This window comes from Phacochoerus africanus, chromosome 10 (genome assembly GCF_016906955.1).
Source record: "Phacochoerus africanus isolate WHEZ1 chromosome 10, ROS_Pafr_v1, whole genome shotgun sequence".
Classification (NCBI taxonomy): Eukaryota; Metazoa; Chordata; class Mammalia; order Artiodactyla; family Suidae; genus Phacochoerus; species Phacochoerus africanus.
In genome coordinates this window covers 10,561,411-10,683,306 of record NC_062553.1, presented here as the reverse complement: position 1 = coordinate 10,683,306, position 121,896 = coordinate 10,561,411, and the positions used below count along the sequence as shown (strand labels likewise).

At 42.8% G+C, this 121,896-nt stretch overlaps 1 protein-coding gene across 4 annotated transcripts; it reads right to left on the bottom strand.

Annotated features, from left to right (window-relative positions):
- Positions 1 to 356: 356 nt before the first annotated feature.
- On the bottom strand, positions 357 to 98,676 carry C1QTNF7 (C1q and TNF related 7). Of its 4 annotated transcripts, XM_047799133.1 has the most exons (4): positions 98,139 to 98,674; positions 73,407 to 73,462; positions 7,296 to 7,541; positions 357 to 1,342 (listed from the first exon to the last, which is right to left on the bottom strand). In XM_047799133.1, the coding sequence occupies exons 3-4, from the start codon at positions 7,531 to 7,533 to the stop codon at positions 711 to 713; spliced, it is 870 nt and encodes a 289-aa protein (XP_047655089.1). In that variant the 5' UTR covers positions 7,534 to 7,541; positions 73,407 to 73,462; positions 98,139 to 98,674; the 3' UTR covers positions 357 to 710. The 4 variants fall into 4 exon arrangements, with proteins under 4 accessions (XP_047655089.1, XP_047655086.1, XP_047655088.1 ...); XM_047799130.1 differs by lacking the exon at positions 73,407 to 73,462 and having other exon boundaries at positions 98,139 to 98,676; XM_047799132.1 differs by lacking the exons at positions 73,407 to 73,462; positions 98,139 to 98,674 and adding an exon at positions 62,577 to 62,700.
- Between the last annotated feature and the right edge of the window lie 23,220 nt (positions 98,677 to 121,896).

Below are 121,896 nucleotides of genomic sequence, written 5' to 3'. Positions count from 1 at the left end.
CCAGGAATAGCAGGTCCAGTGTGCCTCTAGAACCCAGTCAATATATTTGCCATGGTGCTTACCACATTGAACTGTGACAATATGCTTCATCACACATTACCCTGTATGAAGGAAGGAATTTTGTTTTAACTCATTATTAGATCTGGCCCAGTATTATAGTGTCCAGTTTATACAAGCTCATTAAAGAGTTTCTGAGTGAATATATACAAGCATGAAGGAATGAATTGAAATTGCTTGAAATTTCTTGGCATCTCTTACCTTTATTATTATTATTATTATTTTTACGTACTACAGCCTTTTGAGAATTGTCAAGGATTGTGGTATGTTATGCTTCTCTTAAATAACAGGCAAAAATGTAACTTTATAAAAATTTAATGAGACAATATCATTGCCAGCTTTGTTTCAGCACTCAAGGAATTTAATAGAAAATTTGTAACATTGTCTTTAATTTGTTTAAATATTTATGAACCACCACTTTTGAGAAAACATATCTGAGGTTATTGTTTTATAAATTCATTTCGGCGTGATTTCAGCAGTTTGGTGGTTCCAACTTGCTTTAATAGATTCTGCTATAACTGTCTGTAAATGCTCTGGAATTTGAGTGGGAGTCTTTTTGGAGCTCATTTCTTCTTGTTCCACCTGGCGGGGCCCCAGATTAAATCAAAGTGTCTGCCACAAGGATCCTGGGACATTCAGGCCAACGGTGCTGATCAGAGCTCGTCGTCTTCTGATATGGAATCTAGATAATCTGTGTCAACGTACAGGAGGAATCCAGAGAACAAGCTGTCTGCCCAACCTGGGTCTGAGAAGAGGCCATTCTGGTCAGTGAAGAAGATCTCCAGCCAGACTTCATCTTCTGGCTGAAGATAAATGACTGTGGACCCTGAAGCCACATCATGGTTTCCTGTGTTGGCATCAAAGGTCTTTATCCGGTACTGCCCATTGTGTACCAGCCCAATTGCCAGATGCTTATTCGCCAATGTGATATCATAAGAAAAGTAATAGATTCCTGGGAAAGCACAGATGAACTTCCCTGTTGCAGGGTTGTAATGCTCTCCCTCATTGAAGAGGACCTTGTTAAATATGATTGGTAGCCTTTCTTCTGGGTAGCTGGTTGTGATGCCAACAGAAAAAGCAGATTTGAGAACGATGCTTCCACATCTACAAACACCAGGCAGTCCCGGCTCCCCTTTCTCTCCTCTGTCTCCCTTTGGTCCAGGAGGCCCAACAGGACCTACTTCTCCTTTCTCTCCCTCAGGTCCCATGGGTCCTTTTTTACCAGTCTCTCCTTGGTCCCCTTTCTCTCCAGCAAGGCCCAGTGGTCCAGTCTTACCTCTCAAACCTTCAAAAAGAGTTTATAGTTTAATTAATAGTTTCTTCAAATGTAGAGACACTAAGAACAGGCCCACCTGCCATAACTTTGGCTTCTCAGTCAACTTTCAACAGTATACTTTTAGGTAATTAATGTTTTAAAAAATCACTGATGCACTAAAACAGAAGTAGAGAATTTTCATCAACATTTCAAGAAAATTTTCCTGAGTATGTAAGAAATCATTTAAATCCTGATCAATTTAAAATAATTAACCATCTTTTTAATGACAGATCATCTGCTGCTAAATTAGACACATCCAGATACTCATCACTACAGGAAGAATTCAGTGAGCATGCTGATATTATTTCCCAGACTGAGGTCATGGATGCAGACAGAACAAGATGAATCCTTAGAGGCTACTTAGCTTCATGCCCCATTCTACTTCTATCAGTATTATTAATAAAAAGTTAATCTGGGCATTCCCATTGTGGCTCAGTGGTAATGAACCCAACTGGTATCCATGAAGATGCAGTTTTGATCCCTGGCCTCACTCAGAAGGTTAAGGATCCAGCATTGCTGTGAGCCATGGTATAGGTCACAGAAGTGGCTTGGATCTGGTGTTGTGGCTGTGGCTGTGGCAGAGGCTGGCAGTTGTAGCTCAGATTTGACCCCTGGCCAGGAAACTTCCATATGCTGTGTGTGTGGCCCTAAAAAGGCAAAAAAAAAAAAAGTTAATCAAAGTTAGATTAGCTCATACTTATTGAACATTTACTAGGTATCAGGGGCAATGCTTTATATGCATGCATTATCTTCAAGTCTTGCCACAACTTTATAAACTATGAATTATTATTACTTCCACTGTAGATGAGAAAACTGAGCCAGGGAGAAGTTAGTGTGTTCAAGAGAACAGAGCTGGTGAGTGACGGAGCTGTGATTTGAACACATGCCTCCCTCTGGCACCTGAACATCTCCTGGGGCAGGGGCCAGAGTATAAACTGTAAAGTGTGCCTGCAACACAGAGAGGGCCCTTTAATATGTCAGGATGGCCAAAGAACAATGACTGCTACCACTGGGCAGGGGTTCTGTTTTAGAGGAGAAAACTGAATGCCAGAAAGGTGAAGAAACTCGCTTCAATAGCAAGGCTAGGACTGGAATCCAAGTCATAGCCTCATGATGTTTCCCCTTCATCAAAATGCCTCTTACCTTTGGGGCTGAAATAAAAAACCTTTAATTCTTTTTGGCTCGCAGCTAAATGGTTGTATTATTTTAGGCAAGTCCTTTAATTTCTCTGGGTCTCCATGTATGTAGAAAAGACATAAGGGCTGTGAAAGGATTTCGACAAATTAAAAATCATCATACAGGCACATTTTCTGTTTGTCCAATCTTTATATCTACAGATCAACCATAGGTAAAGTGCAGAGTAATTATGATCATGGTTTGAAAGTGATAAGCAAAATCTATTTAATTTTAAAACCATATATGTAATAACAGTGACTTAAAAGCATATAAAATGTTCTGAATTTTATGGCCAAATCCATTCCATAAATAATGCTTATATAATGATACTTTCCTGAAAAGTATCCACATTATTGTTAGTCTGTAATGCACTTTTGTAGTCCAGGAAAGTATATTGTTGTTATACTGTGTAATTTTTACTCTTAACTATGTATTTGTTCTCAAGAACTTTTATGAAGCTAAGCCTATTATCTTGATAGTGCTTGATATAATTTATTTGACTATTATACATCCATCAATGTATGAGTTTGATCAGTTTTCAGTTATTTGGCAAATTTAGCAATGAAGTATTCAGAACAACACAAGTTTTAGGAGAAATAAAGCTTTGCCCTCAGAACATCAAGTATTTTGTTTTAATACTTTTAGAAAGAGGGTGTTTAATAATTTGTGATGCACAGAAAATGCCAATACTGAATGCAACCTTTTTTGGGTAGCTAGGATCAGTGCTGTTACTGATCATAGCTCATCCTCAGCTCTAGATGACTTTTGTTGTTAAGTTGAAATTCCACAAGCCCTAGCTAGAACCAACTCTGGTATTTATTTCTTGAAATAAGGCCAAAATAGTCTGATCTTTCAGTATTTGCTCCTTTTTTTTTTTTTTTTTGATAGGGATGGAATAGGAATAGTATTTTACTGTTAAATTTACTTTTGAATCAAAAGCCTACAATGTTATTTTATCTTCAATAGGAGCTTAACTTTTGCTGTCCTCACAGTGACTTTGATACATCAATTAAAAACCATTTTGGAATCAGTACATTGATGGTTTGACCATTACATTTCATTATGTACTGAAATTCTTCTGCCTCAACAACTTTGGGCAAGTCACTTCTTGTCTGAGTTTCAAATGCCTGATTTGTAATATGAAGAAATTGGACCTCAATCCACTGTAAACTCCAGTGAGGAAAGTGGTAAGCAGTGACTCAGCAGACCCGATAAAGACTTTGTCCAGCCATGGATTAGTTAAGTGAGTGTGAAGAAGGGACTTTATCTCCCTGCCTTTAGTTTTCCACTTGTTGAAGATATTGGACGAGCTTGCTTGTGGTCTTATCCTCTTGAAAATTCTTTGAGACCAAACCATAAATACCAAGAAGCAATTTAAAAAGGCCAGCCTTGCAAAAGTCTTAAAGATCTCAACATTTGGATTTCTATAGGTATTTAATAGTTGGAACAGCTAGGAAATAGATAATTGGGGACTTGATGTAATATTTTATGGTAATTCTTCCTGTTTGCTCGAAAGATTTTTCCCTTGTGATAAGGGCTGATTAATGGCGAATGGAATGAAGGGAGAAATGGTTCTCCTCTCCCTATTAAGTCAGACATATGCTGGGTAGAGAGGAGAATTATGGAGTGTTAATCTATGCTTAAATACTGAAGTTTGGAGAGAAAAGACTTTGTCTTAGTTCTCCATGAAATGGGCTTTTTTTCTTCAGTGTCTGCCATCCATCCCTCCATCCATCCATCCATCATAGATTGATGTGTGCTTGCATACATCCCTCTAAACCATCTAATACTGACTGACCATTTGCTACATGCCAGGCACTGTTCCAGGGGCTGAGAGCCATTGACATGAATGACACCTGTCCTACCCTCAAGTTAGCTGTTATTACATATTACATTGCTATCTGCAGATATGTGCCAAGTTCATGAACATCCAAAGTCATATAATAAAATAGAATGATCTACTTCTATGTCATGGTGAGGTGGTGCTCATGGTATTTGAAGATATTTATATGGATGTGCATTCACATTAAATTAAGTTTTAAAAATATGCTATAACAGCAATGGCTATAGACCAGTGAGAGAGACAGATCTTTGTACAGAAAATTGATAATTCAGTATAATGAACACTGTATTTGTAATTTAGGGTAAGGAAATTGGAAAAACTAAGGAAACAAACAACACATACTTGACCTTGTTAGGGAGTTGAGGTGGATGTGGTGGAGACGTTCAACAAGGGTACGTGAATGAGAAGATGTTGCATCACGAAAGGGGAAACAGGAAGCAGACTCTTCCAACCAGGTGGTGTCCTGCTCCAGCCCCAGGGCTCTGTTCTTAGGGTTTGTAAATGAGATGTGCTTCTCTTCTTTGATCACAAAGACAGTCTTACCTTTCTTAGCTGTTGTCTCCCCTTACATATGAATATGTGTGTATTGGATTTAAGTCACTAAAGTGGGGAAAGTCTTTTTACTTTTGAATCTCAATTTTGTCACTTGTAACATTATTACTATTGCTGATTATAATTTTTGCTAATAAAGTTATGGTTGAAATTAAGTATTAAATGTAAAATTGCTGACACCCAGTAGGTTCTTAATAAATAGGGATGATGATGACATACTGGAATCATGTATTTCCATATTGGCCTCCCCTGCCACCCAAATGTTTGCTTATCAAAGCGGAAACAATGTCTTACTCATATTTGCATACCCAGTGTCTAGAACAGTGTTTTCAACTGGGGGCAAATTAATACTGCCCACCAAGGGAAAGTTGGCAACACCAGGAGACATTTTTGGTTGTCAAAATTGGTGTGTGTGTGTGTGTGGGGGGGGGATGACATCAAGCATCAAGTTGGATGCTGCTAAATGTCATTCAATGCACAAGATAGCCATCCCATAGTAAATAATTATTTAGCTCCAAATATCATTAGTGTGGAGGTTGAGAAACACTGATCTAGAACAATACTTCAGAGCAACAGGGGCACAAAAAGCTTGTTGAATGAAAAATGCATGGATGGATGGATGAATGAATAGATTGATTAATATGGGGCATAGCTGGCCTCGTATACAGTTAAAATTGAAGCAATTACAAGCATTCAATTTAATGTGAATGCATATCCATATCCATACATTTAAATAACATTAGAACTGCCTCATGAAGAAGATCACTTGTTTCTAGTTTATTATATGGCTCTGGGTATTCATGAACTGAGCTATGACTAATATTTGCAGTTCACTATGTAATAAAAAATAACAACTCATATTTACGGAATGCTTAATGCATGGTACTTATTCTGAGGAGTGTTTTGCTTGTATTATTTTCCTTAATCTTCACAATCACACTTAACACCCCCAATTTATGAATGAGGAAACAGAGGCTTGAAGAGTCTATTTGCCCAAAGATGCTGAGTTAGTAATTGAAGGAGTCAGATCTTTCTGGTTCCAATGCATGTTTGTGTAACCACTGCATTATTGCTTCCAGACCCAGTAAACTAAAAGGGCAGATCATGTCTCACTATGATCCTGGCGTTATTTTAGAATTTCAAGGATATTCATGATCACGACACAGCAGTAAGTGTTCAGCGGTATTACCAAAAAGAAGCCTTTGAAAGATGGGATGTAAGCTCCAAATGAAAGGTTCTTTACCTGATGTTGAACCTTTTCCTAAAGGTTCTTTATCTAATGTTGAATAAGGGTCATAGATTTGGTGGTTGCTGATTTGCCAAATAGTTTCTGTATGACAAAGTCAACAATGGCTTTTTACCTAATCATTTGAATATACGCTGTGGTATCTTTTCACATAACACCAGCAAAGCAGGTGCAATGGCGAGATAGAAGCGTATCTCTTAGAGCTATTGATTTTTTCCTTCCTATCTGTTGTCCCAACTTTTATACTCAGAAACTGGTTTTCAAAGGTTGATTCCATCCAAATCACTTCCTCTTTCAGAGTTAGCACAGCCTCACTAGAATTTCAATTTGGTTTACTGTGAAGGATTGCAGGGTATGGCAAGCTTCCTGGGCTGACTCATTTGTGGGAAGAAAGTGAAAATGACTGAAAGCATAGGGGATGATTGTGTTGCTGTAAAGGGCTGTAAGAAATCTGTTTGTTGGCTGCTTCAGGACAGAAGAGGAAGAAATATGTTTTTTTTTTTTTTTGGCTTCAGGACAGATGGGAGAGTGTTGAACTAGGAAAGGTAGGCTCTATAGTACTACTGTCAAGTTATTTGTGAAAAGCAAAATCCAGAAGCCTTTTGCCTCTTTGTTGAGGATTTTAGTACAAAGCAGGATGGCTCCTGTGCTTTTGACTCCTATTGTCTGCCCCTACTGCATCTGTCTGTCTCTTTCCCATCCATCTGTCTGTCTATCCATCCATGGCCTCTTGCATGCAGCCATCGCTTGCTAGCTGTACCAGCTCAGCGGTCACAGGCATCAGGTGTTCTAGATGCATTGAACTCTGCCAATCACTAGCCGTGCATGTCCAGCTCCAGCAACTCATTTAATCATGCAATTGCTCTGTGTTCTCATCTATAGAGCAGTCCCTGTGAAAGGGTTGTCATTACAGTGCAATGAGAAGGTAGGTAGAGTGCAGAGCAGTATCTGAAGCATAGAGAGGACTCAATAAACTTGTTATGATTAATGACGGTGAGGTCAAGAAGGGATTTAAGGAGCAATTCTCATTAGAAAGAGCAACAAAGCCAGGGAATGTTTTAAGGTGGGGGTGACACAGGGGTGTTTTGCAGAACTTTGTTCATTACCTGCAGCCCCCTTTTCACCTTTTTCTCCTTTCCTGCCGTCTCTACCATCTCGTCCCGGAAGGCCGATCCGACCATGGGGCCCAGGGGAACCATTTGCTCCAGGGGGGCCTGGAGGTCCAGGTAAGCCAGGAATGCTACAGATATATCTTGGGGAGTAGGTATCGCCTTTGAACTGATTACCCCGAGGTTGTCCACTTGCACAAATGGCAAAACTTGTAACATAGAGCAAGACAAACATCTTTGGCTCTGGAAGAGAAACACACGGACATAAATGCACCCTCTTAGGTGGGGGAACTGAACACAAGAATGGGCTTTTGCAACAATTCACTCCAGGACTCACCTCTCCATGTGTGTAGAAATGTCCTGTTGGTCCTCATAATTCCATGGGAAATAATTAGCACATTGTCTATAGAGACTTCTCAGTGTTTAACACAAGGGTTGGCGAAGATAAAGCACTGATTCTTAAAAATTCCAAAGTAAATCACTTTGTTGCATTTTTTTCCCTGCGGGAACCAATGACGGACTCCAAAAAATAATTTTTTGGGGCGTTCTTGTTGAGGCTCAGCAGAAGCGAATCTGACTAGCATCCATGAGGAGGCAGGTTCGATCCATGGCCTCACTCAGTGGATTAAGGACCCAGTGTTGCCATGAGCTGCAGTGCAGGTCGCAGGCACGGCTCGGATCCCGTGTTGCTATGGCTGTGGTGTAGGCCAGCGGCTACAGCTCCGATTTGACCCCTGGCCTGGGAACCTTCATGTGCCACAGGCATGGCCCTAAAAGGACCAAAAAAAAAAAAAAAACCACATTTTCTTTTTGTAAAAGTATGCATTTTAAAAAGAAAAGTAGAGGTGCAAATGAATAAAATAAACATCAACATTAGCCTCACCACCCTGAGATAATTGCCTTTTTATATTTTGACGTATATGTCCCTTTGGTCTTTTTTCCTGTGCTATGAAGAGAAGTGCTGTTATGTCATTCCTGCAATCTTTAACTTTTTTTTCACGTAACCCTACATCATGAGCACCTTCCATGTCAAAAATTATTCGTAACATTAACTAATGTTACTCTACTTCCCTATTACCCTTTATGTGCACCATTCCCCATTGTAGACATTTGCTTCTAGTTTTCTGCCAGTACAAACACCATGCTGGACAGACATTCTTATATCTAATCTTTGCAGGCATCCATGGTCTTTTTCTTAGAATATGCTTTTTAATGCAAGAGAAAGGAAGTGACATTTTCAGGGAAATCATGTTTTTCACTTGATAATCATGTGTAATGCCAGTTAGTGTTAATTGGAGTACTGTGTATGTCCGGAGTGGGGTGTGTGTGTCTCAAACTTTACTTTAAAAGCTGCAGGATAGAATGCTATAGTGTCCCATTAAGCTGTTAGCCCTGGGGCTCAGTTAAAGAGCTGAGTGAATCTGAACCATGCATGTTGCCACATGCTCCGAGAGAAGCAGGCAAAAGGTCTCTTCAGCTATGATTTGAATTTGGTTTTTTCCCTCCACAAAGCCTGGCAGCTGCAAATGATGGATCATTAATTAGCATCACATTTGGCATATAGGCCAAAGGGTGGGAAGTGTGGGCTGTGGACACGTCATTCTCTAGGCTAATGGTCTTAGGACTATCAGCGTCTTGGATGGGAGAAGGTATACCTGTGGTTCTCGGATGGTGAAAATGAGCATTTTTAGCATGATGGGATCTGAGCTTTAAGGAGAAATCTGTCCAAAGCTTGATGTATATGCCTGGCATATACTAGCCCAAAGGAAATAATCATACCATGTGGGAAAAGCAATTGGATGGAGTTTCTTTATTTTTTTGACAGTCACATCAGAAACTTAACCAGCACATTCTACCATTTTTATGGCACCCATGGGGAAATTGCAACATCTTGGCATTAGATCCAGAAATTTGCCAGAGCATAGCAATGACAGACTGAGAAAAACATAGTGTGCACATGTGGTTCAAAATGAGTCTGATTCTTAGAAATCTTTTTTAGTGAAAAACTAAGGCAACATATCCAAATATAGGCTCTGTATCCTTGACCAAATCTCCATGGTACCAGGGACCTTCCCCCTCACCAGAAAAAAAAAAATCAAAGAAGATATTTTTGCGATGTTATGTCTGCTTCCAGAGCACAAACTCAAACTTACTTATCCTACTACTCAACTGGGATTAAGGCAACTTCTGGAAAGCCCAGCAGATGTGATAAGCATGCCAGCCTTTCCAAAGGTGCCTCTGATGAAAGAAAATGGAAAGAATCTTTTATCCAAACCACTGCCAGTTAAAATTAAACACAATGATTAAATTGCCAGTTCCACTCTCTTATAAAAAACTGATTAAAGGAAGCTTTGTGAAGGGATTTGAAAGAGAGGAAGAGATACTTATATGGATGATTTTAAGTATCTCCTGGCCAGACATGAGGCCAGGAGCTGGTTCTAAGAGGGACTTGAAATGATCTGAAGAGAGGGTGCTTTGGGCAGTGGCATCTCGGGCACTGGCGGAGATGCTAAAAACACACATGCCAGTGGTTGAGGATCAGTCTCTGAAGGAGCATGTGGTAAGGGTCTACAATGGATAGAGGATGCACACGTTTTAAAGATATGCTTGGAAGAAAGGATATTAAAATTTCCAACAGCCAGGCGAAAGGATGCTCAAAGAAAGAATGAAAACAATGGAAACAAATGTATTTCTTCAACAAATGTTTGCTGCTCATTGGCAAATGCACTAGAATATTATCTGTACAGAAGTCTAAATGCTGAAAGCATTCCCAGTTAGAATGTTTTGAAAGACACCCCCCCCCAAATGGTTATCCACTACTAATCCTCATCAGAACTGAGGAACGAGGTGTGATGATGATGTAATGGTGAGTGGCCAGTGGAGACATGGAACTCAGGTCATCAGGATGACAAGGGGGTGTGGATGATAACAGAAAGCCACGGTGGCATCACCTTGTGATTGTTCTTTATTTCACTTAAAAGTCCAAAGCCTCATGGTACATGGTCTACACGATCCTACTTGATTGGACGCCAACTTCCCTACCTCCCTGACTTCATCTTCTTCTACTCTCCTTCCCACTTCCTCAGCTCCGGTCACACTGGACTCCTTGATGTTTCTCAAAGATGCCAGGGATGCTCTGCATCTTCATACTGACTCTTCCCTCCATCTGAAACTCTTCTCCAAGATGCCTACCTGTCTCACTTCCTGCTTCTGTCTTTGCTCAAATGCTACCCTTTCATTAAAGCCAACCCTCCCCTCATCTAACATTGCAAAGAGCCCTCTTCCACCCCCTGACCTGCCCTCATTCTGCTCTGTTTTCCCCCATCCCCCACTGTACTCTCTCTAATTTACTAGATTATTCTTATTTGTATTATATTTTTAAAATATTATATATCACCATCCAATAAAATGTAAGCTCCCTGAGGGCAGGGACCCTTGTCTAAGCCATTGATGTCTCCAACCACCTAAGACAGAGCTTGGCATGAAAAAAAAAAAAACCTTCAGGCTGGGGGCAGAAGATATTTTTGAAGGGAGGAAGTGTAATTTTTGTGGGGAAAAAAACTAGAGAGGTTTCCATATTCTCTCCAAATATGAGAATACTCCAAAAGAAAGGGGAGAGGGTTTAAAGAAATATTCCTGGGGTCTATGAATCCCTTTTGCAGTGTTTGAGAAATGCAAAGAAAGGATTTAAGTTGTTTGAATTTTGTGTAGTCTAGAGTATTTAAAATTTATTTGTATAGATAAAACAGGCACACATTCATAAAGTTAAAAAAAATATGAGATGAAAAGGAAATCTCTTCTCCTTCTTCCCAGGCTTCCAGACATCCAGATTCCCTTTCTAGAGGCAACCACTGCTGCTAATTTCTTGTATGTCCTTCCCCTGCAGGCACGTTATGTGAAAATTCCTGTACCTTGCTTTTTTATTTAGCTTGGAGGTCTTTCTATATCAAAATATAGGTAGAGTTGCCTCATTCTTTTTTTAGTGGCTATAGCATATCCATCATATGAATGTATTGTATTTAACCATACAATGGATATTGTATGGATATTTGTATGGATATTGATGGATATTTGGGATGTTTTTACTCTTGCGTTATTATAAGCAATAGTGCAATGGATATGTGTGTGTGTGTGTGTGTGTGTGTATCTCCACATATATATTTATTGCATGTGATGTATTTTCTTTTTGGGGGGGCGGCACACCAGTGGAACATGGAGGTTCCCAGGCTAGGGGGTCGAATCAGAGCTATAGGTGCTGACCTACACCAGAGCCACAGCAACGTGGGAATCCAAGCTGAGTCTTTGACCTACACCACAGCTCATGTCAATTCTGGATCCCCAACCCACTGAGTGAGGCCAGGGACCGAACGCAAATCCTCATGGATATTAGTTGGATCCATTTCTGCTGTGCCACCACAGGAATTCTGCATAGGGTTTATGACATAAGCAGGAAAAAGCTTTTCCCAGTTTGTTTTTTCACTTTGTTTATGTATTTGAAAAGTCTTTTTATCATGAAAACATTTTTTGAGGTTCAATTTCTTGTATTTAGAAGGCCTTCCCTACTTTAAGATAACAGAAAGAATTCTCCCACTTTTCTTTCAGTTCTTTGTTTCATTTTTTTTTTTAATGTTTAAAATTTGAGCCATTGGAATTTTTCTCATAAAAAGTGTGAGGTAGGGATCCAACTTTATATTTTCAACACTTTGTGTTTAATAATCCAAGCCAACTATAATGGAAAAAATACAAATCATAAAAAAAAAATCCATCCTTCTTCTACTGCCTCATTGGTCTGTAATGAATTTGGTTATTTTGGCTGGGGATGGATTATGTAAGTCATGGCTGTATACACATTACAATATCTTTAAACAGCTTTCTTGCTATTTAATTTACACTCCATATAAAACTGACCAGTTTAAAATATACAGCCCAATGTACACTATAATCTAATTTTTAGAATATCTTCAAAACTACAAAAAGAACCCTAATACACATTAACAGTCACTCCTCATATAAAATACTTTGAAGTTTTGCATTGAATTATGCAGATTTATGTAGAATATGTGCTGAATGTATCTTTTCCCCACTATTGTGTTCCTTTGGAGTTAGAAAATCAAAGCTCTGGAAATATGGTTAATTTGAACAGATCTGTTCTGGATGTTAATTGTAAAAGACTCTCTATCCTATTTTTCTGTAGGGGTTACAAAGTAACAGAACTTTAACTTTTTGAACACATATTTAAAAAATTACTTTGTGGTACTGCAGATTTCAAAGACTTTGTGTTCATGTTAGTTTGCAATCTATAAGAGAGGAATGTAGTATATAGTGTTTTGCAAACTTTTAAAATCATAGGACTCTGTTTTTGCTAAACTAGCTTTGGAAAACATTTGGAGAAATACTGAATAAATCAATGCAAAGTTTCAACTTCTAGAAAATGTGTCCACACTTTGAGATCTTTTTGTAAATAGCATGTCTTTCTATATTTTAAAAGAAAATAAACCTATGCAACCATGGTCAATGAATACCTGACAAGGGAGCCAAGAATACTCGGCAGGCAAAAGATAGTCTCTTCAAAAAATGGTGTTGGAAAAACTGGATATGGACATGCAAAACAATGAAACTGGGACCCTATCTCACAATATTCAAAAACATTACTCAAAATGGATTAAGACTTAAGTGCAAGCCCTAAAATCATCAACCCCTGGAAGACCACATAGGAGAAAAGCACTGTGACACTAGCCTTGGCAATAATTTTTTGGATATGCTCTTAGAAATATAGGCAACAAAAGCAAAAATAAATAAGCAGGACTACATCAAACTAAAACGCTTCTGCACAGCAGAAGAATGATGAATAAGATGAAAAGGTAACCTATGGAATGGGAGAAAATACTTGCAAATCATGTGTCAGATAAGGGGTTAATATTAAATATGCATAAAGAACTCACACAACTTACTAGCAAAAAACAAATAATCTAATTAAAATTGGCGCAGAGAACCCTACCCAGTATCTTGTGATAATCTATGTGGAAAAAGAATCAAGAGAATGGATGTGTATATGTATGACTGTGTCACTTTGTTGTACAGCAGAAATGATCACAGCCTTGTAAATTAACTATACTTGAAAAAAACTTAAAAAAATAAAAAAGAAGAAGAAAAAAAAATAAAATTGGCCAAAGGATCTGAATAGATATTTTTCCAAAGAAGATATGAATGGAACAGCAGGTACATTAAAAGATGCTCAATATCACTAATCATCAGGGAAATGTAAGTCAAAATCACAATGAGGGGAGTTTCTATTGTGGCTCAGCAGGTTGAGGACCCAACTAGTTTCCATGAGGATGTGGGTTTGAGCCCTGGTTTGGCTCAGTGGGTTAAGGATCCAGCATTGCTGCAAGTTATGGCGTAGGTCACAAACGCAGCTCAGATCATTTCTGTGGCTGTGGTGTAGGCCAGCAGCTGCAGCTCCCATTTGACCCGTAGCCTGGGAACTTCCATATGCCACATGTGTGGCCCTAAAAAGAAGGAAAAAATCCACAAAGAGGTGTCACCTCACACCTGGCAGAATGGCTACCATCAAACATAGAAGATGTAACGAGTGTTGATGAGAACGTGGAGAAAAGGAACACTGGGCACCGTTGAGGAGAACATAGACTTGTATAGCCACTTCAGAGAACAGAATGGAGATTCCACAGGAAATTAAAAACAGACCTAGCATAAAATCCAGCAATCTCACTTTTGGGTAGTATACACCCAAAGGAAATGAAACTCATTACCTTGAAGAGATATCTGAATCCCTATGTTCACTGCAGCATTTATTCACAAGAGCCAAGACGTGGAAGCAACTTAGGTTTTCACAGACAGACGAGTTGATAAAGAAAACATAGCATATGTGTGTGTGTGTGTGTGTACACACACACATATATAATGTACAATGAAGTATTCAACCACAAAAAGAAGTTCTGCCATTTGCAAAAGCATGGATGAACCTTGAGGGCATTATGCTAAGTGAAATAAATCAGACAGAGAAAGACAAATTATCCTTCTTATATGTGAAACTTAAAAAGCCTAACTCACAGAAACAAAGTAGAATGGTGGTTTCCAGGGGCAGAAGTGTGGTGGACATGAAGAGTTGTTGGTCAAAGGATACAAAAGATCTTCCTGTTATGAGATTCATAAGTTTTGGGGCTCTAATGTACCACACACACAGTGTCTATACTAACAGTACTATATCATATACTTGAACGTTGCTGAGAGAGTAGATCTGAAATGTTCTCACTACACACAAAAGATATAATATGTAAGGGGATGGGTGTGTTAACTAATCTTACTGTGGTCATCACTTTGTAATACCCACGTGTATCAAATCTTCATGTTGTACACCTTAAACGTACACAAGGTTTTATGTCAATTCTATCACAATAAAGCTGGAAAAAAATTTAAAATGTAGTTGATAGAAATGTGAAATGGTCCAGCAGCTGTAACAAACAGTAGGATGAATCCTTAAAAAGTTTAAATGTAGAATTGTCATATAACCCGGCAATTCCACTTCTGGTATACCCGAAAGAAATGAAAGCAGAGGCTCAAACAGATGTTTGTATACCCATACTCATAGCAGCATTATTCACAATAGCCAAAAGGTGGAAGCAAAGCAAGTGTCCATCAACAGATGAATAGATAAGCAAAACATGGTACATGCATACAATGGAGTATTATTCAGCCTCTGGAAGGAAGAAATATTCGACACATACTGAAACATGGTTACATCTCGAAGACTTCAATGCCAAGTGAAATAAGCTAGTCACCAAAGGACAAATGTGATATGATTCTACTTGTACGATGTATCTGGAATAGTCAGAATTGTAGAGACAGAACGTAGAATGGTGGTTGCCAAGGGCTGTGAGGAGGGGGGATGAGGAGTTAGTGCTTAATGAAGACAAAGTTTTAATTGGGGAAGATGAAAAGTTCTGGAGATGGAAGATGGAGATGATTGTATAGGACCATGAATGTGCCTAGTGCCACAGACCTGTATGCTTAAAAGTGGCAGATCTGGGGAGTTCCCAGGTGGCCTAGTGGTTAAAGATACAACACTGTCACAGCTGTGGTGTGGGTTCAGTCTCTGGCCTGGGAACTTCTGCATGCCATGGGTGCGGCCAAAAGAGATGTGACAGATTTTGCTTTGTATATTTTTACCACCCACCCACCCACCCACCCAAAAACCTATGTAACAAAAATTGAGGTGTATGGAACATACTGGCATTCTTAATACTGTGAAGACATCACTTATTCAACCTCCAGACTGTTTTCTGAAGTAGGTACTATTATCTTTACAAATAAAAGAGAGTCTGAGGGTTCAAGTCTACACAGCCTTCAAAATGGCCCAGGCAGAATTTGAACCCAGCTCTCTTGTCTTTACACATGTGGGTTTTCCCCATCTCATGCGAGGGAAATTGTGACCTTACTTCCTGGGAAGGGCTGGGCTCGATTCCTAATTCAAGTTGAAAATGTGTTTTGCCTGGAAAGCATTAGGAGGAGGCTAGGTAACCATGGCGGCCAATACCAGACATATCCTTGGCCTGCGAGGAAGAGATTTCACAACAGCAGGCGGTGTCCTTCCCTCGCTGCACTAGGAGTGGCCCTGTGAGCAAGAAGGGATGGGACCCTCGGAGCTCAAGCCCCAGTACCTTCTGTCTGTGCTTCCACAGCTCTGCCTCTGAGGCTCTGGCTTTCCTCCTGAGAACAGCTTTTCCTGTTGGCTAGGAAATCCCATTCCCTCTCCTGTGTCTAACTGCACCCTGCATGGCCCCACAACCACATTGTGCTGTGGCCAGCTATTGCTTTTTCTCCACCAAAATGTCAACTCTATCGCCAGCCCTGAAGGCAAAGACTGGTCTGCAGTCATGGCGCCACAAAGGTTGAAAGAAGGAAAACACTGATTCATCAATACTTATTTTTATCCACGGTTCCCGATTTATAAAGCTTTGGCTGCTTTACGTCAAGGGCTAGGATGGCACCGGAGCAATCAATCCTGACATCTGTCCAACATTTTTTTTTGTCTTCCACAAAGCAATGTTAAGCCCACGATCATCTTTCCAAAGACCCTTTTGTGGTCACTCAGACAGGGGACCAATATCCAGAGAAGTCAAGCAACTTGTCTATGGTCACAAAGTGAGTGTCAAACCAGAGATTTGAACCTAGGTCTTCAGTGTCATGGATTCTTCTCACAGAGCCATCTGTTTAATAAACTCAAAAGCTCCCGTAATGAAACGGGATATTGCAGCCACATCTGCCAAAGTTCTAGAAAAAGAGTAAACACCATACCTTGTTCTGGGCTGGTGGGTTGCTCCAGAATTCTAAATCCACAAGAGACTGAGGATCTTTCATGAGAGCTCAGAGAAAAACTTGCTTTGGTACCAGACAGAAAAACAGATCCAAGTTCTCAGAAGTTTCCAAATAGTTGTGCTAAAAATATTTCTCTCCTTTAGTCCCAAAGAGCCAGAGGCCCTGGAAGTCATTCATCGGGTGAGGCTCAGTCAGGACCAGTTAAAATTACGGTCCTGTTCGAGATAAACCTGCAAGCGCCTGCTTTCCTTGAGTGCTGGGTGCAGAAGGCACCCCCATCGCTGTGTGTCGTGGCCTCAGTTTTCAGATTTGTTTACTTAATTTTTTCCCTCTTCATTTGTTTTCCACTGAGTGGATGTTTCAGGGAAAAAAAAATTACTCACTGACTGGAAATTAGTTGTTAACTTAGAGACAAGAGTCATTTCCCACTTGAGCATGTTCAATGCAGAATCTTCAGATTCTGGATGTAAGGCTGTGCCTCCTGGGATAATAAGGAGAAGTGTCCCTATTCTGGTAAAATCGTCCCCCATTCCATGCGCTGCAAAATGAAAGAGGCAGATGGGTACCATACTGAGTTTTCTTTGTTCTTTGCTGGATGGACAAATGGCCGGGTGTTTTTAAAACATGGATATAGTTTGTTCCTACAGAGAACTGATCTCAACAATTCAAAAGGCAGAGAATGGTTCTCCAAACCCTATGACAGCTTGTCTTCGGTGCAATCAATTTCTTTTTGGTCTTTGGATATGAACTTCATGTATCTCCTTACCAATAGTGATAGGGAATTCATGATGTCATTTATGGAAATGAAGTGACTGAAAACGTTCCTTTTGATCTTGCTTTCCCCATCATTCTTCTCAAGCTATTGAGATAATGACAAAGTTGATACAAGTAGACGTGACACTTGCTGCCACATCAATAACCATCACTGTGGATAACTGAGAATTAACGTGATTGTATTATTCCAGATTATAATGCTTGATTCTTGACTTTCTGCCCCAAACATCACTTCTTATGTTTTTAATGAATTAATTTACTTATTTTTGCTTTTGACTGCCACACCTGGTGGCACACGGACGTTCCCAAGCTAGGGGTCCAATGGGAGCTGCAGCTGCCGGCCTAAGGCCCAGCTCATGGCAATGCCCAGATCCTTAACCCACCGAGGGTTAAGGCCAGGGATTAAACCCAAATCCTCGTGGATGCTAGTCGGGTTCATGATCGCAGAGCCACAGTGGGAATTCCTACTTCTTATATTTTAAATCATAAGACAATTCTTAAAGATTACGGAAAATTTCAAACACACACAGAGGCGGATATTGAGTGGAAAATGAGTTGCTTTACACTGGCCTACCAGCTCAACAGTTACTGGCCGGGGGTGGGGTGGGGTGGGGGGGAAGAAAGGGGGGAAGGAAGGGGACTCTTCACTTCTCCCCACTTAATTCCCCACCCCCACCCCTGCATTTGGAATATTTTGAAGCAAATGTCACACATCATATCTTCTATTTCGTAACGATTTCAAGACAACCTAGGATTTTTGAAAAAATCATCTTGGATAATAGATAATAGTGTGACCGACACCAAGCAGCTTCATAGGCCCTTGAGACCGCTTAACCAACAATGGACAGGCTTTAGACAAGTCCAACACGTCTTAAAAGCATTTTACTCACACACTGCCACATTGTGCAAAGTTCCGAAATGTAACTTGATGCGGCTGTCAAGCTGTTTCAGCGAGGTTTTCAGAGTTCACGGGGAGCTGTCCCATGACTCGTTGCAGAAATTCCAAGAAGTCTTGAGCTCATTAGAGGCCTGTCTGTGGGCCCATGGGTTCCGGGAAGGGAAGCGGCACAGAGCTGACCTTCGCTCCCCCCACGGCGGCGAGCACGGGGGATGTGACCGCCAGGTGCTCCAGTTTTTGGCTTTCGCTCACACAACTGTCATGCTGTCCTAAGGTTGTTTAGGAAACACGAGAGGACTGGCATCGTCTTTAAAATGTCAGGTCATCCTGGAGTCTTGCGATGTGAAGGCTAACGGGGTGATGTGCGTTGCCTTGGGAACCTTCAGGCCCGGTGCGCACGGCTGCCTCCATCCACGCTGCGGCGAGGTACTGACGGTGTAGAGGGAAGAGGCAGGGCAGGGTAAAACCTGACCTGGACGGCAGATCGCAGGAGCCAGACCTCTGGGTGTCTGCTCCACCACCTCCACGCCTCCCCAGAGCGCTGTGCACCTTTTCTTGAAAAATATTTGGCATATGAGAGATTCTGTATCTTTCATTTTTATTTTGTGGTGTGTCTATGTATGCGTGTGTATGGTTTTTTTAATTGATATTTAATTGACAGATAACATGACATTAGTTCCAGATATACAAAATGATGGTTCCACATCTGCATATGTTGCAGCATGATCACCACGTGAAGTCTAGTTTGCATCTAGCACACACATACTTTTTTTTTTTCTCCTTGTGATGAGAACTTGCAAGATCTACTCTCTTAGAAACTCTTACACAATACAGTTGTACTAACTGTGGTCACCACCCTGTGCCTTCTATCTTAGGACTTATTTATCTTATACCTGATCCGCTTTCACACATTTCACCCACCTTCCACCTCTTCCTCTGGCAACCACCAGTTTGATCTCTGTAATTATGATTTTTTTTTTTTTGCTTTTTAAATGTTCTGCATAGAAATGAGATCATGTGGTGCTTGTCTTTCTCTGACTTATTTCATTTAGCATGATGCCCTCAAAGTCTATCTCTGCTGTTGCAAATGATAGGATTTCCTTCATTTTTATGTGGCTGAAAATATTCCTGTGATTCTTTGTATATATACCACATTTTTTATGTCCATTCATCCCTTGATGGACAGAAGATTATTTTTGAGATGCTGTATCTTTGGATAACAGGGAATAAGGAATGGTCACCATTTATCATGTATTCTGGCAAGGCACTGTCCTAAGTGTTTTACATGCATTTCTCATTTATTCTTTACCAAAAACACATGAAGTAGCTTCTATGGTTTCCCCATGAGAAGGGAGGGGGCTGAGATGAGAGACAGAGGGACGTGGCTGGTAAGGGGCAGAGCTGGATTCCAAAACCCTCACCTTCATAGAGTAAAATCCAAAGACTATTTCCAATTTTGGCTTAGACGTCTATCTTCATGACCCGTAACACATTCAACAGCAGTGAGAATGGGAACTGTCCATGAAAATGTGCCACTTCAAAGTTTAGCATCTAAGGGACAGGAGTGATGGTGGAGGAGTCTGCCTTTTCCCTGCTCCTAGGGTCCTCAGGAGGAGAGCTTTCTGGAAGCAATCCTCCCCTTTATTTATTTTACCCCAGGGGAGGTGGGATGGATGACTTTGGGACACTTGGGAGGAACAACTAGATGTGTTCAGCTCAGTTGACTGGGGATGAAAATCTGCCCAATTTTAGGGACTCTGGATTAAGAAGCTCCTTTACCAGCACACCAAAGCAATATTCTTCAACAGGTATATTTTATAAAGAAAAAAATTCATTCTTCTTAGGTGTCTTGTCCAATGAGATTTGACCAAAGTATACAGTTGTGTAACCACCAAAGAATAGAGACCGAGTATTTCCCTTCCTCTAGAATGTTTCCTTATGTCCCTTTGTAGTAAGATCTCTCCCCTCTTCTGGCCACTGGCAGCCTCTGAGCTTGTTTGTCCATATAACTTTGCCTTTTCCAGAACGTCGTTTAAATGGAGTCATTTACCGTGTGAGCTTTCGCATCTGTCTTCTTTCACGGAGCAGTGGATCTTGAGAGTCATTCATGTTTCTTCCTGTGCTGAGCAGACTCCCCCTGTATGGATGTACCATGATTTGTTTGTCCACGTACCAGCTGATGCACCTTACACCTGTCTCCAGTGTCTGGCTATTCTGAATTAAAGCTGCGGCAACCACTCATGCACAGGTCTGTGTGTGGACACATGTTTTCATTTCTTTTTGCTAAATACCCGGGAGACAGATGGCTGGTGAATATGTTAAGTGTGTATTTAATTTCATAGGAAACTGCCAAACTGTTTTCCCAAGAGGCTATGCCATTTTGCATATTCAGCAGTGATGGACGGAAGTTGCTAATTGCTCCACCTCCTTGCCAGCGCTTGGTACTACTGGTTTTGCTTTCAAATTTTAGCTATTCTAATTGGCATGTGGTAGTATTGCTTTGCGGTTTTGATTTGCATTTCCCCAATGATGTTAAACATCTCTTTGTATACCTATTTGCCATCTATATATCTTCCTTTTGAAGAATCAGTTCAAATCTTTTGTTCATTTTGAGTTATCTATTTATCATTGGTTGTAAGGATTTATATATTTTTGATATACAGCAGATGTGAGTTTTACAAATAGTTTCTCCAGTCTGTGATTTGACTCTTTATTTTATTAACTATGTCTTTTGAAGAGAAGCATTTAATTTTAAGAGAAGCATTAACTTTTTTATTTTATAAGTGACTTTTTTATATCCTGCTTAAGAAATCTTTGCCCAACTCCAGGTTACAAATATTTTCTCTGGGAATTTTGTAGTTCTAGGTTTTATATCTAGGTCTATGATTCCTTTAAAATTTCTTTTATGTAAGGTGAGATAAGGGTCAAGTTTTGTTTTGCTTTGTTTTGTTTTTGCATATTGAGAGACGGAGTATACAGACAATGGCCAGATCATATTTACAATAGACTTTGACCCATGACCTGAAGCAACCTACCCAGGAAAACAACCATCTTACCTACATAACAGCCACGAAAGACAGTTAGAAGCTAGATGTGTAGGAAGTCAGATTTCTGTCTCTAGTAACAATCCAGGATGCCAGACAATAAACCCTTGTAACAATCAGCCTCAAATGGCCAGGACTTGATTAATAACTGGCTATGTCCTTAGTTTTTGCCTCCACTTGCAACTGAAGTCCCACCAGAAAAAATGAAATACACACCCCAAGCAATCATATAGAATGTCCCACTTCCGGTTAACGTACCTACAGCTTTCCTCTGACAATTACCCTTATCAGAGCACACCTGAAGTCCTCTCTGCTTTCCACTATAAAACTTTCCCACGCCTCTACCTGTCTTAAAATCTCTGCCAAAACACAGGTATTGATGTCTGACTCCCTTGCTACCACAAACTGAATCAATAGCCTTTACTTGTTCTCATTTCATTGCTTGTCATTGATGTCCACAATACAGATGCCAATGGTGCTTTGTTTTATTAATCAATTTCCTTAAAGCTCTGGCAGGGAACGGGGTCTTGTTCATCGAGGTCCCCGGTAAATGTGGGAAAGCCAACTCCTACTCTTAAGCGGTTTGTGGGCTTGAGGGGGAAGCCAGGCTTCTGTACTTGATTTACACTTGATATAAACTCAGGGACAAGAATGTGCACCTGACAAGGTACTTCTCTGGGGGCAAGAACCCTGTCTTCATCTTTGCATCACCCCCTTATAACCACGGCTGAAAATCTAGACAAATGCAATATTGGCTGGTTGATGTAATAACTGATTCTAATTAGATGCCGACATAAGAGCAAGAAAAATCATCTTCAATGTGGATTGGCTTCTGGAGGCAACCACAGAGGGTGTGTGTGTACCAACAGCCAGATAAATAACGCTCCTACTTTCCCAGATCAACCCCCTTGGGCTTAGGCCTGGATGTCTCCCACCTGACCTCTTGCAACAGCCTCTTAACTACTCTATCCTCCCTTGCACTTCTTTGCTTTCAAGCCTACCTCTAGTCTGTCGCTCAAGTGAGTTCAAACCATGAGCCTTTGATGAGCGAATACTTGGTAAATGAACAAAAAATAGCACTCCCGTGTCTACAACCATTCAGATAATTCAATCCACTTTGCAATTTTATGACCCAAAGGAAAAAAATCTGCAATGACAGGAAATACACTGTAAACAAACATATGTTGAATGTCTACTATTTGCCAGGATGGATAAACAAACAAGCAAGAGTGGCACATTTGGGTAATATCCCTGCCCCTGGAAGCAGTTCTCTGGGGACCCTCCCATGAAAGGAAAGAGAGGAGCTGAAAGGGAGGGTGGACCTGAAAGGGAGTTTCCTTGCTGGGAGAGGAAATAGGCAGTATTGGTGGCCGGCTGACAATAGCCTCCAGTTCGTTAAGAATAATTAATAACTGGAGTTCCCGTCATGCGTGGCACAGCAGAAATGAATCCGACTAGTAACAATGAGGTGTCGGGTTTGATCCCTGGCCTTTCTCAGTGGGTTAAGGATCTGGAATTGCCGTGAGCTGTGGTGTAGGTCACAGACGCGGCTTGGATCCCAAGTGGCTGTGGCTGTGGTATAGGCCAGCAGCTACAGCTCCAATTCAACCCCTAGCCTGGGAACGACCATGTGCCACAGATGGGGCCCTAAAAAGCAAAAAAAAAAAAAAAGAGTAATTAAGAATTGGAGTTCCCTGATGGCTTAGGGGGTTAAGGATCTGGGGTTGTCACTGTTGTGAATCGGGTCACTGTTGTGGTGTGGGTTCGACCCCTGGCCAGGGAACATTCACTTGCCTTGAGTGTGGCCAAAAATAAAGAAGAGTAATCAGAGAAGTAGCTCAAAGACATCCATTATGCAGAACTTGGCCATGGGGAAAATATCAGGGAAAATTATAGAAGGTGCAAATAAGAAGAGGGATTATTTGCTGGTACATGGGGTCCACTGGTTGCAAGGACCCACCTTGCCCTTGATTCTGGGGCAACCTGAATGCCAAAAACATCTGCTGTCCTGTGCAGCTGGCCACAGAGACAGGTATGGTGGGAGGTGCATATCTGGTGTCTTAGGATATTAGCTAGTGGCCAGGACAGGGCACCTATCTAAAGGGTTGCAGCTGGCAGCCCAGAAGAAGTTCTGTGAGGGGTTAATAGTCAGCACCATCTATTTGGACTCCAAATTCGAAAGTAGCAAATGATAATAGCACCCATTTATTAGGGACCTACTCTACGCTAGCACAGCTATCCTGACCACTTAGTGAATTAGGTTTTATTATGTACTTATTACAGAGGTGGAAACTGTAGATCCCAAATGAAAGAGTTTACCAAGGTCATACAGTTACTAAGTGATAGATTTGACATTCAAATTAGATTATCTGACCCCCCCCAAATCAAACCCTTAGTTTAAAATGGGGACAGGATAGCGCTTAGCTCCTATGACTGTTGCAAAGATTAACTGGAATAATCCACAGAACAGGGGTCACAGGTTGCTCTGAGCATAGCAGATGCTCAATAATCATGAGGTAGGTTCACAATGCTGTCATTGCTGCCATTGCCCTGACCACTGATGCTCTGACCTCCGCAGCTTTGGTGGCTGCTGTTCTTTGATGAGTTGATGAATGGATCCTCTGTCCTGCGTTCTCTGTGCTCAGCTTATTTGCACTTGAAAATCGTCCAAAGGCCCATCCTTGGTTGCAAGGAGGCCAGAGGCGATGTGGACATTCAGCGATGCAAGCTTCCTTATGCTGAGGGTTTGAGAGTGTCTGTGTGGTGTTACTGAGGCACAAAGTAGTGACAATGATAATAATGGCAATAATAATAATAATAATGGCCTCCATTTATTGCAAAGCCCCAAACTCACTTCTTTTCAGGCGTCTCAGGTCTGTTTGAACTCTCTGGTGTTTCTAAAGGTCTGCCCAGATAATGGAAGACTTGTTCTTGGCTCCTTGCTGAAAACACGTGAGGCATTCTGGGAGAGGGGATCAGTGGACATGAGCCAGGTTCAGAGTCAAGAGCTACAATAGACCCAACAAAGGCAAAGGTTTAGCCGCAGGTGGTACCTCTTGCACACACATCCCTTTCCAGCCAAAACAATCTTCTAACTGACTCCATCTCAATTGAGAGAGAATTAGAAATCCAGCGGTGACTCATCGTGTGCCTGGGAAGAAAGCTGAGCATAGCAGTTTTGGCAAAAAAAAAAAAAAAAAGATGAAAACAATGGAATGTTACCAAAGTCTCTCCGTGTCTTCTCTCTTCCTACTAACGTGGCTTTATGGCAGCTGGTGGGACGAGACCCCTGGCTTTGATGGTGAAGGTCTTCGTTGCCCAGTCATGTGACCTTGGGCAACTTGCATGACTTCTCTGAACCTCAGCTTTCTCTACCATCAATTGAAAGTTTAGAAAGGCTCAAACCAAGTGAGAGGAATGAAATAATGCTATCTCCTTGGCTGACTTTTGTGCTTCCCAGGAAATTTGGTTTCAGCTGGTAGAGGGAAGAGCAACTCAAAGTTAAGATTTTGCCTACTGGTTGAGGCTAGAAAATACATGTCCTTAGTGGCACTCCTTCTGGGCTCTAGATCTGTATTTTCAGAACAATCTCATCTCCATAGTTAGAGAAGCTCTTCCTGAGGAAGTAACTTGTAAGTGATTTCTTGAGACTTGAAGGATGACTAAGAGGGATCCTGGAAGATAAGCGTGAGGTTGGGGTAGAGTAGGCTTTCCAGGCAGAGCCAATGCATGAGAAAAAGCCTGGCACTGAGAGAGACCGGGACACCTTGGAGAAAGTGAGAGAAAGCTGGTGAGGAGGCTGGAGAAGAAGAAAAAGAGGAATGTTAGGAGATGAGGCAGAGGCTGAGTAGCGGGAAGTTGAAAGTCTTCTGTGAGCTTGGACTTCATTTGAAGAGCAATAGAACGCAGGTGAAGGGTAAGTCTGGGAACCCAAAGACCACACAGACACTTAAAAAAGATCTCTTGGGCTGTCACGTCAAAAGGGGCAGGAGGAAGACAGGCATGAAGGACCGTGGTAGATAGCATCCTGGGGTAAGGAGATGTAAGAAAGCCACCCAACTGCTGACAGCAATTCTACCGGAGTCGGTAACAGGTTTGGTTTGTTCATTTTCTATTTGGTCACGCCTGTGTGTGTGTGTGTGTGTGTGTGTGTGTGTGTGTGTGTGTGTATTTCCTCCTAATATCTTTTCCTGTTCAAAGTTTACAATTTTTTCATCAAAATATATATGCTCTTTTATAATCCCCAAATTTGTTTTCTGTACTATATGCCAAGTATAATTGTTATATAGAGTTATTCACATTTTTCTTTTCTTTTCTTTCTTTTTTTTTTGTCTTTTTGCCATTTTTTTGGGCTGCCTGCAGCATATGGAGGTTCCCAGGCTAGTGGTCTAATTGGAGCTGTAGCCACCAGCCTACGCCAGAGCCATAGCAACACAGGATCCGAGCCGCGTCTGCGACCTACACCACAGCTCACAGCAACGCTGGATCCTTAACCCACTGAGCAAGGCCAGGGATCGAACCCACAACCTCATGGTTCCTAGTCGGATTCGTTAACCACTGAGCCATGACGGGAACTCCAACATTCTTATTTTCAATATATGCTCCTTAAAGAAAATTTGGAGGAGGAAAATATAGAAAAACAAAAGTAAAAAATTATGTTTCTATCTTTTAGATAGCTCTGTTGCCGTTTTAGTTCATTTTTTCCTGCCTTTTTTTTATTCTGTATGTGTGTGTGTGCAAGGATCTTCTGTCCAAAGATTTGTAATGTTGCCATGTACAGTTCTGCTTTGCTTTTTCTTTAACTGAAACATATTTGACATGTAACATTGGGTAAATTTAAGGTGTTCAACCTGTTGATTTGATATATTTATATATTGTAATACGACTGCCATTGCAGTGATAATTAGCTCCTCTATTATATCACATGATTATCAGTTCTTTTTTGTGGTGGAAATAATTAAGATTCAGTCTCTTAGTACGTTGGATGATTATATTGCACTATTGTCCATATTCATTATACTGTGCGTTAGATCTTCAAAATGTATTTGTCCGCTGGTTGTACATTTGCAGAAGCAACACCTCTCCTGTTTTGGTGGCCCCTGGTGACTGCTGTTTTACTCTCTGGTTTTAGGATGTAGATTTTAGTTTCCACATATAAGCGCTAGCACATGGTATTTGTTTTTCTCTAGCTGACTTATTTCACTTAACATAAAGCCCTTCAGTTCCATCCATGTTGTCTCAAATGGCAGACGTTTCTTCTTCCTCAGGGCTGAAAAATATTCCGTTGTTAGGTATACCATATCTTCTCTATCCATTCAACTGTTGATGGGCATTTGGTCTGTTTCCACATTTTGGCTAATGGGAATATTGCTGCAGTGAACATGGGAGCACAGGTATCTCTTGGAGATCTTGTTTTCATTTCCTTTGAATAGATCCCCAGAAGTGGGGTTGCTGGATTATATGCTTGCCTTTCCTTTAACCTACTATTATATCATAAGCTTTCCTCCTTTGTTATTCTTTGGAATCATTAAAGGCCAAACAATATCCATCAAAAAGTCGTCCTGTAATTTACTTAATTTCCTTTTCCTCCCCATTATTGGAAAATTAAGATATTTCCATTTTTTCTATTATAAATGAGATTATATTGAAAATTTTTGTGCATAAACCTTCATCCCTATTTAGGATTATTTCCTTGGGATAGATTCCCAGAAATGGAATTACTGGGTCAAGAGATTTGGATGTTTTTTGTCTCTCTTGGTACATGCTGCCAAACTGCTTTCCAAAAGGCTGTGTGAGTTTACACTGCTCCATCCCTTTATGAAAACAAATGCAAGAGAATGTAGCCCCTTAACAGTCAGGCACTGCTAGTCTCTAGAACACAGACAGAGCCAAGAATCTCCCATTTGGAAGTAACTTTAAAGGTCGGTGAAACTGACCTCTGTTGATGCTCGATCAAGAGGTGTATTTGCAGAGAGAACATCAAAGCTTGTTCTGCAGCAGTATTGATAATTGTACCCTGTCTGGGTTGAATGGCTCCAAGTTCTCTACTCAACCTCAGCCAGGGGCTAAGCCCTGCTCATTTCTAATTTCTCAGAGCCAGGACCATGCTGGGCACACAGAGGGTTGTCCATCTACCTTGGCAGATTGGACAGAGGTGAGGAGACACTGCCTGGAGCAAGCTATCTCATTGTTCCCCTGGGTAGAAAGCTCTGGCAGGACACCAGAGGCAGCTTTGTGTTGGGACAGAACAGTTGCCTCCTGGTATGGTAGGGCTCAGGGGCACCAGGGGCCCTGAGTTCCCAAGGCTCCCCTTCTTGGTGGTTTTTAAAATGTGGGGTAATCTTGGAGTTTCCATTGGGGTGCAGCAGAAATGAATCTGACTAGTATCCATGAAGATGCGGGTTCATCCCTGGCCTCACTCAGTGGGTCAGACAGGGATCCAGCATTGCTGTGAGCTGTGGTGTAGGTCACAGATGCTGCTCAGATCCCACGTTGCTGTGGCTGTGGTGTAGGCTGGCAGCTATAGCTCTGATTCGACCCCTAGCCTTGGAATTACCATGTGCTGCGGGTGCAGCTCTAAAAAAAAAAAGTGTTGGATACTCTTAAAAAGATTTCCAGGGATGCTTGCTCAAAGAGTCACATGACAGGGAGGAATCATGTGACCAGGGAGAGGTAGAATGCATTTCTTTCTTTCTTTTCTCTTTTTACAGCCGCACCTGGAAATTCCCAGGCTAGGGGTCAAATCAGAACAGCAGCTTCAGCTTACACCACAGCCACGGCACACTGAATTCAAGCCACATCTGTGACCTACGCCACAATTTGTGGCAATGCTGGACACTTAAGCCACTGAGCGAGGCCAGGGATCAAACCAGCACCCTCCTGGAAACTGTCAGGTTCTTTACCCACTGAGCAACAATGGGAACTCCTAGAATCCTTTTCTATCTCTTCTGTACCCAAGGTGTCAGGCCGTCTTGGCCCTCCCCTTAAGGTACTACCCTGACTCAGGCCGACTGGTGACCTTTGCCCTGGGCATGCCCTTCAATCTGCCCTTCCTTTGCCCTTCAGGCTATCTAGAACCACCACCTTTCCTGATCCAGCTGGATGCTGGCTCAGTAACTCTGGGCAGTCTATCATGCCATGCAGATTTATCCAGCATCCCCTGTGCCAGCCACTAGCCGCATGTGCAGGGCGGCAGTGAGGCAAGTCCATTCCGGTCCTGGTCCACCTGTCATCGTCTTGAAGTTCTCCGACGTGGCATGTTGCTCCTCTCTTTCAACCTGCAAGATCTTTCTCGCTGTTTCTTTACCTAGTTCAACCTGACACTCTTCCAAACACCTTCGTCGATATTCAACTCTGTGCCCAGGCAGGGGCCAAGCCGAGTCGCTTCCTCTTCTTCCAACCTTAGGAGGTTGGTACTATTAGCATTAATATTGCTTTCATTTTATACATGGAAAAGCTGAGGCACAAGAGGTAACGCTTTGGCCAAAGGCTGAGCTGTGTTTAGACTCCTACTATATTTTACTGCCTCTTTTCAGTAAGTACATACACTACAGATGGCCAATGCTGCAAAGAAAAAGAAGAGGGCTTGGTGTAAAGAATAAAAAGGGGAAAACCTACTTTAGCTCCGGGGGTCAGTGAAGGCCACTTGAAGGAAAGGACCTTTAAGGGTATTCCTGAGGGTGACTTAGCTAGATAATGACAGAAGAGCCTTCCAGGAAGGCAGAACAGAATGTGTAAAGGTCCTGTGGCAGGAAAGGGCTTTGGGAACTCTAGGAAATGAACGGACAGGGGTGGACTACATGAGAGAAGGTCAGAGAAATAGATGAGGTCACATCATTTCAGACCTTGAAAAGGTGCTCTCATAAGTCGTTTGTGCAAATGTTAAGCAGTCCAGTCACTTAGTGGAACCACTTTTCTTTTCTTCTCTTTTTCTCTTTTTGCTTTTCAGGGCTGAAAGTGCGGCATGTGGAAGTGCCCAGGCTAGGGCTCAAATCAGAGCTGTAGCTGCCGGCCTACACCACAGCCAGAGCAACGCGAGATCTGAGCCGTGTCTGCAACCTACACCGCAGCTCACAGCAAGCAATGCCAGATCCTTAACCCACTGTGCGAGGCCAGGGGTCAAACCTGGATCCTCATGGATATTAGTCAGATTTGTTACCACGGAGCCACAACCAGAACTCCTGGTGGTATCACATTTCTATCAACACATATATACAAAGAGCCTGAAAGCTGAGCAAGCTTTTGTTTCAACACTTCTGTTCTTAGGGTTTAATTTGAAGAAAAATAAAAAATGTAGGCAAAGCTATGTGTACAATGATGACGATCACAGCACGACATATTTTGGGGGGCATTATCAATTATTTGTTCTACAGTTGTAGATTGGTTAAGTCAACGACACATCAACAAAAGGACTACTTTGCAGCCATTAAATCCTATGTTATGTAAGAACATTTAGGGACAAAGGCAAATGTTTATAATATACTACTTAAGGGAAAATAAGTATAATATACTACTTAAGGGAAAATAAGGCCACTCAGTAGTGTCTCAAGTGTTGGAATATTCATTCTGGCTTAAAAAATAACATATGGGAGTTCCCGTCGTGGCGCAGTGGTTAACGAATCCGACTAGGAACCATGAGGTTGTGGGTTCGGTCCCTGCCCTTGCTCAGTGGGTTAACGATCCGATCCGGCGTTGCCGTGAGCTGTGGTGTAGGTTGCAGACGCGGCTCGGATCCCGCGTTGCTGTGGCTCTGGTGTAGGCTGGTGGCTACAGCTCCGATTGGACCCCTAGCCTGGGAACCTCCATATGCCGCGGGAGCGGCCCAAGAAATAGCAACAGCAACAACAACAACTACAACAACAAAAAAGACAAAAAGACAAAAAAAAATATGTATCAAAAAGTACACCTCAAGACTAAAACATCAATGTAGCCATATTGCCTTGTGGAGGGGTTATGGGTGAATTGCATTTTCTACTTTCATTTCTGTTTTCCAAACTTCCCATGAGGGGCAATAAGCACAGTCTTTTGGGGTTTAAAAAGTCAATAAATACCACAGAAAAACAAAACAAACTCACTCCACCCACGCAACGGACAATATCCTGTGTGGATGGAAAGAATGTCCTTTTTCTCAAGGAAACAAAACATTGATACTGTCAGATGATTTGTGGATATTTATTTCAGTGGGTTTTTCCTCTTCCTTCCTTTTTTTGTTTTTGTTTTTGTTTTGGTTTTGGTTCTTGAATGTATAATTTTTGGCTCCTTCTCTTCCTGGCACCAGGTTTAAACATTGGTTCTACTCCCAAATTCTCTTCTTCAACACTTTCTCATTGATGAATTTGAGAACAAAGAGTCTGGAATTTCTGACATCTGGGAATGGCCATGATTTTGGATGTGTTTCGTGAAAAGATGTATTTGTTCAGTCGAGCAAGTGTGAAGCAAATGCTTTCCGCGTGTCTATTAATCTTGGGGGCCTGAGTGATGTAAGGGTATACGCTCACTCATGTTTTACGGTGTTTGGTTTCATAGAAATATGTTTGGTTTCAAGGCATTGGCCCCTGTTCTCTGTTTACTAGGAACGAGCTGGGAGTATGGACGGCATCTTGGATTTTTTCCCAAACCTGGTTTGTTTTTTAATCATCAACTGGAACTTAGTGATGATTATGACTAACACATTTTGTGAGTTCATGAAAACATTTATTTGCATAGAAAAAAACTGAATAGAATAGCACTAGAACCAGAGAAGCCCAATACCGCGTTTTACCAAAAAACTCCTGCTGGAAGATTTTTTTTTTTATTTGCTATCAGAGGCTTTTATTTTTTAATTACTCAAATGAATTTATCACATCTGTAGTTGTATGTGATCATAACAGATTTTATGGCTAGATATAGATGGTTGCTGCTGCTGACCTTGCCGAGAAGAAATGGAGGCATCTCCATTTAGGTCATGGATTCTAAAAGGTAGAGGAGGAACAGCAAAGGGCTCTTCCAGCAGAACCAAGGCACTGACGCTTGATTCATAATAGTTGGGATGCAGGTGGAAATCTCTTTGGATTGCACCAGAGTTGAGGTTAATAATGTGCCCAATGGCATAAAATGAGTTTGGGTCCCCAAGAATCATGTTAGAACATGGCTTTATGCTCACCTAAGTATAATATTAGAACATTCTTTATTTTCACCACAATTCAGAACTATGAGATGGCAGGAGGCTATTCTTATAATTACTTTATGTAATTAATTTATATAATTAATTTATATACATTTACTAAATTATATTATAATTTAGTTAAAGAAAAGCCCCAGCCTAGAAATGTGTGCATAGGATTTCGTAAGGAAAAAAATAAAAAGAAAGAATAAACACTTTACATTTAAAAAGATCAGAAAAAATATTAAAACATGTTTCTTTTTTTATGATCATAGAACTATTTGTTGCTTTCTACCTTTCTCTATCTTCTGAAATTCTTTTTTTTTTTGTCTTTTTGTCGTTTTTTTTTCAGGGCCACACCCATGGCATATGGAGGTTCCCAGGCTAGGGGTCTAATTGGAGCTGTAGCTGCTGGCCTACGAGCCGCATCTGCGACCTACACCACAGCTCACAGCAACGCCGGATCCTTAACCCACTGAGCGAGACCAGGGATCGAACCCACAGCCTCATGCTTCCTAGTCAGATTCGTTAACCACTGAGCCATGAAGGGAACTCCTATCTTCTGAAATTCTTAATGATCATTTTTTTTTTTTTTTTTAGGGCCGCATTTTTGGTATATGGAAGTTCCTAGGCTAGAGGTCAAATTGCAGCTACAGCCTACACAACAGCCACAGGAATGCCAGATTCAAGCTGAGTCTGTGACCTACACCTCAGGTCACAGCAGTGCCAGATCCTTAACCCACTGAGCGAGGTCAGGGATCCAACCTGCATCCTCATGGATACTAGTTGGGTTCCTTTCTGCTGAGCCACAATGGCAACTCTGATTGTGCATTATTTTTTTTTTTTTTATAATAAAAGACTCACTCATTCAACCAACAGACAGGTGCCAATCACTAAGGAGAGAGATTCAAAGATGATTAGACTACTTATCTGCCAGGAAGAAGCTTATAGCACCGTAGGAGAGAGAGGCAAAGAGAAAAGAAGTGAATCGTTGCCAGGAGGGAATTCTATATGAGGTTAAAAAAAAAATGTGAATCAAAAAAAAAACAAAACAAAACAGTGGCTGTTATACTTACATGCAGAGTCAAAATTGTAAAAATAATTTAGGGCATGTGACCCTAAGACAATGGGCTGCATGCATGAAACGATGTCACCTCTTTGAGCCTGCATTGTTCTGGCTAGTTCTGAGTTTTTGAGAGCATGGGACCTAAAGACTGAGGTGGTGCATTTGTCAGGGGCTCACGAGGCATGCTCACGCACTGGGGTTGGGGCTTTGCAACTCATCAGCTTGAGAACTGTAATGAATATTAGTCTCTCTGAATCCTTGTCTCCATCTACAGAGGCTGTAACTTCACTGAAGCATATGCCTTGAATATTGTAACACTGATGCACACAGTTACCTCGCTCCCTGGATCTTCTAAGATGGATAACCCTCTTTGAAAATTTTTAACTGTAACTGGAGCGTGTCCTTTTCAACAGGAAGTGGAGTAATAAAAAGCTCAACAAATTGGTTAGAAATCACTCTTTCAGAAAGAGAACAGAGGCTCTGGATTAGGTCCCCAAGGCTTTTCTAAAGAGATAGAGCATTAACTTGGACTTTGAGTTGTTTCTTTTGGCTGTTGAGAAGTCTTTCTGGGGTGCTTGTTAATTTTTAGCAACCCATCCGCATTGTAAGTGGTAGACTTTGCCCGCACTGGTTATCTCCAGGTCAAAGGACAGTTATTAATTTATTCCAGAAATATTTTTCTAGTATCTCAAAGAAACAGGCCAGATCCTTACCTTCATGGAGAGATAGATAAACATGTAAACAAGCAAATAAGGGGATGGTGATGCAGAGAGAGTGAACAGAGGGCTGCCTCTTGTTGGTGCTGTTTTTTTGTTTTTGTTTTTTTTTGGCTGCACATGGAAGTTCTGGGGCTGGGGATTGAATCTGAACCACAGCTGTGATCTGAACCACAGCTGTGACCTACACCACAGCTACTGCAATACCAGATCCTTAACCCACTGTGCCATGGCAGGAAGCTTGATTTTGATTAGTTTTGATGTCATTTGGCTGGGCAGGGTGCACAACACCTGGGCCTTGGGGTCAGCCTCAACTGGGTCCTAATTACAGTCCAGGTGCCCCTTAGGGTTCTTAGCTGTGTAACCTTAGGAGAGTTCCATTAACTACTCTGAGCCTCAGTTTTTCTCATCTCAGTTTTGGGAACAAGGGTACTCCCCATCAGGGGTGTTATGACAATGAAATGCATTAAGCGAATGTATGGAACTTAAACTTGATCTTAGCCAAAAGGCCGAGGAGCGATGAAGTATGTGTAAATTATTTGGTACTCAAAATTTGAGACATATGCTCTTTTTACACTACCTCCATCTCCTACTGCTGATTCGGCTGGGATTGCGGGAATCCTAAACCTAACGGCTTTTCCCTGTTGGATCACCTCCTGAAAAGTATCTCCTCAGGTACACTTGTGACTTTTCCAGTTGTCGTTTTTCTTTCTTTACTGGTGGGAAGCTGAATGGTGGCTAGTCAAAGATGCCCACATCCTAGCCCCTGTGCTGTGGATATATACATAGCAAAGGGGCTTTGCATGTGGGATGACGTTAAGGCTCTCGAGAGAAGGAGGACTATCCTGGATGAAACACCCAGGGCACTGATGTAATCACAAAGGTCCTTAAAAGAGGGAGGCAGGAGGGTCAGAATTATAGAGAGAAGGTGATGCGAGGAGGGAGGCAGAGGGAAACAGAATCAGAGAGAGAAGATGCTATCTGATGGCTTTGAAGATGGTGGGGGGGGGCGGCTGGGAGACAGAAATGTAGGCGGCTTCAAGAAGATGGAAACGTCAAGGAAGCAGCTTCTCTAGAACCTCCAAAAGGCCCACGTCCCCCAGAACCCTTTTCAGACTTTTGACCTCCACAACCATAGGATAATACCTGTATTGTTCACTGTCATGAAGGTTGCGATAATCTGTTACAGCAGCAATAGAAAACAAACACAGGAGAAACCAGGAGACCCTGCCTGAGCCCCAGTCAACCAAGAGAGTCAGGTCCCTGGGGCTGAGCATCTGATCATCATGATTTCTGAAGCTCAAGTGTGTGGTCTGAAGCTTCACTCTACCGATGACTAACTGTGTGCGTTTGAGAAAATGGCAGTCTCTCCATGCCTCAGGGTAACTTCCATGAAATGGGATGAAAAGTTAGCGAACACTTAGAAAATCTAGTAGGACACTGACACCTGGTAAGTGCTCCAAAAACAAATACTGTAATTAACATAAATGAGTTCTCACTGATGTGAATGACAGTCGGTCTCAGGGAACAGTGGGAGATGAGTGAATGGTTGCCATCAAGGCACAGGTTGAAACTCCCCAGATGGTTGTTTGAATGGCATGAAAGACAATCTTAGTATACATGTGCATGCCTTTAGAGGGTCTTTTTCAGTGGGGGCAGATGGAGGTGTCTTCCCTTCTTATTCCCAGATGGAAATGGGGATACAAATTGGATGACAGGCACTGATGCTGCTCCAAACTCTGTTTCGCTTCTCAGTTATAATTCAAAATTGATGTTGAAGCTCGAACAGCCAAATAAAATGCTGCCCTTTGAACTCTTTGCAATTCCATTTGTCTCTGGTAGATCACAGGCTGCCTGGTTCCTGCTTTGCAGAAAGTTATTCCCCTGATAATTCTGAAAACCAGGGAGAAAGCATGTTCACACGAAATGGTTGTGATTTTTCTAAGTTTATCTAGTGAGGGGGGGACACTGTTCTCTAATGTAATTTTGTATTTGAAAGGCAGAAGAAGACACCACTGGGGTGAATTTAGCCTCAAGAAAGAGTTCTGCATTCAGTAGAAAGATCTGCATATAAAGATGATCGTTGCAGCATGAAAAACAACCAAAACATCGGAATAAACAGAAAAGTTACACAATAGGAGAACTGTTAAATATATCGCAAGATAGGCACCCAGTGGGATATCATGCACCTATCTGAAAGCATGGTTAGAATAGGGAAACTATTCATAATAGACTGTTAAGAGAAAAATCAGAAGGGGAAATTTGTTCAGTGCGAATCTAACACTTTTTATGATTATCACTCACACATTAACAGCAGAGCAGGAAATATACCAAGATACTGACATCTATCGTGTTAAGGAGATAGAATTTTGAATTGTTTTCCTTCATTCTCTTTTTCAAATATTTACTAATATAGTTATTTATATATCTAAAGGGAAAATATTTAAAGAAAGTAATAAGCCAAAATTTCAAAACAATATGGAAGAGGTCCAAGAAATTTAGGTTGCACACATTTATCTAAATGAAAATACCTAAAGAGCTCTAATCTCCTAGATCAGTGCTGATGTCCAGAAACCTAGGGTGAGAAATCTTGGCCGTTAGCATTTAGCAGAGCATGTGGAGACATTTTCTGGCACATACAAGATCTTTCCAGCTTCAAGTCAAGTGATTTGATTTTATGAAACAAAGAAGAGTTTTACTTTCCAGAATAATTCAGTTCTGATCATATAAATAACCCCCATTCTAGCAAGGGGCTACAGAGGAAAGAAAGAGGAAGAATAGCTATTATTTATTTATTTGGCCATACCCATGGCATGCAGAAGCTCCTTGGCCAGAGATCAAACCTATGCCACAGCAGTGACCTGAGCCACAGCCCTGGCAATGCTGGATCCTTAACCACTAGCCCACCAGGGAACTCCCAAGAATTGCTCTTGTTTATGGAGCGCTGGCTGTGTGCCAACCTCTGTGCTGACTGCTTTCCTCTACGTGTCTTCATGCATACTCACAGGTCTGTTAGGTGGTCGCATTATATGGATTTTACAGAGGGGATGCTCAGAAGAGTGAACCCTAGTTGGGGCAGGGGAGAAACATAGGCGTTTCTGGGCTCTCAGACCTCACAGCTCATTATCTCAACCAGGAACTCAACCTAAATAGGCTGCCCCAGACCCTTAAGCTGATTCTGTATAATGCTCTATTTTTTTAAAAATTGTAGTTGTTCTACAATGTTGTGCCAATTTCCGTTGTATAGCAAAATGTCTCAGTGGGACCTACATATATATACATATACATATACATTTTAATATTCTTTCCCATTATGGTCTGTCCCAGGAGATGGATATAGTTCCCTATGCTGTACAGCGGGACCTTATTGCTTATCCATTCTAAATGTAATGGTTTGCATCTACTAATCCCAAATTCCCTGTCTATCTCCCTCCCCTCTCCCCCTTGGTGACCACGAATCCATTCATCCATTCTCTTCTTTTTCTTTTTTTTTTTTTTTTTTTTTTTTTTTTTTTTTTTTTTGCTGCACCTGCAGCATGTGTTAGTTCCTGGGCCAGGGATGGAAACTGCACCACAGTTGTGACCTTGGTTTGCCACAGCTGCAGCCAGACCCTTAACTTGCTGTGCCACAGGGGATCGTCCCCCATGTGTGTTCTCTGTGTCTGTTTCTGTTTTCCATGTCTGTGAGGTAGGCTCGTTTGTGCCATATTTTAGATTCCACATATAAGAATAGTATATGGTAGGAGTTCCCGTCGTGGCTCAGTGGTTAACGAATCCAACTAGGAACCATGAGGTTGAGGGTTCGATCCCTGGCCTTGCTCAGTGGGTTAAGGATCCAGCGTTGCCATGAGCTGTGGTGTAGGTTGCAGACACGGCTCAGATCCCATGTTGCTGTGGCTCTGGCGAAGGCCAGCAGCTACAGCTCCAATTAGACCCCTAGCCTGGGAACCTCCATATGCCGCAGGAGCAGCTCAAGAAATGGCAAAAAGACAAAAAAAAAAAAAAAGAATATTATATGGTATTTGTCTTTCTCTTTCTCACTTCCTTAGTATGATAATCTCTAGCTGCATCCATGTTGCTGCAAATGGCAATATAATATTCGATTTTAAAGAGATGCAACAGTGTCTCCCTAGTTCTGTAATTCCCTACCATGGCTGTGCATGGGAATTTTTAAGTTTAGTGTCAAATAGGTAACATACAATGGTGTTTGAAAAATTCATGTAATAAAATCATATATACAAACAATAAATGCTGGAGAGGGTATAGAGAAAGAGGAGCCCTCCTACACTGGAGGAGGGTTGTAAATTGGTGCAACCATTGTAGAGAACAGTATGGAGGTCCTTTCCAGTTCTAAATATAGAACTAAATAGAGAACTACCATGTGATCTAGCAATCCCACTCCTAGGCATCTGTCTGGAGAGAACCATAACTCGAAAATATACATGCACCACGAAGTTCACTGTAGCACTATTTACATCAGGGAAGTAAGCTAGATGTCCATTGACAGTGGGATGGATAAAGAACGTATAATACATATATATAATAGAATATTACTCAGCCATGAAAAAGAATAAAATAATGCCCCTTGCAGCAACAGGGATGGGCTTAGAGATGATTGTACGAAGCTGAAGTATGTCTGACAAAGACAAATATCCTACGATATCAATTATTTGTAGAATCTAATAAAAATGATACAAAAGAACTTGTTTATAAAACAGCAGTGAACCCACAGACTTAGAAAACAAACTTATGGTTACCAAAGCAGAAGGGTTGGGAGGAAGGGTGGATTGGGAGGCTTGGGGCTGGCATATACACGCTGTTGTATGTGGTTGGATGGTCAGTGGGGGCCTACGATATGGCACAGGGAATTCTATTGCAGCCTAGGTCACTCCTGGCTGTACCACTGGTGCTGCCCTTCTGACACTTTTTGTCCTCATGCCCAGCTGGGCCTTTGAAACACTGTCATGTGCCTACCATAATATTTAACAGCAGGCTGCTCTCCTGCTCTCAGTAAAGACCCTCTGATACCTAGTGTTTTGGTCCTACCATTGAGATGGGATTGAAAACACGCATCCTGAGTCAGTTATTCCAAAGGAGAAAAAGATGACACAATTAATACAAGTTAATCATAGAAAGAGTAGACTATATGGACAAACAACAACAACAAAAGAAAACAGAAATCAGCTGTAATCAGACCACCCAGGAATAATCCTGCTATCATTTTGGGATTGACATCTGGAAAGAAACATATTCTCTCTCTTTTTAAAAATTGTAGTATTCTATGAATCACTTTTGGGGGGGTCCTATTGTCATTTACTCTATAGTTACTCATGTTTCTATATAATAAAATATATTGCAGCAGTGTAATTAAGAAACTATATTTCATTTAACTATTTCCCTATCGTTGGGCGATTTGGTTGTTTTTAAAGTTTTGCTTTTGCTAATAACATTGCAATATGCATCTCTCCAGTGAGATCTTTGGATCTCATTCTCCAATTTGGAAACTTGAAGCTGGCGGCAGTCACACTCGCCCACACCCTCCTCTCCTCTTCCTTCCCTGTGCAGGGTCCCCAGTGTGGTTTGTCAGGCATGGGGCAGACGGTCCTCCTTTGAGGACGGCGAGCAAGGGTTATTCACCTTCTTCTCCTCCTCTCTGATACATGGCCCTGTCATGGGCCTTCTGTGCGTTCCCACCCTCAGCCTGCTACCCTGAACTCTGGTCCCTCCGCGTGCCCATCCAGCAGAGGTCATTGGAGAGCCTAAGATGCATGAAGCATGAATTCAGACCCTGGGGAAAGAGAGCAGATGAGACGGGAAAGACGGGGGTGGTGCTGTAGAGAGGTGGGCACTCATCAACCCAGGGAACAAATGCAGTGAAGACCACCAAGTGCTGCGAGTGCTGGGAGGACCCCAAAGCCCTGGGAAGATGGCGAGTCTTGGGGTGGAGATCAGAGGAGGTTTCCCTGGAGAGGCAACATTGGAAATCTAGAGGCAGCCAAGGTCTGACCAGTGAATCTGGGGGATGAGTGGCCCCCGTGGAGGAGTAGCCACTGTAAGGGGCGCTGCAGCAGGAAAAGCCCTGCCTGTTCCCAGGACAGGAGGAGGAGGTGAGACAAAGCAAGGGGCAAACCTGTTGAGGACAAGCTGGATTAGGCTGGGCTACATCATGCCGGGTCTTGGGGGCCAGGGAGAGGAGTTTAAACTGTATTTGAAGTTCAATGGTGAGGAACTGAAGGAAACCGGAGAGGAATAGGATCTGGTTTTCATTTCTGAAAGGTCACTCTGCTCAAAATTTATCCCAAACTTCTCCAGATGACAAAACACTCAGCAGGGCGAATGATAACTCCTCAACAGATAACGAGGAGGAGGAGGAAGGAACAGGCTTTCTGAATTGTAGTGTCCTGAGTTTTCCAGGCTTATTTTTGTGGCAGATATTGTTAAGTCAGTATTTGCCCCACCCCCACCCCCACCCCAGGCTTCGCTACTAGAATTTCGATTTTGTCTTCTGGAAAGAAAGGCCCACTTTCCAGCCTCATTTGCAGGTGGCCATGGGAAGGCATGTGACATGATTCCAACCAATCAGGTATAAAAAGACGTCAAATGGAGAATGCTGGAAAGGCTTACTTTCCCCATGAAAGCATCAGACACAACTGGTACCTCCCCGCCTTCTCCTCTGCTGGGACGAAGGCAGAGGTGATGTCTCAAGTGCAGAACCGTCTCGATGACAAGCAAGAGGATGAAAGATAACAGGGTGAGGATGAAACAGTGGGAAAAGGGAAGCAGCTGGGTCTCAGGGGCTTTAATGAGCGTTGAACCAACGCCAGCCACCTCCTGACTTTTTGTCATGTGAAGAAATAAGACTCTGTCCTCGTGTCCCAGTGTGAGCTGCTGTTTCTCGGGTGTTGTGTTGACTGCAGCCAGAGCATTCCTAACTGATGCATTTATCACTGAGGAAAAGTGGGCGCTGACTCCATTAGCGATTCCCCGGAATACTATGCGAAGCATTAAAATTCCGAATAACTCAATATGTACTACATTGAAATGATTACCAAACCCCAGCTGGGAAGCCCAAGTGACGCGGATTAGGATCCGAAACCTGCATGCTAAACCTAAGACTACTTGCATGCACCCGAAGGAAAACAAACTAGCATCAGATTGAAGAAGTGGCAGCATTTCAGATAAATATTTGTTCATAACAACTGATAGTAGTTCCTAAAAGATGTTCCTAAGCATAAAAGACAATCATGCGAAAATATTCCGAGCTGGACACGATTTTGCTTTTAAAAAACTGTGTGCTTGCACTTAATACAATATGTATTTACTTTCGGCCGTGAAAGAGGAGGATTTTATGCACTTCCTGCTCTCGTCCACCCCCAGCCTCCTGATTATTGTCAGTGACATTATTATTTTTGGATCGCCTGGAGTTATCATGTTTATATTCTGTTCTGCCAACTCATTCCCGCTGTTGCTCGGCCTTGGTTCCGTGGTTAAATGAATCCAGGGCTCACTGTCCTCCTTTTCTCTCCGGCTGGGTGTTTAATGGTGACTCATGCCTTGTACGCTGGATGTCATCATCAGCTATTTTACAAGAAAGGCTCTGTTACCAGAGCCCTTGAATTCCTGCATGTTTGCCTGTTTCTTTTATAGTCACAGCAGAATCTGGCAGAGGAGCAAACTCTTGGGTCACCCTTAGTCCCTTAGAATGTTGTAGAATTTCCTTGTTGTTTTCTCATGTTGAGTGTCATTGCGGGCAGCGGGGAATCTTGTGGTTCGTGTTCTCTGCATGAGGCAGACGGAATAGTCCCTCTTGAATTTCAGTATCATCATGGTGCATATACCAGCATTGCCAGTTCTGCTTATTTTCCCTGGGATATGGTGTGTCCTTTTTATCTAGAGACAGAAGCTTTCTTTACTCCAAGAGCCTTTTCTGTTTTTTCCTGTTTCTCTTTTCTTGCTCAGAGTACCCATTTGTGTCCATCAGTCTCCCTCCCCCTTTTATTCCAGTTTGTATTGTCTTGTCTGTAATCATTTTTATCTCATGGTTCCTTTCTATTTCATCCCTCGTGATTTCTTAGCTCCGCACAGCTTGCACTTTCAATAGAATTTATCTATTTTCTGTTGCTTCTAAGCTGACCTTCATCTCTCTAATTGCTTTATTTTTTATCTTCCATTTATTTCCTGAGCTCTGCCAGTTCCCTTGTCAGCCGATTTCCTTCTTATTTCTTCTCTTTGATCCCTTCTCTGTTTTCTCTGAATTTATTTTTTGGCCACGCCCATGGAACGAGGAAGTTCCTGGGCTGGGGGTCGAACCCACACCACAGCAGTGACCGGAGCTGCTGCCGTGTCAAGGCCAGATCCTTAACCCTCGGAGCTACCAGGACACTCCCGATCTTTCTTTTCTGAAAATCAACATTGTCAGTTTGTTTCAGACAGAAGAGAACTAATCTCCTTGTCCTCCAAAACACATCATTCAAGTTGTATGTATTTTTACTCTGCCTTCCGTATATGCTGGGTTTCTTCCTGTGGCAGTACCTATGCTGGCACCCTCTCTGCCTGGTTTCTTTCTCAGTATTACTCAACTATGAACATCCGCATCCAGCCTTTTGATCAACAATAATGCAGAGAGGGCACGGGGTTGGGTGGGGGGATCATTTAACTGGGCTCCACCTTTGCTTGTGGTCTCAGCCTTTCTACCCAACAGGCCATGGTGAATTGTCTCCTTCAGGCTCTGGTCTCCAGGGGTCGGTGGCCTTGACCCTAATGAACACTTAGAGTTCTGACGCTAGGGATTTCTCTCCCCAGCCCTACTCATCCCCTTTTATGCCAGCCAGGCTCTCCCAACCAGAGAAGCTCCCAGACCACAAACATGGCACCTGTTTCTGGTTCCTCTTCTTTTATTTGCTACTTCCTTCCCCATCTCTCTCCCCACCTCCAGCTCTCTGCAATGTGGAAATGATTTCTACAGGGATATTCTCGCTTCTTCTATGTTGCCTGCCAGGGTTTCCATTTCTATCCCCTTGTGTGATCACCCCCTTCCTCTACCTTCAAAGCGAGGCATGCCCAGATGAACCACTTGGGCAACAAAGTGTAAGTGGACGTGCCGTGAGTCACCTACTTGCTTTCTTCCCTTTCCCCAGTAAACTGTGATGCCTCAAGTTATGGTGCTGGTACAAGAAGACAGGGGAGTCAGCCAGGTCCCTGAGGGCCTATTCTGTCGCCCTGTGTTGAGCCTGTAGCTCTAACTTTCTATTGTAGCCACAATAAAATGGAGCAGTAACAATAACGACAATAAATAATAATAAACCTTTGCTGTTTCAAGCCACTAAGACATGGCATTTGTTTGTCACTCTTGCATAATCTAGACTCTTTGACTAACACGGGGCAAGAAGAGCCAATTTCTGTATCAAATGTTAGGAAGTCCGGACATTGAGGAGGTCCAGCGGGCTGTCTGGAAGGTGTGCGTCAGAGCAGACCATTCATCACCCACCCTGGACGCTGACCGGCGTCACGGTCTCCCTGAGTGTTGGAGGGGAAATTTGTAGAATCTCCAAAGTAAGGTCTCTTGTTGAGGAGGGTTTCAGGTTTCTTGTGTTTTTCAGGAAATGAAACAGAACCTAAATCTTTTCAGTTTTGCTCTGCTTCCTTTCATATATCTTCTTGTGCACCAAATTTAGTGCTGCTGACAGCATTATTTACTACCTCTGAACAAACCCAGTTGATTTTTGGTGGGCTATACTGATCATCCAAACCTGTATGAGCCATGGGAGCTGCTGCCTTTAGGTCTTCCTCCAATCTACAGCCTGTAAATGCATTCTCTCTCTCTCTTCCTCCAATTTATAGCCTGTAAATGCATTCTCTCTCTCTCTTCCTCCAATTTATAGCCTGTAAATGCTTTCTCTCTCTCTCTCTCTCTCTTTTTTTCCATCTTTTGTTTTTAGGGCTGCACCTGTGGCATAAGGAAGTTCCCAGGCTAGGGCTCAAAAACAGAGCTGCAGCTGCTGGCCACAGCCACAACCACAGCAATGCCAGATCTGAGCCACATCTTCGACCTACACCACAGGTCACGGCAACACCAGATCCTTAACCCACTGAGCAAGACCAGGGATCAAACCTACATCCTCATGGGTACTAGTCAGGTTCGTTACTGCTGAGCCACAGTGGGAACTCCCTGTAAACGCTTTCTTGTTTTTTTATTTTTTTTCAATTATTTCTCTTCTCCACAACTTAAAAAAAAAATGTGTGTGCAATCCTAGACATTCTCTAAGAATAGACTGTTATATCTTTGACATACTACGGGGTTTAGAGACAATGATCTTAGCTCCAGTCTTGTTTCCCTGGAACCTAGCATGCATATTAGACCACAGTAATAGTTCTTCCTTGGAACCAGGCAATGGACTTAAAGCCCTGTCTTGCCATTCTTTAATGGCACAACCCTGGAAAAATCACATCAACTTTCTGGGCTTATTTTTCTCATCCATCAAAATGTGATAATAGCAGTGGACTTTTCCATCCCTGGGGAATACTGGGAAGGGCAGATGAGCTGTTATCTGGGAAAGACCCTGGAGCGGTGCCTGGTCCCACGTGGGCACTTGGGACAGATTACATGAAAGCACCGTGCACATTTTGGAAGTGGGCTCTAAGTTCATTCATTCATGTATTCGACACCTATATGGTTCTTTCTCTCTCTCTTTCTTTCTTTTTTTTTTTTTGTCTTTTTAGGGCCACACCCACAGCATTTGGAAGTTCCCAGGCTAGGGGTCACATTGGAGATGTAGTCGCTGGCCTATGCCACAGCCCCAGCAGCAAGGGATCCAAGCCATGTCTGCCACCTGCACCGCAGCTCACGGCAACGCCGGATGCTTAACCCACTGAGCAAGGCCAGGGATTGAACCTGCGTCCTCATGAATTCGGGTTCATTACTGCTGAGTCGGGTTCGCTGCTGCTGAGCCATGACAGGAACGCCCACATCTGATTTTTAATAATACTTTAATAATCCTGATTTGCACCGGATCCTGGACCTTGAGTTGTGAGGTTCCCATAGAGGACCCTGCCTTTTGTTGTCTGCCCCAAATCTGTTCCTGCTTCTGGAATAGCCTCATGACTTTCCATCAGGGAACTTTTCCTCTCCCCACCCGTGCTCCAGCCTCTCCAGGTTATTACACTGCTCTGGTCACAATGATTCATTCATGGGAGGGACAGTGACTTACAGGCGTCCAGTGAAACTCAACCCTGGACTTTTCTACTGGGATTACTGCTCTAGGATGTGAGGCCTGGCGTTGCCCATCATTTCTGCCTTTGCTGTGAGAAACCTGACCAAACGTGAAGCTGCTGCTCAGAGAAAAGCAGAACTAAGAGATGTGGAAAACGAGGAGACAGACTATGTTTTTAGAGTACCTGGATCCAACGGAACCTGAAGCTGCAGATTCACCCTAGACTAGTTCTATGAATTAATGAATTCTGCCCTTGCCTTTTTTTGCTTTGAAGCATCTTGAGTTGGGTGTTGTCTCACTTTCAGTTGAAAGGGTGCTGATCAATTCCCTGGAGAAACTGCCTCTTGGGGAGGGGACAGGAACTGTGGTTAATTACTTTTTCCTCTTTTCATTAGAATGCTGGACACTAATTAGGTGCCCGTAAATATTTATCAATTCATTAATAGTAAATGTAGTGGAAATTGAGATAGCCATTGGGAAATTTTGACCTAGTACTTAAAAAGCTTTGCACACTGGACAAATACTTTCTTTCTTGAAATATCCAGGGAAATTTGGAATAACTTTTCTTTGGGGTTCTTTCCAGCTTGCTTTATTTCCCACTGAGATCCACTGTAATTCACATGGACTTACACTGGACAAAGTCATATTTTATTTTTAGTACTGTGTGCTCACATTCCTAAGAATTTTTACCACTTAAGCCCAGAGCTCTGATGTTTTTCTGAAGTGCAAGGTGGACCATCTCGCTCCTCTCCCTCCGTGCTCCATGGACTCCTTGCTTCCAGAAGGAACCCCCCACCATGGATCTATAGACCTCAGGGAACACACTGATGTCTTGCTCAGTTCGATTTCAGTCCCTAGTTTTTCACCAAACATTCAGCTAGGTATTGCAGGGAAGGTATTTTGTAGCTGTGATTACAATCTGCAACCAGATCCCCTTAAGCAAGGAAAGTTTTCCTAGATAACCCGTGTGGGTGGGATTATTCAACCAGTGAAAATATCTTCGGTGCAGAGCTGAGGTGTCCCTGATCAAGAAATTCCACTTACAGATCAGCATCTCCTCATCCCTGACCGTTCTATTCTGGCCCTTTCTAGAAGTCTCCCCCACAGATTTCAGTCTCTCAAGACAGTCTTCACAACTGCATAAACCAGTGTCTCACAGTACACCTCTTGATATAGATTCTCTCTTACCCGTTTTGTGTCTCTGGTTGCACACTGACATATACAACTGGTAAACCCCTGACTCCCTGAAGCTGTGGGTAGAATGGATGCACAGGGATTAGGTGGGAGTGGAAGTAAGACCATGAGCTTCCTAAGGGCTTTGTCATGTCACAAAGATTAAGTCTGTGGGGTAAAGACTGACATTTTCAACAGGATACACAGGTCTCCATAACTTGCCCCTGCCGACCACTTCAGCCTCAGGTCCTCTCTAGATAAGTTCATGAAAATATATATGGGGAGCAAAGAAGACACCCCAGGGCTTTCTGGGTGCTCCAGGTAAGCCTTCTCATGCTCCCAGCTCCAAGCTTTTGCAGACCTGTCACGGCTCCTGGGGACTCTGCCTTCCTTCCCACTTAAAGCCTCACTCACCACCACTCTGCCTTGACCATCAGGGGAGCCTCATGAACCCCTTTGTGCCAGTTCATGTCCTTCAGGCTCCCAGACCATCACTCATCCTGTGGACTCTCATTGCTATGGTCCCTTTCCCAGCCCATCTCCCACTCCTTCCTGACCCCAGAAGTCCTTCCCTGATGTCTCTCGAAACTCAAGTTCCACTCCTATCAGCAGAGTCCTCTGCATCCCCGTGCTCTTTTCTGAATGTCCTTGCACTTCCTGGTTGTGACTGAAGCCTGGGTCTCCCTTGAGGACATCGCTGACCCTGCAGCCCATCAAGGGCGGGCTCTTTCCTACCCTCACTCCTCATTCCATTGGGTGTGAAGGTGAAGCTGGTCATTGCCTTGCTCCTCTCTGCCATTTTCAGATCATTCATTCTCCCACCTCCTGTATCCCTCCAGCACTGAATCACATGTCCTAAGCCCTTGCCACCCACCAGCCATCTACTATTCTACACCACGCCCTTCGTTTTTGGAGATGGTAGCTCCTGGCCCCCGTCCCTGTATCCAACGTCGCCATCATAATTCCCAGTGACTTTAATATCTACTTTGAAAACTCATCCCATAGTCTGGCCTCACAGTTCTTGTGGTGGTATAATAATATATACATCACATTACATACATTATATAGAAAGAGAAATTATATGGGCAGCAATACATATATAGTAATATAATAATGTATAGAAATAAAGTAAATTAAGTATACATAGTAACATATATTACTATATAAACTAGATATATTACTAATTTGTTACCTTCTCTAGACACGTCCTTCTCCAGTCACTGCCTCCCTTTATAGCAAACTCCTTGAATACATGACCTCTACTCACTGTCACAATTTCAATCCTCCCTTCTCTCTCTTAAAGCTACCCCGTCAGGCTTCTGCCCCACTACTCCATGGAATCACCATTGTCAAGGTCATCAAATGACTAAATGATCAAATGACTAAACCAGTGGTAATTTCTCAGACCAATTTGGTACTTGACCTATTGCTCTCCTTTTTTTGTTCATCCATCCTTGAGAAACCACTGTATTTTGGTATTCTTCTTGTTTCCTCCTTGCCTCCTTTCCTGGGTCTTGCTTTCCTTCCTAATCAGAAAGTGTTGGAAGCCCAGGCTCAGTCCTTGGACTCTTTCTCTTCTCTACTGACACTCCCCCCTTTGGTGATCCCATCTAGTTACATGGCTTGAAATCTCTATTTCCAGCTCACAGCCCCCTCCTGAACTCTGGGCTCACATCCAGCCACCACTAGACATCTCCGTGTGTGTTTACCAGACACAGTGACCCTAACGTGTCTAACACAGAGCTCCTGATGTCTCCCTCCCTGCCTGCTGCTCCTGCTCTTCCCAGTCTCATAATTCATAACTGGCTCTTTCAGATGCTCAGGCCAAGTTACTTAGAGACCACCTTGATGCTCTTTCTCCCAGGAACCCCACATGTACGCAGCCCTGTGGCTCTCCTGGAATGTTATCTCAAGCATCTTACCATTGCTCACCATCTCAACTGCTGCCACCCATGTCCCTTTGAACATAATCTCCTGCCTGAATTGTTGCAGCCACATCCATCTGGTCTTCTTGCTCTTGGCCTTGGAGAAGACACTCAACAGAGAGATACTGTTATGACCCTCTGATTGAACCTTCATGAGAGGTCCCTATGACCTCTCTTAGAGTGAAAATTAAAGGCTCAGAATGAGCCACAGACCTGCCCTTCCCCACCATGTTAGCTCCTATTCTACTCTCTCTCCTTCATTCATTTGGCTCCAACCATGCTGTCTCTGTGCTGCTCCTCAACCATATTCCTGCTACAGGATATTCACATGTACTCTTCTTCCTGTCTGGAAAGCTTCTTCCTCAGATGTGTGTCTATATCTATGTCTTTGTGATATTGTGATTATATATATAATAAGAAGTATATATGTGGTTTTCCACTGGGTTCTGGCACAAGTGTCTGAAGCTCTTGGGATTTGCTAAGTGAGGAGAGTGCTAAAGGTGTCCTTTGTTATGTCAGTGAGGTGACTTTTGGAAGCCTCCTGAGGATGGGGGCTGGTTGCCAGTGGAACCAACCACTTGGATTAGAGGGTTGGAACTTTCAGTCCCACACCCCATCCTCTGCCCCTACCCCTTAGCCTCACCTCAGGGGAGGGGAGAAGGGCTAGAGATTGACTTCAATCCAACAGTTAAGAATGTAATCAATCATGATGAAGCCTCTATGAAAACCTAAAGGGACAGGGTTTGGAGAACTTTGGGTTGGGGAACACTGGAGATTTGCAGAGTGGTGGGCTTGGTGAGTATGGAAGCTTTGTGCCCACATATCTTGCCCTATGCAGATCTTCCATTAGTCTGTTCCTGAGTTATACCCTTTTATAATAAACCATAATCTAGTAAGTAACATGTTTCTTTGAGTTCTGTAAGCCTATCTAGGAAACAACTCGAACCCAAGGAGGTAGTTGTTGGAACCTCTAATTTATAGCTGGCCTGTGAGAAGCTCTGGTACCATCTTGGATTTGTGACCGTCATCTAAAGTGGAGGGAGGGGGGCAGCCTTGTGAGACAGTCCTTAAGTTGTAAGATCTGGTGCTATGTCTGGGTAAAGAGCGTCAGAGTTGAGTTGAATTGTAGGAAACACAGCTGGTATAGGAGCAGAATCAGAGTTGGTATCACAGAATTTCTTTTTCTTTTTCTTTTTTTTGGGTCTTTTTGGGTCCACACACACAGCATATGGAAGTTCCTAGGCTAGGGGTTGAATCAGAGCTGTAGCCACTGGCCTACACCACAGCCACAGCAATGCCAGATCCTTAACCCACTGAGTGAGGCCAGGGATCGAACCCGGGTCCTCATGGATCCTAGTCAGGTTTGTTACCGCTGAGCCCTGATGGGAGCTCCCACAGAGAAATTCTTGTGGGGAGAAATCTTCATGCACTGGAGTCAGAGTCGTGATCATTTATACCTGTAGGTATGTCCTCTGCCTGCCCTACCTGTACATGTACATCCATCTTCATCTGTACCTCCCTCCTACTCTTCCTCTATCTCTATCATTTCTACTTGACCTAAAACAAACAGTCCGCCAGTTGTTTCTCTAACCAAAAAAGGAGGGTGGTTTATTTGGGATCAGCAGAGAATTGCAATCCGTGGTTGGCAAAGCCATGGCCAGCTGTGGGCAAATACCCAGATGGCAAAGGAAGGAGATTACATTCATCGAGGGAAAAGGAAGGCAGGTGGGCTCGAGTCCACAGAGAGGCTAAGGCTTGTTATTGGCCAAGGGTGCCAGGAAGGAAGAGGCGTCTTTCCTCTTGTTGGGCTTTGGAATTGCTGTAGGGCTCAGCGCGCCCTTTCTGGCCTCCCAGTCTCCTTTCACTGCAGTTTCTCTTCATTAATGTTTTATTTTTGTTCTCTATCTCTATCATCTATACCCACCGACATCTGCACCTACACCAACCCTTACGCTGACATCAACATCTATATCTACGTTTAACCTGTATCTGTGCCAATATCAGCATCTTGCTCTATCACTTTTTTTTAGGTTTGCACATTTTGTTTTGCCAGTAAGGCCTCTCCTGACCACTCTTCCTAAACTTGGAAACCTAATCCTTCCACATCCTTTTATTCTTTTTTAAAATTTTTTATTACTAAAAAAATTTTTTTTTAGGGCATATGAAGATCCAAGGCTAGGGGTAGAATTGGAGCTACAGGTGCTGGCCTACCCCACAGCCACGGCAATGCTAGATCCTTAAGCCACTGAGTGAGGTCAGGGATAGAACTGAGTACTCATGGATACTAGTTGGGTCCATTACTACAAAGGGAACTCCCCACACCCCTTTTAAGATTTATTTTCTCCATGACTTGTATCATTATGTAACATACTGTTGTGGACAAAAAAAAAAAAATGTTGCCTGCCACTTCAGTAACAATGAAGGTTGCCTGCCATTCCAGTAGACAAAGGATGTTGTGGCCATCAAGCCTTCAGCCACTGCAGCCACCCCAGACTGTGTGCCCGGAGGGGATTCAGGACGGAGAAAAACAACTGTGGCCCTAGATAGTTAAGATGCATGTCAAAAAGGAGTGACTTCAATGTCCCATACACAGAAAAGCACTAAAATCATTAACTTAAATGTCAACTTTTTTGTGAGTAGCAGTCTTCTGATGTTTTATTGCATCTTTTTTTTTTTTTTTTTTTTTTTTTGTCTTTTGATCTTTTAGGGCCTCACCTGAGGCATATGGAGGTTCCCAGGCTAGAGGACTAATCAGAGCTGTTGCTGCTGGCCTACACCACAGCCACAGCAATGCCAGATCTGAGCCACGTCTGTGACCTACACCACAGCTCAAGGCAACGTCGGATCCTTTGACCCACTGAGTGAGGCCAGGGATCGAACCTGCAACCTCATGGTTCCTAGTCGGATTCATTTCCGCTGCACCACGATGGGAACTCTCCTTTTCTTTTCTTTTCTTTTCTTCAGCAAAGACTCCTCTATATCCTGGTTCCTCCCTTACGTCTATGGACCAGCTCTTCAGAACTATCTAAGAGGCTGCCTCCTGGATTACAGTCCTCAATAAGTTCCCCGAATAAAACAGAACTTGCAGCTCTTCAGCTATATGTATGTGTTTCTTTTTCAGTTGACATCATGTGTTTTACTTATTTACTTATTTTTGTATCCTGTTTCCCCCCCCCCTCCCGTAAAAGATGCTTGAAGGTGGGGGTTCTCATCTGAGCTTTTGTTTGCCCGGTACTGAGCACCTAGAAGAGCCAGCATCTGGTGAGTGTTAGGGATGTATATACGGTGATATGATTAAATAAAAGCTACCAATGTTGATACAAAATATTTAATTCAGGGAGTTCCTATCATGGCTCAGCGGTAGCAAACCCAACTCGTATCCATGAGGATGCAGGTTCGATCCCTGGCCTTGCTCAGTGGGTTAAGGATCCAGTGTTGCTGTGAGGTGTGGTGTAGATCATAGACGCAGCTCGGATGTGGCGTTGCTGTGGCTGTGGCTTAGGCAGGCAGCTGCAGCTCCAATTCGACTCTTAGCCTTGGAACTTCCTATGCCACGGGTGCGACCCTAAGCAGAAAAAAAATTTAATTGGGACATGATTACTCATGCCTAGTTTCTCTAGTAAATCTCCCTTTATAGGCATGCCCCACCCCCAAGAGTTTCACGCACAAGAGACAGGTCAGGCGAAGGCATATTTTGTGACAGTTGTCGCTCTGGTCACAAACGCCTGAGAAGGATCCCAGGACCCTGGTGGGCTGGTCTGGGACACAGACTTCCTCCATGCTCCCCGCAGACACCACCCCAACTGCCAGGAAAGGCAGGTCCAGGGAAAACAAAGACAAACAGACAGCTTTTTCCTTTGGCTTCCAGGCCTGGTTTTAAATATAACAGTCTGGTATGTGTGCTTTCTGGCTGGTAAAAGAACATGCCCCAAATAGCATGTCCTCAGTCAAATTAATTACATTTTATTACTGTACTGTGATGGGGTCTGTCTGTCCTTAAGCAGAGCTGTGTACTATAAAATGTGATTTGTAAAGCGAATCTTGTCAACCTTTTAATACATGTCCATTTTATTGAGGCCGTGAATTCTCCATCAAGGGAGACTGCTATTGTTATTGAAACCACCACAGGCCTGGCAAGTGGGATGGTGGAACTGACCTCTGGCCTGCCCTGCACCGCCCCCCACCCCCAGAGTCTGCTTTCCAAATAGCTGTCAGAGCGGTCTTACAGAATTGAAGTCAGAACCTGTCGGTCATTCTGCTGCTCAAAAACCCAGGAACAGCTTCAAGCATCCCTTTGGATAAAGCTCGTGCAAAGGCCTCAGATGCCCTGGATCCCCACTCCCTTCGGACTCACATGTCCACCTCATGTGCTTCTTTCCAGCCTCCTGGCATCCTCCCATGCCCGCAACAAGCCAAACGCCATCAATCTCGCCTCTTCTCCTGCCTGCTACTCCCCAGCCCAGATGCTCTTCTCCCAGATGCTGGTGGGGTTGATTCCTCTCTGCCTTGAAGTCTCTGCTCCAATGTCGGCTTTCGTGACCGCAGCCTTCTCTGCCCCACCTGTAAAGCCGCACACCTGCCCTCTCGTACCGCACATCCTTCTTCGCCATCCTCATCCCGTTTGACATGCACACATCCTTGTGTTTTCTTAGTCTGTCTGTCTATCCCTCCACGGGACTGCAAGGGTCAGGCAGGAGGGAGTTTGTTTGGATCACAGCTCTGTCTCAAGAGGCTAGAATAGGGCCAGGCATTTTGGGGATACTTAATTCTGTGTCCCTATGACTGTGCTGGTCAGGTGAGTGACCAGAAATCCTACAAGGCAAGCCGAAGAGACCAGTACTTAGTTAATTACAAGAGATGAGAGAGAGAGAGAGGGAGAGAGAGAGAGAGAGAGAGAGAGAGAGAGAGAGAGAGAGAGAGAGAGAGAGAGACTGATTGAAAAAACTGCTGTTCAAGAAACCCCAAACTCCTTGTTCTCACAAAAGAATTCTCTTGGAAGCCCTGAAACGCTGGTGGACTATAGACCTGGTCCCCCCATATCTGGCTCCTTCCATGTATGGTGTGGGAGAGCGGAGGTGGGGCAAAGCAAAGACAACTTCCCCAGGGGCAACTACCTGCTCTGGTCTGCACACCAGCTGCCCTCCATTCTAAGCATGAAACCTCCCCAAAGTGATCCTTTTGATTTTAACTAATCAAAAGAAGACAGTCTAAATCAGAAACATTTGGGAGCTAAGAACCTGATTTGGCCCGGGAAAGCTGATGTTTATTAAAATCTTCAAAGGCCAACATGCAAATGGTACATGTTTTAGATTATCCCCCTCTCATTTGTCATGTCTGCCGCAATTTTCGCAGCACTGAAAGCAAAACCTCCAAGAGTTCACTTTCTTTTCTGCAACACACCTCTTTGCTGGAGAAATTCCAGAACATTCTGCAGGCTCGTGGGTCACAGAGAGATAATATGTGTGGTCAGGGGGCCTCTCTGTCAGTCTGCACTGGGGCCAAGTTATTTCCAAAACTGAGATGAGTTTAGAGAGGTCATTAGAGTTCAAGGTTTAAAATAAAAGTTTTGGGAAGGCTCATGCATTTCACTTAACATGCGACATATATGGGTGGTATCATTGTGGCTATTTTTACAGGAGGTCTTTTGGAAATAAACATTTGCTATAAATAGCAGTCTCTCAAAGGGAAAGAAGAGAATATATATATATATTTTCTAGTGCTTCCTTATGACAAGAGCTCATCTGGGTGCTTGTGGTAAATACTCAACCAGCTCACTGTCCTTTATCTTAAGTGATGATCCGAGTTTCAACCTCCTAGAGAAAAACTGAGCATTCTCATGATTCCCTCCATTTCCCCATGATCTGTAATGTATTCACATTCCCGTCCAACCTCACTTGCTTCCTGCCTGTCTCAGTGGACACAGGACCTGTGCTTGAGACCAAGCCTTCCTCTGGGTGGTTGTTCCGACCCACCTCTTGCCTTGCCTAGATGGCCTTCTCTCATCTTCTGGTACCGTCAACTTCTACCACCAGCTGGTTACTCTCAGCCTGTACCAATGTTCAAGTCTCTTTCCATCCTGAAATAATCTTGACTTAGCTCCCTTGATCCCCCTCTAACCACCATGCATCTCCATCCTTCCCAGGAAAAGAAAACTCCTAGGTTGATGGCATCCTATAGGACCAAAAGGGGGTGAAGAAAGCATATGGGCTCTTCAGAAGCTGCCCCCTGAAAGCATTGATGTATGCCTGGCTATTCCATGCCTGGGAGTAAGTTGTAATGACTATTTCCAAATGACACCAGTTTGAAGGCTCAAAACTTGTGATCAATCTGCCAGATTTCATTGGTTTCTAGAGTGCTTTAGCTAAGATCGACTAGAAATTAGAGACTGACCTTCAAGGGTGAGAGGCTTGGGGGGGCAGTGTCTGCACAAGTATCTGAATGGGGGTGTGGGGGTGTCATACAAGGACAGCGGGGGACATGCATTGTTTCTGTTCTGGTTTGGGGGCTTTATAGAGAGAGCTGTCAATGTCAGGGGCTGAAAGGAGGGTTTCCAGGAAACATTTTCAGGAGGACATTTTCAGTAAAGACTTGAGTCTTTGAATACAAACAGAACTACTTTGGGGCCAGATGACTCAACGTGGGGAGGTGGCTTTCTCTCCATCTCTGCCCAGAACTTAGCCACAGTCTGGCTGCATGGAGATGATCAAATCTGGAGAAGAACAGGAGATTGCATTCTTCATATGAAATATTTATATATATACACACACACACACACACATATGACTCAGTCACTTTGCTGTACAGCAGAAATTGACAACATTGTAAATCAACTATCTGTCTGTCTATCTATCTATCTATATACATTTTTTTGGGGGGGGGCATAGGGAAGTTCCTAGACCAGGGATCAAACCTACACCTTAGCAGTGACCCAAGCCACTGCAGAGATAATGCCAGATTCTTAATCCTCTGTGCCACAGCAGGAACTCCTAAATCAGCTACATTTTAATTAAAAAAAAAAGAAGTTAATCAGAGTTCCCCTCATGGCTCAGCAGAAACAATCCAACTAGTATCCATGAATACTCAGGTTCAGTCCCTGGCCATGCTTGATGGATTAAGGATCCAGCGTTGCCATGAGCTGTGGTGTAGGTGGCAGACAAGGCTTGGATTTGCACTGCTGTGGCTGTGGCATAGGCCAACGTCTACAGCACTGATTCAAGCCCTAGCCTGGGAATCTCCACATGCCATGGGTGTGGCCTTAAAAAGATTAAAAAAAAGTTGATATTCAAGATGGATACCATTAATGTCTATGATTTGTATAGGTGACAGTGATTTGGGCTATGATTTGCATAAAGGCTGTTGTATATGAATTCATGAGTACATGTGGGCATAGCTTAGAAACACTTGGGGCAATTTTCTCAGAGAGAAGAGAGGGCATTGACTTGCTGACGTTATCAATGTCCCTATCAGTTTGCCAGGGCTGGGGAGGCCAGATTTTTGGAATATAATCTCCGAAAGGGCAGAGATTTTTGTTTGTATCACTCCAGGTTCAATAAATATATGTATATTCAATGAACATGAGATGAATTTGGCTTCATTTGGGTGAAGAAAAGGTGGTCAGCCTGCAGAGAGCTGAATATTTAGTCTGAACAGCCACACTCCAGGAAGAATTGGCTGAATTCAGACTGAGGGAATGGAAGAGAGAGTGAAGCAACAGCCTCTTGTTAAGAAAGCTTGACTATAAAAATAAGGTGAGAATTCAGATGGAAGTCTGAGAAGGGTACAGGAGGCCTTGTATACATATTTCTTCAAATATTGGAGAACTTGATTTGGACACAAAGAGTAAACAGATTCAGCAATGGATTGAGAAAAAAGTACAAAGTTCAACAAAGAAAGGGAGGCATGCAGAAGAGCCAGAAAACAAAATGGTAAGACTGACTGCCTGTTTTGTTTGTTTTCTGATCTTGAAAAGTAACAACCATAGAAAATCTTGGAAACGTAAAGGCAAAGAAAAGTAACCACTAATTCTCCCCAGTGAGAATGCATTATATCCACGATGCAGTAAAACTGTACCACAAGAGATGCGAAATAACAAAGTTAAGCTTGAGGAGACCATGTGTCATTTTGACTAGCACGTCTAGCGCTTTATTTCAAAGGTCTTCGTATCAGTCAGATGAGATGGCAGGGGCAGATATGCTCATGTCTTTTTCCAGGTAAGGAGCCAGAGGGTCAGGTTAAATTGCTCCCCTAAAGGTCACAGAGTTCATACCCGAAGAAGAACACAATGGCTCTGAATTGGGTTCTATCCTTTTTCCCCATCTTGCATAGTGCAGAAATGAGATTTTTGGCTGATGGTTAGAGTTCGATGCTGCAAATCTGCGAACTCTTTTTGGTTTGTTTCATTTCCTCTTTTTCACTTTGCAGTGGTGACTATGAGGTGATAAACTTTAAACATCGATCATTGGCTGGAAAGGTCGGAGTGACACAGGGAGATAATTAAAATGGAAAGAAACTCAATTTAAAACCTGGCTTCCTGGGTAAAGATGAAGATAATGGATTGAAACAGCTGAAAGTCTCTGTGAAGGTTTTAGTTCACATCTCAACAACACAGAACAAATTGCACAAATTCTAGGAATTATATCCCTTGGTGCAAACATTGAAATCACTTTTTAAAATGTCACCAAATGGCTCTATTGACTCCGTTTTGTAACATGTCACAAGCAGATGTCACTCTGAAGCCTTCAAATCAGCTTGAAAAACAAAATTGCTTAGACATTTTTGTCTGGTTTGCTAAGATAATGCGATGAAGCCCAACATGAAAGAATCTTGGCGTCCGCTGATCAAGAAAGGCTACACACCATTCAGCAGCTTTGTTCTAATTTCTTGCAATCAAAGAGTGGATTCTTCCACCGTCAGCTCTTGGCTGAGTCAGGTTTGAGGGAGCATTTTACACTTGTTGAATAAAAGGTGCGAGGCAAAAGAAAAGAGACCTGCTATTTCTTGAATGTCTGTTAAATATCAGACTCTTTGTATGATATTTAATTTAATTCTAAAGCAATTCTATGGATAGCTATTATTACTCTTATTCTAAGTATAAAGAAATTGAGGTCCAGAGACACCTCGTTGAGTATAGGACTGGGATTCAGACCTTGGCGTGACATCCAGAGCCACTTCTTTCCATTACTCCCTAGTACTTTAGATGGAATGTGGTCCCCACCTACTTCTTGGATGAAAATATTGTCGTGCTTATAATTAAGTAGGAAAAGAGATGCAGCTAGGAAATATTTCTTTAGGGTAGTCCTATTTATGTATCAAATTCCAAATTTATTGCTTTTGGAAATAGGAATTTATGGCATATTTTGACAAGTACTGTAGGTCAGCTCACTTACAACACATCCCAATCCACGTCTCCCCTGCCTTTTAATGTACTGAAGACTAATGTAATTCACAACATTCCAGATTCCCTCGCAGCTGGAGGGGGCCATTGGACAGAATTTAGCCAATAAGATGCACAAGGAAAGTCATGGAAGAGGGTTTCCCTTCCCAAAGAAAAAGGCCAAGTTTGACAAGAAGGCTTTTGCCTTCCTGCCTGGAATATGCGCTTAACACCTGGAGATGCAGCAGCTGGCTTGCCATAATGAGGATGAAAACCCCATGCTAATATTGGTGAAGTAGGAATATAGAAGGAGCTTGGTTTCTTGGTGACATCAGAACAGCTACACCATCTTTTGATCACTTCCCTTTGGGCTTATTGTTATGTAAGAAAAATAAACCACTTATGTGTGAAAGGAACTGGGCTTTCTGGTACTCACTGACACATGCAATCCCAACTGATACTCCTAATAGCTAGAATTTTAAAAGACATCCCTACGTTCTAAAAGTGCTCCATGTTTATGTGACTTTGGTCCTGATTTATAGTTCTGAAACATTGGCAGTACAGGCTCAAATTAGATAATAGACTCCTTGGAATGGTGTTCATTTGGTTGGGCATGAGCTGGAACAGAGTTGAGGCTCCTCCCTAGTTGTGGGAATATGGCCTGTGGAGCCTGTGATCTGAATGACTATGTTTCTTCTGAAAAGTCTGCACATTGAGCCAAAGCCATTGGTATGGAGTAGGAGAGAGGGTGGGATGGCTGTGCTTAACCCGTCACCGCCATTTTGCTTTGCATGGGTGCAGACTTGGTCTTTGGTTGTAAAAATTAGAAGGAAACTTAGGGAATCATTTTGTCTATCTTTTCACCTTGGGGAAGGACCACACTGAAGTTATATCAGACATATATAATAACTGATCTAGTTTTAATAGACCTCCAAAGAAGACAATTTCTCAGCCTCTTCCCTAAGGAGGCCATTTCAACAATTTCAACATTTAAAAACTTGCAGTGAATGATTTTTTTTTTTTTACTTAAACAGGATGTGCATAATATGTGGGGGGGAAAGCCCTTTATGTTCCCAAAGCAGAGTAGTCGAGGGGCACATAGGTTGGTTGTGAAGTAAGGCAGCCCTACATGCAAGCTGTAGTTCTGCTACATTCTTGCTGGTGAACTTTCCTGTGATTAACTACACTGAGCCTCAGCTTCCCATCTATAAAATAAGCAGAGAAATAGCCACACTGCCCTAGGATTGCGGCAAGGAACTAAAGCGTGGAAAATGCTGAAATATCATTTGTGTTAAAAGTAAGTGTCGGGTAGTGGTTCCTGCCCCCTCTCACTCCCCCTACTAGAGAGCAGCTCACTGCTTAAAATTGTTTTTTTTTTTTTTATTAAAATCATTTTAGAGCTTCAAGGAGCATCACTGAATGCCCTCCACTCTCTCCACTGCCAGTTCATTAACCCCAGTGTCCTAATCTCATCCTCTTCGCTCTTAGTTTTCAGTCCTTAGATTCTAACATTGGACCTTGTTTTCAAAACGATTAAAAAAAATATGCTTGCAATTTGGAAAGATCATATTTTTATAAATTAAGCAAAAACCCTTACATATTTGAGAATCGAGAAGGCTGACCTGTATATTTTAGGCTGCCATGCACACAAAATTCACAGTCTCAGTCATAGATCTATAACTGTGGTTGACACTACGATGCCAAAATGGGGTAATTAGACAACCATCTGGATTGCTACAGCCATGAACACTCCAGCCACAAGTATTTGGCCAACTGGAAGACAAAGACTCCCCTGGGACAAGTTATCTAAATGGCAACCTTCACTTTGGATGGATGCTGTCTAAGCCCCAAGTGAGGTCTGCTACACCATTTTCAGAAAGGAAACATTTCAGACCAAGGATTGTTTTTTTAAAGCCATGCACATGACTTTGGGCTAATAGAGTGTTGGATCGGCCAACTTCTGGCAGCTTTGCCTCTTGGCTCCGCAGACATATGTACAATTTCAGACTTAAAACCACACATGAAGTCACTGGGAAGCTACACAATTCATCCCTAAAAATCTGCCATACGGTGGTTCTTGTCTTTTCCAGAAATGTAATTCCTAGGAATTGTGATAATTTGAGCTTTTAAAAGAAAACAATTAATTAATCTTCATTCACTTAGGACCTACTCATTTGTCTTTGTTGAGAAAACGTTTTGAAAAAAAACCCCCAGAAAACAGAATGAAAGAAGGAAATAACTGCAGTATAGTTTGGGTTGGGGATTTTTTTTTTCTTCTTTTCGTACAATTACTCATGACGTAGGATCCTAAGACAGGGGAAGAAAATGACAAAAGAGACTTTCAGAACTGTCAGAAGCCCCACTGGTTTCCTCAGCTCTGCAGTTTGTAGGTGATAAAACTGAAGCCTAACAGGTTTCAGTGACTTGTCCAATGTCACGTGGTGAGTTAGGGGCTAACCATGGCTTTTATGTTTTTCTTGTGATTCAAGACCACGCTAACCGCCACTTCCTTAGTGAGGCAACCCCTGACCAGCTTAGCTAAAGCAGTAGCTCCTTCCCCCTTTCCCCCCCCTGCCAGTCACTCTGTCTTGTGGTCAAATTTTATTTTCTTCATAGCACTGATTAGTCTCCCAAATTACATTCTGACCTATAATTCCATGGTCTCCTCCACTAAAGTTATAAAGGCAGATATTTTGGCTCCTGTTCACTGCTTTATCTAGAATAACACGTGACACACAGTAGGTCCTCAGTTAATATTTGTGGACTGGATAGAGGGAGGAAGGGAACTCCTGTGCATTGGGCACCTACCAAGGCAGGTGTTATGCTGAGTTATTAATGTCACTACACACACGTGAGAGGTAAGTGACCTGCCTGGAGTCTTGCCATTAGAAAGTGGCGAAACCAGAATTCAAGGCCAGGGATATTTCACTGCAAATCCTAACATTTGCCTCCACAGGAAATTATTTCCACTGTTGGGTGGTTCCTGCTCTACCACACCCTCCGTGACCTCTTTTGGAGGCATCTAGAGTTCCCAGTGTGTGTTTTGACATCCCTGCTGGCTTCTCTCTCTGTGTGTCTCTAGAGAAATCAATCTAATTCCATTTTCTTCAGCACAGTAATGACTCTAGGTTGCTGGTTCTCCGTGTAAAGTTTATTGAGTAATTTTCTCATATTATAGATGCAGCGCATGCTGTTCCAATATGGTGGGGAATTCCACTGAGTTGTATGGACTTATAATAAAAAGCCTCCAAAGAGAAAGAAGTCTACCCATCTGCTGGTCACTGAGGCCTGATGCAATCAAAGGGGTTGATGACAAAAAGTTCTTCTGGTCACAGGGCTTAGAAGTGACACATGCCAAAAGATGAGGAAAGCACCGGGATAGAAAAAAGACAGTAAATAACTCTGAAATAATGTTGATTCTGACCACAGGGCAATCCCAACGCATGAATGGGGGCAAGGGCTCCATCTCTTGTCCGTTACAGAACTTTGCACCTTCCTCAGGTGAAGGTCGATCCACTTTTCCAAGATTACAAAGCACACTGAGGAGAGTGACTGTCAAACTCTGATGCACATTGGAATCCTCTGGAGAATGATCAACACAGGGGCCCGGGGACCTATGCTAGTTCATGAGGCACGGAGTGAGGGCTCCTGGACGACAAGCATTACCCTCCTTCACTGGCTCACTCTTCCCTCCAGGGGGCGACATGGGTCTGACACGCCCCAGAGAGTGGGGTTCTGAGTCCAGAACGTCAAACACCTGTGCTCAGACTTAAGACTACAGACTTATGGTTACCAAAGGGGGAAAGGGGGGCGGGATACATTGGGAGTCAGGGATGAAGAAATACATACTATAGTACATAAAATAGATAATCAACAAAGACACGCCATATAGCTCAGGGGACTTACTCACTATTCTGTAATAACCCATGTGGGGAAAGAATCTGAAAAAGAATGGATCTATGTGGCTGTATAACTGTGTCACTTTGCTGTACACTTGAAACTAACACAGCATTTAAATCAGCTATATGCCAATATAAATTTAAAATTAAAAAAGAAAAAACAGCAGGCAAAAACAACTCTGTGCCCAGCCTGAGCCCTGCTCGTGTCTAAGTGTGTGACTTTGGGTTATGTCTTCATGTATCTGCATTTCAGTTTCCTGGTCTGAATCCTCACGGTCAATGGTCAACAACACTTACCCAGAAGGCCACTGTGAGGGCTGGATAAAGCATGCGTGGGAAAGAGCGCAAGGGGAGGAGGCGGTGCTTAGAAATGTGGACTTCTCTCATTATGATCTGATCCTTTACTCCCAAACCCAACCCTGCCAGCCATCACCCATGTGGCGGTGGGCAAGTTACTTAGTTATCACTAAGTATGCATTTATATCTCACCTATTTCTCATATACGAGAGAGAGAAAAACAATACTTACATTAACGCTCAAGCTTCCTAGAAACCCTGCTGTTATTACCTTTATTTCATAGAAAGAAAACCGAGGCACAGAGGCATTAAGTAACCAACCCTGGGTCACAGAGAGGCTAATCAGGGACATGTCTCCAGGTGCACTAATTGAGAGCCACTGCTTTTTACCAGCGAGCCACCTGCTCTGAAGACCACACGACACACGGCAAGTCTTGGGCCAAACACAGGGCGAATGCTTGGTAAATGTTTCCCAATATTTGAATCATTTCCTTTCACCTTCCAAACATACATCCTTCTGTCTACGGTTCATGGCATACACGTGTTCCCTGCAAACACAGGGTTCTTGGGGAGGCTATAGGGACTCGTGGAACAAAGGTTGATCAAAGAAGATCTATTTCTTTTCAATGAGCTATATTCCTGCAACTACTTCCCAGCCCTTAACCACAGTCTGATTTGAAATTCTCGTAAAAGACACATGCACTAGTACAATGCATCATTTATGAAACGAAACATTCCATTCGCAGAATGACTATTCATACAAACCCATAGTTTTACCCACACGGGTTTGGCATTTACGTTCATGCATTGCAAGGAATGCCTTTATCCAGCTCTTCCCCCCAGCCATGAGGGGCACATTTATTTAATAAAATAAACAGCACATAAATCAGCCCCCTTAACCAAGCATACACTGAGCGCAAGATTTATACCGCCACCTGGAAATCTCCACGGCACACTATGAGCTTTAATGCTTTTCTTCTTCTTCGATTAAAATCCTGCAAAACGAAGGAGACACCTTCGACTTGAATTCTGTGGCTGCAGGTCTGATGACTGCTCTGTTTCTCAGGGGGAAGCGGCGGAGCCCTTTCTGTCTGCTCCCACAAGCGTGCACACCAGCCCCACACTCCCCTCGAGGGTGGATCTATAGCCATGAAGGAACATGACTGCCAAGTCCAGGGCTGCTTGCAGCACTAACCCAGCAAAGCCGACGCCGGCACTTTCGCTTTCCCTCTTCTGCTCAGCAGACGCTTTCCCCAGAGGAGGTGTTTCCTTGAGTAAGGAACACCCCCCCCACCCCCAAACCTCCGAGAAGAGCCGCCGATGAAGACTAACATCCATGTGAGCCAAAGGACTCATCTCGGAAAAAAAAAAAAAAATACCAGCCTGAAGAGGTTCATTTCAATCAGGAGAGAGGACTCTTTACTTACATGGCTCGTGAGACCTTCCAACAGCTGGAGTCTTTGAACTCTAGAGCGCACAGATGTGGAGCTTTCTCTTGAAATCCCCTTGCCTTTGGCAGTGGGGAAGGCTCATGGCTCTTTGGGGCCTCGGATTGATAAGTAATTTCCTGATTCATTTCAAAAGCATCCTCCCAGGCCTTGAGCAGAGAGAGCACGACACGGCCTCGTTGTGCAGAGATGCTGCGGCCTGCACAGACCTCCCCGTGGTCCCATCGAGCCTGAAAGAAGGGTCTGTGACTCTCATAAACAAAAATAAATCTTCTCTTCCATCTATTGGCATTGGCTCACTCCCTAGATCGTACTTGAGAAATGGTGCAGTCTGGATGATATTTGCTCTAAAAGTGTATAATTCAAGGGCCAGGGCATCTCATGTTTCTTTGCTGGGGGGAAATCAGAGCACCTTTCAGGGTCTTCAAGATGTGTCGTATGCTGTCTTGTGAACCACGTTCGAGAATGTTCTAAGAGACCAGGTGGTTTGGTCCCTTGAGTTTACAGAGGTAGGCGCTCAAGCCCAGGGCTGACAAGGCTTGACCGGGATCACAGGGGAATGCATGGAAGGAATGAAACCGAAGGGCTTCCCGGGCGTCCAACCAGAGCTCTGTCCCCTGGAGGGACGTGGAGATAAACTCAGACGGTTGAGATCTGGCTCTTGATCTTTAGGATACACGTCACTGGATGAAGTGCTTAATACCTCTATGTCTCAGTTCTCCCAGCTGCAAAATGGGAATCCTGACAATAGCTCTCCTTCCGTGGTCAAAAAACACGGTGATCACTGCAAAGATGCTTCATCAAGGGTGAAAGCAATTACACCAGAGGCTGCAAGGCTAAAAACCCAGCCGCATTTCCACATGTCTCTTCCTCTTTCCATTCTGGTATTCCACCAATGTTATTTTCTGCGCTAGAAGAAGCCATCAAGTGATTTTTTTTGGAGGGGGAGAAGGAGTATATTGGTCAGAAAATGGGATGGGACATGGAGAAAACTTCTGACCTTGGACAACCAGGTCAAGGTCAGAGGACAAGGTAGTATGTGGCTTGACATTTGCCATGAAAAGGACACGGGGTCTGGAATCAGAAAATCAAGGCTTCACCACTGCCTTTAATACTGACCATCCAAGGAAGCCCCATTTCAATATTCCAAACCATGGTTTTGTCCCTGGGGGCATGACCTCTGTCCCGCTGTGCTTACCTCCTCTTGCTGTGGTGAAAGTCACAGGAAATCTCCACTGGGATGGGGCTTCTCAATCCTGTGCCGGCTTTGCAATCAGAAAGCAGTGTTTGCCAGCGTCCCGCACAGCGTGTCACAGAGAAGACATTGTTGATGGAATGGTGTCATTCCCATTTCTCATTTCATCATGGCCAGGACCTCGGCCCATACCCTGCTTCTCAGCCAAGGATGCAGGATTCTTGGCTTTTTCTTTTCCCCTCTTAAGGAGTGTATTTCACCTCTTTTTCCCTTGTCATCCCATCTCTTGGCCACTACTGGTTTTCTTACAGTTTAAGTGTCCTTCCGTTTCTCATGTGATGGTAAGGATAAAAATGAGGAGAAAACATTCTGCTCAACCACATAGAAAACATCCACAGCCTTGACCCAGACTGGATCCAGTTGCCGGTAGTCACAGCCGAACACCAGATCAGTCAAGGTCAGCATCACCTTTGAAAATGCGCTACCCCAAAGCCAGCTGATGATTGTTGCACTCACTTCCCGTGCATTTTCATGAATTCATTCTTTAAATGTCAGGGTGGTTAAGGCTCACACTTGATCCTCTGCAGGAGCAACGTTCTAATCCTTGTTTTAGTCGGCTTGGGCTGCTATAACAAAATATCATAGACTGATGACTTCAACCACAAAAACTTATTTTCTTACAGTTTTGGAAGAGGCTGGAAGCCTGAGAGGGAGGTACCAGCCTGGTTGGGTCCTGATGAGAGCCTTTCCCTGGGCTGGTAGATGACAGCCTCTTGCTCTGTCCCCACACGGTGGAGAGAGTGAGGTCTTTCTCTCTCTCTTCCTCTTCTTCTGAGGCCACAGTCCTGTTAGATCAGGGCCCCACCCTTTTGATCTTATTTACGTTTACCTCCTAAGGACTGTTTCCAGATAGAGTCACGTTGGGGGTCAGGGCTTCAATGTAGGAATTTGGGGGTGGGGGGAATATAAATTCAGTCCATAGAGAACCTGGAGAAAGTGAGAGCCGAGAGCTAACATTTATTGAGCTCTTACTGGGTACAAAGTCCCGCTTGTTTCTTTTCTCAGTGAATTCTCACTCAGTTATGAGAGGATCGCAGTGCCTTTTCCAGGGTCACGAAGCTAATAAGTGGCTGTGTCCAAAGGTGAAATGTGGTAACCAAAGCCCTGCTCTTTTCAGGACACATTCTGCCTCTACCTCCTTTTCTCGCCTAGATTCTGAGCCATGAACCTCTATTTTTTCCTTCCTGCGAATTCCCAGCTCAGGATATTGTTGCCTAGAGCATTTGAGAGGGAAAAGAGGGTAAAGGGGGCTCTGTGGTTTCCCTCGGGTACCCAGTGAGCTGGGATATGTGTTTTCAGCTCAGCATCATCCATCCCTTTCTAGTCTCTCTTTTACAGACCAGGGAGGGAGAGTCTGGAAGGACATTTCCCAGAATCCCTTGCAGGCAGGATCCCTGATCAGAGCCAGCCAAGGAGGACACTCACAGGGATGCGAAAGGCAGAAAGGACGAAGAAGACATTCTTTGGTGGCAGCTGCGGGCAGAGTGAGCTCAGTCAAGTGAAGCAAGGTTTACAGGTGCTTCTGTGTGAAATCCTGGAATCACACAGTAGTGTAGCTTCCCAGCCATCCTGCACTTCTGAGTTTCCAGCTAAACAGCATGTTTTTTCTCCAACTGTTGGTTCCACGGCTCCCTCTTTTAAAAAAGCTTTTTATTTAGAAATAATTACATATGATATCACTTATATCTGGAATCTAATATATGGCACAAATGAACCTTTCCACAGAAAAGAAAATCATGGACTTGGAGAATAGACTTGTGGTTGCCGAGGGGAGGGGGAGGATGTGGGATGAATGGGGTGTCTGGGGTTAATAGATACAAGCTATTGCCTTTGGAATGGATAAGCAATGAGATCCTGCTGTGTGGCACTGGGAACTAGGTCTAGTCACTTATGATGGAGCATGATAATGTGAGAAAAAAGAATGTGTGCATGTCTGTGTAACTGGGTCACCATGCTGTATAGTATAAAATTGACAGAACACTGTAAACCAGCTATAATGAAAAAAATAAAAATCATAAAAAAGAAATAATTATAGATGAATCAATCAGTGTTTATTGTATATTAATACAGTGTATAATAATCAATATTTTACAAATAATTAATATATAATAATATTTTATAATTATAATTTTAATTCACAGAAAGTTGAAAAATTGCATAAAAACCAAATAAAACAAAAACTAGCCTCCCTCAATAGTGACAACTTACATCACCGAAATAGGATATCAAAACTAGAAACTTGCATCAGTGCAATTGTATTAACTAGCCTACAGAGCTTATTCAGATTTTGGCATTTTTTGGTTGGATTCATTTGCATGCTGTAGAGTTCAATGCAATTCACACCTATGTACAGATTCTCTGCAATTCTTTCAAAGATTGTTTAAGGCTTTGATTCCTTATCTTAAATCCTACCTAGAGTGATCTTTCCTACTGAACCCTGATTGGTGTGATGGATAATTTCACAGCAATATGTTTTAACCCTGTGGTTACGTTTTGTTTCTTATATCCTATTATGTTCATTCATTTACTCAATTAAAATATTGCTCATTGGTACTTTTTTCCTATCTGCATTTTTACCCATTGTTTTTGCCCAGGGCATTGTCACATTACATATAATTTATCACAACAGATTTTTCACCTATTTCTTGGGCTTTTAATTGCTACATTCTCAAAGTTGTCCTTATCATAGTGGGTCAAAAATACAATACTATTTTAGTTATTCCTAAATAATGGCAAAATCATTTGCATGTGATGAGACAGGAAACTGCAAATAAGAGGTATAGGAACTGGGTTGGAAGAAACAAAGTTATCATTATTGACAGATAATGCAACTGTACACCTAAACAATGCAAGCACTTTTAAAAGGTTATTAGAAATAATATACACTGAATATGGGTGTCAGATAAAAAAATAAATGCACTAAAAATATATTTCCTTAGCCTCAAAATAATCAGAGGATAGAATTTTTAAAAATTATTAAAAAATCCTGGTGATAGCAAACTGAGGCTGGTTTCTCTGCAGAGGAAGAGGAGATCATTCTTTCCCTAACTCTGGGCTGTGTTTTCTCATTGGGCCCTTAATCAGCTCTTGTGCAAAGAGACTCACAAAACCTTGGTTAAATATATATATATATATGTGTGTGTGTGTGTGTTATGTTAAATATATATATATTTATTGGTTATATATATATTTATTGGTTAAATATATTTATTTATTTATTGGTTAAATATATACATTTCCCCTTCTGATTCTTACTTCTGACTCAATAACTACAAGCGATAAAAATCTGGCCTGGGGGAAGCCAGTTTAGCAACAAATGCTATGACACACCCTTTGTCTCTATGGAGCTAGTAGACACATTTCTCTTCGAAGTGCTCCAGTCTTTAGAGATCCCCCTTGGTTTCAACATAAATTAAAAAAAAAAAAGATTTCCCCTAGATTATTGTAATGACTTGAAACTACATATTTCAGAATGTGATCTTTATTACATTCCCCATTTAGTTGGCTTTTCCAGAACAAATGAACTGATTGCCCTATAGGACTATGCAAACTTTTGTTCTCTCTGCTAATGGACTAAGAAGAAATCTTGACTGACATTTTTAAAGGGCTAGCACTGTTCATTGATTATTTTTAGGCACTGTCTTAATTAGGCCTCAAAACCATATGAAAATTGAAGTCATTTAACCAAAATCTTGAGGCTACCAAAAAATAGAACTAAGATAAGAACCAGGAGATGAGGCTCTAAGCCTTTTTTTTTTTTTTTTTTCCTTTTTGTCTTTTTATAGCTGCACCTGCAGCATATGGAAGTTCCTGGGCTAGGGGATGAGTCAGAGCTATAGCTGCAGGACGACACTACAGCTACAGCAACACCAGATCTAAGCTGGAATCTGTGACCTATGCCTCAGCTTGTGGCAATGCTGGATTCTTAACCCACTGAGCAAGGCCAGGGATGGAACCTCAGCATCCTCAAGGGGAATATGTTGGGTTCTTAAGCAGCTAAGCCACACTAGGGATTCCTCCATGCCTTTTCCATGCCACCACAGTACACTGCTTTTCTTGTGGATGACAATACTTTTCTTCCCACAAAGGTTTAAAAAGCATTAGAGTCTGAGAGTCAGCCTGGGCTTTCTAGACACTGCTATCCATGAGCCCTGATTAACTGCATTAGCTACATCATCTTAGTCTAGCTAACTAAAAAAGTAAATTAGTAGGTAAGTGTTAGGTTACAAAAAGAGCACAGATAGTACCATGTACTAACAAAAATTTTGAAAGTGATGTGAATGTCATTATTTGGAAAACCCAAATGCAGTGGAAGTCCCAAGCAAATGATCTTGACTTGTGGATGAAACCCCTGTCATGAGGGAGCCTCTGGACTTGCCTCCAAAGTGGAGTTAATTCTTCGGACCTCAGCACTTTAATAAGGGCCACAAAAGTCTCATCATGCTCCAAAGTTTCATTCAGAAGGCTGTTTTCCTCAAGGATAGCCCTCCTTCAAAGACTAGACTTTGCTTTCCTCCTAATTTTATTTTAAGGTTTTGACTGAAAACATTCAAATGCAGGCCTGGCTTCAAAGCATAGTTTGTAACCAAGAAGGATTTCCTGGTTTACATTGCTTAATTAATGATAATATTGATTTAAAAGAAGAAAGAGTTCCCAAATCCCAGCAGTTTCAACTAGTAGTAGATGCAACCCCTATGTAAACAGGGAAACCGACATGTCCCTTGAAAGAATTCATTCTCAAGCCCTTCCAGCCTCCAGTCTCCTCATTTCACAATCATTGTCATCTCTGCTTTGTTTTTTTTTACCCCCAGTTTTTTCATTCTTCATGCTCAGCCTCATGACCATGCTGTCTCCATAAGCCCACAGTATTTGCATATACACTTCTTGTCTTAATCAACAGTGAAGTTTCCACTTACTTGGTGGATTATCCAGGATAAATATATTTACTGAGGCTGGCTTGTTTTCGTCAAACAACACATAACAGCTCTTTTGAAGATCACAAATAAAATCTAAATCTCATGTCATTCGAAAGATAAATATGTTGCCAAACAAGAAAGGAAAAGAAAAGGAAGAAAATGAGAGAGAAGGAAAAAAGATAAGAAGGAAGGAAGATAGGAAGAAAGGAAAGAAAGAAAGGAAAGAGGAGAAGGGAGAAGGAAAATCATTGAAAGAAAAAAAAAAAAGAAAAGAAAAGAAAGCAGGAGGGAAGGGAAAGCAAAGGAAGAGATCCTATAAGTCCAGATGAAAGATGTGACCTACACATTTTTCCATGGGACTATCTACCTACTATTTCCATGGTTTTGGATGTACCATAGGGCATCATTCTTCTATGGATGCAACAACTAATAAACTGACCTAACAACACCTCAGTTGCAGCTAAGATTTACAGCTATAAGCACCATCTTTGAGCAGGGTGACCAGTTATCTTGGTTTGCCTGGGACTGAAGGGATTACCCAGATGTGGGACTTTCAGTTTTCAAATGGGAATAGTCCAGATAAACCCCGATAAACCTGGGACCGAGGAATTTTCCAGGATGCAAGACTTACCATGCGAATGCCAAGAAAGTCATGGGCAAATTGAGAAAGGTTGGTCACTGGTCTTACATCCTTTGTGTACAGTGTAGGAAAGTCTTCTGCTAATTTTAGCACATCTTCCACGTCCCAGAATCTGTGCTAAGGGTTGTGCACACTGTAGTGGGTATTTCTTTCTTGCTGGCCTAGCACCCCCAGGATTCTTTGGGTACTGCTACCCTATCTCATGAAGTTCTAATCAGGCTCTCACGTACAGTGCTCTTCCCTCCTGCCATCTCTCTGGAGGGGAGAAAAGTCCACCAGACTGACTTTCCTTTCTCATCTAACAGTATGATGGAAACCGTGATTAGCTGAGGCCTGAACATGTAAGGCAAGAAAGACAGCCCTTGGGAGAATAATCCTTTTTGCTTCTACAGAAGATGATCCTTGGACCTGATCACCAAGATGATCTCGTCCACCAGGGATGACAAAGTCCCTAGAAGGAGGTGGGGCGGCAGAGAGTGAGGGAGGATAAAGAGCATCATTCCAGCCCCTGAATCTTCCCACACGTGACGCTAACACCCTTCCTAAATTGCCCAAGAACGAGAGCTAATGCATTCTTCCCCCTTTCTAAAAATTTCTAGCTTTACGGATGTATAACTGACAAATAAACATGAAAGATATTTGAAGAGTATGTTGTTGCGATTTGACATCCATCTCTTTTTTTAAAGCTAGTTTGATTTGGATGCCTGCCTCATGCAATAATAGAGCTTCGACTAGTGGACATACAGAGATTCTATCCCAGACTCAGTCCCATGAAACAGGTATAGGCTGAACCACATGAAATCTCCAATAATAGACGTCTCTTGACTTCAAATCTGGCAATTTCATTTGGTTCAACTAAAGTGTTATTTCCATTTTATAGATGAGGAAAAAACTCAGTGATAAGTAGTATGCCTCGTGTGTTGTGCATTTATCGAGAGCAAACCCAGAGTCAAAGCCAGATCTGCCTGATTCTCAAGCACACAAATACATTTCCAGTTGTTGATGCTGCCTGAAAAAAGAAATCTCTTGAGAGCTACACTCTGCTATCTAACAAACGCCTTGAAAAGTCGCTAGTGACTCATACCCTATGTATGAAGTTATGTATAGTGCCAAACACCTGCTTGTCGCTTCTAAAAATCTGGTTTCACCGGATGTTTTTTAGAGAGAAATCAGATACATAAGGGTTTCAAGCAAGACGGAAACCCATCTACCCTGGTGTGTATTTACACTGTTTTAGGGACAAAGGGCCAGGCAGCCCAATATCAGATTTCCAGATTTACTCCAGCTTTGGTTTTCACTATCAATCAAGAGATGCAATTTGCATTGACTCTCTGAACAGAGATGGTTTAATTGCTTCCCCCTAATTCAAACCTAAGGCATTTCTAAGGCAGCTGTGTCAGTGAGACAAGCATTCTGGGTATTTTCTTTTATCATTGGCATCCCATGTATTTTCCCACTGATGCAACAGAAAGATCCTTGCCCAGAAAACATTTCTTTTCCACGGCGGTGTTCTACATGCTCTGAAAACCTCAGCGTAGGATTTGGAGATGTTCCGGTGTCATTTTTTAGCATTTATTATATGTGAAGCTATTACAGTTCAGGATTGCCTGTTAATTTTAACGAATGTTAGAGAGATGAGTCTTGTTACAGTGCAGATGCTATTCTATAGTAAATGTTTTTGGCATTATCTGCTGTGCATCTCTTTTCTATGAATTTCTCTCCCCCTGCATGGTGGCAGGCCAGAGTTATCAGCTAAGGCAGCCAGTAGTGCTGCAGCCTAATCAATAACTCCAATATGAGCATTTATTTATTTTTTCTCATCATGATAAGTTTGCAACTTGCCCAAGGTCACACAGCTGGTAAATGATGAAGCAGAGATTCATTCATTCAACAGATATCATTGAGCTCCTACTAGGTGCCAAGCAAAAGAATGCTGATAAAAGCCAAACCAAACCAAAGGCTAGTTATGACTTAGCTGATGAAGTTGCAAATGAAAACAATATCATTACAGCTCTGGAGAGAAAATCAAAAGGGAGACTATATATCAAAAGCAGGAAAGTTTTTTTTTTTTCTTTTCTTTTTATGGTTGCCCCTTTGGCATATGGAAGTTCCTAGGTCAGGGACAGAATCAGAGCTGTAGCCACAACTAGAGCAAGGCCAGATCCTAGCCGCATCTGCAACCTACATAGCAGCTTGTGACAACACGGGATCCTTAACCCACTGAGCCAGGCAAGGGATCAGACCTAGATCCTCACAGAGACAATGTCAGGTCCTTAACCGACTGAGCCACAACAGGAACTCCTCAAGCAGGGAGGATTTCTAATAAAGGCAGCAGGGTTATTTGCCAGAGGTTGGGGGATGTGGACACACTGTCCAGAACCAGAACAGTAGCCAAAATTAGAGGACAGAAAGGTTAACTAGATAATTCAAATATAGAGGCACTCCAGGTGAAAACTGGTGTTGCATTGCTAGAGAGCACAAAGAGAAGAGAAACCTTTGAAACCATTTTTTGAGCATCTATTCCGTGCCAGGCATTGTCACATGAGAAAAATCCACGTGGCGCGCTTCTGAGAAAAAATGCCTTCTCACATTTTGCATCTCTCTGGATATCATTTTCTTTATGTCTACTGCAAGGATAGTATTCTTTTTTTCCTTAGGATGGTCTTAGTCTGTGTCTAACACATTTTGGGCCCTCCATGAATGTTAGTTGTCTTGATAGACTCAGTTCATTGCTTCTCAATGTTGAATCTGCTCTTCTCTCTTCCTAACAGAGGGCTCATCTCTTTGGGGAGGCAACGGGACCCAGATAATGCTCATCTCCCCAGACTCCCTGTGGCCAGGGAGTCACGTGACCCACCCAGTAGGGACAATGATATGTAAACAGAGGTTGATGGGAAACTTCCCAAAGGGGAAAGAAAGCTGGTATCTCCTGTTCAGATTTTGTTCTTTGGATTTTGCCTTCATGCAAAAGGCAGTCATGACATTGATGCTGAGAAAACGTCTTGAGATCGTGATAAAAAAAATAAAGCCACATACCATGATGGAAGAGCAGAAAGAAACCTGGGTCTCTAATGACCTTGTGAAACCACGGTACCTATTGTGGGTTTGACTGCACATCTCCAAACTCAATTTTTTTTTAAGGTGAGAAACATAAGCCCCTATTTAGCTAGGCCACTGAAGTTGGGTTTCTGTTCCATGAAGTCACACATTCCCTATTGACACAGCTCTAATCTGCATTCCCATCCTGCTTTTAGTATGGAATACTTTCAGATTTGTGTATAATACTTCATTGTTGCAAAAGATTTGGCCTCTTTTTGAACAAACTTTCTGGAAGATTTCATATTTCTTTCTAGATGAGGCATGATTTGGCTGCAGTATAACAAAATTCTGCTTGAAAGGAAACACCAATTAAACATGCTTAAAAAAAAAAAAAACCACCCAAACATCCAATACACAATCACGATAGCCTGCAAAAACAGCTCCAATCTGGCTGAATGGCCGCAATGAGCTTTTTTTCACCAACCATGGCAACATCAGAGAAAACAGAGAAATCAGAGCTTAAAAGAAAAAAAAAAAAAAAAAGATCTAATGCAAACAAAGAATTAATGAGATTTCTTTTAAGGCTTGCACTCCTTAATCCTATAACCTTTTTGGGGGGGGAGGGCACACCTATGGCATAGGTAAATTCCCAGGCTAGGGGTCAAATCAGAGCTGCAGCTGCCAACCTACATCACAGCCACAGCAACTTGGGATCCAGGCCGCATCTGTGACTTAAGCCACAGCTCATGGCAATGCCAGATCCTTAACCCACTGAGCGAGGCCAGGGATCAAACCCGCATCCTCATGGACACTAGTCAGTTTCGTAACCTGCTAAGCCATGATGGGAACTCCTAATCCTACAAGTTACTATTAAACTATTTGGTTTAGTTTACTATTTAGTAGTAAAGTGTGGTAGATAAAAAGGAAAGAATGTCAAGGCAGAGAATCTAGTCACTTACCAGCTGGACGATTTCGGGCAAGGCTTTTTCGTCTGTTTAGGCTTTAGTTTTCCAGACTGCAAGGTCATGATAATGAGGATAACATCAATAATCATACCTCCTTGAAGAGTTGATATACAAAGTACGGGGAAAGGGAATCTGTAAGTACTAAAATATTTCACAAGCTTTCAAAAAAACAGGTCAAGTGGGAAATAGTGCCAAGTTTGTCCAGTTGCCTCCTGGCACGGATGCTTGGTCTTGAGGTGTGACATTGAGATGTTGAAGGATATATGTGCTGTAAATTCTCTGTTGAAGGAGAGCCATGAAGATCTGTCATGGTTATAACGAAGTGTTTCTTGCAAACATAGGCATCAATCATTAATGGCAGAAGGAAAGAAACCAAAAGAAGGAAGAAAACGATCATTTCTCTGAGCACGTATTATGGCACTTTGGTGTTTTACGTATGGGATCAACTGTAATTAATTGGAGGTGTGAAGCTGCATCCACAAATCTTCTGAGGACAGGGCTCCCACATTTACATAAGTGAAGTAACCCTGGATGAAAAGTTGGTGGGATGGCATGGCTCAGTAACAAGATTCAGGAATGCTGACTTAGGTCCGGAATTCTCGGTCTGGACCAGGCTTAGGAGAAAGGTCTGGGACCGGAAGTTGGGTTATTAGTCACTCACCGAAGGATGAGAGTGTCCTTAACTTTGGATTAACCCTGTTTATCTGGAGGGAAAGAGGGGAAAAGAAGGTGTAGCCATTAAGACCCACACCAGCTCTCCATACTCACACCTCTTGGGTAACGGGGGCAAACATTTTGTCATGTGGCCAGCAAAGCACTAAACACTTTAAATTATTAACTCATTCATCTCAACTCGGTGAGGTAGGTACTATAACAATCCCCATTTTCCACATGAGAAACCTGAGGAATAGGGCACGTAAGTGACTTGCTCAAAGTCACCCAGTTAGACTGGACTTGAGGCACCCTGGCTCTAGGGCCCTGCATTTCTCAATGATGTTATTTTTACCTCTTAAGGGGAGAAATAAAGCAGAACATATGTCTGACAGCTGGGCTTTGAATTTTGAGGACTTCAGATCCATGAGAAACTCCAAAGAGTTCATGTGTTTTCTGGGTGAAATAAGGGCTGAAATATTGCCCAGAGATCCTTTTAGCTTTTTAGTGAATTGAAATGTAACTCTCTTCTCCTTATTCTTATCCTTATGTTTCTCCTTATTCTAATGTGAGATTTAGGGATTTGGGAAGACATCTGGAATTTATTTATGACATTCAGGTTTTGAAATTCAATAGTAACTTCTTATAATGAAAGAGACAAAGAAGTCAGAGTGGGCCAGATTAGCGAATCTGACACAAAGGGCATAGATTTGCGAACTAGGCTTTAATGTCTGCCAAGATATTGCTCCAAATACCCTGGATCATTCCTCTGTAAAAGAAAGAACACATTTTTGAAATTATTTTGACCCTCTGTATATAGGTCAATGGAATGGGCTGTATTTCAGGATTTTCCTTCTTCTCCAGATAGCCGACATGCACAAGTGATTAGCTTGCCTGTGCTGAGATTAAATACAGCACCCAGACAATTAGAAACATATCATGTTGATGGTCCCAGTTTTTCATTCAGATCTGGAGGCAGCTTCAGAGACAGGCAACCTAGACTGGTTTTGTCACTTGAGTAATTTTTGGATCATCTCCCCAAATCAGTTTCTAAACCTGGAGGATATCTCTCAAGCAGAAGGTGTAAGGTGGAAAATTGGATTGTGATGATCATTGTACAACTACAAATGTAATAAATTCATTGCGTAATAAAATAAAAGAAGGTGTAAGGTGGAAAGCAGTGATAAAAATTGGGGATATTGCAGATGGTTCATTATGGCTGGTTAGGTGTTAAAACATAAGAGGTAAGATTGTAAGAAGTCTGGTGTCCCAAGTCAGGTGTTTGGATTCTTTCCTGAAAATGACAGGGAACCACCAAAGTGTTGTTTTCATTGTAATCTTGCAAAGCACTGAACAGAATGATTTTTCCCTGAGTATGAAGGTAGAAAAAATAGATAAAGAACAAGGGAAACACTCAGTGGAACTAAACTTTGAGAGTTTTGTTAACCTCTTGAGAATATTGTCCCTTCATATGGAAGGATGCTTTGATAAAATGTAATCAGATTGTAACCACTCTTTTATAATCTTCTTTCCTACTACAATTATATAAATACCTATGTAAGTCAACATAGATTTGTTCACATTGACACTTTAATGGCATGTATTATTTCATGGCTGTATAGATGTACCATAATTTCTTTGATATGGTTCTATTTTTGGGCGTTTCCACATGTTGGAGTCACATGTAATGAACTGTAATGAACATCTTCATAACTAAATTTTAGTACATGTCTGTGATTATTTCCTTAGTATAAATTTTAAGGAGTTCTCATCGTGGCTCAGTGGAAACAAATCTGACACTGTATTCATGAGGATGTGGGTTTGGTCCCTGGCCTTGCTCAGTGGGTTAGGGCTCTGGTGTTGCTGTGAGCTGTGGTGTAGGTCACAGATGTGGCTCAGATCCTGCATTGCTGTGGCTGTGGCTGTGGCTGGCACCTAGTCTGGGAAATTCCATACGCCTTGGGTGTCACCCTAAAAAGATAAAAAAAAAAAATTAAGACATGGAGGGATATGCTTATTTTAAACAGTTTCACATATATTGCCAAGGGACGCGGAAGTAAAGTTGTATAAATTAACCAGCAGAGTCTGAGGCTACTCATTTCATTCTAGAACCTTAGGTAGGAGATGACAGTTAACTTCTGATAGATTAGAACATTGTTCCAAGAAAGCAATAAAGATGTTAACATTGGCTTTTTTTTGGTCTTTTTTTTTAGGGCTGCACCTGTGGCATGTGGAGGTTCCCAGGCTAGGGGTCTAATCGGAGCTACAGGTGCCAGCCTACACCACAGCAATGCCAGATCCAAGCCTCGTCTCTGACCTACAGCACAGCTCAAGGCAACGCCGGATCCTTAACCTACAGAGTGAGGCCAGACATCACACCTGCAACCTCATGGTTCCTAGTCGGATTCGTTTCCACTGCGCCACAATGGGAACTCCCGAAATAAAGATTTTAAACTGGGGTAATTACCAGGAATGAGGACATTGAACATGGGAAACTGTGAACTTGAAAGAGGCACCAGTAGTGTCTTCAGATGCTTGAAAGAGCACCACATGGAAGGAAGCTCGACCCTGTTCTGGGTAGTTCTTAAGGACTAAACTAGGATCAACTAGTAGAAATTCTGGAAAGAGAGTCTGCTTTAATTGAAAGAAGATTTTTCTACCAATTAAATGCTAAAATATTCAAGCAGCTGATGTAGTATGTTGGTAAGATGTCTCAGGGATAATTCCATTCGAGATCTATGTCCTTTAAAGGAAAAAAATTCTACAATGGAACATTTAATTTTTTTCAATGTTCATGATGTCCTCTGGGCTAGTTACTGTTCATAGGTTTTAGAAATAAATGGAGTCGATGTGAATTGACCAGAGCTCTGCCAGGCTGAGTTTAAATGCAAATGTTAAGTGTGTGAATAACTTTTAGATACAGTTTAAAAGTGTGAATAACTTTTAGATGCTCTTTATTTGTGGATTCTGTATTTGCAAATTCGCCCGCTTGCTGAAATTTATTGGCAACCTCAAAATCAATAGTGATTTCCTGTTCATTTGTAGATATGCACAGAACTGCCAAAAAAATGTGAGTCACCTGACATGCATGTTCCTGGCAAGGTCAACCAAGGCTATGCTTTGCTTTCTTCTTTCAGCTCCCATATGATAAATAAGTATCCTTTCAGCTCCCTTATGATAAATAAGGGTCTGTGTGTTGCCATGTCACAGCCAAGAAGTGCTGTCTAGTATATCTAAGTAAAGAAGGCTGTGGTGCCTTATGGAGAAACTATGTGGGTTAGATAAGCATCATTCCATCGGGCATGAGTTTTAGTTCTGTTGCCATGCATTCAATGCTAATGAATCAACAGTATGTGCTAAATAAAGTATCTTTAAATAGAAACATGTGTAACACAAGGGTATGTGTAGGTCATCTGCAGAAAATGCTGGGACCAGAGGAACCCAACTCTGTATTTCCCCTAGGAGCAATGAATTTGCTGTGTCAGTCTTTGGAATGACTTTAAATAGAACATTGCTACTATAAACAGCAAGAACTGAAGACTGATGGATTCCTTTTGCTTATAGAACCCAACTCTCAAATGTCTGGTCACTCACTCCAAACCCAAAGCAAGTCAGCTATCCTCTGATTATTCAGAGGATAGCTTTTTGGCCAAGTGGAGTACCTGCGGCCGTTTCAGTGTACCAGACCATCCTATTACACCTACCAGACCTTGGTGGAGGCCAAACCCAAGCAAATCAGGGGTCAAGGAGAGCCCAAGTCTAGTGACATTGGCCTTTTCTGTGATGCGTCATTTAAATGTCATATATCCTCTAATCATCAGCACCTATGTTTTCCTTGTATTTATTCCCCTTAACACAGGGCATAGTTCCTAGTGACATGAAAACATTTACTGATAGGGAGCAGCAATGAAGTTTAATTGAGCCTTAAAAATAATTGTTATGGGGGGAGTTCCCGTCATGGCGCAGTGGTTAACGAATCTGACTAGGAACCATGAAGTTGCAGGTTCGGTCCCTGCCCTTGCTCAGTGGGTTAACGATCTGGCGTTGCCGTGAGCTGTGGTGTAGGTTGCAGACATGGCTCAGATCCTGCATTGCTGTGGCTCTGGCGTAGGCTGGTGGCAACGGCTCCGATTAGACCCCTAGCCTGGGAACCTCCATATGTAGCAGGAGCGGCCCAAGAAATAGCAAAAAGACAAAAAAAAAATTGTTATGAAAAGGACAAAAACTCTAATTTGAAAAGATACCTGCACTCCAATGTTCATGGCAGCACTGTTTGTAATATCCAAGACATGGAAGCAACTTAAGTGTCCATCAACAAATGAATGGCTAAAGAATGGCTCTCTCTCTCTCCATAAAAAAGAATGAAATAATGCAATTTTGCAGCAGCATGGATGGACCTAGAGATTATTATCGTAAGTGAAGTTAGATAAAGATAAATATCATATGATATCACTTACTTGTGGAATCTAAAAAATGATACAAATTTACTTATTTATAAAAAAAAAAAAACAGACTCATAGACACAGGAAAAAAAGCAAACAAAACTTATGACTACCAAAGGGGGAAGGACGGAGAGGGATAAATTAGGAGCTTGGGATGAACAGATACACACTACTATATGTAGAACAAATAACCAACAAGGACCTACCTATAGGACAGGGGACTATATATTCAGTATCTTGGAATAACCCATGATGGAAAAGAATCTGAAATTATATGTCTATATCTGAATCACTTTTCTATACACAAGAAACTAACATAACATTGCAAATCAATTATACCTTAATAAAAAAAAAAACCTTTTGTCATGTATTGAACATTAAGAAGACAAAACTGGATGAAGGCCTTTGGTGAAAACTCATGCCAATCTACCACCCACCAGACCTCCTTGCAGACCAGTAACTAAAATGTTATTGTCTGGCACTGCAGGGGGCTTCCACCTCCTAGCTCCAACTTCCTGATTGCCAAGCCCTGTGTACACTCTCAGTGAATGCTCTCTGCATGGCCCTTATTATCTACATTGCTTTCATGAGGAAGCAAGCTTTAGAGAAGATGCGAAACATTTCTAAACAGACACAACCAGTGAGCGCAGAACTGGAGTTTGAGCATAACCATTTGCAAGCAACCAATCCATGCTTGCAAACTGGCAGCCAAATTTGACCCACTGCTCTGTTTGGAGTTTGCAAATGATCAGAATTAGTTGCTATTAGTTAAACATTGGGGGATAAATTGTGTGGGGCTCAGAAGCTGGTACCCTCTTTGGGCGGGGCCTGTAAGCTCTGGTTTTCAAGTTTTCACGCAGCCCACTGCATTCATTTGCATCTCTTACACGGCCCTGGAGGCATTAATTTATGATCCTGCAGACCTTTGTGTCCCCCTTACTTTGTGTATCATACTGTCATCTCCACTAGTTTATCTGATCGTATTTTTATGACGGTTTTGAAGCTGAATGAATTTGCTCAAGATCAGAGACCTAAGTGAGCTGAGATGCAATGCTCTTTCTCCAGCCTCTACTCCCAAAGTCTTCTTGAATTTTTACCACTTGTAATAGGTATACACCCCCTACCCCACAAAAAGCAAGGCCAAGCGAGGATGTTCCTTATGGAATGATCTCTGGAGATGGCTCTGATAAAAGCAAGAATCCAGAGATGCAGACATGAGCAGAGTGGGGTGAGGCAACAATGTCTCTATGGAAAATTATCAAGTATGATGTTCAACAGAGCCCTTCACGTTCTGACTTTCCTACTTTGGGAGCAGAGTTTAACTTTGTGTCCTAGGGCACTGGGAACAATTCTTTAAAGAGGCAAGCACATTTCCACATTCCCCGCCCCCCCCACCCAGCAAGCAGCTTTCTTCTCATCACCATCTCCCTGCTTCTTAAAGTCAACATGCTTGTAGTGGGGTCCCCCTTCTTTAGTGGGTGTTCTCTGCTGGAAGAGTTCCCAGAATTCACTCAAGATGACATTTTCACATCAAAGGCTACGGGAATTAGACCATTCTGCAGGAGCCCATTAAGCAGAGCGCCAAACAGCCCAAAGATGCCTGCTTTAGCCAAAGAGAACACAGCAGAGCCAAAATGACACACAGAGCCTCCTAAGAGCCATGGCTGTGAATGTCATGGAGTTTTTCTGTGCAAAGCCCCCCCCCCCCCCCGCCACCCCCCAATCTGGCCTCCCCACTTCCAGTCCCTCTCTCAAACCATGACCAGTTTAATTCTTATAAAACTCCGCTTCCCACATGTCTCCCTCACTCAAAGGCCTTTCATGAGTTCCCAGTCCCTTGAAAATAAAGTCATAGTTACCTCTCTAGCATTCTGAGTCCTCCACAGTTTGGACCTTTATCCAACCCTTACCTAACTTTCATGTCCCTACTTTTCTTTTAGAACATTCTTCTCTGATCAGACAGGGCTGCTTGGCCTTCACCAAGGACTCCATATGCAAATCTCTTTTTTTTTTTTTCTGTTCTTCACTGGATATGTGGGTCCATATCCTCTCAAGATGCTGTCCAACCTTCCCTGTTTTGAAGTTTGAGACTTATGACTTTCATTTCCCCTAGTTGGAAAGTGGGTTATGATGAGGATTAAGTGTACATAACAAGCCAACCACAAAACAGCTGTGGCGAAAGAGATGGTGGTGCTTCTTCAGGATATTGGGATGTCCCAGACTGAAATTTTAGATTCATGTGAAACATCAGCTTCCAATTTCCAAGGGCTGAAATGGATACGGGGCCTATAGGTTCATTGTATAATATATTTCCTTGTATTTGTTTTCTGCTTCCTTCTAAGTTTCATTCATTCATTGACTCGAGATACATTTTGGATGCGTCATGATTGCAATCTCATTCTTCAACTCACATCTTTCCCTTCCACTTACCACATTTCCTACTTCTTTTTCTTTCTTGGTAAATGGGACTAGTTCCATAATTGAGAGGAGAGAATGAGATGTCCATCTGACATGTGCTAGGAGTAGGGCACGTGTCGGATTCACAGTGGACGCTCAGCAAATGCCCTTCCTTGCCTTCTGACGAATTTTATAGTCAATCTAGGGCATCGCAGACAGAAATCTTGTCCAAATTACCACCCATTCCTGGACTGATTTGGTCTGAGATACAAGCTCTATTTGAGGTGTTTGTATTTCATGAATATGTTGCACGGCTACCCTTGAATTTTTGTTAGACTCGCTTTTGAAGAAAACTGAAAATCAGAGCCCCCCCAAAATGCTCAGCTGATCCTTCCTTTTAAGGACATGTTGGCGATTTGTCCAAATTAAACAGTCTCTGTTATGGTCTTACCCAACTTGATTCTCAAAGAATCTAAAACTTGTCCTGGAATGACCTTGTTGGCCTGTTTCTTTTAAGATACAATATTAAGATTTTTTTTTTTAAAGGCAACACAAAATGCCATTGGCTCTTTTACGTGGATGTTACGCCAATTTTGAGAACTTTTGATTGGAAGGGAAGGCAAAATTGTTCTCACTCCCCCGTCTGAGTGAAGGGGACAACTGATCATCACGTCTGCGATGGCAGCCCAAGTGGAAATCATCTCTTTGACACAGATGATGCAACTATTTGGAACTAAGAGTATACTTGTCATTAAATTTCATTCTTCTCTAAGCTAAAATCCCAGAAATCAAAGCGCCCTCTGGAGCCTATATACCTGGATATACTAGGAGGAAAATATTGCAAGTGGATACTAATCAGTTGTCGGGGGTCATCAAGGGAGGTGGAGATTCAGTTTCAGCAAGAGAAGATGGCCAAATGAGCTGGTACAAGGTGGATGGTTTGGCAGGCAGGAGTTAGCCAGGATGACATGTCCAGGGAAGGAGGAAGGCGTGGGCAGATGGCAGAGAGGACCGGTGTTGAGAGTGGCTGTTGCTGTCCAAACCCCACTGCACTGTGAGCATGAAGCTCAGGACACTGTGTATGCAGGTTCATGTCAGTTGTGGGCAACCCCAATTCTGGCTGCCCCTCCACTACGTTCCTGGGTATCTGTGCCAGTGATGACAGAGACCTGGTGCCCACCTCTATCCAAAGTGCTTTGTACCTTCCTCAAGCCCTTCTGCAGCCTCTAACCCATTTTCACTTTTTCATTCATTTCATCTAGAGGTCTTGGAGCCAGAACACCATCTTTAACAGCATAGGGTTGGTTTGTTTGTTTGTTTTTTAATTTTGGAGGTTTGGAAGGAAGCAAGCAACTCTCCAGGGATTGAATTAGTGCTTTATCTGGAGGCACAGGGGTAGGGTAAAAAGACTGTGAGTTTCAGGGTTATACAGACTCATGTTTGACTCTAAGTGTTGCCACTTATTATTGTGGACAAACCACAGAACCTCTCTGAATCTCATCTCCTCATCTGAAAAGTTTCCTAGTCTGTAAAATGGGAGGCAGCCACATTATAGGATTTTGTGAGGATCAAGAGAGGTCATCAAGCGACATATTTGACACACAACAAAGAATTTAACAAACGGTAGCTAAAAGGAAATGAGCCATAAAGCAGGGGGCATAGTTGGTCAACTGCCTGTGATGTAGCTGAAATCAAGATGAAATCCACTGGATCAGTGCAAGCTTTTTTTTTTTTTTTTTAACTAGTTCTCCCAAATTTAAATTGCAAGGGTACAAGATGTGGTAGGCTCATCTTTGGTTTAAATATGTTTAGGTCTCCCATAGTCTAGAAATAAATTGTCTGGCTTTTGCTAAGTCCTCAAGCCATCTTTGCCACTCTTCCCTTCAGGGTTCTGCTATATTTGTTGAAGGATTAAGCTGCGCCTGCTGTGGACTCTTCCCAGCCACTCCCTTCTTCCTGTCAAGCCTGATTTCTGTTTCTGCAGCTCTCCTGGAAGGTGTCTCGAGGGCCTAGAAAATTACCCACATGCTCACAGCATGAGTACACATCCAGCGTCATCAACTCTGCAGCTTTCTACACCATTGCCTGCTAACTTTCTCTAAAACAGCAGTTCTCAACCTTGACTGTATATTAGAATCACCCAGGGGACTTTAAAAAATTATTTGTCCCTGGATCCCAGCATCAGAAATTCTGATGGAATGCTCTGTGGGTATAGTCTGGGCTTTGGGGTTTTTCAAAGCTCCCTTGTTCATAATTAAGGTGCAGCTAAGGTTGAGAACCACAGGTAAGACATTCTCTCGCCTTTATTTATATATTGCAGAGCTCTGCTACACGTCTTCTGAATCCCTTTCTTTTTTTTTTAAATTTTTTATTTTTTTGTCTTTTTTTGCTATTTCTTGGGCCGCTTCCGTGGCATATGGAGGTTCCCAGGCTAGGGGTCGAATTGGAGCTGTAGCTGCCAGCCTACGCCAGAACCACAGCAACGCGGGATCCGAGCCACGTCTGCGACCTACACCACAGCCCACGGCAACGCCGGATCGTTAACCCACTGAGCAAGGGCAGGGACCGAACCCGAAACCTCATGGTTCCTAGTCGGATTCGTTAACCACTGCGCCACGACGGGAACTCCTGAATCCCTTTCAAGGTCTCACCCAAATCCTGTTCTTAGAAGGTAGGTTTGTGTAATAAAGAATGCTAGTATTGTAAGGCTTAACTATAAATTAAGGCAGTCTATAGTTGGGGTTGTTGCTATGGTGTTGCAAAGGAAGTCTAATACTCTTGGTTCATCAGAAAGTTTACTGAATGCAGGATCAAGGTATGACTAGACAGTGCAGAAAGAATGAGGGGAGGAAGGAAGGAAGAAAGGAAGGAAAGAAAATCTTATGTTTTATGATCCAAACTGTAACCCTGTATATCTAATGCTTTCTCTTCTCTTGAATTTCAACAGAAACATCAGGAATGTTCATCTGAGCAATGATCAACTGAGCACCATGGTGTATCTTTGCTGCAAACTCAAACTGTTATCCTCATTTTTTCACATCAAAGAAATGATGGGATGATGGGGAGTCAGTTGCCCAAGAACATAAGCCTAGAAAATGATGAGATTTGAGCTCAGGTCAAATCCTCTCTTGATTAGAATCCTAAGTAATTGGTGCTGTTTTCTTGGAGAACTGACTCCAGTATCACACTTGAGAGAGATATTCAAATAGCTGAAATCATTCTCCTATCTCCCGTCTTTCCTTTCTCCAGGGTAGGACCTCTCAATCCTTGCTTATGTGCCTTTTTTTTTTTTTTTTCTTTTTACAGCTGCACATGTGGCATGTGGAAGTTACCGGGCGAAAATTTGAACTGGAGCTGCAGCTACTGGCCTACACCACAGCCACAGAAATACCCTGAGCCGCATGTGTGACCTATGCTGCAGCTTGTGTCAACGCTGGATTCTTAACCCACTGAGTGAGGCCAGGGATCGAACCTGCATCCTCATGGACACGGTGTTGGGCTCTTAACTCTCTGAGCCACAGTGGGAACTCCTATGGGCTTTGGTTGTAATACTTCTCGTCTTCTGGTCCCCCAAGCCGCCTCTACTTTATCTTGACAATGGCCCTACTGACCCTTAGTATCCAGAGTCTAGTATGAAAGCAAGAGTCTTTGGCATTGACCAGTTGTCACTTACAGTCTAGGACAATGGTTGAGTCAGTAACAAAACAGAACATCTGTGACAATGGTTACATTTCTATGTTCAGGAGGAAGTGTTGGAGTTGGAGATAAAGGACTAGGTTTTTATTGTGAGGAAGCAGCCTAAGATGGAGATAAGGGTTTCTCTGCAGGCTTCAGAGGGAAGGTGACAGTAGCAGAAAAGAGGAAAGAGTACAATGTCAATGTTGGGGAGGATGAGGAAATTCATTTTTTTTTTGCTACCCTGAGGCATATGGAGTTTCCAGGCCAGGGATCAGATCCATGCCATAGTTGCAACCTAAATTGCAGCTACAGCAACGCAGGGTCCTTAACCCAACGTGCTGGGTCGGGTATCGAACCTACATCCCAGGGCTCCCAAGATGCCACCGATCCCGTTGTGCCACAGAGGGAACTCCAAAACTGAGTATCTTCAGGGGAACGTAGAAAAAGATTCAGAGAAAAGTCTGTTCCCTCACCTCCTCTCCCCTTCCTACCTTCCTTCTTTCTTTTATTTGATATTTTTCTCCCATGAACCACACAGCTGTTGCTTGAACCCGCATTCAGTAAACTTTCTGATTCAGCAAAGACGGCAGATTTCCTTTAGCAGCATCCTAGCAACCACTTCAACGACAAATTGCCTTAATTATAAGATATGCATTCTTCGCTACACAAAACAGCATTCTAAATAGGATTTGAGTGAGCTTTTTAACACAATACAGCCCTGGAGAGCCAGTGAGGGATCAGTGGAAGCTTGAGAAGAAAGCTGAGATATGGGGAAAACAGTTGTTCCAAGGCAGGATCCGGGTCAGGGTAAGAGAAAAGGAACTCATTTCAGCTCCGGCAGCCTTTCACCCCAGCACACTAGCGTGGCCTGGGTCCCTTTAAGTCGGAAAGGACTCTGGCTTTAGCTGCCAGGAAGTGAAATTTCACGCTCAATCACAGTAACCAGATTGGGTCTGCGGTTCACATAGTTTGTTTCTCTTCGGTCTCATGGCTTTGATTTTTTAATTTCCACTTAAACTGCTTTATTTTGCACATTGCTTTTTTGGTTTTCGGTTTTTGTTTTCGTCTTTCAACAATTTTTAGTGGTTTCTTCAAGTGTTTCTCTCTGTATTTCTAAGACACAAGGGTATGTTGTTTTATTCGTTAATAGAAAAAAAAAAGCTTAGCTGTCTTGAAGTTATACTCTGAAAACACAAAGAATTTGGTTTTATGACCCGATCCATCAGTTACAATCATTTGTAAATGTAAACATAAAATTGCGCATTGCTGTTAACTTGCCTCAGATCCTATTCAGAAAGAATTTTCTGACACTTCTGGGGTTTTTGCTGTGTACCAGGCACTATGAAAGGCACGCCAGTTATGGGGGCGACACCCTGCAGGGTGTGAAGTGTAAATGCAAACAAACCAAAAATAGAATTTAGACTTGAGGGGCCATTGTGGAGAAGAGAACAAGAAGAAACTGAAGAGAGGGGAGAGGGCTTCGGAGAAGGTGATGGTTGGAATAAACGAGAAGGGGGGGGACAGAGGACGGGAAGAGGGAAAGAGGAGGAGAACGAGTCAAGAGAGGGGTTCGGGAAGTGAGAAAAGGGAGGCTGTGTAGGAGAATGAACTGCAGGACACAAAGCATGCGATGGAAAGAGGGAGGTGGCTGAATGATGTGGGCTGGATGGGAAGAATGCTGAGTGTGGTGGGGGGAGAGGTGGAGAAAAAGGCAAGAGAAGCTGATGATCTATAGAAGGGGGTGGGGTGTTAAGGACTTAAATGTGTCCCCACCCCCCAAATTCATATGTGGAAGCCCCGGTCCTCCTTGTGGATCTATTTGGAGGTAGGACCTTTAAGGAGGTCACTAAGGTTAACTGAGGTCATGAGGATGGGGCCCTGATCCAACAGGACTTGTGTCCTTGTAAGAAGAGGAAGAGACACCACACAGATCTCTCTCGCTCTGCCATGTGAAGTCTCAGCGAGGAGGTGGCCATCTGCAAGCCAGAAAGAGGGTTTTGGCTGGAAACCAACCCTGCCTGCACCTTGATCTAGGACTTTCAGCCTCCAGAACTATCAGCAAATAAATTCCTGCTGTTTAAGCCCCCAGTCTGTGGTATTGTCCTGCTATGGGAACCTGAGTGGACTAACTAAAGTTACCAGAAGTAGGAGTTCCTCTTGTGGTGCAGCGGAAACGAATCACACCAGGATCCATGAGGATACAGGTTGGATCCCTGGCCTCGCTCAGGGGGTTAAGGATTTGGCACTGCCATGAGCTATGGTGTAGGTTGCAGACGTGGCTTGGCTCTGGCATCGCTGTGGCTGTGGTGTAGGCTGGCAGCTGTAGCTCTGATTCGACCCCTAGCCTGGGAACTTCCATATGCCTCGGGTGCAGCCCCTAAAACCAGCCCCCCCCCCCAAAAAAAAACCCTCAAAAAAACCGCCACCAAAACACCAAAGTTACCAGAAGTTATCATTCACCCCCAGCCTCTGGGAGTGTGGGTAGCAACATACATTTCAAATTTCTTCCTCCAATCCAAGGGACATAAGGACATTGGCTCTGATCATCTATTGATGTACATATGTGTCACTACCAACAGATGGCGAGGCTTTGGGATAAACATCATTTTCAAAGTAGGGATAAACATAATACAGACCTTACAGGTATATTGGGAGGATTAAATGAGGGTTTACCTACATGCATCTTTCTGAGTAAGAAGTGCTCTCTGTTAGCTATTATTATTAACAGTGTGTGTGTAAGAGTCCACTTAGATTTTTTTGAAGGGCAAGTCCTCTCGATATTTCTCACCTAGCAAGACAATTAGAACTCTTTTTAAGTCTCTAGATTATATTGGGTCAAACCATATAACACTGCCATTTCTATGGGTCAAAATCTTCCTTCTTTTTATTATTTTTTTCCTTTTTTTTAAAAGCATATGGAAGTTCCCAGGCTAGGGGTCAAACTGGAGCTGCAGCTGCCAGCTTATGCCACAGCCATGGCAATGGCTGGATCTCAGCCGCACCTGCAACCTACACGATAACTTTCAGCAAAACGCTGGATCCTTAACCCACTGAGTGAGGCCAGGGATCCACCCCACATCCTCAAGGACACTATGTCGAGTTCTTAACCCACTGAATCACAATGGGAACTCTGAAAAGCTTTTTATAAAAGGAACACATCACATAAAAATCCAGATATGTGGATTTTCTTGACAAATTTGAAGGTCTGGCACTGATGGGTGACATCGCCGCCGGACACCCCCCACTAGTGGGTGGGGCCTGCAGTTTCAGGTCTGCTGGCTCTCTGTTCCATGCTTATTCTCTTGAGGGCATTGCCGGCTTGGGTCTGCAGAGTTAGGTTTGTCACCCCAAGATACAGCATATGGTGTAGCTGTGCTAATGCCAGCCCTCAGAGAAATGGGTCGGTTTTCTTTTGCAGGCAAAAGCATTAGGATAGCAGTAGATTGGTGTAAGCATACGGCAAGCACACATCATCCCAAACCAGACACCTTCGCCCTTGAATAATCAGAACAACCAGGCAGAGGGCACTCTGGATTTCAGCTGCCACTCTGCTTTGACCTCATGGTGGAAGCACTTTTTTCTCAGCTAAACTTCTTTCCCTGATGACTTTACATTTATGTGCAAGTCCATTCACTGAGTATCTAGTGCGTGTTCCTCCCTCTTGCCTGTACTTTTGTTTTTATTTTTAAATTTTATTTATTTATTTATTTATTTATTTATTTATTTATTTATTTATTTATGCCTTTTCTAGGGCCGCTCCAGCGGTATATGGAGGTTCCCAGGCAAGGGGTCTAATCAGAGCTGTAGCCTCCAGCCTACACCAGAGCCACAGCAACGTGGGATCCGAGCCACGTCTGTGACCTACACCAAGATCACAGCAACACCGGATCCTTAACCCACTGAGCAAGGCCAGGGATAGAACCTGCAACCTCACGGTTCTTGGTCTGATTTGTTAACCACTGAGCCATGAAGGGAACTCCCTGTGCTTTTGTTTTTAATCTGCCAGGTGTCAGACTGTCCAGTGAGATGAAATCCCCTAAAATAAAGAAACCAAAGTCAAAAGATTATCTGGCTGGCTAAACCTATCAGGCTCCTAACATTAACCAGGATTTTCATGTCACCTTCTGACTTGGAAAATTTTCTCACGCAATATCTTACTTAACACGACATGACCAAGGAGAGGCTGAGAGAGTTCAAATAGCTTGCCCATAACACACAACCAGGAAGGGTTAGAACCAAAACTGGCACACAAGGGAGTCACAACGGCAGATTCTTCATTCTTTTTAGGGGTGGAGGAAGAAAAGCAGAACCATCACATGGAGAGAAATAGGCTTTGCTGCAACTAAGTTTACAGACGAAGCTGAGCATCTTAGCTGGTCTGTTTCATGAGATGGGCTGATGAGCAAAGCTGATGCAAATTTAGCATCAAGGAAAATAGACTCTTTAAATCACAGAGAGTGACAGCTCCCCTGTGCTCTGGGCTGTCAGACAGCATCCACCTTGGAAGTTATGGCAGCTCTCTAGAGTATCTGATTCTCCTTAAGACATTACCCATTGAAGTCTCCATTCTTTCCTGATAATCCTAGATTGGGTCCAGATTGTTTCTCAACATGGGCCTCTGTGCAGCTGTTATCCTTCCCAGGGAATTGATCTGGAGCTAGCACTAGATGTGAAATTCCTCTGGAATCCAGTGTTCAGATCTGGATGTCCATTTGAAGAGGGGCATGAATCTCCTTGGTGACCCATACAGGGTTCAGGGGAAAAAAAATCCTCCCACAAGTCCAGGGAGACCCTGGAGAGAGTTAGGAAGGCAGGTGGTGATGGTCTTTAAATATTTAAGGAGCCACAGGAAAGAGGTGGACTTCTCCTTGTGACTCCTAAAAGCAGAACAAGGACCAGGGGAGAAACATGAAAAAGGACCTGATTCTGGCATAAGAAAGAACTTTCTGGTGACCAGTGGTATTTCCCCCTCCCACCAACTGTACAGCATGGGAACCAAGTTACACATACATGTATGCATACTTTTTCCTCCCATTGTTGTGTTGCGATGTAAGTATCTAGACATAGTTCTCAAAGCTACACAGCAGGAACCAGTGGTATTTTAATGCAAGAGGCTGCCCTATTACGTGTAAGCTTTGCTTCTGCTGGTGCTGAAGCTGTGGTCTGTGATGTGGATAAATCCTCAAAGTCCGTTTGGAGACCCTTTCATCTCAGACTCAAGGACAAACAGGAGGACGACCCACGATTTCCGTGATATTTTAAGGGCCTCGCACATAAATCGTGTTTAAGAAGTGGGGGTTTTTAAGTCTCCGGATTATATTGGAATCATAGGAAATTGCTTTTTTTGGTAGGTAATGGAATGGTCGCAGGTCAGTCGTTTTTATATGGTTCAACATAATTCATACGAAGGCAAGGGAAGAGACTCCGTTCCTTAGATTATGAGAAAAGGGATGCCTGACAAACCGTGACGTCCTCTGTGCATAGCTTTTGAGTTGCTCTGGACTGCATTATGCTTCCCCCAAAGTCACATGTTGAAATACCGCAGGACGGGACTGTGTTTGGAGGGGAGACATGCGAAGGGGGGGACGAGGTTCAAATGCAGCCTAGAGAGTGGGGTCTTAATCAGTCTGACTGGGGTCCTTATAAAAAGAGGAGACTTGGATTCACAGAGAGAAGCCAGGTCGCTCTGCACAGAGAACAAAGCCACGGGAGGGCACAGGGAGGAGGCGGCCGTCTGCAACGAAGGAGGGAGGCCTCAAACAGGACTGAACCCACTGGCACTTTGCTCTTGGACTTCGAATGTCCAAAACTGCGAGCAAATAAATTCTGTTGTTTAAACCACCCAGCCTGTGGTGTTTGGTGTACACGGGTATATGGATATTCAAGAGGAGAGCAGTAGGAGTGAAGGGGACGAGGAAGGCGGGTAAGAGACAGATTTTCAAAGCCCCCTCCTCTGACCAGGCCAGGGCGTATGGCCTTTATGGTGAAGGAGAGGCTGAGATTCGAATGATCTGAGGAACTGCTGTGAACACCTGTGATAAAATGGGTTGGTGAGTCAAAGGATCCCTAAGCTGAGGTTCTACTGACTCAAGTTAGATTTTAGAGGGGATGGGGGTCAAAATTACTCATAAGAAGTCTTTCCTGGGGTTCCCTTCGTGGCTCAGCTGTTAACGAACCCAACTAGGATCCATAAGGATGAGGGTTCAATCCCTGGCCCCGCTCAGTGGGTTAAGGATCCAGCGTTGCCGTGAGCTGTCGCAGATGTGGCTCGGGTCCTGCGTTGCTGTGGCTGTGGTGTAGGCCGGCAGCAGCAGCTGCAATTCAACTGCTAGCCTGGGAACTTCCCTATGCCGCAGGTGTAGCCCTAAAAAAGCAAAAAAAAAAAAGTCTTTCCTAAACAATTAATGGTACAAGAAGGAAACTGAAAAAATGAGTTAAGTGAGTAAGCTGCTTTGAGGATGTTAGAAATTGTCAAGGCCACTAATTAATTTTTTAATAGCCATATCTGTGGCATATGGAAATTCCCAGGCTAGGGGTTGAATCAGCTGTACTGCAGGCCTACACCACAGCCATGGCAACACTGGATCTAAGCCACATCTGCAATCTGTGGCTCAGCTTGTGGCAACATTAGATCCTTAACCCACTGAGAGAGGCCAGGGATTGAACCAGCATCCTCATGGACGGACACTATGTCAGGTCCTTAACCCACTGAGCCGCAGTGGGAACTCCTCAACTAAAGTTTTAATGACAGCTCTTAGATGTCATTAGAGTACATCTGCCTGCTAAGATCCGTTTTAAGGCAGGGTCGTCAGTTATGGTTTTTCAATGTCTGTTTTCAGTAGCATGAGAAGACACAAAAGTGCAAATATGTAATACTGTTCTATAATTAGCTCTTGATTAATTAGGACTACCCCCCCCCACCCCCGCCCTGACTTGGAGGCAAAGATAGACAAATGCCTGTTGGAGCTTGAGCTCTCTTCTAGCTCTGTCGCCTGGGACAACCCCTTAATCTCACTCTCATCTTTCAAATAGGATTAAATCTCCCTCCTTGCCACCTTACCAATGAGGTAATAAACCACTCCATGAGATTGTCATTGTATCAAGCACACACCATTCACAGGGAAAAAAAAAAAATCTCTATTTGAAACAAATGTTAATTGGAAATGGCTGCTGAAGGATTAGTCAAGAGTGCAAGACTCTGAACTGCACGTTAGAGAATAAGGAATCCTTTCCAGGGTCCACGTGCAAGATGGAAAGCACATGGGTTGTGGAGCTTAAACACCTGCTTCACCCCTCATAGGACCACTGGGTACAGGAGTCACTGTTCTCATCTGAAAAATGGGAACCTGCAGATAGTACATGTAAAGAACGGGCACATAGTAGGTTCTCAATAAAAAGCCTCACTGATTTCTGGTGGCAAAGGGAGCAACTTCAGAGAAGCCATTTCATCAGATACTGGGGCACCCATTTCACAGACATTACTGAATACCTCCTGGGTACGTGAGAGAATAACTTGGGGAAATATTTATCTGCATGTGTTCTCCACTCCCAACTTATCCCAAGAATGTTGCCCGGCTCTTCGTACTTCTTTGTCCAAGGCTGTACAGGCAGAGCAAGAAGAAGTTTCTTGACCACACCACTTCTTCCTCTCTTTTCTGAAAGTCCAAGCCCACGGGCGGGCGCTGGGGGAAGGAAGAAGGAGGGACCTTTGACAGGAGGTGATATCCAGACCTGGAGGGACTTGGGTCTGGAATCGGGGCATCTGTGAGAAGTGGAAACGCTCACTCTGTGTGGTCAGACCTCAGAGGAGGGCTGTCTTGGATTGTGCAAGCACCAGGTTCCTGGCTGGGCAGCGATTCCCAGTGCCCAAGCGGGATTTGAAAGCAGAATCCACAGCCCTCAGAGGGACAGGCCATAGCTGATGCGAAGGGGGACTTCCCTGGTATTGGGGATTGTGAGGCTAGGAGTCTAGTATTTTCTGAAACTACAGTTCCTGCTGCCAGGAACTCTTGGAATCAGATTAAGCTGTATTAAATAAAACTGAAAAATGTGACATTTCTTGCAGACCTGTGTTTATAGATGGACTCAGACCTACCAGAGTTGTAAAGCGCTGGAAAATCTCAAGACGAGTTCATGCCCCTCCCTGAAGCTTACCCTGTATGAGAGCTGGTGGAAGTCATACCTGCATGAGTAACTATCATGCAAAGCAGCAAAGATCCTCGGTGGCATTGCATGGCAGTTAGCATTCTCTGTCACAAGAGGTAGGCGGTGGGATTTTGCAAAAGGCAGACAGTCAGCCGGAGGGAAAAACATTTCTCCTGAAGGGCTATATTAAAATAACCTTTCCCCAGTCACTGCATACTAATAGCACTGTTATGTAATTGCCATAAATGCATAAACTCATAAAGCCTTTGTAGACGCCGAGGTTCTTTTGGACATATGCCTGCTTGATATGAAGAAGAAGTCTGGAAACGGGGGATGGAAGAGGGGACAGGGGAGTTAATGATTTCCATAAAAGGGTTTGGAGTTTTATCTCCATGGAATGTGAAAGCTCAGGAGGTCCTCAGAGATCACCCATCTCCTCTTGTCTCTCCCACTCCCACCCCCTCCCAGTTTACAGGGTTACATCTGGATTTCGTGAGGTCTTCAAGGTTGTGGTTTTGAAAGGCCACAATGCTGGTCAAGGCTTTGGTGCAGCGGGGTTGGGGGAACTCGGTCCTATGTACACCTCCAACCCTTAGCTGCTGGGGCAGCGTTATCTCTCACCGGGGCAAACATCACTTCCAAACTGGCATTTTAGTCTCTGCCCCTGCCACACCGACTGATTAATCATCTGAAATTATTGTCCTAATGAATGGCCAGAGAGCTCCTCTCTTGTTTACAAAGTTTTAACTATTCCACCACCACCCCCCCCAAAGAAAAAAGAAAAAAAAAAGAAAGAAAATTCAATCTTTGTGGTTTGGCATTCAAGGCTTTCTATGATCTGATTCCAACCAAGTCTTTTTTTTTTTTTTCCCCAGAAAAATAACATAACTTTTTATTAAGTATACATTTCTCCAACATGATTTCCCTACATTTTCTCAATGAATTTTCGGACATTTTCTAGCTGACTATTCTTTTTCATTTTCTAGAATTTATTTTCTATTTTTTTAAATTAAGAGACAATTGACACGTAACCTTGGTTTCAGGTGTACGAATAATGACACAATAATTGTATATATTGTGAAGTGAGCACCACAGTAAATCTGGTTAACCTCCATCACCAAACATACTTGTACATTTTTATTCTTGTGATGAGAACCTTCAAGAATCAACCAAGGCTTCCGAGTTTATTTCCCTCTTCTTTCTATGCCACCCTTTGTTCTGCCAGGGTGGCTTTCCTATTACTCCCTGTTCTCTTCTCTTTCGTGCTTTGGCTGATGTTCTTCTCAAGGCCTGGAATGCCCCTCCATCAATCCTTACCCATCCTTAAAGGCCAGGTGAAACACTATCCCCTCTGAAAAGTCTTCCCTGGGTGAGGGACACAGAGCATCAGAAGGACCTGAGTTTGAGAGGAACTGTGCCCCTTACTTCCTGGAAGACGTCACGCAGGTTACTGCATTTCTCTAGGGCTCGGTTTGTTCATCTGTGAAATGGGCAGTACCCACCTTGCATCCTTATAAAGTACAAATGGGTCATCATATTGTAAAGTCCTTAGGACAGTTCCTTGTACACTGCGAATGTCAAAGAATGTTACCTATTACTCTGATTATTCCAGGGACCTGAGATCTCCTTTTCTTTGAATTCTTTCTTCTCTTATATTCTTTCTTGTAACTCTAATTTTGCATTTTAGATATAACACACATTTTATTTTCTCCACCCAATTGATGACTCCTTGAAGGTGGGATCATGTTTTGTTTTGTTTTTCCTTTTTTGGCCGCACCTGTGGCATATAGAAGTTCCCCAAGCCAGGGATCGAATCTGACCTGTACCTGCCACCTACACCGAAGCTGCGGCAACACTGATCTTAAATCACTGCACTGGGGCGGGGATCGAACTGGCAATGCCACAGAGGCGACAATTGACAATAGTCTTTTTTTTTTTTTTTCTTTGAATCAGTTTCCTTTTATATGAGAATCCCAGTTTGGGGGTTTCTGTGTCATAGAACCATGGAAGACAATTCATGAAGTGCCTGGTGGAGACTGATACATTTCAATGAAACTTCGTATGTTTGAAGGCCACGTGGCCTGAATTCACTGGGCCAATTCAAACATTTTCTGAGCTCCCTGGTTATTGCGATACTCTTTGGGAAAATAAAAATGATTTCATGCCTAATGAGTTGGAAAACATTAGATTCTAATGACCCTTTTCATGGAGAGACAGAGGATATATTAAGGAACTAAAACACTGTGAGAGACCATGCTATAAAGACACCAGCATCTAATAGTAAGAATTGCTAATATTCATTGAGTTTTATATGCCAGACCCTTTGATAGGAGGCCTTTTTCACGACTTTGCTAGTTTAAACTTTAAAGTGTGCTATAAGAGGGAGTTCCCGTCATGGCTCAGTGGTAACGAACACAAATAGTATCCATAAGGACGAGGGTTAGATCCCTGGCCTGGCTCAATGGTTTAAGGAGATGCAGCTTAGATCTGATGTGGCTGTGATACCGGCCGGCCGCTGCAGCTCTGATTCAACCCCTAGCTTGGAAAATTCCATATGCCGCAGGGTTGGCCCTAAAACAAAGCAAAAAACAAAAAAAAAGTGCACTATAAAAATGCATGTAATTATCCTCACTTAATAAACGAAGAATCTGATGGTCGAATGGGTCCAAGTTCACAGAGCAATTAATGGGTGGAGCTGGGATTTGAAGTCTGTTGTTTGTGACCGTAGAGGCTGAGTTTTGGTCCTTGGGGGTGTACCGTTTTTCACTTTCCCAAGTTTGCCTGACCTGTAAGTACTTTTGGTTATCCTTTTATTAATAACCCATGAAATTGGTGTTTCTGGAAATGCACTTGGGGAAACAGAGCCTCGCACCCCCATGGGAATGGCCCAGGACATTTATAACTCTATGCCTTTGCTCCCTGGCCTCCGCCTGCATGCACTTGACCCTCTTGCCTCTTCCATGTTTTACTCCTCCTCCAAGGTCTAGTTCAAATGCAACTAGAAGCTCGCTTTGACTTCAGCTGGCTGGTTTGCGAAGCCCCTCTTTCTCTCCTTGTGCTTTCCATGCTGTTTCCTCTGGCCTCTGGGGCAAGGGCCATGTTCAAAGAGACTTGGTAAGTGTCTGGCACAGAGTGGACCTGCAGTTGAGGTTTATCGAATTACAATGGTGTCTCTTTCCCTGGCCCCTAGGTGTTGATTCTGGAGCCGGCGCCTGAGGCTTCAGAGCCTGGTTCACAGCCTGGGGGCCTAGCGGCCCGCTGGCAACCTGGGCTAAGTCTTGTTCAAACTCTTCAGGTTCAGACAGAGCGGCTCCCGCACTGCTCGGCAGTTCATTAGTTAATGCTCTCCTCCCTGGTCCCTTGCTGATGCCGCCTCCCTCGCAGCCTCTCTGAGGTGAGGAGACATGATTAGGTCACCCCGGGCCTCTCATCTGCCCTCTTTTTTTGGGACAACCCTGACCTGTCCTTTCCAGGGCCCTGTCCAGGTTTCATGTCAAAGCCCCCCCCCCCACCTCCCCAGTGGCTGAGCCGCAGATGAGTCAGCTGGCTTGGGGCTTCATTAGCAACTCTAATTGCCTTTCTGTTTGTGTCCTCTTTGGGGCCTCCCCGGGCCCAGAGGCGGAGCCTGGCGGGTCTGGCTTCCAGAAACACCGCCAGCCTGCGCCGGAGCCGGAGATGGGAAGTGTGCGCTCCTCACCCCGGCAGGCAGTCAACGTCAGTCATGCCACTCGGCGCATTTCGTGGCCGCACCCATCCCCGGGGTGCACTCAGGCGCCACGCAAGCCCTGGCCACCCCATCTGTTTGGCTGCCTACGATGAGGTCATGGGGTGCGGTCCTGGAGACCCCCTCCAAAGAGGGTGGGGGCTTCCCCAACTGACCTGGGGATGGCCAAGAGGAGGAGATGCTAATCTCCTCTGTCCAGCCCACTGTTCCCTCTCTTGAGGATGCATGGCTGGAGAGGAGAGGAGGGAGAGGGGAGGGCAGAGAAGACCCGGGAAGGAGAGGGACAGAGAAGCAGTCCGCTGGGTCCCTCACAGCCTCCACTCACAACTGCGGATGGAGCAAACATAGTACGGCCTGTGTCCGCCGCCACCTTGCCATGAGCGGATGGAGCCGCCTTCCCCGTTTTCTACAGTCCTGTCCTTCTCCCTGATTTTAATCTCTTTCCTTTCCCCGAGACCACAGAAGGCAGGGGGAGGTGGCTGTGCGCCACTTCATGTCATTAGAATTTGACGCAGAAGGAAAAACATTCCAGAAACCTCAACAGCTGGTACAGTCAAGCAAGGTAGAGCCCTTTGCACCTCAAGAGTGATGCCTCTGGGACAGCACGCCACATTCTCACCCAGGCCTAACGGGTTTGCTGATAGGGTTTCTGCAGCAGTGGGTTTCGCAGGCGGAGGTCGCCCAAATGTCCCAGACCACTCGAGCTCCAGCAAACCCACAGGGCTCTTTAACCTCTGCCTGCGAGTACACGGGTGCGCGTGGGGGATGAAGGTGGGCTTGGCTAAAATCGCAGCCTGCTGGGGGCAATTGCAGATCCCCGTGGATGCCTTTTTTTTTTTTTTTTTAATTGTTTTGCACCGGGGATTCTGCCTCGGAAAGATGGCAACACTTATAGCGGAGACTTTCTCAGGTAAGACGAACAACACGTCACACATTTACGTGGCCGTCCCCCTCAAACCACAAGATGCTTCTCCGATGACTCGGACGTAGAAAACCCAGGGCTGCCTCAGCCTTTCTGCTCCCTTCCTGCTTCTGGGACATAATCAAGGAGACACAGCCACCCCATTCAGATGCTAGCATTGCCAGTCCACCGCGACCTCAGACTTGGAGCTGAACTTTATCTCCCCTGCCCAGGACATAATATCTATGACATCCTCTTGTGTCATTACAGAGGCAAAGTCCAAAGATCTATTTCACTTTGAAAAGCATAGGCAAGTTTATAAGAAATCAGAGTAAGCATCCTTCAGAGAATTTCTGGAATAATGTGAAACTCTTCCGTGGGAAAGATTTCTGAGTTAATAGAAGGGTCATAGCTCCGGAAGCTGAGTTGCATATAAGGATAAGAAAACACAGATAGGCTGACCTTGACAATAAACGAGCCCACCGCAATACTGGCGAATGCTAGGCACAACAGATTGGGGATTGGGAAGACCCGCACACATTTTCTGAGGGAAATAGCATTTTTCACATAGTCAAAGATAGCTCACAGAGCTTCCTGCGTCCAGCGGAATAGAAAATCGAGAAACTGCTGAGGTTTTCCAATGTCTAACTTATCATTTGCTGATGTACTTTCTACAAGTCCTCCATTTCTCTACAAGTAGCTGGCTTAAGCCCTTCTAGTAAATATTCTTGACAAAGGCCGAATAGGAAGGAAAAAGAGAAAAATTGCAGTGAAAAACCGAAGCTTACCTTTTCTAGGCATTGCTGACATCAAATGTTCCTCCAAAGTGTGAGGCTTTCTGGCTTTGGTTGTCCCATGAATTTAGAAACCATTAACAAAGTTTAAAGCAGAAATAGGTGTTTATGCTTCGAAGCTGCTTCAAAAAGACACGGAAGATAACTTGATGAAAAATAAACTGCTCCTCCGCGCGTGAGAATCCTTTTGAAGCTTGGAGCTCATGCTGTCGTCCGAAGTTTTGCAACTGTCTTTCTCAGTTTAAACAACCTCCCGCGCCTCCCAAGCACTTGCCAACTTCTATAATTTAAAGCAACTGCGATCCTTCCCATAATACTCACATTTCAAAGAGCTTAATATATACTCTCGTTAGGAATGAGTGGGAGTGGGTGACGTTCTTCTGCAAAGCCCAGACTGAGGCAAATGAGAAGCAAAGGTTTCAGATATCTAAACAGTACTCTTTCTCTCTTTTATCCATTGCTCTTTTCACTGGGTTCCTTCAAGTGGCTTTTGCCTTTTAAAGTGATACCTTAAGACGGAGTGATGTCCTCTCCTGGCAAACAAAAAGCCCGTAGGAAAGTTTAGGTTCCTGCTTATGGAGCAATGATGCTAATGAAATTGTGTTTAAACATCACTTTGGCTGACACGATTATTTCCATACAATTCCTCCCTTACTCTATCTGTTTGGAAATTTAAATGAGTGAACCTTCTATTTTCCTAAGGGGGGGGGGAATCTCTAAAGTGATGTTATTTGAATTAGCCTTATTTTAACCCTTATCCTGTAGGCAAATCATAGTCTCTGGGCAGGAATCTGCTTTGCAGTCCGTCCCTGTAGCTGAATAAATCTTCTGACATTAAGTCTGTAACCGATGTCAGCAATTTTTACCATTTCCACCACCGTTTCCCAACTTCCATTAAACACACACGCACACACAGACACACACCACACGGGTGAGTTGAAATTCCAGCCAATTTATATGGTCTACTGAAAATGGTGATTTAAAAAATATTTATAGTCTATTGCAAAGCCTGATAGATATTAAGTGTTTAACAAATATTAATTGATTAAATAAAGTATTGCATAGGTGCAGATCAACCAACAGTTTTGACAATTTGTTTTGCAGGTATGTTTCCATAAGGAAGGTTAATATGTCAAAGCCTGTGAAAAGGATGAGCATAGGACATTTTTGGTACCTTTGCCAGATTTAATGAATGATTATGGTGTAATAAAATGCCCTTGATGAATACAGAAAACATTCATTAAATAAATAAACCATTCAGTGAAGAAAAGAAATGTTGACACAGGCATGACTTAGTAAGTAAGCTCGTTGTGTAAATTTATGCAAACAAATTTCAAGAGAAAAACCTCATTCATTATTTCAAAAACTATAGATTATTTTCCATGGTGCTTTTGAGTCATCTTAAGTAACTGTTATGAACAGAGGCACTACCTCTGAAATAGTGCAAAGAGAAACAAGATCTAAAACCACAGGGAAATGGTCAGGTTTCAGGTTCCTTTGCTGGAAAAGTCGAGCATATTTTTGTTCTGGCTTCTACTGAGGAGATGGCTGGAGGCACAAGCACAGGTGGTGGTCACAGACCTGGACTAACTATTCCAGATATGTGACCGCTGATGAGTTACACAATTTCTTTAAGCATCAATTTCCTTAATTGTGAAAGATTAAGTACAAATTTGTTAAAACAACCTACTTGCCTAGACACACTTACTAATGCATTCTTCTGTAATAAGCACCTCACTGGCATAAGGCACTTAGCAAAACTTGTGTCTGAGTCACTGTGATTTATCACAGCACCTATGTTATTTAGTCCCCAAATCGGTAATGGACGTGGGATGCAGCTCTAACAAAATCTCAACTTGGTGCCATTGGCCTAATAGTCAGGATGTGGATGGCAAGGAAACTGATGACCAAAGGCTGGAAAGGTGAGATGCGATGTTTTGCAGTGGCAAGACTTGTAGTGAACCTGACAACTACTACAACTTGAAAGGCGTGTGTGCTAAACGACCCTGTAGCTCTCGGAGGAGAAGATGGGGGGAGGGAATCATTAGTTGTCTGTGTTGGCCGCTATGCACTGCGTTTGGCAAAGGTGTTTCGCAAATGAGATGAGCCTGGGCAAAGAAGTGGCTTGCAGACAGAAATAAAAGGGACTCGAGAGACAGTACATAAATTTGATGGCTTGCAAGAGCCTGCCAATTTTTTAGGGGACTAATATGGCTAAGATAACCATAAGCCTGGATGAAGACTGTCTCAAGAGACTGAAAACCACCTTTTCTACCAGCAGAAGGTAGACTCTTGACTGCCTGGAGGGCTAGATCCTCAACACACACCTCAGCGATGGTCGAGAGGACGCTCTCAGGAGAAAGAACTGCTGACCGTGGAGAAAAATAGGCAGGGAGTTCCCTGAGAAAGCAGATCCAGGGCTGTATCCAGAACTTTCTCCACCCACAAGGCAGAGGGTGGGTATGTCAGCCTGGCCATATGCAGCATCAGTGGCTGCTGTGTGTCTCCCACTTTCTCACTCTTTTTTGTTTTCTGGAAAGGAATTTTTATTATGATTATCTTCATTTGTAATTATATTCAATATGTATTTAATATAATATATTTATATTTATAATTATAATAACAATATTTATTATAATTAATATTTTATTATAATTTATCTATTTTATTTTTTATAATGTCTTATAATATTTTATTATAATTTTCTTTTATTATAATTATAAGTACAAATGTTATATCATTTGTACTGTGTGTATGGGTGGGCGGGTGCACACTTGTTATTTTGGTTTATCCATCACTTTCCTTTTAATTCGTAGAACACTGGATCAAGAAATGCCACATCCAGAGTTATGACAAGAACTTAACCACACCCAGAAGTCCTGGACCTTGAGCTGGTTGCAGTGATCAGATGGAACTTGACGTTGTTTCTTTTGGCGATGATAAATACACCCTGTGCTTGGAACGAAAGATAGAAATAGATATTTCATGACCAGAGAGTAAATTACGGCAGGTACCCTTAGGATTTACTGCCGTCTATATTTTCCTCACCATCTCCCAGCCTCCCTTGCAGTTCAGTTGACCACGTGACTGATTTCTGGCCAATGGGATGTGAACAGAAGTAAGGGAGGTTAATTGTGGGCGGTGACGTTTAGGAACTGCTACTCCACATTCTTTCTCTCGCTCCTGTCTACCTGGCAAGAAGCCAAAGACTTAGAGGTCCTGGAGCCCCGTAGTAGTCGGAGCCCCACACCCCAAGGCATGCCTTAGAGAATTGCTATCCAAGAGAGCTGCATGACCTACATCAGCCATTATTGAATAATATGCAGGAGTTCCTGTTGTGGCTCAGTGGTTAACGAATCCGACTAGGAACCATGAGGTTGCGGGTTCGGTCCCTGCCCTTGCTCAGTGGGTTAACGATCCGGCGTTGCCATGAGCTGTGGTGTAGGTTGTAGTGGCGGCTCGGATCCCACGTTGCTGTGGCTCTGGCGTAGGCCGGCCGGTGGTAACAGCTCCGATTCAACCCCTAGCCTGGGAACCTCCATATGCTGCGGGATCGGCCCAAGAAATAGCAACAGCAACAACAACAAAAGACAAAAAAAAATAATAATAATATGCAAACCTATTTTGAGTTCCCCCACTAAGTTTGGGGGTTTCTTTGTCAGCGTTAGCTAGCATCAATTCCTACAGATCACGATCTTGAAAGATTCTTGGAAGAGCAAGTGAGAGAGTAGATGTGAAGAATGCAGGGCAGGGAGGGAGTTCCTGTGGTGGCTCAGTGGGTTAAGGACCCAACTAGTATCCATGAGGATGCAAGTTCAATCTCTGGCCTTGCTCAGTGGGTTAAGGACCCAGTATTGCCACCAGCTGCAGTGTAGGTCGCAGATGTGGCTCGGATCTGGCGTTACTGTGACTGTAGTATAGGTTGGCAGCTGCAGCTCCGATTTGACCCCTAGCCTGGGAACTTCCATATGCGTAGGTGTGGCCCTTAAAAAAAAAAAAAATGCTAAACAGGGCCTGGCACAATAATAGGTGTGTGACAAATGATAGTAATTTTTATATTACCCATAATCTCACACTTTCTTGCTCTCGCAAAATGAATCTAGCCCAATGCCATTGTGAGTACTTCCATAAATTTAAGTCTTCTACATTGCGTGCTAATGGGCAAAGTAAACTGGAAACCATGGAAAGATGAGTGGCAGAAAGAGATACTGAAACCAAAATTTATTCCCTGTCTTTAAAAATATACACATTTATTAAGAAAATTGCCCAATGGTTTACTGTTAGATTTCACAAGCAACCTTCAAGCCAGAGGATAAAGAAAGTTATAAATTACAAGTTATAAGTTAAGTACTCTTCTTAGCATTTAACTAGTATAACCGCCACTACCCAAACATTTGTTTTACTGTGTATACAGAACAAGGCAATCATCCTGACATTGACTGTTCCAGGCTGTGCCCCAGTAGAAATGGATAAATATCTCGTTAATACTGGCCAAGAGCTAATTTTCCTAAAAATTGCCCTCCCACCAGGCCATGTGTTTTTTTTATACTGGCTTTGGAATGCTCTAAACTGAGGCACAGAAGGACCTAATTGATATATTTTATTTCTACCTATTTTGAGCAATTTCTAGTAGACCTGTGACTCCCTTCATTCCACAAACGCTTTTTAAGAGTCAGACTCTTTTCTCTTCCGCTATTGTGAAGCAACAGCAACAACAACTACAAACATTCGTTGAGCACTGACTATGTACCAGGTACTGTTTCATGTGCTCTGTAAATGTATCAACTCATTTTATCCTTTTAACAATCCTGTAAGGTAGATACTAACATTATCCTCATTTTATGGTTGGGGAACCTAAAGCCCAGAGAGGTTAGGTGACTAATTCCAGGTCACACAGCCAGTAAGTAGCAAAGCTGGGATTTAAACCTAGGTTGTCAGATTCCAGTACCTCTTAAATACCGGGTAAAACACATTCTCGATGACAAATGAAGAGAATATACTTGAATATACTTATATCATGTATTTCATTTAGCATCCATTGCATAGGAGATGAGTACCAGTTACTTCTGAAAGATACTTTAAACGCTTAGAGGCAGACACTTGTTTTTCTTGGAAAGCATGCGCTTCCCTATCTGAATGTAATTATAAAGTTTGAACATTGTTCATACATAAGCTTTGTGTTCTTTCAGTTGACTTTATTTCTTCTCCTTTGCATGCATCAAGCAGCCAAGTCTCAAATTATATCCTGAAACCCAGGTGACTTCATCTAGATTTTATAATAAGGCCTTTGCTGTGTTTTATCAAACATGAAGACCTCAAGGAAGAGGCCAAAGGAGAAATGAACCTTGTGGGAAACTTCTTCTTCCTCTTGGAAGACATTATTAAAGTTTGGAGATTGGAGACCAAATGAAATGTTCTTTCTTTCTTTTTTAAAAAATATTTATTTATTTATTTTTTCCTTTAAGGGCCACATGGAAGTTCCCAGGCTAGGGGTCAAATCAGAGCTGCAGCTGCCAACCTACATCACAGCCACAGCAACTCCAGATCCAAGCCATGTCCGTGACCTACACCACAGATCACGGCGACACCAGACCCTTAATCCACTGAGCGAGGCCAGGGATTGAGCACGTGTCTGAATGGATACTAGTTGTGTTTGTTACCACTGAACCACAAGGGGAACTCCCCTCCCTGCATACTTTAAATCACCTCCAGAATACGTATAATGCCCAATACAATGTGAGTGCTATGTAACTTGTTGTAAATACTGTTTAAAACTATGTTAACAGTTGTTGGTATGCAGCAAATTCAAGTTTTGCTTTTTGGAACTTTCTGGAAGTTTAAAAAATTTTTTTTCTCTCCTCAGTTGCTTGAATCCACAGATGTGGCACCCCTGGATATGGAGGGCTGACTGTAATTCAGTCTCAACTTCAAGGTACAGCTGATCTTCTCTAAATTATCAGGTGGTACATAGATGGGTACTTTGTGCCCATCACTGCTGCAGATCAGAGGCACTGAGAGGGCAGAAGCCATTTCTTTGAGTTTGCAGTGTCTAGCTTACCTTTCCTGGATTTGGGTCCTGGGGAACAATTCTCAAGCCCCCTTTTTACTTTCTTAGTGATACAGAGCAGCAGCAAATCAGTTTATTGCAAACAGTCAAAATAAAGAAAGGAGATGATTTATTTATTGATCATGGGAAGAAGACGACTTGGAAGAAGTCTTTGGAATTGGAAGAAGACTTGAGGGTGTTTGAATTCACGCTCATACTATTGATGATCTACCTCCATGGCCTTGGCAGTTAGCTATTCCTCTTCTATTGATGATTCCCAGGGAAAGGAGTCACTACTTCACAAGGCATAGAAGAATCTCCTGAGTAACAGTGACCATTCCTGTTTCATTTGCCACCCATAAAAGCCTTTACCATGTCCAAAGGCCACTCGAAGCCTTGCCCCTCCCCCCACAACTTCATCTTCCTTTTTTCCAAGTTCAATGATTCTGACTCTGCCAACTCTTCTTCATGCAACATGATTGCAGTTAGGTTACCATCTTGGCTGCTTGCCCTCTGGCGAACCAATATTCAAGTAATGACCAAATGACTCATGGGCAGTGTTGTAGTGTTACCAAGAAATCAACAGTTTGCAGTCTAGTCTCATCTCTGCCTCAAAATGTACCTGAAAAATTTCCCACCCTTGGCCTCTGTCTGTATGGCTCACCCGTATCAAGTCCCCTTTAGGTGCCTCCCTCAGCGTCTGGCTTTCTCTCTCCTGCAGAATCTTCTTTCATGAGTTAGTCGTTCACCATTTAGAATATAATCTAGAATTAATTAAATTCTAATCTAGAATTTAACATCCAGTCTCTATCTTGGCATCCTTTTGGTGTTTCTGATGCCTGCTGAATCGTACTTCCTGGAAATAGTATCTTCCCATCACATTAATATCTCTAAGGCAAAATGATTTTCCCTCAGACCCTCTTCTCCTGAGTTGCCTAATTCTGTCATTAATACCACAACCCTCTCGGGTTCTCAGGCTTTTCAATAAATGTTATTCCTCTCACTCGCCCTTCTGCTTCCCCCAAACATCCCTCCATCAAATCCTGATTGTCCTTTCTTGATTATGTCTCCAAAATATGACATCTGGGGGCATTATTTACTGCAATTTATTCATCGCCGTGTATCCCCAGACTGTTGTCTGTGACATCATATTCTGAAATGTCCCATGGAGAGGGACGCAATGGTCAAGTAAGTTTGCATGGTACTAGTTATACACGGGGATCTCTAGGAAAGTGGTGGCTTAAACAATGCACATTGATTTTCTCATAGTTCTGGAGGCTGGAAGTCTGAGATCAGGGCACCAGCATGGTCGGGTTCTGGTGAGCTGTCTCTTCTCAGCCTGTATAGGGTGTTTTATGCCGTGTCCTCTCATGGTAGGGAGAGGTAGGCCTGGGGTTTCCTCCTTTCCTTATAGGACACTAATTTCATCATGAGGATTCTACTCTCATGACATTGAAACCTAATTAACTGCCTATCTCCAAACACCATCACACGGACTGTTAGGACTTCAATATATGCATTTTCAGGGAACACAACTCAGTCCCTAACATTCTTCCCCTGATTCCCTCTCCAAGTTCAAGCTATTCTTACACACAGATATACATACATGTCCTCTCAATAGCCCACAAACTCTTAACTCATTCCAGGATCAACTGAAGTTTCAGGTACAACTTCTCATCTAAAAATCATCAAGTGAAATGTGGGTGAGACTTGAGCTTGGACTTGTCCTCAGACAAAATTCCTGTCCAGCTGTGAACCTGTGAAACCAGATAAATTACATATTTCCAAAGTACAAGAATGGAACAGGCATGAGATAGACCATCTCATTCCAAAAGGAAGACATAGGAAGGAAGGAGAAAGTGATGGCCCCAAGCAAGTCTAAAACATAGCATGTCAGTGTGCATTAGATCTAAAGGCTCTAGACTCACTCTCTTTGGTAGGACGCTCTGTTCTTCAGACTCACTTGGTGGCGGGGGGGGCGGGGGGGGGGGGCGTTTTAATCCCTGGGTCTTCGTGGGATGACCTCACACATGTGGCTTTGCTGCTGGTGGGCCCATCCTGTGAAACTAAGGTGGAGACAGCTTTGCCCTCTGCACCTGTGCATTCTGGGTCTGCGGTGAGAGCGGCAGCCCCGTGGGTCTCTGCATTGCCTTGGAGATTCTTCTAAGATTTTCCTGAAAGACAGCAAGCAGTTACAGCCAAATAGCTCCGTGGTCCCATCTGGTAAAAGCCGAGACGTCTGACAGCCCTTCATCCCTTCCCACATTTTCTGTCCTAAACTGGCAGTGTCTCTGCTGACATCATCTCATATCTATTCAGGGCTTTCTGCTGAGATAGCTGATTATGTTCATGAATTCTACCTTTGAGGTCTTTATCAAATAGTGTTATTTATATATACCCTTAGTGTTTTCAGAGCAAGCTTTCTAGTTTTTTTTTTTTTTTTTTTTACACAATATAGATTGGCTGAGAATTTTCTAAATCTTCAAATTCTGGCTCCTTTTGGCTTGGTAATTCCTTCTTCCAGTCATCTTTTTCCTTTGATATTTTACTCTAAGCAGCCAGGAGGAACCAAGCCACTTTTTCAGCACTTTGCTTAGACATCTCCCCAGATAAATGTTCAATTTCATTCCTCACCAGTTCAACTTTCCAAAAAACTAAAATTCAATTCAATCAAATTCTTTTTTGACAGTTTGTAACAAAGATTACCTTTCCTTCAGTTTCCAGTGTCATGTTCTCACTTCTGTCTGAGAGCTCATAAGAATCACCTTTAATGTCCATATTTCTCATGCATCTCAAATGCCTCCAACCTCAACCCATTACCCAGTTCCAGAGCTGTTCCCATGCATTTAGGTATTTGCTACAGCAGCACCCTACAGCTGGGTACCAAAATCTGTCATAGTCTTCTGGGCTGTCATAACAAAATGCCATAAACTGGTGGCTTAAACAATAGGCTTTTATCTTCTCACAGTTCTGGAAGGTGCCAGTATGGACAAGCTGTGATGAGGGTTGTTTTCCTGGCTTTTCTCATTGTGTTCTCACATGGTGGGGAGAGAGAGCGCACTTGTGTCTCTTCCACTTCTTATATGGCACTAATCCTATTATCAGGGCCCACCCTCATGACTTCATCTAAAGCTAATTGCCTTTCAAAGTCTCCATCTCCAAAGACCATCACATTGGGGGTTAGGATTTCAGTGTGAATTCTGGGGGATACAAGTCCATAGCAGTTTCCAAAAAGGGTTTGTCACTTAGCTATTTCTATGCTAAAAAACTGCAGCTTTTTAAAAATTAATTTATTTTTTTTATTTAATGATTTGTATTTTGTTCCATGATAGCTGGTTTACAGTGTTCTGTCAATTTTCGACTGTACAGCAATGTGACCCAATCACACATACATGTATACATTCCTTTTTCTCATATTATCATGCTCCATCATAAGTGACTACATATAGTTCCCAGTGCTATACAGCAGGATCTCATTGCTCATCCATTCCAAAGGCAATGGTTTGCATCTATTAATCCCAAATTCCCAGTCCATCCCACTTCCTCCCCCTTGGAAATCACAAGTTTGTTCTCCATGTCCAGGATTTTCTTTTCTGTGGAAAGGTTCATTTGGGCCGTAAATTAGATTCCAGATGTAAGTGATATCACCTGGTGTTTGTCTTTCTCTTTCTGACTTACCTCACTTAATATGAGAGTCTCTGGTTCCATCCATGTTGCTGGAAATGGCATTATTTTGTTCTTTTTATGGCTGAGTAGTATTCCATTGTGTATATATACCACATCTCCTTCATCCATTCATCTGTCAATGGACATTTAGGTTGTTTCCATGTCTCGGCTATTGTGAATAGTGCTGCAGTGAACATACAGGTGAATGTGTCTCTTGCAAGGAAAGTTTTGTCTGGATATATGTCCAGACAAAAGAGTGGGATTGCTGGGTCATATGCTATTTCTATATTTAGTTTTCTAAGGTACCTCCATAATGTTTTCCATAGAGGTTGTACCATTTTTTTAAAAAATAAACATTATTGGAGTAGGGTGGACTTACAAACATGTGTAGTTTCATGTGTACAGCAAAGAGAATCAGTTACACGCATACATATATCCATTCCTTTTCAGATTCTTTTTGCATATATGTTACTACACAGTATGGGGTAGGTTACCGTGTGCTATAAATTTGTCCTTGTTACTTATCCATTTTATATACATGCGTGTCAATCCAAACTTCCTAATTTATCCCCCCTCCCCAGTATCCCCTTTGGTAACTGGAACTTCAGTTTCAAAATCTGTTTCTGTTTTGTAAGTTGTGTATCATTTTAAAAATTAGATTCCACATATTAGTGATCTCAAATGATATTTGTCTTTCTCTGTCTGCCTCACTTCACTTATGGTAATTACTTGGCCCATCCATGTTCCTGAAAATGGCATTATTTTATTCTATTTTATGGCTGAGTAATATTCCACTGTACGTGTGGACTACATCTTCTTTATTCATTCCTTTGTCAAAGGGCATTTAGGTTGCTTCCATGTCTTGGCTATTGTAAACAGTGCTACAATGAGCATTGGGGTGCATGTATTTTTTGAATTATGGTTTTCTCTAGATAGATGATCAGGAGTGAGATTGCTGGATCATATGGTAGTTCTATGTTTAGTTTTTAAAGGAACTTCCATACTGTTCTCCATAGTGGTTGCACCAGTTTAGGTTCCCACCAACAGTGCAGGAGGGTTCCCTTTTCTCCACACTCTCTCCAGCATTTATTTTTTGTAGATTTTTTTTTTAACAGCCTCATATGCAGCATATGGAAGTTCTGGGGCTAGGGGTCAAATTGGAGCTGCAACTGAGTCCTGTACCACAGCCATAGCAGCAGGATCTGAGCTGCATCTACAACCTATGCCACAGCTTGTGGCAACACCAGGTCTTTAACCCACTGAGTGAGACTGGGGATTGAACCTGCATCCTTACAGAGGCAACATCAGGTCCTTAACCCACTGAACCACAATGGGAACTCTTATTTGTAGACTTTTTGATGATGAACAAAAACCCTGCAGCTTTAGAAACAGCTTTTTAGTGGTTTTTTTTAATACCGCAACCATTTATTATTCCCCATGAATCTGTGAGTTGACCAGGCAGTTCCATTGTCCTTGGCTGTGGTTGGCTAGGCAGTTCTCCTGGTCTTAGCAGGAGTTCCCTCATGTCTTGTGGTCTGCTGGCTGTTGGCTGATCCAGGATATGTATGGCAGGTCACTCTGTTCCATGTCTCTAACTCCTCAGAAGGATGGTCTGGACGTGTCCTCATGTAACAAGAGTCCAAGAGAAGAAGCTGAAATATGCAACTCATTTTTCAAGTTTTTGCTTGCATTATGTTTGCTGTTGACTCATTAGCCAAAGCAAGTTGCATGTTCGAACTCAAATTAGATATGGATCCAAGAATGTGTAAAATTTATATCATGGGTACATCCATATTTCACTTAGCGGTAAAATATTCCTTTTTTTTCCAAAGAATTGCTTGATTCAAATAATTCTTATTTCGAGGCACACATTATGGCACAAGCAGTGAGCGAAGCAGATTTAGGAAGAGACTGTTCTAAGATAATGATAATTAGGGAGAGAAAGGGGATATTTCTATCCCTCTGCTCACAGAGATAGTTCTACTGCTTTCTCTTTCCATGATCTTCATTTTATAGCCAAGCTAGCATTTTATAGCTATATGCTTACTTTAGGGAGTAAGCATCAGCCTCCATGACCTCCTCTGAGTTCCAAAGGGCAGTTGCTAGTCAGGGAAGGGAGGGGATGCAGAGGCCAGGAAGGAACAGTCAAGAGACAATAGTGCAGCCTTGGGGCAGGGTTCAGGTTCCTACTTAAGGAATATGCATAACAATATCTTTGAGCCTTTCTGCAGAACTAAAACCCCCAACAAATGGAAGAATTACTTGAGGAAGTAGTCTTTATTCCAGGGAGAACGGGACCACCAGGAGCAGTCCTGGGGCCACCAAACACTGGCTTTGAAAGACAATTCAGGAGTTCCCATCGTGGCGCAGTGGTTAACGAATCCGACTGGGAACCATGAGGTTCAGTGGGTTAACGATCCGGCGTTGCTGTGACCTGTGGTGTAGGTCGCAGACGCGGCTCGGATCCCGCGTTGCTGTGGCTCTGGCGTAGGCCGGTGGCAACGGCTCCGATTCGACCCCTAGCCTGGGAACCTCCATATGCCGAGGGAGCGGCCCAAGAAATAGAAAATAGACAAAAAAAAAAAAAAAAAGACAATTCAAGCTTGCCTCTACCCTGATCCTTATCTGCAGCCATATTTTCCATTCCCCAAACTATAAAACCACCTCCCAACCCCTTCCAAAGGGGGCACAGTCTTTAAGGTATTAGCTTGCTGTGCCCCCCTTTGCCTGGCAAAGCAATAAAGCTCTCTTTTTCTCCTTCACCCAAAACTCTGTCTCTGCATTTCTATTTGACAGTGGCGGACAGAGGCTGAGTTTCAGCAACACTTTCCTTATCTATTATCCCTCTAACGGAGAGAAAGTTGGTCCAAGGCTGGGTCTGCTTGGTCCAAGACTGGAATTTTTTGGCCACATTTCACTAGTGGGTGGAGACATAACATTGACCACCTGTGGCTTTTCTGTCTGAGCTCTCTTCTGATTCTGTGATAGATTGGGGAATGACTTCTGTCCTCAGGGCTGGACGAAGACAATTGCCTTGTGGACCTTTTCACTTCCTCTGCCCCTAGCAATGAGTGTGGTTTTTAATTTCCTGTTTCCATGTAATAACCAGATAGTCATCTGCCCGGAGGTAGGTCCACCAATCTTTCATTCTGTAGGGCTTCTTTTTTTACTTTATTTTCAATTTTTAAAAATTAAGCATAGTTGATTTACAGTGTTGGGCCAATTTCTGCTGTACAGCAAAGTGACCCTGTCATATATATATATATATATATATATATACACACACACACACACACATTCTCTTTCTTATATTATTTTCCATCATGGTCTATCCCAAGAGACAGGATATAGCTCACTGTGCTGTACAGTAGGACCTCATTGCTTATCCATTCTAAATGTAGTATTTTGCATCTACTAACCCTAAACTCCCTGTCCATTTCACTTCCTTCCTTCTATTGGACTTTTGAAACATGAGGACCATGCAGTTACTTAAATAAGTGAGTTTGGCAGTGGTTTTGTGGATTTGGGCGTGGAAGATGGAATGTCGTGAAGCCCTCCTGGAGTTTGAAACATAAACCTTGTGCTTCAACACTAAGCATGAGAAAAGAACAGCTCTTCTCCCCCTTGACCAGAGTATGGTAGGAATGGACATTTACAAAGCTAGTAAATAATATCACTTTATTCCCCTCTTGCCTACTCATTCTTACATGCATAGTTTACAAAGCTAGTAAATAATATCACTTTATTCCCCTCTTGCCTACTCATTCTTACATGCATAGTTCTCTTGTCCCGGCTAAGCCTGCCTACAAGGACGCTCATTACTTTCAAGCTGTAGTCATTCATCCCACTCACAGGGCACTTATCACTTTCTGCTTTATGTCATGGTTCTTTATGTGACTGCCCCCCCCCACGACAGTGTTAGTTTCTCAAAGGCTAGAATTATATCTTAACCTTCATAGTAACTTTCCATTATCCCCATGGTGCTTCACATGATACTTTGTATTTATGTGCATACAAAACAAAAACAAAAAACAGAAGCAAAAAGTACCTGCCGAATGAAACCACAGAAGGGTAAAATCATTTGAAAGGTTTTGTTGTGAAAATGTGCTTAGAGTTATGAAGCACATTTAACAGGTGCATGTCTATTTTCCTCCACGGTCCTTAATGTTCAAACAGTTAAAAAGTGCTACCGGAAACATTGTTTGAGACTGGACATTATCATACTGTGACTCCTAACAGGGAAGAGAGAGAATGGGTGGAACTGAAGTTGTTACATCCTGATGGAAGTTCGATGCCAGAAGGAAAGAGGAAAATGGGAAGGAAGTCAAGAAAACATTCTTTGCTTGGATTTGGTTCCAGGGATGGACAAAATTCTGGGGTCAACTTTTATTTTTCTTTCACGGATACACTTGTACCTGATTGTGGAATGTGATTCTTTCAATTCATAAAAGGTCAAAATAAAAGAAATAAATTCTCAAATTTATTTCAGAATTGGCCAGAATGAGAAATAATATATTTTCATTGATAACAGTGGTTCTTTAAACTTGCCGTGTGCTTTATGGCTTTGTTTTTCACACCAAAATACTAGACTGGAAAAAAGCTAAGAGTTCAGCAGTTTATTGCATATAGTACTGTATACTTTTTAATGTTATCAACATTTATAATTAATAGTAGCATGACTGTGATGGGGTCTCATTGGTAACTCCTGCTCTTGGCAGCTGACTTACCAACACAAATATAACCTCAAATGTATTGGCGAGAAATATATATGTACTCAAGGTTTTAGAAGGAGAGACACACACTCAACATCAAAACTTCATCCAAATAACAGCGCTGTGGTGAAGTGTCCTCCTCTTTCAAAATCATATGCTGAAACCCAATCCCAATGTGATGGTATTTAAAGGTGAGAGCTTTGGGAAGTAACTAGGTTTATACAAAGGTAGGATGCTCATGATGGGATAAGTTTCCTCATAAGAAGAGACACCAGGAGTTCCCATCGTGGCCCAGTGGAAATGAATCTGACTAGGATCCCTGCAGATGCAGGTTCCATCCCTGGCCTTGCTCAGTGGATTAAGGATCTGATGTTGCCGTGAGCTGTGGTGTAGGTCACAGACGCAGCTGGGATCCTGCATTGTTGGGGCTGTGGCGTAGGCTGGCAGCTACCGCTCCTATTTGATCGCTAGCTTGGGAATCTCCATATGCTGCGAGTGAGACCCTAAGAAGACCAAAAAAAAAAAGAAGAAGAAGAACAGACACCCGAGAGCTTGCTTTCTCACTTTCCCTCCATCATGTGAGAACACAGAGAGAAGGTTGCTGTCTTCAAGCCAGGAAGAGAGGTTTTGTTGGGGAACCAACTGGGTCAGCACCTTGATCTTAGACTTCCTGGTCTCCAGAACTGTGAGAAATAAATTCCTATTACGCCACCTCATTCATGGTATTTTGTCAGGGCAGACTGAGCTAATACAGGGATGCCAGTGGTAATTATACCAGGACGCTGGTTGTAAACCTCGACTGTCCGAGGCATGTTGGAACATATGGAAATCACCCGTTAGCTTCACTCTTTCCACCTGAGTCCAGGTCTTCTGTCTTCCTACCTTAAAAAGTGTCTTACAGGCTCCTGTCACCAGGGAAATGAAAATGAAAAACATGAGATAACACTCCACACCCCCTATCATGGCTAACATGGCAAAGATTGACAGTACCAAGAGTTGAGAAGTGTGGAGAAACTTGTACAGTGTTGGTGGGAGAGGAAAACTACAAACGCTAGAGAACTAGTTGGCGCTTTCATATAAAGTTAACTATAACTCTCTCACAAAATCCAGCAATTCCATTCCTCAGTGCTTTGTCCCAGATAAATGAAAAAAATATACATCTATGAGAAATTAATGTAGAAATATTCATAGATTGAGAAATTAATGTAGAAATATTCATAGATTGAGAAATTAATGTAGAAATAGTCATAGATTGAGAAATTAATGTAGAAATAGTCATAGATCGCTCATTCAGGACAGTCAAAATCCGGAAACAAAATATCCATCATTTGAGTGGATAAACAGTTCAGAGTATATCCGTATCATAGAATACTTCTCCCCAAGAAAACTGGAAACAATTAAGATGTCCATCAATAGGAGAATGAATAAACCATGTGTGATAAATTCATATAATGAAGAAAAAAAGAATGGAGGGCTGACGTATGTATCAACACGGATGAATCTTAAAACACTTTACTGAGCCAAAGAAACTAGATACAAAGGCGAATAAACTTATGATTCCATTTATAAGAAATTCTAGAACAGGCAAGCCCATCTGGCCCCGGGGTGGAAGTGAGGACTGACAGCAAAGAGCTTGCAGGGGACGGGCTCCAGCGAAATTTTGAAATTTCGGGAGTAACTGGGAAGTTTATCTGTCTTGACAGTGGTGGTGACTACAAGGGTAGATGGTTGTCACAACTCACCGAACCATCATGTACGATGGTTGCGTTTTATTACATGTGAATTACACCTTGATAAAGTTGATTTAGAAAGAAAAATACTGAAAATATTCCTGCAATTATCTTGAGAATTCTGACTCTTCTTTTCAGCTCATATATCGTCTTCAGAATATTGAAGGCTCCTGTACCAATGTGAAAATCAAGACTGTTTATTGATATTTAAACATGCCTTGTGTTGTCATCTACTCATTGTACCAAAGATAGATGTTTGATAAATGTTTAGAAAGTCTTGAAATAGGCTGTGATGTGGTTCTTTTTTTGAGCTATTATCTGTAAGACAGCGTTAGTTTTGTATTTTATTCTGATTTGTTTTTTGTTTTGTTTTCTTTGCTTTTTGTCTTTTTAGGGCCACACCTGAGGCACATGGAAGCTAGGCATTGAATCAGAGTGGTAGCCACCGGCCTGCACCCCAGCCACAGCCATGTCAAATCCAAGCTGCGTCTGCAACCTACACCACAGCTGACAGCAATGCCAAATCCTTAACCCACTGAGCGAGGCCAGGGATGGAACCTGCGTCCTCATGAATGTTAGTTGGATTGTTTCCACCGAGCTACAACGGGAACTCCTTTTAATTCTCCAGGCACAAGGTCCTAAACGAAAAATTCTGAAACTTCTGTTGGCTCTAGCCATCCTATTCTTGGCACTATTTTCTTGACCCATCTTTGTCCTCTTTTTGTTAAGCCTTCTCTAGTCTTGGATTTAAATGCCACATAATAATAAAAGTCCAACTTGGAAGTAACTATGCACCAACTTAAGTGAGGATTGGTCATTAAATTATCCCAACTATCAGCTGACAACACAACTCAAGGGTTGGAGACTGGAATCTGGTGGCCAGCTGTTCAGACTCCTTTAAGCAAAAAGCAGACTCTAAAAGTCATCCAGATGAAACAGAATATGCAGGTGGCATCATTTAACTTGATGACATGACTCATCATGCTTTGTAACTGGGTCCCCAAGAGTTTTCCATTTGGGTTGTTAAAATGTCAAAGGAGAAAATGGCTGATGGATCTGGTTCAGGGTTTTCGGCAGGACTTGAATCCCATAGCTAGAAGGGATCATCACGGAACCCAGTTGCCCTCCAGGCCCGAGGTAGGACCATGTAGAAAGTGGCAACAACAGAGTTCCTCCAGACCACTCTTGCTGGCCCTCTCTGATGCTACCAGCTTTCCCGACTTTTGCTCAATGACTAGATTCAGCTGTCTTCCAAGCCTTGTGGACTGAGAGTAGAGCCTGGAGCCGCCAGGCCTGGGATGGTTTCTGAGTGGTTTCCAGGTAGTTGGTCCCCTCCTCTCCCAAGCTCCTCTTTATACGTCACTGCCGTCTCTAGGAAGGCATCCTTGAACAGAGGAATCATAAAGGTAATTTACCAACCTTTTTTTTTTTTTCAAAATCTGAGGCTCAGAGATAGTATGTGATAGTCCCCGTGACAACTGCTGATCGTTGTTGAGAGCTCAAGTTCTAAATCTTAAATGTTCCTCCTCCAAGGCAACTTCTCTCTCTCTCTCTTTTTTTTTTTTTTGCTTTTTAGGGCTGCACTCACGCCATATGGAAGTTCCCAGGCTAGGGGTTGACTTGGAGCTATAGCTGCCAGTCTACACCACAGCCACAGCAACATCAGATCTGAGCATCATCTTCGACTTGCACCATAGCCCACAGCAATGCCGGATCCTTAACCCACTGGGCAAGGCCAGGGATCGAACCTGTATCCTCACGGATGCTAGTCGGGTTTGTTAACCGCTGAGCCATGATGGGAATTCCTGAAAAATGCTTCTTAATGGAGCAGTTGGCATCTGATCATTGCTTGTGCCCATGGCAAAGGGAAAAGAGCTCTTTGGAGGGTCTGGCAATCAAATGCTCACATATCATTTTGCTGACATCTTATTGGTCAGAACCAGTTGCATGGCCTTACACAACCTCAGAGGCTCAGGAACTTCCGGAAAGCTGGAAGTATTTAGTGAGCATAATTAGTGGCTAATTCACAGGATTGTTTTAAGGATGAAATGAGTCAATGCCTGTTACACCCTTAGAAAAATGCCTACCACTGAGTGAGAGCTCAGTGGTGTTTACTAAATGAGCTCCCTCCTGCCCAGGGCATGCTCCCGTGGGAAAGAAAAGATAGGAGCTGGGTTGGCTGTGTTCAGAAACAGCAAAAGGGTTAATTCCAGCACCATTCCTCCGGGCCCTGTGGTCCTGATACGGGGCTGTGAGGCTAGTTGGCATGGGATCTTCTCCATGTTTTCTCTTATCTATGCCCTAAAATCTTCTTCCAGTGCAACCAGAGAGTTAGGGAGCCTGGCACCTGGGCACCTCTCAATCAAGAAGCAGTTCAGGGACAAGGCAGTGGCTGAGGTCCCCACAATCCTGGGGGAGGATATGAGCTTTTGATTGGATGTGCAAAGGAAGAAGCAAAAAAAAAAAAAAGAAGTCAGAGCCATCCTCAAACAGGGAAGGAGCCCACATGAATGGCAAGTGATTTGCATTTGTATAGGTTTGCAGTGAAGCTGAGGTCCAGGGAAGGCTGAATTCTGAATTTCAAAGCAGACCACAGTCTCTTAACATCTTAAAGAGGGCCTCCTGTGTACCTGATCTGGCTGGTTCTCCAAGGTGATTTGTCCTTTGGCCAGTTTTGGCTCTCTTGGATAAACTCTTCAATTTCAAATGTATTGTGTGCTGGATATGAATACTTGGGTCTTCGACGTTCTGTTTTTCTACAAATAACTCCGCTCCATTCATCTGAAGTCACATGGATATTATTATTTTTTTTGTCCTTTTGCCTTTTCTAGGGCTGCTCCCACGGCATGTGGAGGTTCTCAGGCTAGGGGTCGAATTGGAGCTATAGCTGCCGGCCTACGCCAGAGCCACAGCAACATGGGATCCGAGCCGCGTCTGCAACCTACACCACAGCTCATGGCAATCCCCTGAGCAAGGCCAGGGATCAAACCCGCATCCTCATGGTTCCTAGTTGGATTCCTTAACCACTGAGCCACGATGATGGCTACCCACGAAAGTGCTGATGGGGGAGCAGAGTCCTGGGCCAAAAGGGGGAAAGTCTCAAGTTAATTTTGAGAAAAACTGCCAGAAAAAATCCCATTTTCATTACTCAGGGGACTACTATGTGTCCTAGGAGCTAGGGATCTGGCAGTCACAACAGGTCCTTGTACCTTAGTCTTCCCTGCACTGGTGGAGAGGGAGGCACCAACTTGACTGTGGAAACCCAGGAATACGTGTGACATTCTACTTACATTGCTGGAGAGAGCAGCCTGTTAAACTCAAATCTGGCTAGAAGCTTGGGATTCTTTGGCAGGGCTCATCCTAATACAACTATGATAAATCAGGGACTCCTTTGAACTTTTAAATGAGAATGATTAGTCACTTATTTGTCTCTGCACTCATTTGGCAAATAGTTATCAACATCCATCTTGTGGCAGGCTCTGTCCTAGGCTTTAATTAAAGCAATTCACAAAATAAACAGAATGGATGCTACAAAGGACTGAGGCAGATCATAAGGGCCAAGTAAATAAAGACCATATTTCACCAATTCTTAGATGTGCATTTTTAAAGTTGCAATAAGAAGAACTGAACTAGAAAATGTATGCATACTGACATATACAACGTAAGTTTCTGTCGTGTGTATGCATTCATTTGTATAATTTTTTAGACCACAAATAAGTGACATCGAACAGGATTTATCTTTCTCTGTCTGATTTATTTCAATATCTAGGTCCATCTGTGTTGCTGCAAATGGCAAGGTTTCCTTCTTTTAGGGCTGAGTAATATTGCAAGGTGTATGTATACCACATCCTCTTTGGTCAGTCCTTGTTCCGTATTTAAATTTCCCTTCTTCCTTAGTGAGAACCCTGGATACCGACCACATCAATGACACATTAATTATTTGCTCAATCCTATTATACATGTAAAGTAGTTTTAAAAATGCTTTACTCGCACCATTGAGCAAAAAAAAAAAAAAAAAACAAACAAAACTAAACTAAGAGGAAATCCGTTGTTCCCCAGTCTTCAACCCTACTCAGCACTAAGGATACACAGCGACACACAGTGTCGTAGTCACTTGAATTAGTTATCTACCTCCCCCCTGCAACAGTACAGTTTTGCGTTTTTTCAAAATACATTTGGGTTGGAGTTGCTGCTGTGGCACGGTGAGTTAAGAATCTGACTGCAGCAGTTTGTGTTACTGCAAAGGTGTAGGTTCGATCCCTAGCCTGGAGCAATGGGTTAAAGGATCTGGTGTTGCCCTAGCTATAGGGTGAGTTGAAACTGCGGCTCAGGCTCAACCCCAGCCAGGGAATTTCCATACACCTCACCGTGGCCATAAAAAATAAATAAATAAAAAAAAATAACAACAAAAAAACCCCCTTTGGGTTTATTTATTTTCATTTGTTTTCTGTCTTAGGTTTTCTTTTCTCCATCCCATCCTTGTTGATTTTAGATTATTTTTAAAATACATAGAAAATGAACTTGCTTCTGGAAGTTAAATCCATGTAGAAGGCATAGTCAGAAAAAAGTCCCCACTCCCGTGTTTCCTACACCCTGTTCTCCTTCCCCCAAATTCAGTACTCTCTGCTTTATTCTTCCTCAGTTTCTTTTGTAAAGATAAGCAGACGTATGTTTCTTATGTCCTCTTCTCTTTTATACAATAGATAGATTTTTTTTTGCATGTTGCTTTCATCATTTAACATTATCTCTGGGAAATTACTCCATATCAGTTCTTAAAGCTCCCCATTCTTTTTTTTAGCTGCATAGTACTCCACTGTGCCTATGTCTTATAGTTTATTCAACCTACAGCCTATATTTGGACATTTAAGTAGTTTTCAATACTTTAAATTATAAATTATTAAATTATAATAAACAATCACATGCATATGTATTTTCATACTGTTGAAAGTGTATGCTTGGTGTAAATTCCTAGATATGGGATTGCTGGGTTAATGGACACATGCTTTAAGCTTAGGTTAGTTTTTTAGATAGTGCCAAATTTCCTTCTCTAGGAGTTATAAAACTCCAAATGTGAGCTATACATTCATGCAGTGAAATACCATTCAGCATCCCCTTCAACATTGAATGAACAACATTGAATTGTTCCCGCAGAGCCTATTATATTCCTATACTTAAAGTGGAAAATAAAAAGTTAAACAGAACTGGATTTAAAGACTGAGAATCTTGGACTTGAGCAAAAACTCTGATTTTATCACTTGCATGAGTTTAGGAACTCCCAAGTGCAAGGCTCAGTTTTCTTATCTAGAAACCAGGGATGGTGGTTGCAGAGTTGAAAAGAGAGTGCGAAGACAAGGCTTTGGAACCAGAGAAGATGTATATAAATGTTGCTTGCTTATACTGTGCTTTTGCTTGCTTTATATTAATCTTGATTAAGATGAGTTTTAAAAACAAGAATTCTGGAGTTCCCATCATGGCGCAGTGGTTAACGAATCCGACTAGGAACCATGAGGTTGCGGGTTCGGTCCCTGCCCTTGCTCAGTGGGTTAACGATGCGGCGTTGCCGTGAGCTGTGGTGTAGGTTGCAGACGTGGCTCGGATCCCGCGTTGCTGTGGCTCTGGCGTAGGCCGGTGGCTACAGCTCCAATTCAACCCCTAGCCTGGGAACCTCCATATGCCGCGGGAGCGGCCCAAGAAATAGCAACAACAACAACAACAGACAAAAAGACAAAAAAAAAAAAAAAACAAAACAAACCAAGAATTCTGGCAACTCAAGGTTCCAAGTGGACAGGAATCTCCTCCTGATTTATGTTCTTACTGTCTGTGGACCATAAGGCTGCCAGATAATATATAAGACACGCAGTTAAATTTGAATTTCAGATAAACCATGGATAATTTTAAGTATGTCTCAAATAGTATATAGGGCATACTGATACTCAAATGTATATATGTAGATACATATATGCAAATATGTATATACATGTATACAAATATATACATCTTACCTGAAATTCAGCTGAGAAGTCTATATTTTTATTTGTTAAATCTGGCAACCCTATAAAAGGGATGGGAGAATGAAGATTTATAAGTGAAATTTCATGTTCTTGGTCCAAGACGGTTAAAAATGCAAATTCAATGTCCAGTGGTAGATGACTGGATAAACAAAATGTGAGCTATACATTCATGCAGTGAAATACTATTCAGCTTTAAAAATGATATATACACACTACTAATATATACACACTACCGTATATAAAGCAGATAACCAACAAGGACCTACTGTATGGCACAGAGAATTATACTCAGTATTTTGTAATAGCTTACAAGGTAAAATATTCTGAAAAAAATATATATACCTGACTCCCTTTGCTATACACCTGAAACTAACATGACCTTGTAAATCAACTATACTTCAATAAAAATAAAAATAAAAAAGAACAAAATTTGTATACATTCCACAACGGATGAATCTTGAAGACTATGCTAAATGAAAGAAGCCAGCCACAAAAGTTTATATGTTGTGTGATCTCACTTGTCTGTGGTACTTAGAAGAATCAAATTCACAGAGACAGAAAGTGGAGAGGTTACTAGGGGCTGAGGGAGTGGGGCATAGGGAGTTATTGAGTGGGTGTGGAGTTTCAGTGGGGAATGATGACACCATCACAGTATGAATACATTTAATGCCATTGAACTGCACACTTAGACATGGTTACATGATAAGTTTTATATATATTTTACCATAATAAAAAAAAGTACTGAGTTCCCACCATGGTGCAGTGGGTTGGGTCGCTGCAGAGGTGAGGGTTTGATCCCAGCCCGGCACCGTGGGTTAAAGGAACCCAGCATTGCAGCAGCTGTGGTGTAGGTCACAGCGGCAGCTTGGATTCACTCTCCTGGCCCAGGAACTTCCATATGCTACAGGTGACACGTAAAAAAACATTCAGGGTGAGTTACTTCCCTTTTCTGGTTCTCGGCTTTTTCATCCACAAAGGGGGCCCCTGGACCAGTGAGGAAAGAATGAAATAGAGTGTCCTTACCAGATTCAGGGTCACCAGTGGCCTTGGTGAAAGTATGAGCTCCTCCCCCACCTCCACCCTTGAAGCTGGGCTTCCAATTCAAGATATGATCAGGTCAGGGAACCTGTAATTTTAATCAATTGACTTCTCAGGTGTATTCTAAACAGCAGGAGAGTCTCATTCACTAGAAGAATCCAGACACTTTAACAAGGAATTCAAGAGCTGAAATAATTAATGGATCTCACTGAATCCCTTCATTCACACCAAGAATCCTCCTTCTGGAAGAAATATCTTTAGAAGTTTTTGGAAAAGTTCAAAGCCATTAGAATTCAACCCAAACAGAAACTCAAAGGCTTAAATAAAATATGTCCATGTTGATTTCCAGACTTGGTATAGATATTATTAATCCATTTTTTTCCCTCATCTTTTTTTTTTTTTTCCTTGTCTTTTGTCTTTTCTAGGGCTGCACCTGCGGCATATGGAGGTTCCCAGGGTAAGGGTCGAATTGGAGCTACAGTTGCCAGCCTGTGCCACAGCCACAGCAATGCCAGTTCTGAACTGCATCTGCAACCTACACCACAGCTC

Coding starts and splice junctions, on each gene's coding strand:
- C1QTNF7 (XM_047799130.1), bottom strand. CDS start 98,160: ATGTCAGCAATGCCTAGAAAAG. Junction 7,542..98,138: donor GTCAGCAATGCCTAGAAAAG/GTAAGCTTCGGT, acceptor TTTCTCTTCCAG/AGCCAAAGATGTTTGTCTTG. Junction 1,343..7,295: donor AGGTGAAAAGGGGGCTGCAG/GTAATGAACAAA, acceptor CTCTTTTTGAAG/GTTTGAGAGGTAAGACTGGA.